The following is a 116,258-nucleotide window of genomic DNA, read 5'->3' as shown; positions in this document are numbered from 1 at the left end:
ACAACGACACAGATGTCTTCCGCTTGAGTCAAAGCACGCGTGTAACAAGTTGCATGTCTTCAAACGAAACGAGTCATGACTTATGCCCGTTTGAAGTTTGAATTTTCAGACGCTTCATATAGCGCCCCCCTTTGGCCGATTGGAATAAAATTGGTTTCAGTGATACTTTGACTAACCCTCCACATCTTTGCCAAATGCCATGAACGTGTAACTTTGCATGTATGATTTAGAGGCCGAAGAATAATTTGCATAAAACCGCAATATTGATTGAATTATTAAAAAATTATATTTCACTTTAAAAGAAATCCGTGAAGACAGTTTGACCGTATTGGTCCAAAGTTCATGTGAAAAAAGTTTCATGCGCGTATCGCAAAAATCCCAGGAGGAGATAGATTTTTACTGTTTTTCATATTATTCCGAATTGTGGGAGACCTAAAGGTCAGAGGTCAAAAGTTAGAGGGTAAAAGTTGTTCGGCATGAGGAGACGCATACGTGTATACAGGTTTCATGGCTGTACCTCAAACACAGCATGAGCTATACCTGTTCAAAGATCGCACTTTCGAAGGCTTCCTACAGCGCCACCATTTGGCCGATTGCTATAGAAAATAATAGCACACTTCGCCACTGTAAACTGAACACATTGATGTTTTTATTTTCATTTTCTCACTAAGTATGTAGGAGTAGAAAGGAACCGAAGTTTTTTGATACTTGCACTGCTTAGTATAGAAATAAACTAGAAAAATATTGTTCCTTCGAAACAATTGTGGGCTCGCTTCAAGCCAGAAAACAATGGCTATAAAAGCACAAAATGTCAAGATCGCAGGCAGTGCTCTCTTTGACGTTACTGACGTCAAAGATTGGTCCATTTTGTTCCAAAAATGTGTTGTGCAAAAGTTGACCCGCTGGTGGCGCTATAACAGGCCAATGTGAGAAGGTTGGTATCTGTTCCTTGACCTATTGGGAATGTGCTTGCAAGATTTCACGCACATCCCAGGCTGTGTTCATGATTTGAGGTGTTTTTGGCTTTGGACACTTTATCGCTGCTTGCAGCTATATTTATTATTATTATTTTATATATTTTTTGTGTGCACTTCATAGGCATGTTAGATAAAGGTCCTTAGATTGCGTGTAGAATGTTTCATGCAAATTGCAAAAAAAATCCTAGAATAAAAACGGGTTTAAGCGTTTTACAAACTGCTCAAAATTATATAGCGCCCCCCTTTGGCCATTTGGGGTAAGATTGGTTTCAGTGATATTTGAACTAACCCTCTACACTATTTTGTCATGAAAATGTGACTTTGCTTGTATGTTTTAGAGGCAGAAGAATAATTTGCATAAAAATGCAATATTGATGAATTATTTAAAAAAGCATGTTTCAATGTTAAAGAAATCCGATCTGACAGATCTTTAGATATCGGTCCAAAGTTCACGTAAAAAAAGTTTTGTGCACGTGACGCGAAAATTCCAGAATAAAAGCGGGTTTACGCGTTTTACAAACTGCTCAAAATGGCAGAAAATCGAAGGGCGGAGCTTACTTAACAACGACACAGATGTCTTCCGCTTGAGTCAAAGCACGCGTGTAACAAGTTGCATGTCTTCAAACGAAACGAGTCATGACTTATGCCCGTTTGAAGTTTGAATTTTCAAACGCTTCGTATAGCGCCCCCCTTTGGCCGATTGGAATAAAATTGGTTTCAGTGATACTTTGACTAACCCTCCACATCTTTGCCAAATGCCATGAACGTGTAACTTTGCATGTATGATTTAGAGGCCGAAGAATAATTTGCATAAAACTGCAATATTGATTGAATTATTAAAAAATTATATTTCACTTTAAAAGAAATCCGCCGAGACTAGTTTGACCGTATTGTTCCAAAGTTCATGTGAAAAAAGTTTGGTGCGTGTAACGAAAAAAACCCAGGAGGAGATAGATTTTTACTGTTTTTCATATAATTCAAAATTCTGGGGGATCTAAAGGTCAAAGGTCAAAAGTCAGAGCGTAAAAGTTGTTCGGCATGAGGAGACGCATACGTGTATACAGGTTTCATGGCTGTACGTATAACAGAGCATGAGCTATACCTGTTCAAAGTTCGCACTTTCGAAGGCTTCCTACAGCGCCACCATTTGGCCGATTGCTGTATAAAATAATAGCACACGTCGCCACTGTAGGCTGAACACATTGATGTTTTTATTTTCATTTTCTCACTAAGTATGTAGGAGTAGAAAGGAACCGAAGTTTTGAGGAGAACTTGATATGACGGTTAGATATTGTCACTAGAAAATATTGTTCCTTCGAAACAATTGTGGGCTCGCTTCAAGCCAGAAAACAATGGCTATAAAAGCACAAAATGTCAAGATCGAAGGCAGTGCTCTCTTTGACGTTACTGACGTCAAAGATTGGTCCGTTTTGTTCCAAAAATGTGTTTATGCAAAAGTTGACCCGCTGGTGGCGCTATAACAGGCCAATGTGAGAAGGTTGGTATCTGTTCCTTGACCTATTGGGAATGTGCTTGCAAGATTTCACGCACATCCCAGGCTGTGTTCATGATTTGAGGTGTTTTTGGCTTTGGACACTTTATCGCTGCTTGCAGCTATATTTATTATTATTATTTTATAATTTTTTTGTGTGCACTTCATAGGCATGTTAGATAAAGGTCCTTAGATTGCGTGTAGAATGTTTCATGCAAATTGCAAAAAAAATCCTAGAATAAAAACGGGTTTAAGCGTTTTACAAACTGCTCAAAATTATATAGCGCCCCCCTTTGGCCATTTGGGGTAAGATTGGTTTCAGTGATATTTGAACTAACCCTCTACACTATTTTGTCATGAAAATGTGACTTTGCATGTATGTTTTAGAGGCAGAAGAATAATTTGCATAAAAATGCAATATTGTTTGAATTATTTAAAAAAGCATGTTTCAATGTTAAAGAAATCCGATCTGACAGATCTTTAGATATCGGTCCAAAGTTCACGTAAAAAAAGTTTTGTGCACGTGACGCGAAAATTCCAGAATAAAAGCGGGTTTACGCGTTTTACAAACTGCTCAAAATGGCGGAAAATCAAAGGGCGGAGCTTACTTAACAACGACACAGATGTCTTCCGCTTGAGTCAAAGCACGCGTGTAACAAGTTGCATGTCTTCGAACGAAACGAGTCATGACTTATGCCCGTTTGAAGTTTGAATTTTCAGACGCTTCGTATAGCGCCCCCCTTTGGCCGATTGGAATAAAATTGGTTTCAGTGATACTTTGACTAACCCTCCACATCTTTGCCAAATGCCATGAATGTGTAACTTTGCATGTATGATTTAGAGGCCGAAGAATAATTTGCATAAAACCGCAATATTGATTGAATTATTAAAAAATTATATTTCACTTTAAAAGAAATCCGCCGAGATTAGTTTGACCGTATTGGTCCAAAGTTCATGTGAAAAAAGTTTCATGCGCGTATCGCGAAAATCCCAGGAGGAGATAGATTTTTACTGTTTTTCATATAATTCCAAATTGTGGGAGACCTAAAGGTCAGAGGTCAAAAGTTAGAGGGTAAAAGTTGTTCGGCATGAGGAGACGCATAAGTGTATACAGGTTTCATGGCTGTACGTATAACAGAGCATGAGCTATACCTGTTCAAAGATCGCACTTTCGAAGGCTTCCTACAGCGCCACCATTTGGCCGATTGCTATAGAAAATAATAGCACACTTCGCCACTGTAAACTGAACACATTGATGTTTTTATTTTCATTTTCTCACTAAGTATGTAGGAGTAGAAAGGAACCGAAATCCCGTCTACTGTTGATTGCCTGCCTGATAGATAAATAATGACAATATCTAAAGTGTGCTCGCCTTATAGGCGAGCCCACAACTAGAAAAATATTGTTCCTTCGAAACAATTGTGGGCTCGCTTCAAGCCGGAAAACAATGGCTATAAAAGCACAAAATGTCAAGATCGCAGGCAGTGCTCTCTTTGACGTTACTGACGTCAAAGATTGGTCCATTTTGTTCCAAAAATGTGTTGTGCAAAAGTTGACCCGCTGGTGGCGCTATAACAGGCCAATGTGAGAAGGTTGGTATCTGTTCCTTGACCTATTGGGAATGTGCTTGCAAGATTTCACGCACATCCCAGGCTGTGTTCATGATTTGAGGTGTTTTTGGCTTTGGACACTTTATCGCTGCTTGCAGCTATATTTATTATTATTATTTTATAATTTTTTGTGTGCACTTCATAGGCATGTTAGATAAAGGTCCTTAGATTGCGTGTAGAATGTTTCATGCAAATTGCAAAAAAAATCCTAGAATAAAAACGGGTTTAAGCGTTTTACAAACTGCTCAAAATTATATAGCGCCCCCCTTTGGCCATTTGGGGTAAGATTGGTTTCAGTGATATTTGAACTAACCCTCTACACTATTTTGTCATGAAAATGTGACTTTGCTTGTATGTTTTAGAGGCAGAAGAATAATTTGCATAAAAATGCAATATTGTTTGAATTATTTAAAAAAGCATGTTTCAATGTTAAAGAAATCCGATCTGACAGATCTTTAGATATCGGTCCAAAGTTCATGTAAAAAAATGTTTTGTGCACGTGACGCGAACATTCCAGAATAAAAGCGGGTTTACGCGTTTTACAAACTGCTCAAAGTGGCGGAAAATCGAAGGGCGGAGCTTACTTAACAACGACACAGATGTCTTCCGCTTGAGTCAAAGCACGCGTGTAACAAGTTGCATGTCTTCAAACAAAACGAGTCATGACTTATGCCCGTTTGAAGTTTGAATTTTCAGACGCTTCGTATAGCGCCCCCCTTTGGCCGATTGGAATAAAATTGGTTTCAGTGATACCTTGACTAACCCTCTACATCTTTGCCAAATGCCATGAACGTGTAACTTTGCATGTATGATTTAGAGGCCGAAGAATAATTTGCATAAAACTGCAATATTTATTGAATTATTAAAAAATTATATTTCACTTTAAAAGAAATCCGCCGAGATTAGTTTGACCGTATTGGTCCAAAGTTCATGTGAAAAAAGTTTTGTGCGCGTATCGAAAAAAACCCAGGAGGAGATAGATTTTTACTGTTTTTCATATAATTCCGAATTGTGGGAGATCTAAAGGTCAGAGGTCAAAAGTCAGAGGCTAAAAGTTGTTCGGCATGAGGAGACGCATACGTGTATACAGGTTTCATGCCTGTACCTCAAACACAGCATGAGCTATACCTGTTCAAAGTTCGCACTTTCGAAGGCTTCCTACAGCGCCACCATTTGGCCGATTGCTGTAAAAAGTAATAGCACACTTCGCCACTGTAAACTGAACACATTGATGTTTTTATTTTCATTTTCTCACTAAGTATGTAGGAGTAGAAAGGAACCGAAGTTTTTTGATACTTGATATGCCTGCCTGATAGATAAATAAATAAATAATGACAATATCTAAAGTGTGCTCGCCTTATAGGCGAGCCCACAACTAGAAAAATATTGTTCCTTCGAAACAATTGTGGGCTCGCTTCAAGCCGGAAAACAATGGCTATAAAAGCACAAAATGTCAAGATCGCAGGCAGTGCTCTCTTTGACGTTACTGACGTCAAAGATTGGTCCATTTTGTTCCAAAAATGTGTTGTGCAAAAGTTGACCCGCTGGTGGCGCTATAACAGGCCAATGTGAGAAGGTTGGTATCTGTTCCTTGACCTATTGGGAATGTGCTTGCAAGATTTCACGCACATCCCAGGCTGTGTTCATGATTTGAGGTGTTTTTGGCTTTGGACACTTTATCGCTGCTTGCAGCTATATTTATTATTATTATTTTATAATTTTTTTGTGTGCACTTCATAGGCATGTTAGATAAAGGTCCTTAGATTGCGTGTAGAATGTTTCATGCAAATTGCAAAAAAAATCCTAGAATAAAAACGGGTTTAAGCGTTTTACAAACTGCTCAAAATTATATAGCGCCCCCCTTTGGCCATTTGGGGTAAGATTGGTTTCAGTGATATTTGAACTAACCCTCTACACTATTTTGTCATGAAAATGTGACTTTGCATGTATGTTTTAGAGGCAGAAGAATAATTTGCATAAAAATGCAATATTGTTTGAATTATTTAAAAAAGCATGTTTCAATGTTAAAGAAATCCGATCTGACAGATCTTTAGATATCGGTCCAAAGTTCACGTAAAAAAAGTTTTGTGCACGTGACGCGAAAATTCCAGAATAAAAGCGGGTTTACGCGTTTTACAAACTGCTCAAAGTGGCGGAAAATCGAAGGGCGGAGCTTACTTAACAACGACACAGATGTCTTCCGCTTGAGTCAAAGCACGCGTGTAACAAGTTGCATGTCTTCGAACGAAACGAGTCATGACTTATGCCCGTTTGAAGTTTGAATTTTCAGACGCTTCGTATAGCGCCCCCCTTTGGCCGATTGGAATAAAATTGGTTTCAGTGATACTTTGACTAACCCTCCACATCTTTGCCAAATGCCATGAACGTGTAACTTTGCATGTATGATTTAGAGGCCGAAGAATAATTTGCATAAAACCGCAATATATATTGAATTATTAAAAAATTATATTTCACTTTAAAAGAAATCCGCCGAGATTAGTTTGACCGTATTGGTCCAAAGTTCATGTGAAAAAAGTTTTGTGCACTTGACGCGAAAATCCCAGGAGGAGATAGATTTTTACTGTTTTTCATATAATTCCGAATTGTGGGAGACCTAAAGGTCAGAGGTCAAAAGTTAGAGGGTAAAAGTTGTTCGGCATGAGGAGACGCATAAGTGTATACAGGTTTCATGGCTGTATGTATAACACAGCATGAGCTATACCTGTTCAAAGATCGCACTTTCGAAGGCTTCCTACAGCGCCACCATTTGGCCGATTGCTATAAAAAATAATAGCACACTTCGCCACTGTAAACTGAACACATTGATGTTTTTATTTTCATTTTATCACTAAGTATGTAGGAGTAGAAAGGAACCGAAGTTTTTTGATACTTGCACTGACTGCCTAGTATAGAAATAATGACAATATCTAAAGTGTGCTCGCCTTATAGGCGAGCCCACAACTAGAAAAATATTGTTCCTTCGAAACAATTGTGGGCTCGCTTCAAGCCAGAAAACAATGGCTATAAAAGCACAAAATGTCAAGATCGCAGGCAGTGCTCTCTTTGACGTTACTGACGTCAAAGATTGGTCCATTTTGTTCCAAAAATGTGTTGTGCAAAAGTTGACCCGCTGGTGGTGCTATAACAGTCCAATGTGAGAAGGTTGGTATCTGTTCCTTGACCTATTGGGAATGTGCTTGCAAGATTTCACGCACATCCCAGGCTGTGTTCATGATTTGAGGTGTTTTTGGCTTTGGCCACTTTATCGCTGCTTGCAGCTATATTTATTATTATTATTTTATAATTTTTTTGTGTGCACTTCATAGGCATGTTAGATAAAGGTCCTTAGATTGCGTGTAGAATGTTTCATGCAAATTGCAAAAAAAATCCTAGAATAAAAACGGGTTTAAGCGTTTTACAAACTGCTCAAAATTATATAGCGCCCCCCTTTGGCCATTTGGGGTAAGATTGGTTTCAGTGATATTTGAACTAACCCTCTACACTATTTTGTCATGAAAATGTGACTTTGCATGTATGTTTTAGAGGCAGAAGAATAATTTGCATAAAAATGCAATATTGTTTGAATTATTTAAAAAAGCATGTTTCAATGTTAAAGAAATCCGATCCGACAGATCTTTAGATATCGGTCCAAAGTTCACGTAAAAAAAGTTTTGTGCACGTGACGCGAAAATTCCAGAATAAAAGCGGGTTTACGCGTTTTACAAACTGCTCAAAGTGGCGGAAAATTGAAGGGCGGAGCTTACTTAACAACGACACAGATGTCTTCCGCTTGAGTCAAAGCACGCGTGTAACAAGTTGCATGTCTTCAAACGAAACGAGTCATGACTTATGCCCGTTTGAAGTTTGAATTTTCAAACGCTTCGTATAGCGCCCCCCTTTGGCCGATTGGAATAAAATTGGTTTCAGTGATACTTTGACTAACCCTCCACATCTTTGCCAAATGCCATGAACGTGTAACTTTGCATGTATGATTTAGAGGCCGAAGAATAATTTGCATAAAACCGCAATATTAATTGAATTATTAAAAAATTATATTTCACTTTAAAAGAAATCCGCCGAGATTAGTTTGACCGTATTGGTCCAAAGTTCATGTGAAAAAAGTGTCGTGCGCGTAACGCGAAAATCCCAGGAGGAGATAGATTTTTACTGTTTTTCATATAATTCCGAATTGTGGGAGACCTAAAGGTCAGAGGTCAAAAGTTAGAGGGTAAAAGTTGTTCGGCATGAGGAGACGCATACGTGTATACAGGTTTCATGGCTGGACCTCAAACACAGCATGAGCTATACCTGTTCAAAGTTCGCACTTTCGAAGGCTTCCTACAGCGCCACCATTTGGCCAATTGCTATAGAAAATAATAGCACACTTCGCCACTGTAAACTGAACACATTGATGTTTTTATTTTCATTTTCTCACTAAGTATGTAGGAGTAGAAAGGAACCGAAGTTTTTTGATACTTGCACTGACTAGTATGACTAGTATAGAAATAACTAGAAAAATATTGTTCCTTCGAAACAATTGTGGGCTCGCTTCAAGGCAGAAAGCAATGGCTATAAAAGCACAAAATGTCAAGATCGCAGGCAGTGCTCTCTTTGACGTTACTGACGTCAAAGATTGGTCCATTTTGTTCCAAAAATGTGTTGTGCAAAAGTTGACCCGCTGGTGGCGCTATAACAGGCCAATGTGAGAAGGTTGGTATCTGTTCCTTGACCTATTGGGAATGTGCTTGCAAGATTTCACGCACATCCCAGGCTGTGTTCATGATTTGAGGTGTTTTTGGCTTTGGACACTTTATCGCTGCTTGCAGCTATATTTATTATTATTATTTTATAATTTTTTTGTGTGCACTTCATAGGCATGTTAGATAAAGGTCCTTAGATTGCGTGTAGAATGTTTCATGCAAATTGCAAAAAAAAATCCTAGAATAAAAACGGGTTTAAGCGTTTTACAAACTGCTCAAAATTATATAGCGCCCCCCTTTGGCCATTTGGGGTAAGATTGGTTTCAGTGATATTTGAACTAACCCTCTACACTATTTTGTCATGAAAATGTGACTTTGCATGTATGTTTTAGAGGCAGAAGAATAATTTGCATAAAAATGCAATATTGTTTGAATTATTTAAAAAAGCATGTTTCAATGTTAAAGAAATCCGATCTGACAGATCTTTAGATATCGGTCCAAAGTTCACGTAAAAAAAGTTTTGTGCACGTGACGCGAAAATTCCAGAATAAAAGCGGGTTTACGCGTTTTACAAACTGCTCAAAATGGCGGAGAATCTTAGGGCGGAGCTTACTTAACAACGACACAGATGTCTTCCGCTTGAGTCAAAGCACGCGTGTAACAAGTTGCATGTCTTCAAACGAAACGAGTCATGACTTATGCCCGTTTGAAGTTTGAATTTTCAGACGCTTCGTATAGCGCCCCCCTTTGGCCGATTGGAATAAAATTGGTTTCAGTGATACTTTGACTAACCCTCCACATCTTTGCCAAATGCCATGAACTTGTAACTTTGCATGTATGATTTAGAGGCCGAAGAATAATTTGCATAAAACCGCAATATTTATTGAATTATTAAAAAATTATATTTCACTTTAAAAGAAATCCACCGAGATAAATCTGACCGTATTGGTCCAAAGTTCATGTGAAAAAAGTTTTGTGCGCGTAACAAAAAAAACCCAGGAGGAGATAGATTTTTACTGTTTTTCATATAATTCCGAATTGTGGGAGACCTAAAGGTCAGAGGTCAAAAGTTAGAGGGTAAAAGTTGTTCAGCATGAGGAGACGCATAAGTGTATACAGGTTTCATGGCTGTATGTATAACACAGCATGAGCTATACCTGTTCAAAGTTCGCACTTTCGAAGGCTTCCTACAGCGCCACCATTTGGCCGATTGCTGTAAAAAGTAATAGCACACTTCGCCACTGTAAACTGAACACATTGATGTTTTTATTTTCATTTTCTCACTAAGTATGTAGGAGTAGAAAGGAACCGAAGTTTTTTGATACTTGCACTGACTAGTATGACTAGTATAGAAATAACTAGAAAAATATTGTTCCTTCGAAACAATTGTGGGCTCGCTTCAAGCCGGAAAACAATGGCTATAAAAGCACAAAATGTCAAGATCGCAGGCAGTGCTCTCTTTGACGTTACTGACGTCAAAGATTGGTCCATTTTGTTCCAAAAATGTGTTGTGCAAAAGTTGACCCGCTGGTGGCGCTATAACAGGCCAATGTGAGAAGGTTGGTATCTGTTCCTTGACCTATTGGGAATGTGCTTGCAAGATTTCACGCACATCCCAGGCTGTGTTCATGATTTGAGGTGTTTTTGGCTTTGGACACTTTATCGCTGCTTGCAGCTATATTTATTATTATTATTTTATAATTTTTTTGTGTGCACTTCATAGGCATGTTAGATAAAGGTCCTTAGATTGCGTGTAGAATGTTTCATGCAAATTGCAAAAAAAATCCTAGAATAAAAACGGGTTTAAGCGTTTTACAAACTGCTCAAAATTATATAGCGCCCCCCTTTGGCCATTTGGGGTAAGATTGGTTTCAGTGATATTTGAACTAACCCTCTACACTATTTTGTCATGAAAATGTGACTTTGCTTGTATGTTTTAGAGGCAGAAGAATAATTTGCATAAAAATGCAATATTGTTTGAATTATTTAAAATAGCATGTTTCAATGTTAAAGAAATCCGATCTGACAGATCTTTAGATATCGGTCCAAAGTTCACGTAAAAAAAGTTTTGTGCACGTGACGCGAAAATTCCAGAATAAAAGCGGGTTTACGCGTTTTACAAACTGCTCAAAGTGGCGGAAAATCGAAGGGCGGAGCTTACTTAACAACGACACAGATGTCTTCCGCTCGAGTCAAAGCACGCGTGTAACAAGTTGCATGTCTTCAAACGAAACGAGTCATGACTTATGCCCGTTTGAAGTTTGAATTTTCAAACGCTTCGTATAGCGCCCCCCTTTGGCCGATTGGAATAAAATTGGTTTCAGTGATACTTTGACTAACCCTCCACATCTTTGCCAAATGCCATGAACGTGTAACTTTGCATGTATGTTTTAGAGGCAGAAGAATAATTTGCATAAAACCGCAATATTGATAGAATTATTAAAAAATTATATTTCACTTTAAAAGAAATCCGCCGAGATAAATCTGACCGTATTGGTCCAAAGTTCATGTAAAAAAAGTTTTGTGCGCGTAACGAAAAAAACCCAGGAGGAGATAGATTTTTACTGTTTTTCATATTATTCTGAATTGTGGGAGACCTAAAGGTCAGAGGTCAAAAGTTAGAGGGTAAAAGTTGTTCGGCATGAGGAGACGCATAAGTGTATACAGGTTTCATGGCTGTACCTCAAACACAGCATGAGCTATACCTGTTCAAAGATCGCACTTTCGAAGGCTTCCTACAGCGCCACCATTTGGCCGATTGCTATATAAAATAATAGCACACTTCGCCACTGTAAACTGAACACATTGATGTTTTTATTTTCATTTTCTCACTAAGTATGTAGGAGTAGAAAGGAACCGAAGTTTTTTGATACTTGATATGACTGCCTGCCTGCCTGATAGATAAATAATGACAATATCTAAAGTGTGCTCGCCAGGTACTGGCGAGCCCACAATGACAATATCTAAAGTGTGCTCGCCAGGTACTGGCGAGCCCACAATGACAATATCTAAAGTGTGCTCGCCTGTTTACAGGCGAGCCCACAATAATGACAATATCTAAAGTGTGCTCGCCTTATAGGCGAGCCCACAACTAGAAAAATATTGTTCCTTCGAAACAATTGTGGGCTCGCTTCAAGCCAGAAAACAATGGCTATAAAAGCACAAAATGTCAAGATCGCAGGCAGTGCTCTCTTTGACGTTACTGACGTCAAAGATTGGTCCATTTTGTTCCAAAAATGTGTTGTGCAAAAGTTGACCCGCTGGTGGCGCTATAACAGGCCAATGTGAGAAGGTTGGTATCTGTTCCTTGACCTATTGGGAATGTGCTTGCAAGATTTCACGCACATCCCAGGCTGTGTTCATGATTTGAGGTGTTTTTGGCTTTGGACACTTTATCGCTGCTTGCAGCTATATTTATTATTATTATTTTATAATTTTTTTGTGTGCACTTCATAGGCATGTTAGATAAAGGTCCTTAGATTGCGTGTAGAATGTTTCATGCAAATTGCAAAAAAAATCCTAGAATAAAAACGGGTTTAAGCGTTTTACAAACTGCTCAAAATTATATAGCGCCCCCCTTTGGCCATTTGGGGTAAGATTGGTTTCAGTGATATTTGAACTAACCCTCTACACTATTTTGTCATGAAAATGTGACTTTGCTTGTATGTTTTAGAGGCAGAAGAATAATTTGCATAAAAATGCAATATTGTTTGAATTATTTAAAAAAGCATGTTTCAATGTTAAAGAAATCCGATCTGACAGATCTCTAGATATCGGTCCAAAGTTCACGTAAAAAAAGTTTTGTGCACGTGACGCGAAAATTCCAGAATAAAAGCGGGTTTACGCGTTTTACAAACTGCTCAAAGTGGCGGAAAATCGAAGGGCGGAGCTTACTTAACAACGACACAGATGTCTTCCGCTTGAGTCAAAGCACGCGTGTAACAAGTTGCATGTCTTCAAACGAAACGAGTCATGACTTATGCCCGTTTGAAGTTTGAATTTTCAGACGCTTCGTATAGCGCCCCCCTTTGGCCGATTGGAATAAAATTGGTTTCAGTGATACCTTGACTAACCCTCTACATCTTTGCCAAATGCCATGAACGTGTAACTTTGCATGTATGATTTAGAGGCCGAAGAATAATTTGCATAAAACTGCAATATTTATTGAATTATTAAAAAATTATATTTCACTTTAAAAGAAATCCGCCGAGATTAGTTTGACCGTATTGGTCCAAAGTTCATGTGAAAAAAGTTTTGTGCGCGTATCGAAAAAAACCCAGGAGGAGATAGATTTTTACTGTTTTTCATATAATTCCGAATTGTGGGAGATCTAAAGGTCAGAGGTCAAAAGTCAGAGGCTAAAAGTTGTTCGGCATGAGGAGACGCATACGTGTATACAGGTTTCATGCCTGTACCTCAAACACAGCATGAGCTATACCTGTTCAAAGTTCGCACTTTCGAAGGCTTCCTACAGCGCCACCATTTGGCCGATTGCTGTAAAAAGTAATAGCACACTTCGCCACTGTAAACTGAACACATTGATGTTTTTATTTTCATTTTCTCACTAAGTATGTAGGAGTAGAAAGGAACCGAAGTTTTTTGATACTTGATATGACTGCCTGCCTGATAGATAAACTAGAAAAATATTGTTCCTTCGAAACAATTGTGGGCTCGCTTCAAGCCAGAAAACAATGGCTATAAAAGCACAAAATGTCAAGATCGCAGCAGTGCTCTCTTTGACGTTACTGACGTCAAAGATTGGTCCATTTTGTTCCAAAAATGTGTTGTGCAAAAGTTGACCCGCTGGTGGCGCTATAACAGGCCAATGTGAGAAGGTTGGTATCTGTTCCTTGACCTATTGGGAATGTGCTTGCAAGATTTCACGCACATCCCAGGCTGTGTTCATGATTTGAGGTGTTTTTGGCTTTGGACACTTTATCGCTGCTTGCAGCTATATTTATTATTATTATTTTATAATTTTTTTGTGTGCACTTCATAGGCATGTTAGATAAAGGTCCTTAGATTGCGTGTAGAATGTTTCATGCAAATTGCAAAAAAAAATCCTAGAATAAAAACGGGTTTAAGCGTTTTACAAACTGCTCAAAATTATATAGCGCCCCCCTTTGGCCATTTGGGGTAAGATTGGTTTCAGTGATATTTGAACTAACCCTCTACACTATTTTGTCATGAAAATGTGACTTTGCTTGTATGTTTTAGAGGCAGAAGAATAATTTGCATAAAAATGCAATATTGTTTGAATTATTTAAAAAAGCATGTTTCAATGTTAAAGAAATCCGATCTGACAGATCTTTAGATATCGGTCCAAAGTTCACGTAAAAAAAGTTTTGTGCACCTGACGCGAAAATTCCAGAATAAAAGCGGGTTTACGCGTTTTACAAACTGCTCAAAGTGGCGGAAAGTCGAAGGGCGGAGCTTACTTAACAACGACACAGATGTCTTCCGCTTGAGTCAAAGCACGCGTGTAACAAGTTGCATGTCTTCAAACGAAACGAGTCATGACTTATGCCCGTTTGAAGTTTGAATTTTCAAACGCTTCGTATAGCGCCCCCCTTTGGCCGATTGGAATAAAATTGGTTTCAGTGATACTTTGACTAACCCTCCACATCTTTGCCAAATGCCATGAACGTGTAACTTTGCATGTATGATTTAGAGGCAGAAGAATAATTTGCATAAAACCGCAATATTGATAGAATTATTAAAAAATTATATTTCACTTTAAAAGAAATCCGCCGAGATTAGTTTGACCGTATTGGTCCAAAGTTCATGTGAAAAAAGTTTTGTGCACGTATCGAAAAAAACCCAGGAGGAGATAGATTTTTACTGTTTTTCATATAATTCCGAATTGTGGGAGACCTAAAGGTCAGAGGTCAAAAGTTAGAGGGTAAAAGTTGTTCGGCATGAGGAGACGCATACGTGTATACAGGTTTCATGGCTGTACCTAAAACACAGCATGAGCTATACCTGTTCAAAGTTCGCACTTTCGAAGGCTTCCTACAGCGCCACCATTTGGCCGATTGCTATAAAAAATAATAGCACACTTCGCCACTGTAAACTGAACACATTGATGTTTTTATTTTCATTTTCTCACTAAGTATGTAGGAGTAGAAAGGAACCGAAGTTTTTTGATACTTGCACTGACTGCCTAGTATAGAAACTAGACAAATATTGTTCCTTCGAAACAATTGTGGGCTCGCTTCAAGCCAGAAAACAATGGCTATAAAATCACAAAATGTCAAGATCGCAGGCAGTGCTCACTTTGACGTTACTGACGTCAAAGATTGGTCCATTTTGTTCCAAAAAATTGTTATGCAAAAGTTGACCCGCTGGTGGCGCTATAACAGGCCAATGTGAGAAGGGTGGTATCTGTTCCTTGACCTATTGGGAATGTGCTTGCAAGATTTCACGCACATTGCAGGCTGTGTTCATGATTTGAGGTGTTTTTGGCTTTGGCCACTTTATCGCTGCTTGCAGCTATATTTATTATTATAATATTTTTGTGTGTGTGTGTGTGTGTGCACTTCATAGGCATATTAGATAAAGGTCCTTAGATAGTGTGTAGAATGTTTCATGCAAATTGCTAAAGAAATCCTAACAGGTTTAAGCGTTTCACAAACTGCTCAAAATGATATAGCGCCCCCGTTTGGCCAATTGGGGTAAGATTGGTTTTAGTGATATTTGGACTAACACTCTACATCTTTGCCAAATGCCATGAACATGTTACTTTGCATGTATGATTTAGAGGCAGAAGAATAATTTGCATAAAACTGCAATATTCATTGAATTTATTAAAAAAGCATGTTTCAATTTTAAAGAAATCCGATCTGACAGATCTTTAGAGATTGGTCCAAAGTTCACGTAAAAAAAGTTTTGTGCACGTGGAGCGAAAATTCCATTTTGAGCAGTTTTACAAACTGCTCAAAATGGCGGAAAATTTAAGGGCGGAGCTTACTTAACAACGACACAGATGTCTTCCGCTTGAGTCAAAGCACGCGTGTAACAAGTTGCATGTCTTCAAACAAAACGAGTCATGACTTATGCCCGTTTGAAGTTTGAATTTTCAAACGCTTCGTATAGCGCCCCCCTTTGGCCGATTGGAATAAAATTGGTTTCGGTGATACTTTGACTAACCCTCCACATCTTTGCCAAATGCCATGAACGTGTAACTTTGCATGTATGATTTAGAGGCCGAAGAATAATTTCCATAAAACCGCAATATTGATTGAATTATTAAAAAATTATATTTCACTTTAAAAGAAATCCGCCGAGATAAATCTGACCGTATTGGTCCAAAGTTCATGTGAAAAAAGTTTTGTGCGCGTAACGAAAAAAACCCAGGAGGAGATAGATTTTTACTGTTTTTCATATTATTCCGAATTGTGGGAGACCTAAAGGTCAGAGGTCAAAAGTTAGAGGGTAAAAGTTGTTCGGCATGAGGAGACGCATACATGTATACAGGTTTCATGGCTGTACCTAAAACACAGCATGAGCTATCCCTGTTCAAAGTTCGCACTTTCGAAGGCTTCCTACAGCGCCACCATTTGGCCGATTGCTGTATAAAATAATAGCACACTTCGCCACTGTAAGCTGAACACATTGATGTTTTTATTTTCATTTTCTCACTAAGTATGTAGGAGTAGAAAGGAACCGAAGTTCCCGTCTACAGTATGCATGATATGACTGATAGATAAATAATGACAACATCTAAAGTGTGCTCGCCTTTATAGGCGAGCCCACAATAACTAGAAAATGTGCAATTTGGGAAATTGCGAGTGTGGTTGCCTGCCCTGCCGCCCCCTATGGGTCGAAGTGGAAATGCTTTTGGGGATTTGTTGAATATCCCACACGCGACTTGTGGTTCAAATTTGGTGTTGACTGGATGTTTCGTTTGTGATTTATGGCTATTTTTGGCGAAACTGGCCCCTCTCGCTAACTTCGTAAGCCTGTTCCGGACGAACGGTATGGACTATCGAAATATCGCTTGAATATGTTTATCGCATGGGTCCAGAGATCATCTGTACCGATTTTTGTGACATTTGGAGAAAATATGTGGGAAAAGGAGCAAAAAGTGTGTTTTGAAGAAAATTCAAAATGGCAGAAAATCTATCCTGACGCAAATGGGCGTGGCCTATATGGGGAGATGCGTCATGACCCAAGGAATCCAGGGAAAAAATAATTTTAATTTTCCGACCTACGGTTCAAGAGTTACAGGCCGAAACGTAAAGTGGGCTGTTATAGCGCCACCATGAGGCTGACTGACAATATTATTTTTTATTTATTCCTTGAACTAATTATGCATCTCCTCTCCAAGTTTTGAAACTGTAGCCTCTATGGTTTGCGAGAAAAAAAATAATTGAATGTGAGTTTTTGCTATTCTCATTATAAGTCAATGGGTTTGGTCTGAAACGGTTACGTTTTGCGCATTTGTGGCGCCCCCTAAGGGTCGAAGTGGAAATGCTTCTGGGGATTTGTTGAATATCCCACCCGCAACTTGTGGTTAAAATTTGGTGTTGACTGGATGTTTCGTTTCTGATTTATGACTATTTTTGGCGAAACGGGCCCCTCTTGCTAACTTCGTAAGCCTGTTCCGGACGAACGGTATGGACTATCGAAATATCGCTTGAATATGTTTATTGCATGGGTCCAGAGATCCTGTGTACCAATTTTTGTGACATTTGGAGAAAATATGTAGGAAAAGGAGCAAAAAGTGTGTTTTGAAGAAAATTCAAAATGGCGGAAAATCTATCCTGACGCAAATGGGCGTGGCCTATATAGGGAGATGCGTCATGACCCAAGGAATCCAGGGAAAAAATAATTTTAATTTTCCGACCTACGGTTCAAGAGTTATAGGGCAAAACGTAAAGTCGGGTGTTATAGCGCCACCATGTGGCCGAATGATGTAATTATTTTTTAATTAATTCTTAAAATTATTATGAATCTCCTCTCCAAGTTTTGAAACTTTAGACCCTATGGTTTAAGAGAGAGAAAATAATTGAATGTGAGTTTTTGCTATTCCCATTATAAGTCAATGGGGGAAATTAATTCACTAATAAATTCATATCAATTAAACGATACAACTTTTCTCTTATCGCAATAATAGCACACGATTCCCGATGAAGCCGGTCGATTTGACATATGGCGCGAGTGTGTGGCGCAAAAACTGTGGGCCGTGAAACGCGCCGAAAAAAGGTTTATCTAGAATAAATAAATAAAGAAAAATAAAGTTTCCCTAGGACTATAGTGTGTTGCCCTGTAAGGGCAACCACACTAACTAGCAAATTGGCAATTTGGGAAATTGCGAGTGTGGTTGCCTGGCGCCCCCTATGGGTCGAAATGTGTTTTGGCACGAAACGGTTACGTTTTGCGCGTTTGTGGCGCCCCCTATGGGTCGAAATGGAAATGCTTTTGGGGATTTGTTGAGTATACCACCCCCGACTAGTGGTTAAAATGTGGTGTTGACTGGATGTTTCGTTCGTGATTTATGGCTATTTCTTGCGAAACGGGCCCTCCCGCTAAATTTGGAAGCCTGTTACGGACGAACGGTATGGACTATCGAAATATCGCTTGAATATGTTCATCGCATGGGTCCAGAGATCATGTGTACTGATTTTTGTGACATTTGGAGTAAATATGTAGGAAAAGGAGCAAAAAGTGTGTTTTGAAGAAAATTCAAAATGGCGGAAAATCTATCCTAACGCAAATGGGCGTGGCCTATATGGGGAGATGCGTCATGACCCAAGGAATCCAGGGAAAAAATAATTTTAATTTTCCGACCTACGGTTCAAGAGTTATAGGGCAAAACGTAAAGTGGGGTGTTATAGCGCCACCATGTGGCCGACTGATGTAATTATTTTTTTATTAATTCTTACAATTATTATGAATCTCCTCTCCAAGTTTTGAAACTGTAGCCCCTATGGTTTGCGAGAGAAAAATACATGAATGTGAGTTTTTGTGATTCCCATTATAAGTCAATGGGGAAAATTAATTCACTAATAAATTAATATCAATTAAACTATACAACCTTTCTCTTAGAAAAGTAATGGCACACGATTCCCGATCAAGCCGGTCGATTTGACATATGGCGCGAGTGTGTGGCGCAAAAACTGTGGGAGGAGATTGCGGACAAACTTTTGGTTACACTATAATAATAAAAAGAATAAAGTTACCCTAGATTAGAACTATAGTGTGGTTGCCCTGTAAGGGCAACCACACTAACTAGAAAATTTGCAATTTGGGAAATTGCGAGTGTGGTTGCTCACCCGCCCCCCTCCCACGAGTTTTGCAAGACGATTATGTTGTCACGTCGCTCCCGATATCGTTTGTGTTTCGTTTTGAGAGGGTCGTTCCCCCTGAAAAACGTGTTTTGGCACGAAACGGTTACGTTTTGCGCGTTTGTGGCGCCCCCTATGGGTCGAAATGGAAATGCTTTTGGGGATTTGTTGAGTATACCACCCCCGACTAGTGGTTAAAATGTGGTGTTGACTGGATGTTTTGTTCGTGATTTATGGCTATTTCTTGCGAAACGGGCCCTCCCGTTAACTTTGGAAGCCTGTTACGGACGAACGGTATGGACTATCGAAATATCGCTTGAATATGTTCATCGCATGGGTCCAGAGATCATGTGTACTGATTTTTGTGACATTTGGAGTAAATATGTAGGAAAAGGAGCAAAAAGTGTGTTTTGAAGAAAATTCAAAATGGCGGAAAATCTATCCTGACGCAAATGGGCGTGGCCTATATGAGGAGATGCGTCATGACCCAAGGAATCCAGGGGAAAAGGAATTTTAATTTTCCGACCTACGGTTCAAGAGTTATAGGGCAAAACGTAAAGTGGGGTGTTTTAGCGCCACCATGTGGCCGACTAATGTAATTATTTTTTTATTAATTCTTACAATTATTATGAATCTCCTCTCCAAGTTTTGAAACTGTAGACCCTATGGTTTAAGAGAGAGAAAATAATTTAATGTGAGTTTTTGCCATTCCCATTATAAGTCAATGGGGAAAATTAATTCACTAATAAATTAATATCAATTAAAGGATACAACTTTTCTCTTAGAAAACGATTCCCGATTAAGCCGGTCGATTTGACATATGGCGCGAGTGTGTGGCGCAAAAACTGTGGGCTGTGAAGCGCGCCAAACTTTTGGTTACACTAGTCAAGAATAATAATAACTAGAAGAGAAAATTTCTAAGAAATTTTAAGTGTGCCTGCAGCTCGCTAAGTCTGTGCAACCTTGTGTAGCGGTTGGTGTTAGCATTAGCGTTATTTCATTTGACGCAACCCGCGTGTCTGTATGACAAACGGTTCACGAGATCAAGGGTCACTTCCTGTTTGGTGAGGGGCACTTCCTGTTTGGCGAAATAGGCCCCAATTAAGGTCATGGACGATTAATGAATTAAAGCTGCAAGCAGCGATGACCAGGCCCTCGCAGCTCTACCCACGTCACAAGGCCAGCAGCCAATCAGAAACCAAACAGGAAGTCAGCCATTTCGACTAATTAGTGGCGTTTTGGAGCATTTTTGGCCGTTATCACGGGTCGCACTTTAACGACAGTTTTTTGAGAAAAAATTGTTTTGTGAGAAAAAAAAATTGAGAAAAAAACTTTTGAGAAAAAGAAATTTTGAAAAAAAAATTGTGAGAAAAAAATAATTTTGAGAAAACAATTTTGAGAAAAAAAAATTTTGAGAAAAAAAAAAATTTGAGAAAAAAAAAATTGAGAAAAAATTTTTTTGAGAAAAAAAAAATTGAGAAAAAAATTGAGAAAAAATTTGAGAAAAAAAAATTTTTGAGAAAAAAAAATTTTTGAGAAAAAAAATTTTTGAGAAAAAAAAATTTTGAGAAAAAAAATTTGAGAAAAAAAAATTTGAGAAAAAAAAAATTTTGAGAAAAAAAAATTGAGAAAAAAAAAATTTTGAGAAAAAAAATTTTTGAGAAAAAAAAAATTTGAGAAAAAAAATTTTTGAGAAAAAAAATTTTTTGAGAAAAAAAAATTTGAGAAAAAAAATTTGAGAAAAAAAAAATTGAGAAAAAAAAATTTGAGAAAAAAAGAAAAGGTATGACACCAGCCGCAAGTCTGTACGACAAACGGTTCATGAGTTATAGAGGCACTTCCTGTTTGGTGAAGGGCACTTCCTGTTAAAGAGGGGGCGAGGCTTAATCAATTACAGCTCATCCCTATTGGTCGGAAAAAGACCAAAGTTGTGTGAGCATTTTACATTTTAAATGACGTTGCTAGGCAAAAGTATGGCAGAGTTATGTGGCGCCAAAGTTTCTGGGTTTTTTTCGGAGTCCCCCATTCAAAGTCAATGGAGTTTTTGGGCGTTGTTTTTTGCGAATTACATCGCAATCGTAAAGCGGATCGGAAAGAAAAGTAATAGCACACCATTCCCGGCCGAGCCGCACATTTTGATGTATATATTGCGGGGGTGGCGTAAATCGTGCGGCAGTTATTACGTGCCGAAGTTTCCCCCATTCTAAGTCAATGGGGTTTTTTGGCGATTAAGGTCATGGACGATTAATGAATTAAAGCTGCAAGCAGCGATGACCAGGCCCTCGCAGCTCTACCCACGTCACAAGGCCAGCAGCCAATCAGAAACCAAACAGGAAGTCAGCCATTTCGACTAATTAGTGGCGTTTTGGAGCATTTTTGGCCGTTATCACGGGTCGCACTTTAACGACAGTTTTTTGAGAAAAAATTGTTTTGTGAGAAAAAAAAATTGAGAAAAAAACTTTTGAGAAAAAGAAATTTTGAAAAAAAAATTGTGAGAAAAAAATAATTTTGAGAAAACAATTTTGAGAAAAAAAAATTTTGAGAAAAAAAAAAATTTGAGAAAAAAAAAATTGAGAAAAAATTTTTTTGAGAAAAAAAAAATTGAGAAAAAAATTGAGAAAAAATTTGAGAAAAAAAAATTTTTGAGAAAAAAAAATTTTTGAGAAAAAAAAATTTTGAGAAAAAAAAATTTTGAGAAAAAAAATTTGAGAAAAAAAAATTTGAGAAAAAAAAAATTTTGAGAAAAAAAAATTGAGAAAAAAAAAATTTTGAGAAAAAAAATTTTTGAGAAAAAAAAAATTTGAGAAAAAAAATTTTTGAGAAAAAAAATTTTTTGAGAAAAAAAAATTTGAGAAAAAAAATTTGAGAAAAAAAAAATTGAGAAAAAAAAATTTGAGAAAAAAAGAAAAGGTATGACACCAGCCGCAAGTCTGTACGACAAACGGTTCATGAGTTATAGAGGCACTTCCTGTTTGGTGAAGGGCACTTCCTGTTAAAGAGGGGGCGAGGCTTAATCAATTACAGCTCATCCCTATTGGTCGGAAAAAGACCAAAGTTGTGTGAGCATTTTACATTTTAAATGACGTTGCTAGGCAAAAGTATGGCAGAGTTATGTGGCGCCAAAGTTTCTGGGTTTTTTTCGGAGTCCCCCATTCAAAGTCAATGGAGTTTTTGGGCGTTGTTTTTTGCGAATTACATCGCAATCGTAAAGCGGATCGGAAAGAAAAGTAATAGCACACCATTCCCGGCCGAGCCGCACATTTTGATGTATATATTGCGGGGGTGGCGTAAATCGTGCGGCAGTTATTACGTGCCGAAGTTTCCCCCATTCTAAGTCAATGGGGTTTTTTGGCGTCGTTTTTTGCGTATTACGTCGCAATGGTAACGCGGATCGGAAAGAAAAGTAATAGCACACCATTCCCGGCCGAGCCGCACGTTTTGATGTATATATTGCGGCGGTGGCGTAAATTGTGCGGCAGTTATTACGTGCAGAAATTCGTGGCGAAAGACTTAATGACTTAATGACTTAAGTATGGCGGATTACAATAAGTGTTTTGCTATTGCATAGCAGGCACACTTAATAAAGTTTCCCTAGAACTATAGTGTGGTTGCCCTGTAGGGCAACCACACTAACTAGAAAAATATTGTTCCTTCGAAACAATTGTGGGCTCGCTTCAAGCCGGAAAACAATGGCTATAAAAGTACAAAATGTCAAGATCGCAGGCAGTGCTCTCTTTGACGTTACTGACGTCAAAGATTGGTCCATTTTGTTCCAAAAATGTGTTGTGCAAAAGTTGACCCGCTGGTGGCGCTATAACAGGCCAATGTAAGAAGGGTGGTATCTGTTCCTTGACCTATTGGGAATGTGCTTGCAAGATTTCACGCACATTGCAGGCTGTGTTCATGATTTGAGGTGTTTTTGGCTTTGGCCACTTTATCGCTGCTTGCAGCTATATTCATTATTATTATTTTTTTTGTGTGTGTGTGCACTTCATAGGCATATTAGATAAAGGTCCTTAGATTGTGTGTAGAATGTTTCATGCAAATTGCAAAAAAAAATCCTAACGGGTTTAAGCGTTTCACAAACTGCTCAAAATGATATAGCGCCCCCCTTTGGCCAATTGGGGTAAGATTGGTTTTAGTGATATTTGGACTAACACTCTACATCTTTGCCAAATGCCATGAACATGTTACTTTGCATGTATGATTTAGAGGCAGAAGAATAATTTGCATAAAACTGCAATATTCATTGAATTTATTTAAAAAAGCATGTTTCAATTTTAAAGAAATCCGATCTGACAGATCTTTAGATATCGGTCCAAAGTTCATGTAAAAAAAGTTTTGTGCACGTGGAGCGAAAATTCCAGAATAAAAGCGGGTTTACGTGTTTTACAAACTGCTCAATATGGCGGAAAATTGAAGGGCGGAGCTTACTTAACAACGACACAGATGTCTTCCGCTTGAGTCAAAGCACGCGTGTAACAAGTTGCATGTCTTCAAACGAAACGAGTCATGACTTATGCCCGTTTGAAGTTTGAATTTTCAAACGCTTCGTATAGCGCCCCCCTTTGGCCGATTGGAATAAAATTGGTTTCATTGATACCTTGACTAACCCTCTACATCTTTGCCAAATGCCATGAACGTGTAACTTTGCATGTATGATTTAGAGGCCGAAGTATAATTTGCATAAAACTGCAATATTTATTGAATTATTAAAAAATTATATTTCACTTTAAAAGAAATCCGCCGAGATTAGTTTGACCGTATTGGTCCAAAGTTCATGTGAAAAAAGTTTTGTGCACTTGACGCGAAAATCCCAGGAGGAGATAGATTTTTACTGTTTTTCATATAATTCCGAATTGTGGGAGACCTAAAGGTCAGAGGTCAAAAGTTAGAGGGTAAAAGTTGTTCGGCATGAGGAGACGCATACGTGTATACAGGTTTCATGGCTGTACCTAAAACACAGCATGAGCTATACCTGTTCAAAGTTCGCACTTTCGAAGGCTTCCTACAGCGCCACCATTTGGCCGATTGCTATAAAAAATAATAGCACACTTCGCCACTGTAAACTGAACACATTGATGTTTTTATTTTCATTTTCTCACTAAGTATGTAGGAGTAGAAAGGAACCGAAAATCCCGTCTACTTACTAGATAAATAAATAAATAATGACAATATCTAAAGTGTGCTCGCCAGGTACTGGCGAGCCCACAATAAATAATGACAATATCTAAAGTGTGCTCGCCTTATAGGCGAGCCCACAATGACAATATCTAAAGTGTGCTCGCCTTATAGGCGAGCCCACAATAAATAATGACAACATCTAGAGTGTGCTCGCCTTACAGGCGAGCCCACAATAACTAAAGTGTGCTCGCCTATAGGCGAGCCCACAATAACTAAAGTGTGCTCGCCTATAGGCGAGCCCACAATGACAATATCTAAAGTGTGCTCGCCTTATAGGCGAGCCCACAATAAAGAAATAATGACAATATCTAAAGTGTGCTCGCCTTATAGGCGAGCCCACAATAATGACAATATCTAAAGTGTGCTCGCCTTATAGGCGAGCCCACAATGAGAACAGCTTCACATTAATATTCAATGAAAGCACAATAATGGAATGAGTGAGGAAATAATGATCTGATAATGAACAATGAATAAACAATGATTGATTTGAGTTCATTAACAACACATTCAGTAGATGTTTGAATCCAGAGTGATTGACAACATTCTGACAAAATATATTTAAAATTTCATCAACAAATAAAAACTAGACTAAAATGTCAGGGAGGGACTGGTGGAGAAGAGATCCAGTAGAACTAAAAGACAAGTCATTTTATGTTTGGTTGAGCTCGGGTGTAGCTCTCTCTGAAGATAGCTGATCTACAAGTTCACAACGCGTAAAAGACTTGAGATCAGCTTGTAGATCAGCTATTTTTTGGCACAAAGCTCAGTATAAATCAGGCATTACAACATCATCACAGCCCTCCAAGAATACATTTTAGTCGACTAAATAAACTGTAGATTTAGTCAATTAAAATGTTATGACATTTAGTCAACTAAAACTAGAAACACAATAGATGACAGAATTATTTGCTGTCAAAATGAACACTGCTCACAATGTGTAACTTTGTGACGTAGATCTAAGCTATTAGACAGCTTGTAGATCTGCTATTTTCACCCAAGAGATCTGGTGTAGAGGTGGGGGAAAAGCAGGGGACCAATTACAGAACCCTGGGGAACACCAGTCAATAAAGTACATGGGGTTCAAGTGGTTCAGTATAAAGGTTTATATACAAGAAACAATATTGATACTGTGACAATTACAAGATCAAATATACAGTTTTAATAAAGTTAATACAGTCAAATACAGTCAATAAAGTATATGGGGTTCAAGTGGTATAAAGGTTTATATACAAGAAACAATATTGATACTGTGACATTTACATGATCAAATAGACAGTTTATCTCTGTCTGTTGTGTAAAAATATCAAAAATAAAATATACTTAAAATATGAGTTTGTATCAACATAGGAGACACAAGTATGACACTGATATTTACATCATCATCATTGATGGACAGTATTTATGATACATATTTATAAATGTGTGGAGTGGAGGTTTGTGCACTTCTATCTGATCTAATCTAAGATCTAAAGCTCCCTGTGGTGATGACTCATTTAATACCATAGAGTTTGACATTAACATGGATTTGACCAGGGACCCCCATTTGAACATATTTGTACCAGGGACCCCCATCTGAACATATTTGTACCAGGGACCCCCATTTGGACAATTCACTTTTTTTTGCGACGCGTTGTGAGCTTGTAGATCTGTTGTTTTTGAACAGCCAACATACAAATGGATAAAGCGGTTCAAATGATTGTGATGCTATGTTAACTACTTTTCCTGGGGACCCCCTGGTACACAGTCCACGACCCTTGTGGGGTCCCCAGACGCATGGAGGTCACCGAACAATAGTCTGGCACGAAACGACCAAATGACGCGCTGTGAGCTTGTAGATCTGTATTTTTGAATAGCCAGGCACCAGGACCCATCCCCCAACGATAATCTTAAAGTGGTTAAAATGTTGTTTTTCCTGGGGACCCCCTGGTACACAGTCCATGACCCTTGTGGGGTCCCCAGACACATGGAGGTCACCGAACACCACTCTGGTACCAAACGACCAAATTATGCGCTATGAGCTTGTAGATCTGCTATTTTTTTTCTTTTTAAATCATGAACATTTGTGCAAACCTTTGAATGTATATTTTCCAAAGCAAACTTTGCTTCCGGGGGTCCCTGGAACAACACATTTTGATATGGGGGGTCCGTGACCAATTACATGTAATTTTGGGGGTCCTTGACATGAAAAAGTTTGAGGACCACTGATTTAAAGAACGGTTTAGAATAGAATCAGGTGAAAAATATTCAAAGACCTGCACAAATGTTCACGATTTTTCAAAAATAGCAGATCTACAAGTGCCGCGCTGTGAGCTTGTAGATCTGCTATTTTATGGAGAATGTTTGTGTTTCATTTATATAATTTGTAACATTTTCAATGACACAAATGTTAACTTATGGGGGTCCGGGGTCAAAGGTCAAACACATGGGGGTGTTGTCATGACAACGTCAGAGAAACACTGAATCTACAGGAGCTGGAATGTGTGATGTCACTGTGATGCTGATTACATCATCATGATGATGTCACCGTGAGTCACTCATGCTCAAATATGGAGTCCATGAGTCACCATGACAACCTGCACTCACTCAAACATGTTGAGTAACCATGGCGACCTGATGTCACCCTCACATAGAGACTCTATCTCTGCTCACACAGACACACTGAGGGGGTGGAGGAGGGGGAGGGGGACCAGTATAAACAGAACCCAGCATAGAGAGGTTCAGTGAAAGTGTTGCGAAAGGTATAGAGGTGTGCCAGGGAGTCAGAGGACACTGTGTAGAAGGACAGAGTCCCAGCAGGACAGTCCACAAACACTGCTACTCTGTTGGAGCCCCTAGAGGCCCTGACAGGGAGGACAGTCTGCTTATTATTGTGTATGACACTGTAACTGTTACCACTAAGACCATCACAGACCAGACTCCAGGACATGTTATTGCGTCCAAGCCCACAGTCAACACCACCTCCTTTCCTGCTGATTCCTCTATAAGTCACTGCTATCTCAACCCCTCCACTGCACTCTACCTCCCAGTAACAGCGTCCAGTCAGACCCTCTGTACACAGAAACTGAGCCCATACATCAAACCTGTCAGCATGTTTAGGATATGATTGATCCTGTCCCCGTGTCACCTTTCTGTTGTTATCAGACAGAGAGAGGGTCCAGTGTGCTGTGTTTGTGTCCAGAGTGAGACGCTGGAAATCTGATGAGAAAACAACACAGTAAACATTAAATACATCATTCACTGACTGACACACAACACACACACACACACACACACACACACACACACACACACACACACACACACACACACACACACACACACACACACACACACACACACACACACACACACACACACACACAAAATAAGACCTGGAAGCACTTTAACCATTATTTTATGGTTTAACGAGGCCTAATGAAAAATAGCAGATCTACAAGATCACAGCGCGGTACCGAGTGCCGCGCTGCAAACTTGTAGGTCTGCTATTTCTTATTTGAATACATATTTTTGAAAGCGAACATTTGTGACTGGAACAAGATATTTTGAGATGGGGGTCCACGTTCAAACGTGTGTCATTTTGGGGGTCCTTGACATGAAACAGTTTGAGATGCACTGATTTGGAAGACATTTTTAGAATGGGATGAAAATATTGCTGTGAGCTTGTATGTCTGCTATTTTGACCCCTGTGGGTGAAGCGGGCGGATGGGGGTCCTCGCACCCTAGTCTGGCACCCAGTGACCAAATGACGCTCTATGACAGGGTTCCCCAATAGGCGGTCTGGCCCGCGGGGGGCTACTGTCTGGCCCCCACCAACCCCAGTAATAATGGTGAGCAGCAGCAACAACACTAGTATATCGTCGTTGTCGGGTGGAAACTGGAAACCTCGTATCTCCAAATTTGTATGTTCTTTCGCAAAGTAAAGCCCTGCTTCATCAAACAAGGCCGTTGCACAAAAGTAGTGAAAACAGCCGATCTACAAGCACACAACGCCTCGCACCGCTAGTTTAAATCATTTTTTAAATGATGAATGCAAAACGATCGGTTTAGCATACAAGATTTTCACCCGACGACGACGATATCTGAACTGTCGCTGGAGTAGTGGGAACGCCACTGTCGCCCCCTGCTATGTTGTGGCCCTCGGCTTGGTACCCTAGACATAATTTGGCCCTTGGGGAAAACTAATTGGGGAACCCTGCCCTATGAGCTTGTAGATCTGCTATTTTTGAATAGCCAATAGAAAGCAATAAGGTTAAAGTGCATAATGTGGCATGAACTAGTTTACTGGGGACCCCCTGGTAAGCCCCCAAGGACCCCTGTGGGGTCCCCGGACAGGTGGAGGTCGCCGCCCACTAGTCTGGCACCCAGTGACCAAATTACGCGCTATGAGCTTGTAGATCTGCTATTTTTTGAATAGTCAATAGAGAACAATGCTTCAAGTATAAACTGTGGCACAAACAAGTTTACTGGGGACCCCCTGGTGCACAGTCCATGACCCCTGGGGGTCCGCGGACGCAGGGGTGATCCCCGCCAACTACTCTGCTACCAAATGACCAAATGATGCTCTATGTGCTTTTAGATCTGTCTTTTTGAATAGTCAAGCAATATATTTAAAGTGCATAAATTGTGGTGTGAACTATTTTACTGGGAACCCCCTGATAAGCATCCAAGGACCCCTGTGGGGTCCCAGGACGGGTGGCAGTTGCCGCCCACTAGTCTGGCACCCAGTGACCAAATGACGCGCTATGAGTATGTATATCTGCTATTTTTAGAATAGCAAATACATGCTATAAGTATAAAATGTGGCACAAACTAGTTTACTGGGGACCCCCTGGTGCACAGTATGTGACCCCTAGGGGTCCGCGGATGCAGGGGGGATTCCTGCCAACTACTCTGACACCCAATGAAGCCCTATGAGCTTGTAGATCTGTATTTCTGTATAGCCAATAGAGAACAATATGGTTTGTGCGTAACATGTGGCGTGAACTAGTTTACTGGGGACCCCCTGGTAAGCCCCCAAGGACCCCTGTGGGGTCTCCGGATGGGTGGAAGTCACGGCCCACTAGTCAGGCACCCAGTGACCAAATGTCGTGCTGTGAGCTTGTAAATCTGCTATTTTTATAATAGCCAATAGAGAACAATGCTCAAAGTATCAAATGTGGCATGAACTAGTTTACTGGGGACCCCCTGCTGCACAGTCCGTGACCCCTGGGGGTCCGCAGACATGGGGGGGATTCCCGCCAACTACTCTGGCACCAAATGACCAAATGACGCCCTATAGGCTTGTATATCTGTATTTTTGAATAGCCAATAGAGAGCAATATGGTTGAAATGCATAAAATGTGGTGTAAACTAGTTTACTGGGGACCCCCTGGTAAGCCTCCAAGGACCCCTATGGGGTCCCCGGACGGGTGCATGTCGCCGTCCACTACTCTGGCACCCAGTGACCAAATGACGGGCTGTGAGCTTGTAGATCTGCTATTTTTGAAAAAGCATGAACATTTGTGCAAACCTTTTAATGGTATATTTTTGAAAGCCAACTTTGCTTCCGGGGTTCCTGGAACAACACATTTGAGATGGGGGTCCGCGGCCAAATCCATGTAATTTTGGGGGTCCTTGACATGAAAACGTTCGAGGACCACTGATTTAGAAGAACGGTTTAGAATGGAATCGGGTCAAAAATATTCAAAGACCTGCACAAATGTTCACCATTTTTCAAAAATAGCAGATCTACAAGCTCGCAGCACGGCACCGCGAGCTTGTTGATCTGCTATTTTTCCACATATGCACTCGCACACACATATTAGTAACCTTTCTTCTAGTGTTGATTTCGTCGACTAAAACTATGACGAAAAATGTTCGTCGACTCGTTTTTTTCACTGACGAAATCTAAACTTTGACTAAAACTAAATATATTGACACTTTTGTCAACAAATAAAACTAGACTAAAATGTCAGGGACTAGTGGAGAAGAGATGCAGTAGAAATAAAATAAATGTTGATGAAAATAGCAGATCTACAAGCTCACAACGTGTCACACTGCGGCACATTGTGAGTTTGTGGATCTGCTATTTTCAGCATGCAGCAAAGCGTAAAATCAGCCATTATGATACCATCAAGGTCCATTAGCTTGTAGATCAGCTGTTTTTGAACTATAGCCAATCTACAAGCTTACAGCGCATCATAATGGGAGGTGTTGTGAGCTTGTAGATCGGCTATTTAAAAACATCCTCACCATCTAGTGGCAACACGTTGTATAATACTATTATTAAAATAGTCCCAGGAAAAGGTTTTATGTTTAGAATTCAGGGAGTATAAAACATGGGAGGAGACAACAGATTATACAACAGTGTACATTATGTTAATGTGTGATATTGATAAGACATACTCACATCTTTTAAGGAGTTCAGGTTTAATCCAATCTTCTCCTCCATGTTTCACTCTGTAAGAAGCAGAACAACAATGAATCAATGTCTAACTGTCTAACACAACGTCTCCACTAGCTGACACTACAGTGTTTCTCCAATAAATACCTAATCTCTAAGGAGATTACAGGACATTTTTAATCACAAGTATTGACTGAGACTTAGTCGTGATGAAGACAAACATATTCATGGTATCCATGAGCTCTGTTTGGATATAAGAATGTCAAGAGTTATGAGTTATGATTCATAACATCCTTACATGAGGATATTGAAAGTATTTATCAGCTGAAATAAACTGATTATTGAAATCAACTGCATGAAAAGGTCTCTCTCTCTCTCTGAATGTCCTGTTCTGGCTTCATGCGCTTTGGTCTCCAAAGTCGGACAAACAGACCATGTCCAAGCTCTGAGCTTGTAGATCAGATATTTTCTGTGCGTACGGCAGCACCACGCAACTACACAAGGGCCCATCATCCCAGTGGGGTGATAGGCCCATAGACACAGTGGGTATGGGTCTATCACCCCACTGATCCCACTGCAAACACATTGCACTATTTAAGACACTAGTGTGAACACAGTCTGAAGCTGCCTTCAAACCTGAAGCTATTTCTTCTATTCTAGTCGCTTCAATCGCTTCACTTTGGTTGCGCAGGTCAGTGTTGGAAAAAAAAACATGTCGCGTCAGAATCAAGACAAAACACCTCCCAAAAACAAACACCCAAAACATTTCCTTTTCTCCGGACAACATGGCTGTCAGGACACGATGGGTGAAGCGAAGGTTGCTTCACTTGGATTATTCCAACTGGGGCAAATATACAGAGGCGACCGTTCGTGCCGTTCCCGTTGCCCTGTTCGGATCATTCGCGCCCCGCCCGGACGCGCATCGTCTCGCTTTTGCATTCACTTTGTATGTAATCGTGACGCTCAAACTATCCAGGTTTGAACACAGTATGGTAGAAACAGTGTTCTATCCAACATGGACACATCCAGGTCTGCTCACCTGACAGTCTGCTGTCCAGCAGAGATTAGAGTCTTCAGGTCTGATTCATTCAGGATGTTGAAACGCACGTCCACTTCTTTGAGATGGAGATTAGATCTAAAAGCTGAGGCCAGAACTTCACCGCATCTCTCTGGCAACCAGCAGTGCTTCAGTCTGAATGAATAAGAATACATACAATGTATTTAGACACATGCACGCTCGCAGTATGCACAGCGCGTGAGAGAGAGAATGAGAGAGAGAGAGAGAAATAATGTTATTAGTTGAAAACAAATTACAAAAAAGTTAAAAACTATACCAGTAAAGGCAACGGTGGGATATTTCATACAATAAATGTAATTATTCCTGGATACATACAGTATATGCTAGGATAAGCTCAGCTCAACACATTGAAATGCACACTTGACAGCACAGAATGACTGTATGGAGGAAGATAACAATTTTGATATCAAAGATTTCACCCAGCAGTTGAAGGTGTTAAATGAAGACTGAACTACATTATTGCGACCTTCAGGTCGCAGTTACTATCAAAACCTCCACCGGCTGTCTCTCCGTCAGTCAGTCCATCAGTCCCTCTGTCCGTCACGTCACACTTTTGCCGTACTCTTATCTCCGGCACCGTTGCCCCTATCCATGCCAAACTTTGCACACACACACGATTTTTGCTAAACACATTTTTGGACACTGCTCCTACAGATTTTGGCCTAAAATCACACAAAGTGGTACAAAGTATCTCTAAAGTCATGTCATCAACATGGATCTGTCCCATTTCCCATATTCCCTCCTGATTGGCTACGATTGCCTTCTAAAGTTTGTGTATGCAACGTGATTAGGGAGTCTTGGTATATTTACAAGGCCTAGGCTAATAGAACAATAATTGATTAGTGCAGTAGGTAGATGCAAGCTATTGATTATCCATTGATCTGTTGCATACCTCGGTAAAGCTCGATAACTGTGGCGTAGCTACAACGGTTCGCAGGTCTAAACTAGCAGATCTACAAGCTCACAAGCGGTACGTCCTCGCCACGTTGTGAGCTTGTAGATCAGCTATTTTTGGTGACGAAGTAGCCTTTACTTTTGCCTTAAAGGGATATTTCACTTTCAAACATGTATGGGGTCATTTTAACTACTCAGGCATATAGGCTTGGGTTACCATGATATCAAGCATAGTAATACATTATCAGAACATTGTTCATGGTATATAAAGTACATAATAAAACAGAAGTGATACAAATAATTTGGGTAATGTATATTACCGTAGAATCTCCAGCCTACAGTGCAGACTCTTCAGTCCTTCACAGAGCAGCTCCAGTAGTCCTGAGTCGTTCAGGTTGTTTTCACTGAGGTCCAATTCTCTCAAATGGGAAGGATTAGAGCTGAGAGCTGAAGCCACAACTTCAACCTCTGTCTGTCCGAGGTTACAGCCAACAAGTCTGTAAATGCAGATTAAATAAAGAGATTATCAAAACAAATTATACATAGTTCACTCTCATGGAAGTTAAATATTTCCTATCTAGTTATCCAGACATAAAAAGTATTTAGCACAACATTCAGTCTCTCTATCTATCTATATTTACTGTCTAAACTGTGTAAAAGCTTTACAAACAAGCTGCTAGAGACCAGCATTCAGTCTCTCTATTCTCATCCCTGTCTCCTCAAGCTGGGCCACAGCTGCAGGCTTTGATCTGGCTTCGAGGCGGAGCACCGACACAACGTTAGTTTGCATTTCTTCCAATATTATAACATTTCATAAGCTACAATATGGAGGTTATGTGAAGAGACAAGAGAACCAGGAAATACCAGTGACGCTCCCACACAGAGCATCAAAGGTACAGAGATAGCAAATATCCAATGAGGTGCAAATAGTTTTTTTCTTTTCTTTTTTAACACCACAAATAAACAAATAAAAATACAACTGACGAAAACTTTTCGACAACTACCTTTTCTCACTGACAAAACTAAATAAAAACTAAGATATGATGACTAAAACTATGACCAGTGGCAACAGTTCAGCAAAAGCTAGGGTATGGTAAAGATGGGAGTCGTCATGGAAAAGAGGCCTTACATTTTGTATAACACGGTTCTATTGTGAAAATAGCAGATCTACATGCTTACAACGCCTCGCAGCAAAAAAAAAAAAAAAGAAAGAAAAAACGAGTTTTGTCAGTTTTTTACACAGGTTTCTACGGATTCTTGGGCTGGATATGGCAGCCTGGAATGGTTGTTCAAGTGCAGCTAAACTTAGCATGTTAGTAAACGTGCCACAATTAAATAATCTATTGCTCCTGTGCAGCTGACCTGCGGAACCTGGGAATATACCATTCTGTCAAGCTGATAAGAATAGTCTACAAGTGTGGAGAATATAATTATAATACCTTGTTAAAGTGACCATTTTGTTAAATTTTGCATTTGTAGTTATTTTACTGCGCAGATAGACAAAGAGACATTCATGGATTTATATTTAAAAGTAACTTATTTTCCCCCCTGGAACCAGGGTATGGCAGCTGCATACCCCTGCCATACCCAATTGACGCCCCTGACTATGACTAAATATACTTACTATTTCCTCAACAAAACTGTTAGGCAGGGACTAGTGGAGAAGAGATCCAGAACTAATTTTTTGTTCTGCACACAACTAAACATTTTTTGTTTAGTTGTGTGCAGATGTCACTCTCTCAGAAAGTAGCAGATCTACATGCTCTCAACTTGTGTTGCTTCGACATGTTGTGAGCTTATCTGTTATTTTCAGCACACAGTGGAGTAAATCGACTAAAGTTAGTTAGAGTTAGTCGACTAAATCAACTGTAGATTTAGTCAACTATAGTTTTATGGTATTTAGTCAAATAAAACCAGACTAAAAGAAAGTGAGTAACTTTTCAGCTGACTATGACTAAAACTAAATTAGGGCTGTCTTCAAGTAGGGGGGGGGGGGGGGGGGGGGTTAATGCGAGTCGTTGACGAATCGTTTTATATATACACTATATAAAACCAGTAAGACTCTCTAATCGGGAGATAAGCGATCGTCAGGTCGGCAACCTCATGGTGGCGCTAGAAGAGGGGCATGTGAGAAATGAGGGGTGGAGGTTGTGATTTGCGAAAGTGTGGAGGAGGCTTCACTTCCACTCATCCAAAGACCTCCTTTGCCCCAGACTGTATGACGGGAGCATTTGCAAATAGTGGGAGTCAACAGTCTGGCCACGCGAGACTACATGACTACTAACCGAGCCTTCCTGCAGTTCCTCACAGCTGGGATCAGTCTCCTTCGCCCCTCCTCTGATGTGTTGTATTTGTCCAGGTCCAACTCATCCAGAACCTCCTCTGATGTCTGCAGTATGACGGCCAGAGCTGAACACAGGGTCTCAGACAGTTTCTCTGTTCTGTTCTCTGACTTCAGGTACTGTTGGATCTCCTGATGTAATGAGTGGTCGTTTATCTCCATCAAACACTGGAAGATGTTGACACAACTATCAGGAGAGGCATCTTTTATCAACTCCCTCAGGTTGTTGGTGGCTTTCTGGATCTCCCATGGACTGCTCTTTGTCTGTTCCAATAGGCTTCTCAACAGATTCTGGGTTGACTCCACAGAGAGGCCATGAAGGAAGCGGACAAAGAGGTCCAAGTGGACATTTTTACTCTCCATGGATTTCTTCATAGCAGCTTCTGGGAAGTCAGAGAGGGAATATACAGGATCTCCCAGGAATGTCTCCAGGACCTTCATGTTCCTCCCTGTTAAATCTGATGAGAAAACAACACAGACCCACAAACACACATGCGCGCACACGCACGCACACACGCGCACACACACACACACACACACACACACACACACACACACACACACACACACACACACACACACACACACACACACACACACACACACACACACAGTAGGTCAAAGGTCAAGTTTATTAAGTATTGACAGTTCAGGTGATTAAATATCTGAAAACTCAAATTTACACAAATCCAAAATACGCTTATGGAAACATATGGAATCTATGACAAGGTTGTGGGGGTCCCTGCTTCGTCTCTCTCTCAACTAAGGGGTCCTTGGCCTGAAAATGTTGAAGACGCCTGCAATAGTTTATGAAATGTTAAAGAGGCGGTGCCATAGTTTTCTACTTTTTCTGGTTTTCATGAGTCTAGGAGGTTGACAGTATTTCATTAGACCCCCTGGTGTGGTTGCTATGAGCAATTATGTATTCCCTTTGTATTTGGGTTTCTTCCTGGAGGATGAAACCTTGGGGGTCAAAAGTGCCAATCCAAAAAGAGCGATTAACTAACGTAATATAATTGAACCCACCCACGCACCTCCCCTCATCATCATTTCATTAAATTAGTACAACCTTTGTGGGCAGAGAAACGCCAGGTTGCTTTGTGCTCTGTGCCCAGATGCTGCTGACAGCTATCAAACATTTCACACTTTACCAGTTGACACTGATAAATGAGATCAATGGTTGAATTGTGTTTATAAAGACAGGTTGATTCCCTCAGCCCTCTCCCCCTTCGTGTGTGTAGTTTTTTTTTTTTTTTCGATGATCACTGCTTCACTATCTTAGCCCAACACAAGTAAACTTGGGATTTGCTACATTTTTCGTAAGAATAAGAAAATTGGACATTGCCGACCCGACGGGACCCACTCGAGTTACACTGTGTGGGCATAGATAGAGGCTAGAGCCAGTTGACGTGTTTTTGAATTGCCTATACACGCAACACTTATCAGCTATGGACATGAAGTACTCCTAGGTGAAAATAAATATAATTTTGAGGAAATAGAATGGTGGAGATGGCTCCAATGAATGTACAAAATGAGAGCACAGTTTTTAAAGCCTATATCCCATAGCCATAGGCTACAAGTTGTAGGTGTTGATTGAGTGCCATATATCAAATCTTATTCTTAAACATTTTCATGTAAACTAAAACCAAATTAAAATGTAGAGTTGTAAGGAAAAGGGGTAAGAATTCCCAAGATGAATTGAAAACAGTGAATAGCTAAATCAGTGTAACCAGATTAATCCAATTATGCATTTGAAAATACTAGATCTACAATCGTGTCACATGAGCTTGTAGATCTGCTATTTTCAAATAGCCAATCTGTATGTAGGTTTCAACTGGTTACACTGACTTTGACACAAAACTAATTTTGCTGTGGACCCTTTGGAACTCCCTCCAGGACCCCTGGGGGTCCCCAGACCCCAGTTTGACAATCACTGTTCTAGAGCATTTAGTAAACAACTGGGAAGAGCCATGGGCAGTACTGTCATGAGAATGAGGAGGGATTAGGAAAGGTGGGTGGTCTTGTTGTAGGAGGAGGAGGGACTGGTTCAGGTGGGTGGTGCTAAGGTGAAAACCTGGTACACTTGTGGGTGGTGGGTGGTGCTAAGGTGAAAACCCGGTGAACTGGTGGGTGTGACAGATACTCACATCTGGTAATGAGTTGAGGATTAAGCCAGTCTTCTCCTCCATGTTTCACTCTGTAGGAAGTAGAACAACAATGCATCAATGTCTCAGTGTCTAACACAACGTCTCCACTAGCTGACACTACAGTGTTTCTCCTATCATTATCTTGGTCCTGCAGCCCATCCAGACATACAGTACTCACTGCTGCCCAGTTTGGATCTCATCTCCTCCTCAGACTCCACCTTAACCTCTAGAGAACTCCACTCTCCTTTTGTCCCTTCTTGATGCAACTTTACTATGCAGATTTATCTTGGATAGGCTATGTCTTGTTATTTCTCAACCACAAGTACGAGTTTCTTTGAGGCACTAAACTATTCTCTCTGCAGTCTAGTTAAGTTATTATTTACACTTTGCAGGGTGTAAATAATGGCAGGGACACATTTCTACATTCTCTAACTCTGGTCCATAGCGTTAGAAGGTGTTATCCTTAACGCTATGTCACCGATGAGCCCTTGCACTCACAGCCACGGTAGCCCAGCCTGCTAAGCCTCTCATATGTAGTCTTTAAAAAATCTCAAAAAACAAAAAACAAAGACAGATCTGAGGTTGAAAGCCTACTTTCCTTAGTGAGTTAAGGAGAACTCCTTCTAACACTAAGGACCAGAGTTCATATTGATTTACTAACTGTAACATTGCAGTAATGATTACTAACAATTAGTCTTTTATTGTGAAGGCAAATGTTTCTGAACGTCTCACATCCTGCAAGTTTCCACAATTGGAAATATCCAATCTGCAAAATCAAACCTTGCATGCTTGCAGATCAGCTAGTTTTGGCATACAACACGTCTTACGACAAAGTCTAAAGGCCTGTCCATACTGTCACCGACTGAGTTGGGAAAGCTGCAAAAAGTTTGGTGGTTGGAGACAGCATGGACAGCCCTTTAGTAAGGCTTTACTTTGGAGATAATAAGCTACGAGTTTGTTTTCATGGCATGTTATTTTTAATCAAATTACAACACGTTTACCTTATGTTATGTTTAACCAAACATGTTTGGAGTGGACCACGGCGCTTGGAGTGGACCACGTTTCAAACACCACAGTGCGCTAATCACACGTTAAAAGGAATGGGCGCTAATTCGTTATCATCAAGTTAACTTTGACAGCCCTACTAAATACACAAATATGTACACATCTATGTTTGACTTTGTGTCAGAGTGAATACTCTGTTCAGAGACACATGAGGGAAACACTGCACATTCAGTGCACTAACATGGACACAGCTCAAGTCTACTCACTTGCAGTTCTCCAGGACTGGAACATTCACCATCATGTTGGAGCTCAGGTCCAGCTCTCTTAGGGTGGGATGAGAGCTTACAGCTGAGACCAGAAGTTCACAGCATCTCTCTGACAAGTTGCAGTGAGCCAGTCTGAATGAAGAATGAAACACATGATTGATTGATTGATAATCATATTTGAACTGAGGACCCCCACCCTGACAAGCACTTGAACAATGCCTCGCAGTGAGCTTGTAGATCAGCTATTTCAGAATGTTTGCCTCTTCCTTCCAGAATATTTGACAATTTGGTCAATTTGGTTTTAAAATCAATAAATTGTATCTTTATAAATGTGCAGATACCCTGTATACACTTATACTGTGTGTTGCACATTAACCTGGGGACACCCAAAAATTGTTTTGGGACCCCCTTGGGGTCACACGTTGAAAATAGCAAATCTACAAGCTCACATGAGCTTTGTGTCCTCGACACGTTGTGAGCTTGTAGATCTGTAATTTTTATGCGCAATCCCGTTGTATGACGAAGTAGCGTATACATTTGCCTTAAAGGGATATTACACTTTCAAACATGGTTGGGGTCATTTTAACGTCTACTCAGGCACATAGGCTTGGGTTATCATGATATCAAGCTTATTAATACATTCTCACCACAGCATTCATTTTACATTCACATAATACAGTACATATTACAGAAGTGATCAATATAAATCAGGTAAATGTATCTTACCGTAGAATCTCCAGCCTACAGTGCAGACTCTTCAGTCCTTCACAGAGCAGCTCCACTAGTCCTGAGTCGTTCAGGTCGTTTTCACTGAGGTCCAGTTCTCTCAAATGGGAAGGATTAGAGCTGAGAGCTGAAGACACAACTCCAACCTCTGTCTGTCTGAGGTTACAGCCAACAAGTCTGTAAATGCAGATTAAATAAGAGATTATCAAAACAAATTATTCATAAAGTATACATAGTTCACTGTCATGGGAGTTAAATAAAAGATCTCCTATCTAGTTATCCAGACATAAACAGTATTTAGTGGAGCAGAGGGTGGAATAGACAACACCACTTGACAGCACAGAATGACTGTACGGAGGAAGATAAAAATGTTTATGTTAAAGCTTTCAACCAGCAGTTAAAGGTGTGAAATGAAGACTGAACTACATTGTATATTTACTGCCTAAACTGTGTAAAAGCTTTACAAACAATCACCGACACGTTAGTTTGCATTTCCCCCAATATTATAACATTTCATAAGCTACAATATGGAGGTTATGTGAAGAGACAAGAGACAAAACCAGGAAATGCAAGTGATGCTCCCACCAGCTGGACAGTTGAGTTATAAGAATGATGAAACCACTCCTCATCCATAAATGTTGGGACTATTAAATATAGTCTGACTACGTAATATTTTTTTTTTCTTTTTTTTTTCCTTTTGCTACTAATATATATATTTTTTCAACCCCAGAAAATTGGAAACGCCAACTCCAAATATCTTAGCAAACATGAGCACGGATATTAGAAGTGTCTTGTATTATTGTTCTGTAACTGTATATCATTAACATAAAAATATACTTTAGTGTTGTATGTCCCTTTAACGGAGTAAAGAAGCTCACCTGGTGAACTATGGCAGATGTAATACAATGATTGAATCTGGAGCTTGGACAAACATTTTGTTTTAAGTTTGACTAAGTTCCACAGATACATATTGTGAAAATAGCTGAACTACAAACTCACAATAACTCGCAATGAGCTTGTATATCGGCTATTTTCACAATTTTGCCCCTTTCTTCTGTAATATTTGACAATTTGTCCAATTTGGTTTTAAAAATGTCTTAAAAGTCATTGAATTGTACCTTTAGAAATGTGCTGATAATCTGTGTACATTTATGTATGTTGGTTTGTTTACAACAACTATGTAGACATTAAGCTAATCATCTGGGGACCCCCAAAATAATTTGGGGACCCCATTGGGGCTCCCGACCCTCAGTTTGGAACCACATGCATAGGCTAATCAAACGATAATTGATTGGTACAGTAAGGTCTACAGACACATAGGCTTCTTGGGTTACCATGATATCAAGCTTATTAATACATTCTCACCACAGCATTCATATTATATTCACATAATACAGTACATAATAAAACAGAAGTGATCAAAATAAATTGGGTAAATGTATTTTACCGTAGAATCTCCAGCCTACAGTGCAGACTCTTCAGTCCTTCACAGAGCAGCTCCACTAGTCCTGAGTCGTTCAGGTTGTTTTCACTGAGGTCCAATTCTCTCAAATGGGAAGGATTAGAGCTGAGAGCTGAAGCCACAACTTCAACCTCTGTCTGTCTGAGCTTACAGCCAACAAGTCTGTAAATGCAGATTAAAGGGACATTTCACTTTCAAAAAAGCTGCAGTTATCCAGACATAAAAAGTATTTAGAGCATTCAGTCTCTCTATTTCTCATCCCTGTCTCCTCAAGCAGGGCCACAGCTGCAGGCTTTGATCTGGCTTCGAGGCGGAGCACCGACACAACATTAGTTTGCATTTCCCCCAATATTATAACATTTCATAAGCTACAATATGGAGGTTATGTGAAGAGACAAGAGACAGAACCAGGAAATACCAGTGATGCTCCCACACAGAGCATCACAGGTACAGAGATAGCAAATATCCAATGAGGTAAAAATAGTTTTTTTTTTTTTTTTTAACACCACAAACAAACAAATAAAAATAAAACTATGACGAAAACTTTTCAACAACTACCTTTTCTCACTGACAAAATGAAATAAAAACTAAGATAAGATGACTAAAACTATGACTAAATATACTATTTCCTCAACAAAAATGTTAGGGAATGCTAGTGGAGAAGAGATCCAGTAGAACTAAAAGACAAGTCATTTTTTCTTTAGTTGTGTGCAGATGTCACTCTCTCAGAATGTAGCAGATCTACATGCTCTCAACTTGTGGTGCTTCGACATGTTGTTAGCTTGTATATCTGTTATTTTCAGCACACAGCTGATTAAAGATCTGTCATTTCAACACTATCACAGCCCGCCAAAAAAGCATTTTTGTCGACTAAATCAACTGTAGATTTAGTCAACTATAGTTTTATGGTATTTAGTCAAATAAAACCAGGCTAAAAGAAAGTGAGTAACTTTTCAGCTGACTAAAATATTACTAAAACTAAATTAGGGCTGTCAAACGACTCAGGATTTAACAAGTCAAGTCGGGGGGTTTAATGCGACTATATAAAACCAGTAAGTCTCGCTAATCGGGATCGTCAGGTCAGCAACCTCATGGTAGCGCTAGAAGAGGGGGCATGTGAGAAATGAGGGGTGGAGGTTGTGATTTGCAAAAGTGTGGAGGAGGCTTCACTTCCACTCATCCAAAGACCTCCTTTGCCCCAAACTGTATGACGGAGCATTTGCAAATCGTGGGAGTCAACAGTCACAACAGCTATATGCGAGACTACATGACTACTAACCGAGCCTTCCTGCAGTTCCTCACAGCTGGGATCAGTCTCCTTCGTCCCCCCTTTGATGAGTTGTATTTGTCCAGGTCCAACTCATCCAGAACCTCCTCTGATGTCTGCAGTATGACGGCCAGAGCTGAACACAGGGTCTCAGACAGTTTGTCTGTTCTGTTCTCTGACTTCAGGTACTGTTGGATCTCCTGGTGTAATGAGTGGTCCTTCATCTCCATCAAACAGCGGAAGATGTTGAAGATGTTGATACATCTGTCAGCAGAGGCATCTTTTAACAACTCCCTCAGGTTGTTGGTGGCTTTCTGGATCTCCCATGGACTGCTCTTTGTCTGTTCCAATAGGCTTCCCAACAGACTCCGGGTTGACTCCCCAGAGAGGCCATGAAGGAAGCGGACAAAGAGGTCCAAGTGGACATTTTTACTCTCCATGGATTTCTTCATAGGAGCTTTTGGGAAGTCAGAGAGGGAATATACAGTATCTCCCAGGAATGCCTCCAGGACCTTCATGTTCCTCCCTGTTAAACTCTGGAAATCTGATGAAAAACAACACTTTATTAAGTATTGACAGTTCAAGTGATTAAATATCTCAAAACTAAAATTTACACAAATCCAAAATACACTTATGGAAACTATATGGAATCTATGACAAGGTTGTGGGGGTCCCTGCTTTGTCTCTCTCTCAACTAAGGGTTCCTTGGCCTGAAAATGTTGCCTGCAATAGTTTATGAAATGTTAAAGAGGTGGTGCCATAGTTTTCTACTTTTTCTGGTTTTCATGAGTCTAGGAGGTTGACAGTACTTCATTAGACCCCCTGGTGTGGTTATATGAGCAATTATGTATTCCCTTTGTATTTGGGTTTCTTCCTGGAGGATGAAACCTTGGGGGTCAAAAGTGCCAATCCAAAAAGAGCGATTAACTAACGTAATATAATCGAACCCACCCACGCACCTCCCCTCTTCATCATTTCATTATATTAGTACAACCTTTGTGGGCAGAGAAACGCCAGGTTGCTCTATGCTCTGTGCCAGCTATCAAACATTTCACACTTTACCAGTTGACACTGACAAATGAGATCAATGGTTGAATTGTGTTTATAAAGACAGGTTGATTCCCTCAGCCCTCTCCCCCTTTGTGTGTTCGATGATCACTGCTTCACTATCTTAGCCCAACACAAGTAAACTTGGGATTTGCTACATTTTTCATAAGAATAAGAAAATTGGACATTGCCGACCCGACGGGACCCACTCGAGTTACACTGTTAGGGCATAGATAGAGGCTAGAGCCAGTTGACGTGTTTTTGAATTGCCTATACACGCAACACTTATCAGCTATGGACATGAAGTACTCCTAGGTGAAAATAAATATAATTTTGAGGAAATAGAATGGTGGAGATGGCTCCAATGAATGTACAAAATGAGAGCACAGTTTTTAAAGCCTATATCCCATAGGCTACAAGTTGTAGGTGTTGATTGTTATTAAACCTTTTCATGTAAACTAAAACCAAATTAAAATGTAGAGTTGTAAGGAAAAGGGTGAAGAATCCCCAAGATGAATTGAAAACAGAGAATAGCTAAATCAGTGTAACCAGATTAATCCAATTATGCATTTGAAAATAGCAGATCTACAATCTGCTATTTTCAAATAGCCAATCTGTATATAGGTTTCAACTGGTTACACTGACTTTGACACTAACAAATTATGCTGAGGACCGTTTGGAACTCCCTCAAGGACCCCTGGGGGTCCCCAGACCCCAGGTTTACAATCACTGTTCTAGAGCATTTAGTAATCAACTGGGAAGAGCCATGGGCAGTACTGTCATGAGAATGAGGAGGGATTAGGAAAGGTGGGTGGTCTTGTTGTAGGAGGCGGAGGGACTGGTTCAGGTGGGTGGTGCTAAGGTGAAAACCCGGTGAACTGGTGGGTGTGACAGATACTCACATCTGGTAATGAGTTGAGGATTAAGCCAGTCTTCTCCTCCATGTTTCACTCTGCAGGAAGTAGAACAACAATGCATCAATGTCTCAGTGTCTAACACAACGTCTCCACTAGCTGACACTACAGTGTTTCTCCTATATCATTATCTTGGTCCTGCAGCCCATCCAGACATACAGTACTCACTGCTGCCCAGTTTGGATCTCATCTCCTCCTCAGACTCCACCTTAATAATGAGTGCCAAAGACGAAACAAAAATCCCTAAGTGCCCAAAATGTAATGAATTTTACCTATATTCGGAGGCTCAGAGTAAAAGTAATCTGAGTAAATGTAATCCGAGTATGTCCTGTTTATTTTCACAATAGTATTTTCTTTCACTCAGGACAGAATATTGACAACCGCGGGACCTCATTGCTTTTGTAACGGCCGGTAGACAAGGCCGCATTTTAAACATGAACATGATTTAAAAGTTAGATCTGGAGATAAATGCACATTTGTGCAGCAGCGTAACGGTGCTGTTAGTCCATGGGCCATACGAGTTGTCGGTATCAAAAAGGTGGCAAAGGTTATCATGCATTTTTGAAAAGCTCTATATCTGTAGATTATATTTTGGTATGATAACCCTTTCTTAGACACAGCTAAATTGGTGTTATCAGCCGCTAGAGTTGGTGTCCCATTAACTTTACATTACAGGGAAAAAAAGCAAAAAAATAATCTGCTTTTAGTAGCATAAGAGGGGTCAAACTAGGGGTTTGTCATAATGCCGAATCCATTGCAAGCATTTGTTTTGCAGAACAAACATTCCTTGGGCTAAAAATGGCCTCAGAAAACGATGCATGTATGGGTGTGCATTCATGTTAGTCGGAGGCCTTAGGGTTTTATTTCTCGTGCTAATCAGTCTAAAAGCGCCAAATTTTGCACAGATGTAGCCCAGGGCATGCTCTAATGATTTAGCTAGGGCGCCCGAGTCGGTGACCTTCGGAGTCGCCACAGCTCCAGAAAAACAATGGTTTAGTGATGAAAAGTGATGAGTCATCACTTTTCAGAGTTTTGTGGATGTTTTCTGGAGCCCGAAGGTCAACGACTCGTGCACACTAGCTTAATCATTAGAGCATGCCCTGGGCTACATCTGTGCAAAATTTGGCGCTTTTAGACTGATTAGCACGAGAAATAAAACCCTAAGGCCTCCGACTAACATGAATGCACACCCATACATGCATCGTTTTCTGAGGCCATTTTTAGCCCAAGGAATTTTTTTGCAAAACAGATGGTTGCAATGGATTCGGCATCATGACAAACCCCTAGTTTGACCCCTCTTATGCTACTAAAAGCAGATTAATTTTTTTACGTTTTTTCCTGTAATGTAATGTTAATGGGACACCAACTCTAGCGGCTGATAACACCAATTTAGCTGTGTCTCAGAAAGGGTTATCATACCAAAATATAATCTACAGATATAGAGCTTTTATAAAATGCATGGTAACCTTTGCCACCTTTTTGATACCGGCATCTCGTATGGCCCATGGACTATGTGGATGAGGGACACGCGACTTCCCGGTCACATGATCTCACACTGCATTTCGGGAAATGGAGTGTTTTTCTTCACCGTGGTAGCCTGGTACAGTAGCTAAAGATTAATTCAGTTTACTGTACAACACGTCGAATGTGTCATGGGCACACAGAGACATCAAATAGTTTGGCGTGTTGGCACTTCGTGGGCACCCGATGTGGTGTTAACCTAGCCTCGCAACAGCCAGACTCTCCCAGGGGAGAGTCTGGGAGTCCTCCGTAGACAATGCATTACGCAATGACGTAGTTACTCACTTTGACTGACAGGTCCAGTCAGTAGTCATCAGCACATCAAAACATCGTCGGGAGAACATCAAATACGTCTTTTCCAGACAGAAATTCCAAAGTTGCAAACTGTTGTTCGTTTTTAAGTTATGAGATGCCGTTGATTTCAGATAAAACTTCGCTTAATGCAGCTTTTATTTGCGATTTGTGAACTCGCATCGGACATGGGGTCCGCCATGTTTGTTGTCAAAATGCGAGAGCTGTAGCAGCCGCTCGACCAATCAGGAGCGGTGTGAGGCGGGTTCGCTCGAAATGCAGCCTTTTGATTGGAAATTGAAGAACCTATTTCTCATAAAGAGACTCGATGGGAGGGATACCAGACCGAGAAAGGAAGCACATTGGTGATGACGTAACTCGGGATGGCTTGCGAGGCTAGTGTTAACCTCCTTGTATCCCTTCTTGATGCAACTTTCTATGCAGATTTATCTTGGATAGGCTATGTCTTGTTATTTCTCAACCACAAATACACTACTAGTTTATTTGAGTCACTAAACTGTTCTCTCTGCAGTCTAGTTAAGTTATTATTTACACTTTGCAGGGTGTAAATAATGGCAGGGACACATTTCTACATGTTCTAACTCTGGTCCATAGCGTTAGAAGGTGTTATCCTTAACGCTATGTCACCGATGAGCCCTTGGACTCACAGCCACGGTAGCCCAGCCTGCTAAGCCTCTCATATGTAGTCTTAAATAAAACATAGACTTTAGCTACTCACAAAAACAAAGACGGATCTGAGGTTGAAAGCCTACTTTCCTTAGTGATTTAAGGAGAACTCCTTCTAACGCTAAGGACCAGAGCTCAAGCTCAACAGATGGACATATTGATTTACTAACTGTAACATTGCAGTAATGATTACTAAACATTAGGCTTTTATTGTGAAGGCAAATGTTTCTGAACGTCTCACATCCTGCAAGTTTCCGCAAGTGGAAATAGCCAATCTGCAAAATCAAACCTTGCATGCTTGCAGATCAGCTAGTTTTGGCATACAACACGTCTTACGACAAAGTCTAAAGGCCTGTCCATACTGTCACCGACTGAGTTGGGAAAGCTGCAAAAAGTTTGGTGGTCGGAGACAGCATGGACAGCCCTTTAGTCAGGCTTTACTTTGGAGATAATAAGCTACGAGTTTGTTTCTGTGACATGTTATTTTTAATCCAATTACAACACGTTTACCTTATGTTATGTTTAACCAAACACGTTTGGAGTGGACCACGGCACTTGGAGTGGACCATGTTTCAAACACCACAGTGCGCTAATCACACGTTAAAAGGTATGGCCGCAAACTCGTTATTATCGAGTTAACTTTGACAGCCCTACTAAATACACAAATATGTATACATCTATTTGTGACTTTGTGTCAGAGTGAATACTCTGTTCAGAGACACATGAGGGAAACACTGCACATTCAGTGCACTAACATGGACACAGCTCAAGTCTACTCACTTGCAGTTCTCCAGGACTGGAACATTCACCATCATGTTGGAGCTCAGGTCCAGCTCTCTTAGGGAGGGATGAGAGCTTACAGCTGAGACCAGAAGTTCACAGCATCTCTCTGACAAGTTGCAGTGAGCCAGTCTGAATGAAGAATGAAACACCAGATTGATTAATTGATAATCATATTTGAACTGAGGACCCCCACCCTGACAAGCACTTGGAACAATGCCTTGCAGTGAGCTTGTAGATCGTCTATTTCAGTTTGCCGCTTCCTTCCAGAATATTTGACAATTTGGTCAATTTGGTTTTAAAGTCAATAAATTGTACCTTTATAAATGTGCAGATACCCTGTATACACTTATACTGTGTGTTGCACATTAAGCTGGGGACGCCCAAAAATAGTTTTGGGACCCTCTTGGGGTCACACGTTCAAAATAGCAATGAGCACATGAGCTTTGTGTCCTCGACACGTTGTGAGCTTGTAGATCAGTTATTTTTATGCGCAATCCCGTTGTATGAAGACGTAGCGTATACATTTGCCTTAAAGGGATATTACACTTTCAAACATGATTGGGGTCATTTTAATGTCTACTCAGGCACATAGGCTTGGGTTATCATGATATCAAGCTTATTAATACATTCTCACCACAGCATTCATATTACATTCACATAAAACAGTACATAGGCCTATTACAGAAGTGATCAATATAAATCAGGTAAATGAATCTTACCGTAGAATCTCCAGCCTACAGTGCAGACTCTTCAGTCCTTCACAGAGCAGCTCCACTAGTCCTGAGTCGTTCAGGTCGTTTTCACTGAGGTCCAATTCTCTCAAATGGGAAGGATTAGAGCTGAGAGCTGAAGCCACAACTTCAACCTCTGTCTGTCTGAGGTTACAGCCAACAAGTCTGTAAATGCAGATTAAATAAGAGATTATCAAAACAAATTATACATAGTTCACTGTCATGGGAATTAAATAAAATATCTACTATCTAGTTATCCAGTCATAAACAGTGTTTAGTGGAGCGGAGTGTGGAATAGACAACACCACTTGACAGCACAAAATGACTGTACGGAGGAAGATAAAACATTTTATATTAAAGCTTTCAACCAGGTGTGAAATGAGACTGTGTAAAAGCTTTACAAACAAGCTGCTAGAGACCAGCATTCAGTCTCTCTATTTCTCATCCCTGTCTCCTCAAGCTGGGCCACAGCTGCAGGCTTTGATCTGGCTTCGAGGCGGAGCACCGACACAACGTTAGTTTTCATTTCCCCAAATATTATAACATTTCATAAGCTACAATATGGAGGTTATGTGAAGAGACAAGAGACAGAAGCAGGAAATACCAGTGAAGCTCCCACACAGAGCATCACAGGTACAGAGATAGCAAATATCCAATGCGGTGCAAATAGTTTTTTGCTTTTTTTTTTTCTGAACACCACAAATAAACTAATAAAAATAAAACTGACGAAAACTTTTCGACAACTACCTTTTCTCACCGACAAAACTAAATAAAAACTAATATATGATGACTAAAACTATGACCAGTGGCATCAGTTCAGCAAAAGCTAATGAGAGTCGTTGACGAATCGTTTTATATATACACTATATAAAACCAGTAAGACTCTCTAATCGGGAGATAAGTGATCGTCAGGTCGGCAACCTCATGGTGGCGCTAGAAGAGGGGCATGTGAGAAATGAGGGGTGGAGGTTGTGATTTGTGAAAGTGTGGAGGAGGCTTCACTTCCACTCATCCAAAGACCTCCTTTGCCCCAGACTGTATGACGGAGCATTTGCAAATCGTGAGAGTCAACAGTCTGGCCACGCGAGACTACATGACTACTAACCGAGCCTTCCTGCAGTTCCTCACAGCTGGGATCAGTCTCCTTCGCCCCCCCTTTGATGTGTTGTATTTGTCCAGGTCCAACTCATCCAGAACCTCCTCTGATGTCTGCAGTATGACGGCCAGAGCTGAACACAGGGTCAAGGACAGTTTCGCTGTTCTGTTCTCTGACTTCAGGTACTGTTGGATCTCCTGATGTAATGAGTGGTCGTTCATCTCCATCAAACAGCGGAAGATGTTGACACATCCATCAGGAGAGACATCTTTTAACAACTCCCTCAGGTTGTTGGTGGCTTTCTGGATCTCCCATGGACTGCTCTTTGTCTGTTCTAATAGGCTTCTCAACAGACTCCGGTTTGACTCCAGAGAGAGGCCATGAAGGAAGCGGACAAAGAGGTCCAAGTGGACATTTTTACTCTCCAGGGATTTATTCATAGCAGCTTTTGGGAAGTCAGAGAGGGAATATACAGGATCTCCCAGGAATGTCTCCAGGACCTTCATGTTCCTCCCTGTTAAACTCTGGAAATCTGATGAGAAAACAACACAGAAACATTAAATACAAAACACACTCATGCATTCACAGACACGTGCGCGCGCGCGCACACACACACACACACACACACACACACACACACACACACACCCTAAGCGGTAGCACTTTACAATAATGACCTGTTATAAATCATTTATAAACATTTATAAGCAGTTTGTAGATGAGTAATAAACATGAACAAACTATGAAAAAATGTTTACCTAAACATTTATAACTGTTTCATTTTTATTTATTTGTTTCTAAATTTTTATCCCACGATTTTTTTAACCCATTTTTTCACCCGGTGCCAATTGCCTAAGCTGTGATCCTGGGCTCTACTCTCCCTCTGCCAACCTGGGGAGGGCCCCGAACTGAGCTCATGCTTCCTTCAATGCATGAGGAGTGAGCAGGCCGCTTCTTATCACCTGACAGGGGGAGCTTCCCCGGTTGGACGTAGCGCGTGGAAGGAACACGTTATTCCAACCAGTTCCATTATCTACCCTAGGAGACACGGGGAGAACATGCAAACTCCACACAGAAAGGCCCTTTTGCCAACCCCACCTAGGGTGTGGGCACTGATGACGCGGAGGAGGGAACACGCCCCCAGCACCCACAGTGTCCCCCGGCGGGAATCAAACCCAGGACCTTCTAGCTGTGAGGCGACTATTAGTAAGTAGTAAAATAATCATGAATAAGCCATTTTTACACATTCATAAATGATTAATAAATCATTTGTAACAAAAAAAATGCGTTATTTATATGCTATTTGTAGATAAGTAACTAATCATTTACAAGCAATCTATATACCTTGTAAAACATTCCTAATATATCTATAAATCATTAGTAGATGTTATCAAGAGCCCTAATGTAAAGTGAAGACTAGGTCGCAAGTTACTATGAAAACCTTCACCGGCTGTCTGTCAGTCCCTCTGTCAGTCCGTCCGTCACGTCACACTTTTGGTCCTACTCTAATCTCTGGCACCGTTGCCCCTATGCCTATCCATACCAAACTTTGCACACACACTCCTTGGCTGTCTGTTAATGTGGCCTCTGTGTTCATGGTTAACATATGCTTTGTAAAACATTCCTTAAATAGCTATAAATCATCAGTAGATGTTATCAAGAGCCCTAAGTGAAGACTATTCATTGTTTACCAGTAAGACTCCCTAACCGGGAGATACGCGACCGTCACATCGCATACACAAACTTTAGAAGGCAGTCGTAGCCAATCAGGAGGGAATATGGGAAATGGGACAGATCCATATTGATGACATGACTTTAGCTTTGCGTGATTTTATATTTAAGGAATGTTTTACAAAGCATATGTTAACCATGAACAAACAAGGAGGCCACATTAACAGACAGCCAAGGAGTGTGTGTACAAAGTTTGGCATGGATAGGGGCAACGGTGCCGGAGATAGAAGTAGGGCCAAAAGTGTGACGTGACGTGACGTGACGTGACGTGACCTGACCTGACCTGACCTGACCTGACCTGACGGACATACTGACAGAGGGACTGACAGACAGCCGGTGGAGGTTTTCATAGTAACTTGCGACCTAGTCTAGACTTTACATTAGGGCTCTTGATAACATCTACTAATGATTTATAGATATATTAGGAATGTTTTACAAGGTATATAGATAGCTTGTAAATGATTATAGTTACTTATCTAAAAATAGCATATAAATTATGTATAATTTTAGTTACAAATGATTTATTAATCATTTACAAATGTATATAAATGGTTTATTCATGATCAGTTTACTACTTACTAATACCTTACTAATAACATGTAAATGATGTTTAAAACAGTTATAAATGTTTAGGTAAACATTTGTTCATAGTTTGTTCATGTTTATTACTCAGCTACAAACTGCTTATAAATGTTTATAAATTATTTATAACAGGTCATTATTGTAAAGTGCTACCCACAAATCCAAAATACACTTATGGAAACTATATGGAATCTATGACAAGGTTGTGGGGGTCCCTGCTTCGTCTCTCTCAACTAAGGGTTCCTTGGCCTGAAAATGTTGAAGATCCCTGCAATAGTTTATGAAATGTTAAAGAGGTGGTGCCATAGTTTTATACTTTTTCTGGTTTTCATGAGTCTAGGAGGTTGACAGTATTTCATTAGACCCCCTGGTGTGGTTGTTATGAGCAATGATGTATTCCCTTTGTATTTGGGTTTCTTCCTGGAGGATGAAACCTTGGGGGTCAAAAGTGCCAATCCAAAAAGAGCGATTAACTAACGTAATATAATCGAACCCACCCACGCACCTCCCCTCATCATCATTTCATTATATTAGTACAACCTTTGTGGGCAGAGAAACGCCAGGTTGCTCTATGCTCTGTGCCCAGATGCTGCTGACAGCTATCAAACATTTCACACTTTACCAGTTGACACTGACAAATGAGATCAATGGTTGAATTGTGTTTATAAAGACAGGTTGATTCCCTCAGCCCTCTCCCCCTTCGTGTGTGTAGTTTCTTTTTTTTTTTTTTTTCGATGATCACTGCTTCACTATCTTAGCCCAACACAAGTAAACTTGGGATTTGCTACATTTTTCGTAAGAATAAGAAAATTGGACATTGCGGACCCGACGCGGGACCCACTCGAGTTACACTGTTTGGGCATAGATAGAGGCTAGAGCCAGTTGACGTGTTTTTGAATTGCCTAATACACGCAACACTTATCAGCTATGGACATGAAGTACTCCTAGGTGAAAATAAATATAATTTTGAGGAAATAGAATGGTGGAGATGGCTCTAATGAATGTACAAAATGAGAGCACAGTTTTTAAAGCCTATATCCCATAGGCTACAAGTTGTAGGTGTTGATTGAGTGCCATATATCAAATCTTATTCTTAAACATTTTCATGTAAACTAAAACCAAATTAAAATGTAGAGTTGTAAGGAAAAGGGGTAAGAATTCCCAAGATGAATTGAAAACAGTGAATAGCTAAATCAGTGTAACCAGATTAATCCAATTATGCATTTGAAAATAGCAGATCTACAATCGTGTCACATGAGCTTGTAGATCTGCTATTTTCAAATAGCCAATCTGTATGTAGGTTTCAACTGGTTACACTGACTTTGACACAAAACTAATTTTGCTGTGGACCCTTTGGAACTCCCTCCAGGACCCCTGGGGGTCCCCAGACCCCAGTTTGACAATCACTGTTCTAGAGCATTGTGTAAACAACTGGGAAGAGCCATGGGCAGTACTGTCATGAGAATGAAGAGGGATTAGGAAAGGTGGGTGGTCTTGTTGTAGGAGGTGGAGGGACTGGTTCAGGTGGGTGGTGCTAAGGTGAAAACCTGGTACACTTGTGGGTGGTGGGTGTGACAGATACTCACATCTGGTAATGAGTTGAGGATTAAGCCAGGCTTCTCCTCCATGTTTCACTCTGCAGGAAGTAGAACAACAATGCATCAATGTCTCAGTGTCTAACACAACGTCTCCACTAGCTGACACTACAGTGTTTCTCCTATCATTATCTTGGTCCTGCAGCCCATCCAGACATACAGTACTCACTGCTGCCCAGTTTGGATCTCATCTCCTCCTCAGACTCCACCTTAACCTCTAGAGAACTCCACTCTCCTTTTATCCCTTCTTGATGCAACTTTACTATGCAGATTTATCTTGGATAGGCTATGTCTTGTTATTTCTCAACCACAAGTACTAGTTTCTTTGAGGCACTAAACTGTTCTCTCTGCAGTCTAGTTAAGTTATTATTTACACTTTGCAGGGTGTAAATAATGGCAGGGACACATTTCTACATGTTCTAACTCTGGTCCATAGCGTTAGAAGGTGTTATCCTTAACGCTATGTCACCGATGAGCCCTTGCACTCACAGCCACGGTAGCCCAGCCAGCTCAGCCTCTCATATGTAGTCTTAAAAAAAACAAATACGGATCTGAGGTTGAAAGCCTACTTTCCTTAGTGAGTTAAGGAGAACTCCTTCTAACACTAAGGACCAGAGCTCAAGCCCAACAGATGGACATATTGATTTACTAACTGTAACATTACAGTAATGATTACTAACTAGAAAAATATTGTTCCTTCGAAACAATTGTGGGCTCGCTTCAAGCCAGAAAACAATGGCTATAAAAGTACAAAATTTCAAGATCGCAGGCAGTGCTCTCTTTGACGTTACTGACGTCAAAGATTGGTCCATTTTGTTCCAAAAATGTGTTGTGCAAAAATTGACCCGCTGGTGGCGCTATAACAGGCCAATGTAAGAAGGGTGGTATCTGTACCTTGACCTATTGGGAATGTGCTTGCAAGATTTCACGCACATTGCAGGCTGTGTTCATGATTTGGGGTGTTTTTGGCTTTGGCCACTTTATCGCTGCTTGCAGCTATATTCATTATTCTTTTTTTTTTTTTGTGTGTGTGTGCACTTCATAGGCATATTAGATAAAGGTCCTTAGATTGTGTGTAGAATGTTTCATGCAAATTGCAAAAGAAAATCCTAACGGGTTTAAGCGTTTCACAAACTGCTCAAAATGATATAGTGCCCCCCTTTGGCCAATTGGGGTAAGATTGGTTTTAGTGATATTTGGACTAACACTCTACATCTTTGCCAAATGCCATGAACATGTTACTTTGCATGTATGATTTAGAGGCAGAAGAATAATTTGCATAAAACTGCAATATTCATTGAATTTATTTAAAAAAGCATGTTTCAATTTTAAAGAAATCCGATCTGACAGATCTTTAGATATCGGTCCAAAGTTCACGTAAAAAAAGTTTTGTGCACGTGGAGCGAAGATTCCAGAATAAAAGCGGGTTTACGCGTTTTACAAACTGCTCAAAATGGCGGAAAATTGAAGGGCGGAGCTTACTTAACAACGACACAGATGTCTTCCGCTCGAGTCAAAGCACGCGTGTAACAAGTTGCATGTCTTCAAACGAAACGAGTCATGACTTATGCCCGTTTGAAGTTTGAATTTTCAAACGCTTCGTATAGCGCCCCCCTTTGGCCGATTGGAATAAAATTGGTTTCAGTGATACTTTGACTAACCCTCCACATCTTTGCCAAATGCCATGAACGTGTAACTTTGCATGTATGATTTAGAGGCCAAAGAATAATTTGCATAAAACCGCAATATTGATTAAATTATTAAAAAATTATATTTCACTTTAAAAAAAATCTGGTTGATCAATCTGACCGTATTGGTCCAAAGTTCATGTGAAAAAAGTTTCGTGCACTTGACGCGAAAATCCCAGGAGGAGATAGATTTTTACTGTTTTTCATATAATTCCGAATTGTGGGAGACCTAAAGGTCAGAGGTCAAAAGTTAGAGGGTAAAAGTTGTTCGGCATGAGGAGACGCATACGTGTATACAGGTTTCATGGCTGTACCTAAAACACAGCATGAGCTATACCTGTTCAAAGATCGCACTTTCGAAGGCTTCCTACAGCGCCACCATTTGGCCGATTGCTATAGAAAATGATAGCACACTTCGCCACTGTAAACTGAACACATTGATGTTTTTATTTTCATTTTCTCACTAAGTATGTAGGAGTAGAAAGGAACCGAAAATCCCGTCTACTTACTAGATAAATAAATAACTAGAAAAATATTGTTCCTTCGAAACAATTGTGGGCTCGCTTCAAGCCGGAAAACAATGGCTATAAAAGCACAAAATGTCAAGATCGCAGGCAGTGCTCTCTTTGACGTTACTGACGTCAAAGATTGGTCCATTTTGTTCCAAAAATGTGTTGTGCAAAAGTTGACCCGCTGGTGGCGCTATAACAGGCCAATGTGAGAAGGTTGGTATCTGTTCCTTGACCTATTGGGAATGTGCTTGCAAGATTTCACGCACATCCCAGGCTGTGTTCATGATTTGAGGTGTTTTTGGCTTTGGACACTTTATCGCTGCTTGCAGCTATATTTATTATTATTATTTTATAATTTTTTTGTGTGCACTTCATAGGCATGTTAGATAAAGGTCCTTAGATTGCGTGTAGAATGTTTCATGCAAATTGCAAAAAAAAATCCTAGAATAAAAACGGGTTTAAGCGTTTTACAAACTGCTCAAAATTATATAGCGCCCCCCTTTGGCCATTTGGGGTAAGATTGGTTTCAGTGATATTTGAACTAACCCTCTACACTATTTTGTCATGAAAATGTGACTTTGCATGTATGTTTTAGAGGCAGAAGAATAATTTGCATAAAAATGCAATATTGTTTGAATTATTTAAAAAAGCATGTTTCAATGTTAAAGAAATCCGATCTGACAGATCTTTAGATATCGGTCCAAAGTTCACGTAAAAAAAGTTTTGTGCACGTGACGCGAAAATTCCAGAATAAAAGCGGGTTTACGCGTTTTACAAACTGCTCAAAATGGCGGAGAATCTTAGGGCGGAGCTTACTTAACAACGACACAGATGTCTTCCGCTTGAGTCAAAGCACGCGTGTAACAAGTTGCATGTCTTCAAACGAAACGAGTCATGACTTATGCCCGTTTGAAGTTTGAATTTTCAGACGCTTCGTATAGCGCCCCCCTTTGGCCGATTGGAATAAAATTGGTTTCAGTGATACTTTGACTAACCCTCCACATCTTTGCCAAATGCCATGAACTTGTAACTTTGCATGTATGATTTAGAGGCCGAAGAATAATTTGCATAAAACCGCAATATTTATTGAATTATTAAAAAATTATATTTCACTTTAAAAAAAATCTGGTTGATCAATCTGACCGTATTGGTCCAAAGTTCATGTGAAAAAGGTTTTGTGCACTTGACGCGAAAATCCCAGGAGGAGATAGATTTTTACTGTTTTTCATATAATTCCGAATTGTGGGAGACCTAAAGGTCAGAGGTCAAAAGTTAGAGGCTAAAAGTTGTTCGGCATGAGGAGACGCATACGTGTATACAGGTTTCATGCCTGTACCTCAAACACAGCATGAGCTATACCTGTTCAAAGTTCGCACTTTCGAAGGCTTCGTGCAGCGCCACCATTTGGCCGATTGCTATAAAAAATAATAGCGCACTTCGCCACTGTAAACTGAACACATTGATGTTTTTATTTTCATTTTCTCACTAAGTATGTAGGAGTAGAAAGGAACCGAAGTTCCCGTCTACTGTCTGACTGACTGATAGATAAATAATGACAATATCTAAAGTGTGCTCGCCTTATAGGCGAGCCCACAATGACAATATCTAAAGTGTGCTCGCCAGGTACTGGCGAGCCCACAACAATTAGGCTTTTATTGTGAAGGCAAACGTTTCTGAACGTCTCACATCCTGCAAGTTTCCGCAAGTGGAAATTGCCAATCTGCAAAATCACACCTTGCATGCTTGCAGATCAGAATACAACACGTCTTACGACAAAGTCTAAAGGCCTTTCCATACTGTCTCCGACCACCAAACCTTTCATCGGAAAGGTCCGGTTCAACTGGCGTCACTCGCAACTGAAAAGCATTACCCCGAATTGGAGTTGGGAAAGCTGCAAAAGGTTTTGTGGTCGGAGACAGCATGGACAGCCCTTTAGTCAGGCTTTACTTGGGAGATAATAAGCTATGAGCCTTTTTTCGTGGCATGTTATGTTTAATCAATCTACAACACGATATTTGGAGTGGACTACAGCGCTTGGAGTGGACCAGGTTTCAAACGGGTCCGCATCAGTGTGCAGACGGGCCGGTATTCCGACACTAAAACTAACCCTAACCCTAAACCTAACCTCAGTAACCGTGACGAGTAACTAACCTGCCGACGCTAGTCGGAACAGCGGCCCGTCAGCATATTGAGCGGACCCTGTTTCAAACACCACAGCACGCTAATCACACGTTAAAAGGAATGGGCGCTATTAAACTTGTTATTATCGTGTTAACTTTGACAGCCCTACTAAATACAAAAATATGTACACATCTATGTGTGACTTTGTGTCAGAGTGAATACTCTGTTCAGAGATGAGGGAAACACTGCACATTCAGTGCACTAACATGGACACAGCTAAGTCTACTCACTTGCAGTTCTCCAGGACTGGAACATTCACCATCATGTTGGAGCTCAGGTCCAGCTCTCTTAGGGAGGGATTAGAGCTTACAGCTGTGACCAGAAGTTCACAGCATCTCTCTGACAAGTTGCAGTGAGCCAGTCTGAATGAAGAATGAAACACCAGATTGATTGATTGATAATCATATTAGAACTGGGAACCCCCACCCTGACAAGCACTTGGAACAATGCGTCGCAGTGAGCTTGTAGATCAGCTATTTCAGAATGTTTGCCTCTTCCTTCCAGCATATTTGGCAATTTGGTCAATTTTGTTTTGAAGTCAATAAATTGTACCTTTATAAATGTGCAGATACCCTGTATACACTTATACTGTATGTTGCACATTAAGCTGGGGACTCCCAAACATAGTTTTGGGACCCCCTTGGGGTCACACGTTGAAAATAGCAAATCTACAAGCTCACATGAGCTTTGTGTCCTTGACGTGTTGTGAGCTTGTAGATCAGTTATTTTTATGCGCAATATGACAAAGTAGCCTATACGTTTGCCTTAACTCATTCTGGGCGATGCCCGTAGAAACCGTAGATTTCCCGCTGTACCGCGGTGCCATGCCCGTCGAACCCGGAAGTTTAATTAGCTTTAATCATTATGAAAGGATTAAAAGTATTATCGCAGATTTTCGCTGATTCTGGCTCTTTAGGCCCGCCCCCCTAACTGTATCCGGTCATTTCCGGTCTGGACCGGATCTAGCTTTCCGTATCCGGTCTGAGCCTGGGCCATAGTCCCGCCTCCGTTGGTTTACAGTGTAACAGAAGAGAATGCTACTCGGCGATGGAACACTCGTTTTTCAATCGGATTTTTGCGTTTGGAAACTTTGATCCAGTCTCTACAGTCTACACGCCTGGATTATGATCCCCGCACATATCGTGCGTTTTGTGCGCAAACGTGTCCACTTGTTACCATAGCGCACGGTTGGCTTTTTTCAATGTTTTTTCATGTAAACACTGGCGGATAAGCAGGGATACAACGTGGCAACGGATATGTCTATTTCAATGGGGTTTTTTTTATTCGAAAGCTTGTCACCGAGTCTACAGTCTACTAGATGAGTCACGCACAGATTGTGCACGATGCGTGCGCGTGCCCACGTTAAAAGGTAAGGACAATTTGGCAGCTGCTTACTAGAGCTATGTTTAAAATGGCAGCAAAATTGTTAAAGGGATATTACAATTTCAAACATGTTTGGTGTCATTTTAACGTCTACTCAGGCACATAGGTTTGGGTTACCATGATATCAAGCTTATTAAATTCTCACCACAGCATTCATATTATATTTACATAAGTACAGTAAATAATAAAACAGAATTAATCAAAATAAATCAGGTACATGTATCTTACCGGAGAATCTCCAGTCTACAGTGCAGACTCTTCAGTCCTTCACAGAGCAGCTCCACTAGTCCTGAGTCGTTCAGGTCGTTTTCACTGAGGTCCAATTCTCTCAAATGGGAAGGATTAGAGCTGAGAGCTGAAACCACAACTTCAACCTCTGTCTGTCCGAGGTTACAGCCAACAAGTCTGTAAATGCAGATTTAATAAGAGATTATCAAAACAAATTATAGGCTATATAGTTGACTGTCATGAGAGTTAAATAAAATATTTCCTATCTAGTTATCCAGACATAAACAGTATTTAGCAGAGCAGAGTGTGGAATAGACGACACGACACCACTTGACAGCACAGAATGATTGTACGGAGGAAGATATCAATTTTGATATCAAAGATTTCAACTTGCAGTTAAAGGTGTGAAATGAAGACTGAACTACATTGTATATTTACTGCCTAAACTGTGTAAAAGCTTTCCAAACAAGCTGCTAGAGACCAGCATTCAGTCTCTCTATTTCTCATCCCTGTCTCCTCAAGCTGGGCCACAGCTGCAGGCTTTGATCTGGCTTTGAGGAGCACCGACACAACGTTAGTTTTCATTTCCTCCAATATTATAACATTTCATAAGCTACAATATGGAGGTTATGTGAAGAGACAAGAGACAGAAGCAGGAAATGCAAGTGATGCTCCCACCAGCTGGACAGTTGAGTTATAAGAATGATGAAACCACTCCTCATCCATAAGTGGTGGGAATATTAAATATAGTCTGTCTAGGTAATAGTGGACCAAAGGTACAGAGATAACAAATATACAATGAGGTGCTAATAGTTTTTTTTGTCAACCCCCCCAAAAAAAGGAAAACAGCAGCTCCAAAAATTGCAGTAAGATGTGCACAAATATAAGAAGTGTTATAGTATTGTTCTGTAAATGTATGTATAATGTTATCATAAAACAAATGGTTCATGGTTTTATGTCCCTTTAACAGAGTAAAGAAGCTCAACTGGTGAACTGTGGCAGATGCAATAAAATGATTGAATCTGGAGCTTGGACAAACACGTTTGTTTTTAGTTTGACTCAACTTGTGAAAATAGCAAAACTTCAAGCTCACAACGCCTCGCAGTGAGCTTGTAGATCGGTTATTTTCACAATGTTTGCCTCTTCCTTCTGTAATATTTGACAATTTCCAATCTGGTGTTAAAAATGTCTTAAAGGTTATTAAAATGTACCATTATAAATGTGCCCTGTATACACTTATACTGTATGTTAGTTTGTTTACTGTTGAGTGAGAAAACAATGTTTCACATTAAGATAATCATCTGGATTAGACCCCCTTGGGGGTCTCGACCCTCAGTTTGGGAACCTCATGCCTAGGCTAATAGAACCATAGTTGATTGGTACAGTAGGTAGATGCAGGATATTGATTACACCAGTTGTCTTCAACGTTTTCAGGCCAAGGACCCCTTAGTTGAGAAATAGATGAAGCAGGGACCCCCAAAACCTTTTCATAGATTCCATATACAGTATTTTCTGGACTATAAGGCGCACCTGACTATAAGGCGCACTGTCAATGAATGGTCTATTTTCAAACTGTTTTCATATATAAGGCGCACCTGACTATAAGGCGCACATAATAGACGCTACCGTTGCGTTATGCATCCAACAGATGGAGCTGTGCTAAAGGGAATGTCAATGTCAATGAATGATCCATATATAAGGCGCACTGGACTATAAGGCGCACTGTAGTTTTTTGAGAAAATTAAAGGCTTTTAAGTGCGCCTTATAGTCCGGAAAATACGGTAGTTTAATCTTTTGACAGCACAATGACAGCACAATCATCAGTGTATTTTGGATTCTTGAACCGTCAATACTTAATAAACTTGACCTTTCACTCTGTACTTAGTCAGCTCTTTTCCCCCTCTACACCAAAGCTATTTGCCAAAAATAGTCGATCTATAAGCTCACAACGCCTCGCAGCGTTGTGAGCGTGTAGATTTGCTATTTTTGGCTAAAGCTCTCAGAATATGGATGCTAGGGTTCAAGTGGTTAATATTAAAGAGGAGGGGAAAAAGTTTCTATCACACAAAGATTTGGAAGACCCCCTGTAGTAACTCTGAGGACCCCCTAGGGGTCCCGAAACCCCTGTTGAAGACCCCTGGATTATACATTATGTTGATCTGTTGCTTACCTCGGTAAAGCTTGATAACTGTGTCTTAGCTACAACGGGTTGCACATCGAAAATAGCCGATCTACAAGCTCTCAAGTGTTGTGTCCTTGATGCATTATGAGCTTGTAGATCAGCTATTCTCTTGTGCAATCCCGTTGTATGACGAAGTAGCCTATACATTTGCCTCTAAAGGGATATTACACTTTCAAACATGTTTAGGGTCATTTTAGCATCTACTCAGGCACAGAGGCTTGGGTTACCATGATGTAAAGCTGTGTGTGATCAAATTAAATGGGGTAAATGTATCTTACCGTAGAATCTCCAGCCTACAGTGCAGACTCTTCAGTCCTTCACAGAGCATCTCTAGTCCTGAGTCGTTCAGGTCGTTTTTACTGAGGTCCAATTCTCTCAAATGGGAAGGATTAGAGCTGAGAGCTGAAGCCACAACTTCAACCTTTGTCTTTCCGAGTTTACAGCCAAGAAGTCTGTAAATGCAGATTAAATAAGAGATTATCAAAACAAATTATACATAGTTCACTGTCATGGCAGTTAAATAAAAGATCTCCTATCTAGTTATCCAGACATAAACAGTATTTAGCAGAGCAGAGTGTGGAATAGACGACACCACTTGACAGCACAGAATGACTGTACGGGGGAAGATAACAATTTTGTTATCAAAGATTTCAACCAGCAGTTAAAGGTGTGAAATGAAGACTGAACTACATTGCATATTTACTGCCTAAACTGTGTAAAAGCTTTCCAAACAAGCTGCTAGAGACCAGCATTCAGTCTCTCTATTTCTCATCCCTGTCTCAAGCTGGGCCACAGCTGCAGGCTTTGATCTGGCTTCGAGGCGGAGCACCGACACACACACATTGTTTATAAATTGTCAGCATTGGTAATCGCAATTTTCAGCATTCAGTCTCTCTATTTCTCATCCCTGTCTCCTCAAGCTGGGCTGGCTTTGCATTTGCATTATCGCATGAGGGACTCGCTTTCCAAATAAACCAGATGTACAAGCTGTCAAGGTGCTGCGATGCAAAGCATTGTAAACTTATAGATCTGATGCCTTTGAACTTGTACTACAGAGTGCTTTCACCACAGTGAAGCTGGTTTAACATTGGATATTCAGGTTGTATTTTATGGCGTTAAACAGGGAACAATGCAAATGATGAACACATGAAGGCACATTTGATTTGGTGGAATTCATCATCTGATGAACCTGAGATGCACAAATCAAGGCTTTACACAGCCTGTCATGAATCAGACGTGGCTCTTTATTTAGAAGCAAACCTATTGTAAAGAATATAGCAGAAATGTAAAGAGCTGAGTGAAAGAGACCCACAGAAAATAATAATGATCTGGTCCTTTTTGAGCGGTGCTAACCACTCCTACATTTGGCTTTGTGTGTATGTCCGTCCGTCCATCTGTCCGGACATTGTAATGAACTCATAAAGGGCACCACTCACTTCACACTGGGTGTGATTTTTATTTTAGGTTCCACTACCGAGTGTCAGTGGGTTCAAACCACTGGTCTGGTGGGTTCAACCAGCAGGGATTTTAGACTCTTAGTTTAGTTAGTGTGGTTGCTATAGCAACACACTATTGTATTCACTCAGAGAATGTTTTCCCAGCAAAGTGAAGCTGTGTTTTATAAACTTTCTGAGTAATGTTATCCAGGTTACAGAAAGGTGAAGCTTTTGGTCATGCTTCACTTGACATCACAGTATCTAATATAAATGACATCACAGTATCTAATATAAATGACATCACAGTATCTAATATAAATGACATCACGGTATCTAATATAAATGACATCACGGTATCTAATATAAATGACATCACAGTATCTAATATAAATGACATCACAGTATCTAATATAAATGACATCACGGTATCTAATATAAATGACATCACAGTATCTAATATAAATGACATCACAGTATCTAATATAAATGACATCACGGTATCTAATATAAATGACATCACGGTATCTAATATAAATGACATCACAGTATCTAATATAAGTGATAAGACGGAATTCATTTCACAGCAGATTCACAGCAACCACACTTGCAATTTCCCTGAATTGCGTCTTTTTATTATTTACCCTGCTTTATTGAAGACTTTGTACGTACACAAAATACCACCAGTCACCAGTGATGTGCCTGAACGTGTTCAATGAACGATCGTTCATGAACTCGTTCCTATTTTTTATTTAATTTTTTAAAATTTTATCCCACAATTTTGTAACCCATTTTTTCACCCAGTGCCAATTGCCTAATGGGCTCTGCTCTCCCACTACCAAGCCTGGGGAGGGCCCCGAACTGAGCTCATGCTTCCTTCAGTGCATGAGGAGTGAACAGGCTGCTTCTTTTCACCTGAAAGGGGGGAGCTTCCCCGGTTGGACCTGCATGGAACGAACACGTTATTCCAACCAGTTCCTTTCCCCTCCATCCGGCTGGCCAGGGGGAGGCAGTATAGAGACCAGGATTACTGCATGTTTTTGTGAGGGTATCTACCCTAGGAGACACGTGGAGAACATGCAAACTCCACACAGAAAGGCCCTATTGCCAACCCCACCTAGGGTGTGGGCGCTGATGACACGGAGGAGGGAACACACCCACAGCGCCCACAGCGTCCCCCGGCGGGAATCGAACCCAGGACCTTCTAGCTGTGAGGCAACAGCAATACCGACTGCGCCACCGCACTCTTCCATTCCTATTTTGGGCGAATGTGATCTGAACGTTCTTTATTTCCTCTGGGTGAACGTTATTGTCGAACGCGTTCATTCTGACATCCGTAAACGGCACTCGTCAGCTCGTTCACGCGGCCCGTCGTCTGGTCTTTCTTTGCATTCAAGTTGAAGCACTGTGTGTGCATCGCCTCATAATATGAGGCGATTGGGAGACATATTATGTCTCCCAAGTAAAGCCTGACTTATACTTTGTCTTTTGACGTGTGTTGCCTGCCTAAAATAGCTGATCTGCAAGCTCACAACTCATCGCATCCATGAGACGTTGTCAACTTGCTATTTTAACCATTTGGAAACAAGTGGAAACATGCAGGATATGTGACAGTAAGAAACCTCTACCTTCACAATAATAGTGCAGGAAGAGTGGGAACCTAAACATTGTGGGCAGCTCAATATTAAATTGGATGAAATAATTGCTGTGTGTGGTTCTATATGGGCCGTCAAGCGACATCAAAAAAATAAAAAAATAACTAAGTTAGTTCATTGTGGGGAACCATGAATTAGTTCAAAATGTGGAATTATGAACTATGAACTGAACTAGTTCATTTTAGAAGTTGTGAACTTGAATTTTAACTAGTGTAGAAAGTGAACTTTCCCAACACTGCCATTGCATAAACAGCATTATTTTTTTTTTTTAACAAACATAGTTTCTAATTATAGTGTTAACTGTAATGACAGATTGACTCTAGGATGTTTCTATTCACATGACTACTAACCGAGCCTTTCTGCAGTTCCTCACAGCAGGGATCAGTCTCCGTCGCCCCTCCTCTGATGTGTTGTATTTGTCCAGGTCCAACTCATCCAGAACCTCCTCTGACATCAGCAGCATGGCGGCCAGAGCTGAACACTGGGATGGAGACAAACTGTCCCCTGACTTCAGATACTGTTGAATCTCCTGAAGTACCGACTGGTCGTTCATTTCCATCAAACAGTGGAAGATGTTGATCATTCTCTCAGGAGAGTGATCTTCAGTGGTCATCTCCTTCAGGTTGTTGATGACTCTCTGGATGGTCTCTGAACGGTTCTCTTTCTGAACCAGTAGGCCTCCCAACAGACTCTGATTGGACTCCAGTAAGAGGCCATGAAGGAAGCGGACAAAGAGGTCCAGGTGGCCATTTTGACTCTCCTGTGATTTTACCATGACTCTGTACAGGAAGTCTTCCAGAGTAATGTCTTCTTCTTCTTCTTCTTCTTCTTCTTCTTCTTCTTCTTCTTCTTGCAGAAATGACTCCAGTACCTTCATGTTCTTCTGTGTGAAACAGTGGAACAGGTAGACTGCAGCCATAAACTCCTGGATGCTCAGATGAACAAAGCTGTAGACCTTTCTCTCAGATTGAACAGTCTCTTCTTTGAAGATCTCTGTGCACACTCCTGAGTACAGCGAGGCTTCTTTCACATCAAGGCCACACTCTTCCAGGTCTTCTTGGTAGAACATGACACTGCCTTTCTCCAGATGTTCAAACGCCAGCCTGCCCAGCTTCAGAAGAACCTCCCTGTCCTTCTCCATGAGCTGCTGTTGATTCACATCATGACTCTCAACATATTTCTTCCACTTCCTCTTTGTCTGGACCAACAGGAAGTGGCTGTACATCTGAGTCTGGGTCGTGGGCAGCTGTTCTGTCTCGTCTGTCTTCAACATTTCCTCCAGAACGGTAGCGGTGATCGAACAGAAGACTGGGATGTGACACATGATGTGGAGGCTCTTTGATGTCTTCATGTGTGAGATGATTTTGCTTGCCAGCTTCTCATCACTGAATCTCTTCCTGAAGAACTCCTCCTTCTGGAGGTCTGTGAACCCTCGTACTTCTGTCTCCAAATCAACACAATCAGGAGGGATCTGATTGGCTGCTGCAGGTCTGGTGGTTATCCAGAGGAGGGCTGAGGGGAGCAGATTCCCCTCGATGAGGTTTGTCAACAGCAAGTCCACTGATGATGTCACTGTGACATCAGAAACAATGTCATTCTCTTGGAAGACATGGGAACCAATGCGAATATTCTCGAATTTCAGCGAAAACCTGCTTTCATCCAGACCATCAAAGATGAAGCCAACCTTCCAGACAGCGAGCTGCTCTGCTGTGACCTTCTTTAATTCTGGGTGGAAACGGTGGATCAGTGAGAGAAGACTGTGCTGCTCATTTCTGACCAAGTTCAGCTCCCGGAATGAGAAGGGAACCAGGAGAATGACATCTTGATTTTCCAAACCCCTTGCCCAGTCCAGAGTGAACTTGCGCACAGAGAATGTTTTTCCAATGCCAGCGATGCCCTTGGTCAGAACTCTTCTGATGGGTTTGTCTCTGCCAAGGAGGAGGGGCCTAAAGATGTCACAGCATTTGATTGGTTGGTCATGGAGGGTCTTCTTCTTGGAAGTTTTCTCAAGCTGCCAGACCTCATGTTGGGTATTAACCCCTTCACTCTCTCCCGCTGAGATGTAGAGCTCTGTGTAGATGCTACTGAGGGAGGGCACTTCAGTGACGTATGTCACACGATCAAGACGGTTCAAACCGACCTTATAAACCTTTAGAACCTCCTGTGGACTGACACCTGCTATGAGAAGACAATGAAGACATTTTAAACATTCAGTTGAATTTATAACTTTACATCCTTACAGCTGTGTATGCACATTATTTATTTAACCATTTAAACCCCAGCGTCTGTATTTACAGACAATAGCAGATCTACAAGCTTACAAGCTGATAAGCTTGTAGATCTGATATTTTCAGCATAGATATTTCATGTTGAGTGAAAACAGACATACACTAGTATAGAGCCCTGAGGGTCTCCACTAAACAACATAAGGGGTTTAAGTGGTTAATAAAACTAAGAAAAACTGGCAAAAGAAACAACAGTGGATCACTGGTTTTCATACAGAGTTGATACATGTTTTTAGCATCATTATTTAAACATGGATACTGATGACACATTGTGGACATTTAGTCTGACAATGTCTTAATGCACATTGTGTCCAGTCTTACTGTGTCCACTGCTGGTGTGACTGGGTGTCTTCAGTCCAGGTGTGGTTCTGGATCTCTTGGACGCCTGCTCTGTCACAACACGACCACTCCTCTTCCTCTCTCTGTGGAGGAGAAGACAACTTATTTTGAATGTATAGACAATGACTTATATCAATATGTATCAATATCACTCCAAGGCCTGAAACTCCTTAGCTGCCATTTACGCCAAAATGTGTTTTCAGATTTTACAGCACTTGGCCTATCTAACAAGCTCACACTGCAATGTGTTGCGTTATTTAGACGTCCGACAGAGCAACGTCCCATTAGTTTGTGCTGGTGAATGCTAACCTTTTGAATTGCCAACCTGCCGACGCTGCTGAATGCTAACCTTTTGAATTGCCAACCTGCCGACACTGCTGAATGCTAACCTGGTGAATGTTAACTTTATGAATGCTACCATGCCTAAACCTAACCCTAACCTCAGTAAAACTATGCCTATAAACCTAACCTTACAACTTAAGCCTAACCCTTAGTCTGACTAAAGGGACGTCAAAATATCAAGATTTCCCCATCTGCTTGTCTATATTTGCTTTGTGTGCGTGCGTGCATGATCGTGTGGCTTCTGCCATGTGATGTCATTGTTTTGGTGTTGTGTGTGTACTGAAAAGGCTCAGTGCAAATGTGATGAAATGTTTCCAATAAAGGATGCTGATAGTTAATGTCTTGTGTCCATAATGTTTGTACAGAACCAGACTGATAGTTAATGTCTTGTGTCCATAATGTTGTACAGAACTAGACTGATAGTTAATGTCTTGTGTCCATAATGTTTGTACAGAACCAGACTGATAGTTAATGTCTTGTGTCCATAATGTTGTACAGAACTAGACTGATAGTTAATGTCTTGTGTCCATAATGTTGTACAGAACTAGACTGATAGTTAATGTCTTGTGTCCATAATGTTGTACAGAACCAGACTGATAGTTAATGTCTTGTGTCCATAATGTTGTACAGAACTAGACTGATAGTTAATGTCTTGTGTCCATAATGTTGTACAGAACTAGACTGATAGTTAATGTCTTGTGTCCATAATGTTGTACAGAACTAGACTGATAGTTAATGTCTTGTGTCCATAATGTTGTACAGAACTAGACTGATAGTTAATGTCTTGTGTCCATAATGTTGTACAGAACTAGACTGATAGTTAATGTCTTGTGTCCATAATGTTGTACAGAACTAGACTGATAGTTAATGTCTTGTGTCCATAATGTTGTACAGAACCAGACTGATAGTTAATGTCTTGTGTCCATAATGTTGTACAGAACCAGACTGATAGTTAATGTCTTGTGTCCATAATGTTGTACAGAACTAGACTGATAGTTAATGTCTTGTGTCCATAATGTTGTACAGAACTAGACTGATAGTTAATGTCTTGTGTCCATAATGTTGTACAGAACTAGACTGATAGTTAATGTCTTGTGTCCATAATGTTGTACAGAACTAGACTGATAGTTAATGTCTTGTGTCCATAATGTTGTACAGAACTAGACTGATAGTTAATGTCTTGTGTCCATAATGTTGTACAGAACTAGACTGATAGTTAATGTCTTGTGTCCATAATGTTGTACAGAACTAGACTGATAGTTAATGTCTTGTGTCCATAATGTTGTACAGAACTAGACTGATAGTTAATGTCTTGTGTCCATAATGTTGTACAGAACCAGACTGATAGTTAATGTCTTGTGTCCATAATGTTGTACAGAACCAGACTGATAGTTAATGTCTTGTGTCCATAATGTTGTACAGAACTAGACTGATAGTTAATGTCTTGTGTCCATAATGTTGTACAGAACTAGACTGATAGTTAATGTCTTGTGTCCATAATGTTGTACAGAACTAGACTGATAGTTAATGTCTTGTGTCCATAATGTTGTACAGAACTAGACTGATAGTTAATGTCTTGTGTCCATAATGTTGTACAGAACTAGACTGATAGTTAATGTCTTGTGTCCATAATGTTGTATAGAACCAGACTGATAGTTAATGTCTTGTGTCCATAATGTTGTACAGAACCAGACTGATAGTTAATGTCTTGTGTCCATAATGTTGTACAGAACTAGACTGATAGTTAATGTCTTGTGTCCATAATGTTGTACAGAACCAGACTGGGAACATGGAGGGTTCCCGAAGGGTTCCCAGTTTGACCGCAGAATTCCGCTGAATCAGGATTGTTCTCTGCGGAATCAAGACTTTTTCTCCGCGGATTCCTGGAAGGATTACCTAAGACGCCCTGAGGGCCCAGGTGCGTGCACATATCCAAGCCATATTTTCCCAAATATGGAGATGACTGACGTCTGACATCATAGATGTTTGATGTCATATACCACATCACACTGACACAATATGTCCATATACAGTATGGGCATTCCTAGATATGGGCTTACTATTGATGACATCAGGGATCTTCATATGTGGGGATACAAGGGACAAGGACGGAATTCATGTGCAAGTGTGACTCACATTGCGGTTGGTTGTTTAAGTTGGCCAAAATGTGGGCATATTTTCCCAAATATGGATGAGCTGGGATGAGGCGTCATTGTGATGTCAGAAGAGTGACAGACAGACATGAGCTTGAGGTTTTTCATATTTAGTAGCGACCTACGGTTGTAATAACATAGTGTGTTACATACAGATAGATGTACATACAGTTTGTTACATACAGATGTGCCATTTCACACATCCTGCCATTGGCAAGACAGTAGATTTCTAGTGGATTGGCAGAACATTGAGCTTGTAGATCAGCTATCTTTGCCTTTTGTATGTCCTTTTCTGACTATGAAGTTCAAATCTACCTGAAGGCTGGAATCTACCATGAAGGTGGATTCTGCTTTTCAATGGGAATGGAGTGGTTTCGGCTGGGGTTCGATCCCCAGCTGGGTCATACCAAAGCCTGGGAATGGGACCCATGCAGTCAGTGCCTCATTGCTTGGCACTCAGCATTATAGGCTGGATTGGGGGTATAAGTCCCTGTGACATAATACATTTACTTAAACTTATTTACATTAACCACATTTGGTAGTTTGTTGAACACAGGTCCTGATTAAGCACAGGTGTGCCAACAGGCTGCTCCCTACCCTGGAGTCTACCATCAATCAAGCAATCAATCAATTACATTTCCCAAAGAGTGACTTTAAACCTTGTGTTGATACAATTTATACAAACATACAGGGAGAAAGATATTATAAGTCATCATCAATAACCTCAGTGGCAGGATGAACTGCCACACATGGATAGATGTTCTGGATATATATTCCATAGTTTGTTACATAGATAATTATTGCAGAAAGATATGATAGTATCATTACATTATTCAATATAATTGTGAACATTAAACTATCATTACATTATTCAGTAGAATAGTGAACATGCATCTGTAAATACTTAATATTCAGTAAAATAGTGAATATGAAACGATCACTCCATTACTCATCAGTGTGCAGGAAAATACTAGCCTATCTACAAGCTCACAACAACTTGGAGGTAGGGTTAGGGTTAGGGTTAACCCTGACTGATAGTTAATGTCTTGTGTCCATAATGTTGTACAGAACCAGACTGATAGTTAATGTCTTGTGTCCATAATGTTGTACAGAACTAGACTGATAGTTAATGTCTTGTGTCCATAATGTTTGTACAGAACCAGACTGATAGTTAATGTCTTGTGTCCATAATGTTTGTACAAAACCAGACTGATAGTTAATGTCTTGTGTCCATAATGTTTGTACAGAACCAGACTGGGAACAGAACCCATGTAAATGACATGTGACACCATGACTGTCCAAAATGAATAAGTAGAACAGAGAGCATATCTCCATCAGGCGGGTTTGATACAGTTTCAGTCTTTGACCGATTTTCAAGTCAGGCTAAAATGTAAAGTGGGCTGGTATAGCGCCACCATGACAATATAAACATAATGCAGGGATTGGCTTCCTTAGCCTATTGGCAGTGTGCACAAGACATTTGTCAGGGAGGGGGCAGAGCGAGGCTCCACAATGCAACGCAGCGTAGCGGCGCGGAAGCAATGGCGGCGCGCAGCAGCTGCTGCACGCCCGACGCGCCTAACAGCTTATTTTTACACGCTGTTATTAATAGTGATATGCTACTCGACAAAATGTGCTCGGGAATCAGCATGCAGGCAGGAGAACGGCCACTGGAACACCCCGCCAAACCTACACTATCTGGAAGGGGACATAACAACAGCCACAAACAAACAGCTTGGCTATGGCTCCACAGCGACGCTCGTCCACCTCCTGCAGAGTGCGTGGCGACCGATCATCGCAAAAGGAAACGGCGGAGATTACTGTGGTAAAATCATCACTATATGCCTCCTGCTGTCGGGCGACGTCCATCCATGCCCAGGCCCTACACCGGGGCCCCTCTTCACTGTGGCTAGCGAGGCTAACGAGGCTAACAATGTGGCTAACAACAACAACAGCCACCGGCAAACGCCGCCAGCTCGGCTCCAGACGCCCCTGCAATCACAACAAGCGGCCACCGAGCTGTTAGCTTGGCTCCATCTACCTCCACCAGTGTTCCGATGGCTGCTCGGTCTCGACCTGATGACAACAACGGCGACAAGCGGTCCAACTTTACCACCAGCTCCCGAGGCTGTGGCCACCGAGCCTAGAAGTCTCATAAAAGGAGCTAGACCGCTGGACATCGGCCCCGCTATACCACCAACGCCTGGAGCTGTGGCCACCGTGCCTAGAGGCCCCGGGCAGCGGGACACCGGCCCGAGGACATCGCAGGATCCCGAGGCTGACTACACCGAGCCCAGAAGTCTCTTGGAAGGAGCTGGGCCGCTGGACATCGGCCCCGCTATACCACCAACACCTGGGGCTGTGGCCACCGTGCCTAGAGGCCCCGGGCAGCGGGACACCGGCCCGAGGACATCACAGGCTCCCGAGGCTGACTACACCGAGCCCAGAAGTCTCTTGGAAGGAGCTGGGCCGCTGGACATCGGCCCCGCTATACCACCAACACCTGGGGCTGTGGCCACCGTGCCTAGAGGCCCCGGGCAGCGGGACACCGGCCCGAGGACATCGCAGGCTCCTGAGGCTGACTACACCGAGCCCAGAAGTCTCTTGGAAGGAGCTGGGCCGCTGGACATCGGCCCCGCTATACCACCAACACCTGGGGCTGTGACCGCCGTGCATAGAGGCCCCAGGAAGCGGGACAGAGGCCCAAGGACATCGCAGGCTCCCGAGGCTGTGGCCGTCGTGCCTAGAAGTCTCATTAAAGGAGCTGGGCCGTCATCTGGGACATCATCATCATCATTAGCTGGGGTGGCCACCGTGTCTAGAAGTCTCTGCACCGGAGCTAGGCCGGTGGCCACCAGCAAGAATAATCCAGCTCTGGACAATGACACAACACGGTCCCCCCCTCACCCGCAACCCCCAAAGCCACCGATGGCTAAGGTAAAATACAGAAACCCAGTCTTTAAAAAACACAGAAAATGTAAATTTTTTAAAACACTAAACCAAGCTAAAATTGTGTGGGACCCCTTATGTAAACCCAAAGGTTTGTTCTGTGGCCATCTAAACATCCAAAGTATGGTAAATAAGCACAGTGAACTAGAAAATCTGCTTGTAAACTCTAACATTGACTGTTTAGGACTGACGGAAACATGGTTAAAGCGGTCATCCCCAGATGCCTTAGTGAGCATGCCTGGTTACAAGGTGTTCAGAAGGGACAGAGTAACTGGAAAGGGTGGGGGGGCCTTGCTTTATATCAAGAACACCTTACAATGTAAGCAAATTGTATGGCCCACTGAGATCCAGGCCGAATGTGTAGGTGTAGAAATTACACTATCCACAGAGATGAAGTTCACTCTAATTTGCTTATACCGTCAGCCATCAGCTAAAGTAGAAGTATACGACCAGCTAAAGACCATCCTCACGGCGTGTGATTTTAATCAAGAAGTAATACTAATTGGTGATACAAATGTTAACTGGGACGATAAAAAAATAAGGAAAAATCTTAAACTGGTAACAGACCACTATAATCTGACCCAATTAATAGAGCAACCTACAAGAATAACCAGTCACTCAGCAACCAAGATAGATTTACTGTTTTCAAATAAAGTGGAAAGAATCGCTAAAACATTTAACTTCGTGACAGGTCTCTCTGATCACAACATAATATTCTTTTCCAGAAAACTCTCAAAACAGGCGTTTAGCAAAGCTCAGTCCCAGCCTATAGTCAAAACAATCCCAAAACATCTGCAACATAGCCTTGAGGTTGCCCTACAAGGGCTAGAGTGGGATGATCTACACTCAGGTGATGATGTTGAGACCGGATGTAATATCCTGCTTTCCAAAATTGGCAGGGTAATGGAATCTTTCACCAGAGGTGGTAACCAGAGGAAAGTGAGAAAAATTACTCTACCTTGGGTCGATAAAAAATGTAGAGATCAAATGAAAACCAGAGATTTACTGCTTAAAAAGGCATTAAAATCTGGCCTGACAACGGACAGACAGCTATTCACACATGCTAGAAACAAAGTCACAAATTTCTTAAGGAGGGCTAAAGCTGGATTTTATATCTCCATCATAGAGAGTGCCAGAGGAAATGGAAAAAAAGTGTGGGAATACATAAATAAACTGACAGGGAAATACTATAAGCAGGATAATAACAACTTAGAACTTAAAATAGATAATGTCCTGGTGAAAGATCCCCACACGCTTGCTAGCAATCTAATGCTGTTTTTTCTAAACTCTGTGTATGAAATCACACAGTTGTTCAGACCCTCTAAGTTTGTTTCACGCCCTATTCAAAATGATCTCCCCATTTTTAATTTGGAGGAAGTCACAGAAAACGAGGTGACAAACATTGTCAGATCACTGAAAGCATCCAAAGCTAAAGATGCACACGGGCTTGACACAAACTTTCTTAAAACAAATATTGTATCTCTGGTGGCACCAATCACACATCTGGTAAATCTGTCCATAAGAAAATGCACTGTCCCAACTCAGTGGAAAGCTGCTGTTATAACACCTATATTCAAATCTGGCTCAAAAACGGACATATCAAACTATAGACCCATAAGCATCTTACCTGTTATATCAAAAGTGGCTGAAAAGTGGATTGTAAAGTCTATTGTTAAACATCTAGACAAAGGCTACACCCCTCTGCATCCTATGCAGTTTGGGTTTCGAGCCTTCCACTCCACTGAGTCAGCAAATTGCTTATTCATTGAAAAGCTAAAGTGTGCTTTGAACAAGGCCCCCTGCGCAATGGCAGTATTTTTAGATTTCAAGAAAGCATTTGACTCTGTCAGCCATCAGGTCCTCTTGTCCAAACTAACACATTTCAACTTGTCCCCAGAGGCCATCAAATGGTTTACATCATACCTATCAAATAGAGAACAGTGTGTAAGCATAAATGGCATCAAGTCTCCTTATCACACTTGCTCGGTTGGTGTCCCCCAGGGATCAATAGTAGGACCAATTCTGTTTTCTCTGTTCATAAACGACCTACCTGATGTATGTAAAGATGTACATATCCAGATGTACGCAGATGATGCGGTTATACTGACTCATGGAAAGAGCTATGCAGAGGTGTCAACGGTTTTAACTTCTGTTCTGACCAGCGTTCAGGACTGGCTTACAGACTCATGCCTGCTCCTGAATGCAAAAAAGACGGTCTGCATGGCTTTTTCCAAAAGACCAGTTGTGATGGAGTCATCAAATGTGTTTCTGGGTGGAGAGGAACTTGAACTTGTGCCAGAGTTCAAGTACCTCGGGGTCATGTTAGACTCAACCCTAACCTTTAAAAAACATGTAAAAAAGGTTACAAACACAATCAAGTTCAACCTTCAGAACTTTAAACAAATCAGACCTTGTTTGGCAGTTAGTGCTGCTAAATCTTATCTCCAATGCATGATCCAATCACACATTGAGTACTGTTTCACAAACTGGTCTTGCACAGGTATAACGATTCTCAAACCCATTGAACAGCTATATAAGAGTGCGCTTAAGGTATTCGATAGGAAACCCCGCTCATATCACCATTGTAATATTCTTCAGAGGTACCGTTTTTTGAGTTTCGCTAATTTTAAGGTATTTAAACAGGTCAGTATCATATATAAGACCCTAAATGGTCTATGCCCACCTCCCCTAAAGGAATTCATAAAAAGGAAGCCCGATAGAGGACCCAATACTAGAGCAATCACTAGAGGGGATTGCGAAGTACCGTACCGGGTAACCGCTTTTGGAAAAAACACCCTTTCAGTGCAGGGATGTTCAATCTGGAATGACCTACCTCTAACAATAAGAGACTGTTTGTCATTTCCATCCTTCAAGTTCAATCTAAAAAAATGGTTAGTTGACAATCAAACCTGTGACCATGTATAGTTTTAAGAGTACAGCCCATGTCATGTACGTATATTTTTAAACTTTTCTTTTCTAATGTAGGGTACTGTTAGTAATATGTGTTGTTTTTGTTGTTTTCTCTTGGTTGAGGAAAAATAGTATTTGTATGTATGTTCTTAGGCGCCCTCTCCTAATGTAGGGTTACTGTTTGTTGGTATGTATTGTTTTGTCTTCATGTGGGGACTACGGATGAAATTTAGCATTCTTGCTAATTCCGGCTTATTTACATTGCTCTCATGTAGTGTTCATTAATATGCATTGTCCCGTCTAAATAAACAAATAAAGTAAAGTAAAGGAAGAAATTTGGCAGACAGACAGACAGACAGACAGACAGACAGACAGACAGACAGACAGACAGACAGACAGACAGACAGACAGACAGACAGAGACAAAAACCTGGCCTACAGTCTGGCAGAGATAACAATCACTTCACCACTGAACACATTTTTGTGACACATTGTTGTGACATTGTTGTTATTGTTATAGTTGTTAGTATTAAATGTTTGGGGCTGAAGTCTGGTGCAACGCACAGGTCCTGGACCTGGTGAGAGCAGGAGTAGTTCTGGGTGGAGTGAATGGTCCTGTCTTTCCCTAATGGGACTGATCGTGGGGAGCTACTGGGACGTAAGTCGGGACTTGATCAACCCCGACTGGGTCACCCAGGTGAGGGGTATGATGTTGCGAGACCCGAAACCCCGATGAGCTTGGGCTACATCACTGAGGATACGTCCCAGGTGCATCCATGCCATGTTTTTTCCTTATAGTGTTATATATTGTATAGGAGGATTGACATACTGTGTGTGTGGAGGTCCAGGTTGATCACTGAAGAGAGGAGGTTCATATTTAGACCAGTCACTCTTCATAGACACACAGCTGGGTGTTGGAGACTCTGCTCTGTGACTTCTGGAATCATACAAATGTTTATACATTTATCATGTCAATGAAAAAGTATTTTTGGGGGTTTTGGCTCTTCAATGTCAAAACAACTGGAAAAGAAATGCAATAGAAACAGTAATGAAAAAGGATTGCATAGATAGATATTCCAGATAGATATAACATAGTTTGTTATCTATTTGTACATTTTGTACAACTTCATTCACAAACTGCACACATAGGCCCTCATTTATCAACGTGGTGCAGATCAAAATTTGGGTGTACACCGAAATTTAGGGAAGTCTCGACATTTATCATTTCAACTTGACTTTGACGTTGGCGTAGGGTAGGATCAAATCTCACGTCAAGTCCAGAGGTGGTGTAGGAATCATCCTACACCACTTTGTTCCATTGTAGACGTGCGGAGCAGCATTGTCTAATTATCTGACAGGCAATGGACACATGTATCCACTCGAAAATGTAGACCTATATCCAACACAATAATAAATAATCCTGTGAAAATATAACATTTTATAAAAGATATAGCCGGCTACATCATGGACATGCACACCGATTTTATTTCCAAGTTACAATGACAAGCAATTAAAATCTAGCGATATGGAATCTACTGTTAAGTGCTTTAACAGTCAATCTTAAGATTGCAGATCTGGCTCAGAACAAGCACATATACGAACGCATGCGAGAGCATTTTCGGGACCAGCGCGGCGCCGCGTCCTTTTACTCACGACTCATAGCGGCACCCAGCACGGGCTGGTCTTCTCCCCGGTGGGCCGTGGACCCCCAAATAAATCATCCGCAGCGTGCGTGCGCTGGGCTGCCCCACGCGAGCCCATGGCAAGACCAGCCCGTGCGGGAACGGTACGTGATTGCTAGTTAAAGAACTCAAACGTGCATTGCATTCGTCGCCGAAATTGGGTTAAATTTATATCCAAAACGTAACCGTGGGGTCTCTCAAATTATACAGTAGCTACTGTATGCTGGAGCTAATGATGAAACCCGACGTGGCAGTGGTTACAGAACTAGACTGATAGTTAATGTCTTGTGTCCATAATGTTGTACAGAACCAGACTGATAGTTAATGTCTTGTGTACATAATGTTTGTACAGAACTAGACTGATAGTTAATGTCTTGTGTCCATAACGTTTGTACAGAACTAGACTGATAGTTAATGTCTTGTGTCCATAATGTTGTACAGAACTAGACTGATAGTTAATGTCTTGTGTCCATAATGTTGTACAGAACTAGACTGATAGTTAATGTCTTGTGTCCATAACGTTTGTACAGAACTAGACTGATAGTTAATGTCTTGTGTCCATAATGTTTGTACAGAACCAGACTGATAGTTAATGTCTTGTGTCCATAATGTTTGTACAGAACCAGACTGGGAACAAAACATGTAAATGACATGTGACACCATGACTGTCCAACATGACATGAGAATAAGTAGAACAGAGAGCATATCTCCACCAGGCCGGGTTGGATACAGTTTCAGTCATTGGTTCAAGACTTAAAGGCCAAAATGTAAAGAGGGTTGGTATAGCGCCACCATGAAAATATAAACATAACTCAGGAATTGGCTTCCTTGGACTATTGGCAGTGTGAACAAGACATTTGGCTCTTGTCAATCTAGTAGTTTGCTAGATTAGACACAGACAGACAGTGGTTTGACCTTCAACCTGGCAGAGATAACAATCAATCACTGAACACATTGCTGTGATTTTACCACTTCATTCACTGACTGAAAAGCTAACGATTGAATACAAAAAAATAATATATATAGTAATTTGCACAAGTCACTTTGTCATGTTATAGTGTTGTATATTGTATATAGGAGGATTAACATACGTTGGTTCATCACTGAAGAGGGGAGGGACTCCTTTAGAGCGGTCACTCTTCACAGACACACAGCTGGGTGTTGGAGACTCTGCTCTGTGACTTCTGGAATCATACAAATGTTTATACATTTATCATGTGAATGCAAAAAGTCATTTTATTTCTAGGTTTGGCTCTTCAATGTTGAAACAACAGGAAAAAACCCATCCAACAGCAGAAAATAAATCACCCAGTTCACGTGAACGGGGGAGTGAACGGGGAGTTAGTGAGAAAACTTTCACAGCCTGCATAGTGTGTATAGACAGGTTTCTGGTCCACGTCACGTTTGATTCGGTACCAAAATTAGCCAATGAAACCAGCGCTCCCCAAAACAACAGGTTTGGGGATTGGACGGAATTGATTACATGATACAGTCACGTGTGCATTTAGTCTCAATGTTTGTAAACAAGAAACCAGTCTATAGGACGGACCAGGTCTGGCTTGTCAATCTAGTAGTTTACTAGTCTCGCAAGGCCAGACTGTTGCCTCCGCGATTTGGGCAAATGCTCTCGGCATACAGTCTGGCAAACGGAAATAGAAACGATGAGTGTGAGATAAAGCGGATGTGATGCAACCGCTCCCTTGGTGCAGTAGCAATAACATGTCCTATTGGAAGCGTTATGTCTCCTTTCAATATTTCTGGGGGCGTTATTTCGTCTTTCTCTGGTGTTGTTGGTGTTACCTCCATGATGTTTTCAAACGTTTTCTTAAACTATACACCCATAACAAGTATAGGCCACTCGAATGACTTTGTCTGAGCTATTGTGTTTCTGTTATGTTTCCAATGGGACTACAGTTCAGTACAGCAGTGGCTACTTCCGATAATCGCCGTTGGGGAGCTGCCGTTCCAGACTCTATATAGCATTGGGAGATTGTGGAATAGTTGTCTGGCTACGCGAGACTAGTAGTTTGCTAGATTAGCCACAGACAGGCAGACTTGGCCTTCAACCTGACAGAGATAACAATCAATCACTTCACCACTGAACACATTGTTGTGATTTGTACCACGTCATTCACAAACTGAACACTAACTTAACAGCAAACGATTGAATATGAAAATGTCTTGTTTCATAGTACTTTGCACATGTAACTTAGCATGAGATCACTTTGTCATGTTATAGTGTTATTGCGACCGCAGGTCGCTAGTATGAAAGCCACCAGATCCTGTCTGTCACTCAACATCCCTCATTAATTTCTCACTCAGAACCCCTCGTTAATTTGTCACTCAAAATACATCATTCATTTGTCAATCTTCTGACATCACAATGAGTACTGCTTGGGGTAATGGCCAACCTCTAGTGCCGCGATACTCAACCCGCGGCCTGCTTTCCTAATGTCTGTGCGGCCCGTCATGATCATACCAGTAAAAATATTATTATTGTAGATCGGCTATTTTTGGTGAATGTCCCCAAAGAATAGGGATGCTGGGGTTTGAGTGATTGAATAATATGTATAAACGCCTATTCACAGTATTTTAAATATTTTAAAAGAAAGACTTAATTTCATTTCTAGGATATCATTTGAGTCATTGATTTGAATTGTTGCACTCTGACTGTTACTATCTGTTCAATTCAATTGTTGTTATATAGTGTTGTTGTTATATAGTGTTATTGGCATGAGAAAATATACCTTTACATTGCCAATGTTTTTTTTTATAAAATGTGATAATTTCATCATTCCATCCATGACAATCTTTTGGTTCAATGAGGTTTGGCCTGGCTTATATAGATGGAAATGTTGCTGTTTTCTGTGCTTTTCCTTAATTATTAGGCTTGTCATGAAGTGTGTTACAAAATCATTGTAAACGTCTAAAATGGGACCGTCATTTTTAGCTTGCAGCCCTTTGCCATCTGAAGTCGAGTAGCCCTGCTCTAGTGCTTGGCTGTGTGTTTGTGACATCACACTGATGTTACGATATGTCAGCTATGTCATATATCGTCACTGTCGGGCAGAAACCTCGTATCTCCAAGTTTCAAATGTGTAAATAAAGTAAAGCCCTGCTTCATCATACAAGGCCGTCGCACAAAGGTAGTGAAAGGTGCAAGGCGTTGTTTGCTTGTAGATCGGCTGTTTTCACTCGTTTAAATCATTTTTAAAATGAAAAACGGTTTTAAGGTTTTCACCCGACAATGACGATATGCAGTTCTACATTAGACTGATGCCAGCACACCAGTTCTTTGCCTGTCTGTCTTTGTCTTGTCCTGGTCCAAATATGGAGTCCATGAGGTCACACCCAGATAAGTCAGTAGATTGTGTCGAGTAGCTCTACATATGGAGTACTAATATGTCAGGGATCTCCATATATGGGGCTATGTTCTATAATATATCATTCTGCTGAGCTGTGATGATATTGATGACATCAGGGATATCCATATATGGGCTATATCCTTTTATCCTATATCCTTTTGCTGAATTATATTGATGACATCAGGGATAACCATATATCGGGCTATATCTCCATATATGGGGCTATATCCATAGTCTGCACGCGCCCATGTGCGTGACCTCGCCTTTTAGACATATCGTGACAGTGAGATGTCACGAGCACACAGCCAAGCACTATATAGAGGGTGCTTCTCGCCCTTAGAGCGTCTTACTACTATATTGTATAGGAGGATTAACATACTTTGGTTCATCACTGAAGAGGGGAGGGACTCCTTTAGATCGGTCACTCTTCATAGACACACAGCTGGGTGTTGGAGACTCTGCTCTGTGACTTCTGGAATCATACAAATGTTTATACATTTATCATGAACTGTTTAGGGCTCTTCAACAACAGGAACAGCCTGCATGCGTAGTGTGCGTATAGACTGGTTTCCTGAGCTCTCCCCTGTGGAGCATTACTGCGGGTGCAACGCTGTGTACAACCAGGCAAATCAATACAAAACACGCATGGCTTCCGAGGCTGCATGATAACATTAGAAGTGGGCATAGGCGGCGGGTACTGAAGTTATATTATAATATGTGCCCAGCATTATATAGGCTGCTTTGTGTGTGTGTGTGTGTGTGTGTGTGTGTGTGTGTGTGTGTGTGTGTGTGTGTGTGTGTGTGTGTGTGTGTGTGTGTGTGTGGAGTGAGTGAGTGAGTGAGTGAGTGAGTGAGTGAGTGAGTGAGTGAGTGAGTGAGTGAGTGAGTGAGTGAGTGAGTGTGTGTGTGTGTGTGTGTGTGTGTGTGTGTGTGTGTGTGTGTGTGTGTGTGCTGTTGCTGCAGCCCCCCAGTGACGATTAGCTGATAATTCAGCAAGGCTAAATTGGTTGTCGGGCTTCAATTGGGGTCGATCATAATATAATCTACATACAAGTCTACGACATGCGTCATGCACTGACCTGAGATGATGCGTGCAGCGCACAGCTCCTGGTGTGTGTGGCACTGTGTGCTCACCTTAATGCAGCAGGCTCGAGTTGGAGACTTCAACGATTGAATATGAACATACACTTAAAGTGTAATAGGCCTAAGTGTAATAAATGTTATAGTGTAATAGGGTAATAAGTGTAATAGGGTAATAAGTGTAATAAGTGCCTGTGTACGTTGCCAAATTAACACTGCCTAAAGTCTGTTGTTTCTACACACCCTGACTGTCACTTTGTTGTGATTTGTACCACTTGATTCACAAACTGAACACTAACTTAATAGCAAACGATTGAATATGAACATGTTTTGTTTTATAGTAGTTTGCACATAACTTGAGATCACTTTGTCATATTATAGATTGACATACTTTGGTTCATCACTGAAGTTAGGAGGGTATCCTTTAGACTGGTCACTCTTCATAGACAGTAGGCTGGGTGTTGGAGACTCTGCTCTGTGACTTCTGGAATCATACAAATGTTTATACATTTATCACGTGAATGAAAAAGTATTTTTATTTGTGTATTTTTTTTGTTTGATTATTTTATTAAACAAAAATGGAAAAGTACAAGTACAGTTAAACACCCTGCCTAATAGGAACATCCCAAATAAGACCTTTTACGATCTTGTTTACGTTGGAAGCCCTCTGTATTAAATTCATGGACATAATAAATAATAGCAAGCAAAGAAAACATTCAATATTATCACAGTTATAAAAACACTATGTACAGGATAGGGGAAACAAGGGGGTGGGGCTAATGTAAGGGGGGGGGGGTTGCTAACTTTTTGTCATGTTTGGTCAGATATGCTGGTACTGAGGGGATGGAGGGCAGATATGAGGGTACTGAGAGGATGGAGGGCAGATATGAGGGTACTGAGAGGATGGAGGGCAGATATGAGGGTACTGAGAGGATGGAGGGCAGATATGAGGGTACTGAGAGGATGGAGGGCAGATATGAGGGTACTGAGAGGATGGAGGGCAGATATGAGGGTACTGAGGAGATGGAGGGCAGATATGAGGGTACTGAGAGGATGGAGGGCAGATATGAGGGTACTGAGAGGATGGAGGGCAGATATGAGGGTACTGAGGAGATGGAGGGCAGATATGAGGGTACTGAGAGGATGGAGGGCAGATATGAGGGTACTGAGAGGATGGAGGGCAGATATGAGGGTACTGAGAGGATGGAGGGCAGATATGAGGGTACTGAGGAGATGGAGGGCAGATATGAGGGTACTGAGGGGATGGAGGGCAGATATGAGGGTACTGAGGGGATGGAGGGCAGATATGAGGGTACTGAGGGGATGGAGGGCAGATATGAGGGTACTGAGGGGATGGAGGGCAGATATGAGGGTACTGAGGGGATGGAGGCAGATTTGCGTTGACTATTTTGAAAGTCAATCCCATTTTTAGTTGTTTAACCCTGTCTTCAACGCTGAGCCAACTTAAGCTAACACAATGTGTGGGAGAAACATGGGTCCTGGGCTCCAGGTCAAGAAGTAGCCGAAACATGTTGTAAACAAGCTTACAACTTATTGCAATGCTGTTTAGTCCGGCCCCTGGCCCCTTGGGTTTCTGACAATGTGGCCCCCTGAACAATTTAGTTGAATACCCCTGGTTTACGGCCAGTGGGGATGTGCTCTCCACTAAATAGAGGACAGGGTCTCGGAAACAATACGCTCTTGGTTTTCAATCATTTGCATGAGATCACTTAGTTGTGTTGCACAGATATAGATATTACATATTTGTTAATTTTATATATATATATATATATATATATATATATATATACATATATATATATATATATTTTTTTTTTTTCCCTCTTTTTTTTCCAGATAGCGTGTTCCATATAGACAGGTCATGTACACAAGCAGTCAGTCTGTATAGTGACATTGTGATTTGTACAACTTCATTCACAAACTGAACACATTGTAACTGATAATATATACAGTTTGAACAGGGAAGACACACTGTTATTTATTATTAATCTGAGGACGACCTAGATAGATATGTATTGTTTTATAGTAGTTTACACATGCATGAGATCACTTTGTCATGTCATAGTGTTATATATTGTAGAGGAGGATTGACATACTGTGTGTGTGGAGGTCCAGGTTCTCTGAAGTCTGGAGGATTTTCCATAGACACATCACTGGGTGTTGGAGACTCTGCTCTGTGGATGTGATGTTTGTCAGCTTCCATGTTGCTCTTTATTAAACCTGTCAAGGTTACAGTCAATAAAATACATCAGAAAACACAACATGCTAGACATGCATGGCATTAGAAAAGAATAAAAAGAACAATCAACACATTTCTAGAACAGTGACAGTAATATGTTTTATGAGGCAACAATATCACCATCATAATGATGAGACTACAGTAGATGAACAACAATATCACCATCATAGTGATGAGACTACAGTAGATGAACAACAATATCACCATCATAATGATGAGACTACAGTAGATGAACAACAATATCACCATCATAGTGATGAGACTACAGTAGATGAACAACAATATCACCATCATAATGATGAGACTACAGTAGATGCAGATGCATGCAGTAGCTCTTGTCAACCAACAGGGGTCCTACTAGACCACAGAGACACAGCTGTTGCAACAACAGAACTAACAGCTGGTCTGAGGTAGACGTTGGAATATCATGTTAATAATACTATTAATTAACATACTCTACCATGGTTAAAATAATGTTTTATTCACTAAACTAAGATATGGACTGCAGCTTTGAGATGACGATTGGTTCAGCAGTACCTTTATTAAAATAATGTATTGTTTTCTTCTTCTTTTTTACAGATTTTAATTGTTGCCTAAAACTTTTTAAATTGTAAAATACCTTATTCTACATTGACAAATATTAAATACTCAAAGAAAACCACACCCTACTGCTTCTCTTTCACATGGTTATCCTCCCCTATACCACGTGGTTTACAGTAAACTGGTGAGGTGGGGATTTCCCCCTAGAAAGCCTGGTGAGGCGAGGTTAGCTGGGGATAAAGTCTCTTTGCATGTTGCAGATCCGGTCTGGAAAGGAAACACTGCGTGTATGCATGTGTGAGTGCAAACGACAGGATACAGTAGGGGGGCTCTAGACCGGATCACACTGTTAACTCACAATGGAAACCAAGCAGCTTTCAGCCGTTTAGAAAGGGGAAACTGACACGGGTTTTAAACCGTCATAATTATACCAAATCTATGTCACTCGTTGCGTTAAATAATAGACTTCATCATATTCACAATGCTCTGCTCTTAAATGTTCTGCTCTGTCGAGACATGTGTTGCTGGTGTCATGAAACATAATAACCACAAGAACAAGTAAAGACAGGCAGAGACAGGGAGTGGTAGCCTATTATTATTATTATAAGAAAACATAAAGTAGGCTATAGGCCTACACTATTTCTGTGTAAAACCGATGGATGTAGTAGCCTAGTGATAAAACAACACTTACTTTACATCAACTTTAAGTTCTTCTGGTTTGTTTTATAATCCAATATGTTGTCCAGATGTTCAGTTCACTTATTGTGTGTGGATCAAAATGGTTCCTGTCTGTTTCTACTGTGTTTCTTTTATAGACTAGACTACATGCTGTAGCCCCGCCTCCTCCACAGTCAGGGATTAAAGGAGTAGTTCACCCCCAAAATGATTACTCACACCATGGAGACTTGAATTCATGGATATTCTTTTTTGTTTTTGTTTTATTCCTAAAACAATAATTTGATTACAACAAATGTTACTTACTTACTTACTAATTTATTCTGGATGGCATTTGGGTCCCCATCCAGAATCAATGGGGGTACATTTACTATAATCAAAAGTTTGTCTTAGGAATGCGACAAATACAAAAAGATATTATTGACCTCAAGTTTCCATTGTGTGAGTAGAAAAAAATAGAAAAAAAAATCATTTTAGTTATGAGTTATCTCCGCTGTGTAGTTTTCTAGCTATCACAACAGGTGACAGCTTATCACCTAAAAAGGTGAAGAACTATCACTTCACCTGGAGTGTGCATGATCCTATCACTGCAGGTGAAGTTATAGCTCTTAACCTTTTTAGGTGATAGCTAGAAAACTACACCACGATGATAGCTCATCACCCCACCCTGTAGCCTACTATATCAGCCTTAAATGTCTGAAAACTAAAATACAAATAATTTACACAACACTGATGATTGTGCTTGACAAATCTATGAAATCTATGAAAATCTGAAACACAATGTTATACAATAATGTAGTGGGAGGGTCCCTGCTTCATCTCTCTCTCTCTCTCTCTCTCTCTCTCTCTCTCTCTCTCTCAGCTAAGGGGTCCCTGCTTCATCTCTCTCTCAGCTAAGGGGTCCCTGCTTCATCTCTCTCTCAGCTAAGGGTCCCTGCCTCATCTCTGTCTCAGCTAAGGGGTCCCTGCTTCATCTCTCTCTCAGCTAAGGGGTCCCTGCCTCATCTCTCTCTCAGCTAAGGGGTCCCTGCTTCATCTCTGTCTCAGCTAAGGGGTCCCTGCTTCATCTCTCTCTCAGCTAAGGGGTCCCTGCTGCCTGAAAAACGACCCTAACGTGATCCAAAGATTGTGGGTTCAAATCTTCCTGCTTCTTTCCTCAGAGAGGGATGTTTGTGCAGAGAGAGAGAGAGAGAGAGAGAGAGAGAGAGGAGAGAGAGAGAGAGAGAGAGAGAGAGAGAGAGAGAGAAGGGGGGGGGGGGTCCCTTTAAGAACACCACTTTTCTGAAGTCATGTGACTTCCCATAACTGTAGAGAGAGAGAGAGAGAGAGAGAGAGACTGGAGGGTCGTTCCAGGTCACTCTGTTGCATAACGGTTTCATGGACCCAAAATAGCAGATCTACAAGCTGTGACACTGTGAGACCATGAAGTATAGATCTGAGCTTAATGTGATCTTTATCATGAATCAATACTAAAGTATTTACTTTTATACTCTAACTAAAGTATTTATACTTTATATTCTAACTAAAGTATTTATACGTTATACTCTAACTAAAGTATTGATACTTTTATACTCTAACTAAAGTATTTATACTTTATACTCTACAACAAACTAATGTATTTATACTTTATACTCTACAACAAACTAAAGTATTTATACTTTATACTCTACAACAAACTAATGTATTTATACTGTATACTCTACAACAAACTAAAGTATTTATACTTTATGCTCTACAACAAACTAAAGTATTTATTGCGACCGTAGGTCGCAGTTTAGTATGTGAACCGTCACAGCTTGTCTGTCTGTAACGCCTGACACTGTGGTTCCCCTGACACATCACTGTGACATCACAGGTGAAGTGACATAACAGTGATGTCAGATACTCTGAGCAGGGATGTCGATATATGGGCAGTTCAGGCCAAAGGTGGTACTGCAGCTGAAATGCTCTGAGAGACATTAAAAAATGAGAGAGGCTCTCTATTCAGGAGTGGTAATTTAGCCTCAAATCTTTTGAAAAACGTTTTTGGGACATAAATAATATGACATAAATACTTTTTAAATGCATGGTGTATCACCTTTAAGTTTTAGTCCTTTTTTTGTTTTATAATCCCAATGTGTTGTCCAGATGTTCACTTATTGTGTGTGGATCAAAGTGGTTGCTGTCTGTTGCTGTCACATTCTTCATGGCAGGGTGAAATTCAAGCCAACGTGTGGTGAATGTGACGGGTCACTTGAGGACATGCAGTTCTACCAGCTGAACCACTTCTTTGTTTGACAAACACTTCTGTTCTCTATTACTGTACTCCAGAGGTGGAAAGCACCTGCAGTAAGTACATTTACTCAAGTACTGTACTGTACTTGAGTGTAATTATGAGATACTTTAACTTTACTAAAGTTTGTCCAATTGACCTGTGATGCAGACGACCTTTGCTGCGTGTCTCCCCATCGCTCCCCCCATTTCCTGTCAGTCTACTGTCCTATCAATAAAGACCTGTCAATCTACTGTCCTATCAATAAAGAGCTGTCAGTCTACTGTCCTATCAATAAAGACCTGTCAGTCTACTGTCCTGTCAATACAGACCTGTCAGTCTACTGTCCTGTCAATACAGACCTGTCAGTCTACTGTCCTATCAATAAAGACCTGTCAGTCTACTGTCCTATCAATAAAGACCTGTCAGTCTACTGTCCTATCAATAAAGGCTTAAAAGCCCCGAAAGAAATCTTTAAAAATAATAATATAATAATACATTGAAATGGGACACTGTGCATAATGTTTTGGTACTTTTAAGTACCAAAGACTGTCCATACATCACATCACTCATCAACAGACTGTCCATTAGAAAAAAAAGAAAATATATATTTGTATTATTTTTATTTTTATTATTTTATTACTTTTACTGTGATAGAGTTCTCAAATTCTTCCCAAATCCGACCATACCCAACCCAATGTTTTTAGGGCCTAAAATGTAGGACCCAGTTAGGCCCAGGCCTTCATTTACAGGCCCGTTGAGAACTCTACTGTCCATACATCACATCACTCACTCATAGTAATCTGCTCATTACTGTCCATACATCACATCACTCACTCATAGTAATCTGCTCACTACTGTCCATACATCACATCACTCACTCATAGTAATCTGCTCACTACTGTCCATAAATCACATCACTCACTCATAGTAATCTGCTCAATACTGTCCATACATCACATCACTCACTCATAGTAATCTGCTCCAGTCACAGAACCATAAGGTAAATGCATGAATCCATGAGCTCAATGCCACACCATTATTCTTTATTCATTTAACGTAAACCCTTCATGCCGCCCATGCATGCAGCACTATGCTGCCTGTCCTTTAGTGACTCGCTGACTTAGGCACGTGTTCATGTGAAGTAAGCCAGCCAGTCACCACAGCGGACGAGGCGAGACAGATCCCCTGTGATATCGCCCTGACAACCAACAACAACCAATACAACACGGACTCAGCTGACTGTCCCTTCGGGCTATAGGATCTATCTGTAAAACTCGTGTCAGGATGTGTGCATGCAGCGCACTACAAAACAAGTGTTGTACAAATGTACAAAGAGGAATCTTCTGTTGTCAGCGTCACAGCCTAGTATAAGTAAATGATATTTGCTCTGGTCAAACCCTGTTCAGCAATTAATTAATTCTGCAGCAGTTTACTTTTAGTGGCCTTGTAAAAAAGAAGCCAGCAGAATAAACATGCAACATTCTGTCTTACCGTTGGTTAGTAGAGTTGTTGCATACATTAATGACATTATACCACAGAATATCGTCTGCCTGTTTTTATAGTGTGTGCCACTGCGTGTCCATGCTTGTTGCACACACAAACGTGAATGCGTGTGCACGTGGCTGCACGTGCATTATGAGTGAGCTACATCTACCGCTAGATTATTTCACATCCTTCTCTAGCGTGCTGTGACTTGTGTAGACATGATCAGTTGTTTTCCATGTATCTCCCTCTCCCACCCTAACCCTGTACTTTCACACAACACGTCACATCGTGACACATTGTGAGCTTGTAGATCGGCAAAAAGAGCAACAGGAAAAGAAAAGAGCATCCTCAGATGTACATGTGCAAAAAGTTTGGCATATTCTATACACCAACAGCATTTTTCCAGTAGTTGCTACTGTACTTAACTTTTGTAAACATCTTCACAGTGTGTTCTGTGTGCAACAGATTAATATATTCAACTTCACAATATGCATTTATGTACAGTAGGTGCAATTCAACAACTTCACATTATCCCTTTATGTGAGGTAGGTTCACAAGGAGGGTTAGGGTTAGGGGGCGGGTGCTAGGGATTCCTTTTTCCCTGGATCTTTCTCGTTTTTGACAGATCGTTCATGTGGTTAAACGTCAAGTATAAAGTTATTTTCAGTCAGTTCTGATGGAAACAGATATTTATCTGTAACATAGCCTACCTTATCTCTGGTGGAAAGATGGTCATGTTTACGTAGCGTATTATATAAGAATTAACAGTATAACAGATGCTGTGATAGAATTAACAGTATAACAGATGATGTGATAGAATTAACAGTATAACAGATGATGTGATAGAATTAACAGTATAACAGATGATGTGATAGAATTAACAGTATAACAGATGATGTGACAGAATTAACAATATAAATACTCTTACATGAACTGTTGGTCCTTCAGGTTTGGCAGGGGGAGTGGAGACCTTCACTTCCTCATCCAGACTTCTGTCGGTCGGTCCAGGGAATCGAACCAGGAACCTTTCAGTTGCAAACCAACCACCGATGCCCCTTGAGGATGAGAGGAGATCAAGTTTTATTTTATGTTCCATTAAAGGTCAATAGTTTTTTTCTATGTTGATGAGAAAGTCTTGGATCAATACTGTGATGCCCTGCACTGCAGCAGTGAGACACACATACTGCACATTAATTAATACATTTTATCAATCATTCATTAATTAATCCATGTGTGTGTTGAGACACACATACTGCAAATTAATTAATTTATGCAAAACAGATGAGTGATTAATGAAGGGCATGAAAGGATTTAAAGTAATACACTGTCACAACACTGTGGTAAATACCATTTATGTTTGCATTGTGTTTTTTATGACTTTCATATTTTCTTCTGCATAGTACTGTGATCTGTCATTCAATGTTATGAGTTAAAAAAAGGATTTCAATGTAAATAAGCCATGTGCTTTCCTGAGCGTATCCTTTTAGTTGACCTTGTACCAGTGAACTGTACCGTCATGAAACTGTACCTTTTAGTTGACCTTGTACCAGTGAACTGTACCGTCATGAAACTGTACCTTTTAGTTGACCTTGTACCAGTGAACTGTACTGTCATTAACTTACTTACTTACTCCTCTTCGTCCCCAATGGGACATAAGGCTTCAATGAGCGATCTCCATTGCATTCGATCCCTGGCAGCATGTTGCGCCTCTCCCCATGACAGGTTCATCTGTTCCAGCTCCTGTGTCACAGTCCTGCGCCAGGTGGTCTTAGGCCTCCCAGGTTTTCTTTTGCCTGGTGGGGTCCATCTTAAGGCCACCTTTGTGATGTGGTCCTGCTCCATTCTCAGTACATGTCCAAGCCATCTCAGGCGCCTGTGCGTTATCTCCTTGGTGATATTCCGGCTCCCTGTTCTTTTGTACAGTTCATTATTGGAGATTTTATTTGGCCAAAAGATCTGGCATATTCTTCTGAGGCATCTGTTGTGGAACACTTCCATTTTCCTGGTGTCCGTTTTCACCACTCTCCAACTCTCCGCACCATACAGTAGGACGGATTTAACATTGCTGTTATAGAGGAGCATTTTGGTTTTAAGACTATATTGCTTTGATCTCCAGATGGAGCGGAGTTGGGAGAAGGCACCCTGAGCCTTTCCCAGCCTTGCCTTAATGTCCTTTGATGCCCCGCTGTCCTGACTGATGAGGCTGCCCAGATAGGTGAAATCTTCCACAAACTCAAGTGACTCCTCATTAACAAGGATGGGTCCTGGGGGGGTGGAGTTGACACACAACACTTGGGTTTTGGAGGTGTTAATACTGAGTCCGACCTGTCTGGCAAAGTTGTTAAGCCTGTCAGTTTTTTCCTGCATGTTGTTATGATTGGTTGTTAGGAGAGCAAGATCGTCTGCGAAGTCGAGATCTTCCAGCTGGGAAAATAGGGTCCATTGGATGCCTCTGGGTCTATCAGCTGTGGTGTTTGTGGTGATCCAGTCTATTATAATAAGGAAGAGGATAGGAGAGATGATACATCCCTGCCTCACTCCGGACTGCACGGGGAACCACTCAGAGAGGTTATTTCCCATGATGACACTACACTCGAACTGTTCATAGAACGTTTTTATGATCGAGATCATCTTTGATGGTATGCCATATGAGTGTAGTATCATCCAGAGGGTGTTTCGGTGGACACTGTCGAAGGCCTTCCTGAAGTCCACAAAGTTGATGTAGAGGGGTGTGTTCCATTCCAGGCACTGCTCTATTATGTTTCGCAGTGCAAAGATCTGGTCCATACACCCTCTTCCCTTCCTGAAGCCTGCTTGCTCCTTTCTAAGCCTGTTGTCAATGGCTGTCTCCATCCTGTTGAGAAGGACTCTGCAGAACACCTTGCTTGGAACAGATAGAAGTGTGATTCCTCGCCAGTTGTCGCAGTTCTTGGTGTTGCCTTTCTTGGGAATTTTGACAATAAGACCTTTGGACCAGTCTTCAGGGATGGTGTCACTGTTCCAGATGTTTTGGAAGAGGTCTGTCAGCACTCGAGTTGATGTTTGAATATCGGCCTTCAGCATCTCAGCATGGATGGCATCAATGCCACATGCTTTGCCACTCTTCAGGGTTTGGATGGCGGCTTTAACCTCAGAAGAGTCAGGGGGGTCGATGTTGATTTCCAGGATATCATCTGTTGTTGTGATGTTGGCTAGTTGTTCTGGCTCAGGGAGGTTGAGTACTTCCTGGAAGTGTTGAACCCATCTGGCTGCTTGCTCGCGCTCGGTTGTACAGGTGTTGCCATTCTTGTCCATAACATGGGTAGTTTGGTTTGTACATTTTCCGCAGAGTCGCTTGGTGATCTTGTACACTGTGCCCAGATTTCCATAAGCTGCAGCCTTCTCGGCTTCACTTGCCAGGTGTTCAACAAAGACTCTCTTGTCTCTCCTGGCACTCCTCTTCACCTCTCTGTCCTTGATTTTATAGGACATGTTGGCTTTCTCAAGGAGTCGTTGAGACTTGGTGTTCAGAGCCTTTGCCTTTAACTGCTTTCTCTCTTCAATTTTCTGCCAAGTGTTAGCCGATATCCATTCCTTGGCTCCCTTTTGTTTAAAGCCCAAGACCTTTTGTGCTGTTTCAGAGTATATGGTTTTGATGGCATTCCATTTGCTGGTTATGGTGGGTTCAGCTTCCATTTCAGAGGAAGTCCTTAGTGTGCTGAAACGGTTTCTGAGTTCCAACACAAACTCCTTGTTTTTCCTCGGATACTGGAGTTTTGCAATGTCCAGTTTCTTCTGCCGGTGGCCTTGTGGGGTTGACTTCAACAACTTGAGTTTGATGGTGGCAGCAATTAGGTGGTGGTCGCTAAAGGCATCTGCTCCCCGGTAAGCTCTGACATCTTGAAGTGACCTGCGCCATTTTCCATTTATGATGATGTGGTCAATTTGGTTGATGGTCCTACCATCAGGAGACTTCCATGTCAGCTTATGGATGTTCTTGTGTGGGAAGATGGTGCCACCAATGACCAAGCTGTTGCTCATGCAGAAATCAGCAAGGCGTTCACCATTGTTGTTTCTTTCGCCACATCCGTGTCTGCCCATCGCCCTCTCATAGTTGGAGTTGTCGGTTCCCACTTTGGCATTCATATCACCAGTTAAGAGGAGCATGTCATGTTGGGGTACCTTTGAAACCGCCGTTTGTAGTTTCTCGTACCAGTCTTCTTTGACCTCCTCCTCAGCCTCGTTGGTTGGTGCATAGCACTGTAAGATGGTGAGTTTACAGAACTTTGAGTTGAGGCGTACTCGGATCAGCCTCTCGCTTACTGGTTCCCATTCCAGCAAGGTTTTGGCTTTCTGCTTGGAGATTAAGATGGCTACACCATGTGTATGGGTGTTCTCATGGCCTGAGTGAAGAAGGACGGACCCATCATTCAGGACTTGACGTCCGGAGCCGGTCCAGCGACTTTCACTTATCCCCAGGATGTCCAGGTGGTACCTCTTCATCTCACTGAGGACTTGTGCTGTCTTGGTGGTCTCATACATGGTTCGGACGTTCCATGCTCCAATACGGATCATGGATTTAGGCCCCAGTAGACCCTCTTTCACACTCCTGACTTCCTTCCGGCTTTCATCAAGAGTGGTCATGCTGCCATCCAAGGGATTTGGGTAGCCTGGGTCTACTATGGGCCTGATGTCAAAAGGATTGTTCATTGAAGTTTCTGTAACAATGTTTTTTTTACGGGGTTGCGTTGTTAGCGCCACGCCCAACCCCCATCCAGGAGGGCCAGTGTGCTGCCTTTAGTCTCACTCCTCACCCAAGACCTGTCTGGTATGGTTAAACCTACCAGGAGCACTAGGCTCCCCCCAGCATAGCTCTCAAGATCATAGAAGCACCCAAGCCTCTCCACCACGGCAAGGTTGCAGCACCGGGAGTACTGTCATTAAACTGTACCTTTTAGTTGACCTTGTACCAGTGAACTGTACTGTCATTAAACTGTACCTTTTCCAAAGCAAACTAACAATAAAGTCTTCAATCAATCAATTCTTCTAACGCTAACCCTCCAACACAAGCTGCAGAAGACTGTATTCTGACTGTGAACAGGTTTTACAGTTTGTTTTAAGAACAAAGTATTTTCTTTTTTAGGAGGGCATTTTCCTCTCTCTCTCCTCTCTCACACTCACGGCCACCAGCACAGGTTTTTATACACACAACACAATGTGCCCGCCAGCCTCGCCCACCTGGGCAAATTACACACGCACGCACGCACTCACGCTTGTGCGCACACCCACACGCACCCATGCGCGCACGCACATGCCAGCGTGCACACTCTGTGCTGCCCTGTCAACTGAACAGGCAGGCAGACACGCAGAAAAGAAAACTGTGCATCTTCCCTTTACCTGGGTCATGTGACGTCCCGTACAGGACGCCTCCCTATTGGTCGAAATACAGGGTGGCTGATACGGAAACACCACCACACCACAAAGCGTGACATTGAAACGTAACGGCATTGCCGCATAGAGCGCTCGTTTTCACAGTTATTGTCCACGACACTGCAAGCGGCGTGAAGGCCAGCGGCCAGGGCCGCGCGGCCGGCGGAGCGCCGCGCGAGTTACGAAGCCGTGGTGAATGCAATCGTTCTATTTATGCCCAGGCCGTAAGGCCTGGGCAAGCGCACGATAAACGCAATGATAATTGGGGTTTGGTGCACCTCGCGCGGTCCAAGAGACCACAACGGAGCGCTCCCTACGTCCGGTTCAGCCAATCACAAGCTTCAAAAATGAGTCCGGGGCGTGGCTTGCGGCAATGCCGTTACGTTTCAATATCACGCCACCACAAAGGGTTAATCCCTCCCTGTATGTTCAGCTCTGTCTGAGTGCAGCCACCCCGCCCTGACTCGCTGCTCCAAAGGGAGCTAGCTCTATTATTACCTGCTGGAGGCCGGGGTTCGATTCCAGCTCGCTGCGCAAAACGTTACAATAATATGTTGGTGTTGATATCATTAGAGAGAGAGAGAGAGAGAGAGAGAGAGAGAGAGAGAGAGAGAGAGAGAGAGAGAGAGAGCGAGGGAGAGAGAGAGAGAGGGAGGGAGGGAGGGAGGGAGGGAGGGAGGGAGGGAGAGAGAGAGACTACAGCTTTGCTAGAGGGAGAGAGTCAGAAAGAGAGCGAGGGAGAGGCAATACGTCATTAAGAAGCGATACATCATTGTTTGTATGTTCAATGTTTATGACTGAGTCAACGTATAAACATCCTACAATCAACCATTTAATACCAGACTAGAGACATTAGTTCTAGTAAAGTGATTAAAAACACTTATTAATACATAGGCTTTAATCAACTCCATAATATCTAATCAACTATTTAATACCAGACTAGAGAGACATTAGTTTTAGTAAAGTGATTAAAAAAACACTTACTTTAATAAGACTTAAATCCAACGTGGCAAGATGGAGTCCATGTAGTTGTGTTAACTGTTGTATCAAAATGGTTGACTGTGTATCAACACACATACAGTTGTTCTACAGGGAGTGTCTACAGCGTTGTTCTCTCTCTCTAAACTCCTGCTGGGAGGAGCTTTAATCCTGTGAGGACACAGAGGAAACATCTGGTTACACTTTATTCATGTGCTTTGTGTGTGTGTGTGTGTGTGTGTGTGTGTGTGTGTGTGTGTGCGTGTGTGCGTGCGTGCGTGCGTGCGTGCGTGCGTGCGTGTGTGTGTGTGTTGTTAGCTGAAGCAAGTCCCCAGGACCTTTTGTTAGGATAAGAAGAGGAAATGCAGACCAAACTGTGGAACTAAAAGGTTTATTAAACATACAAAAGACCTGCCCAAACTCAGGGCAGGCAACATAGTAGATACAGGAACAAGAGGAAGGCTAAGCAGGCTTAAAGTTAATAAACTCACAGTGACGTAGAAGCACTGTAACATAGAACGATAAACTAACAAAGAACTGAACACCATGCAGTGTTGCCAACTCCTCTGTAACAGAAGTACAGTATCTAGAGGCTCTCCCAGCTAGAAGGCGCTAGGGGTGGGGTGGGCTGCATGAGTCATGAATTCAGGATATGTTTCGTTTCCCACTCCTTATACTTTTGTGTGTACTGTTTTGCTTTCAACATTGCTAGTTAGTTGAATTGAATTTAAATTGCATTGCTAGTTAGTTGAATTGAATTTAAATTGCATTGCTAGTTAGTTGAATTGAATTTAAATTGCATTGCTAGTTGCTAATTTAAATGCACAAAAACCAAAGAGCTTAGAGAAGAGAACCGTCTGGTTTGAATTGCATGACTGTGTTGTCAGTCTGTCTGACTCTGCCTGACAGTGATCATGTGACAACGTCTGGTAAGTAAGTGCCAATGGTTGCTTGAGGCCAAGCCCAGCACGAGTGTGTGTGTGTGTGTGGTGGTATAAAGCACCCTTTATATAGTGCCTTTATGCAAGGCGCTTTACAGAGATTGTGCATTACATTCACCCATTTACACACACACACATTCATTACATTCACCCATTTACACACACACATTCATTACATTCACCCATTCACACACACACATTCATTACATTCACCCATTCACACACACAATCATTACATTCACCCATTCACACACAGACACATTCATACCCCGATGGCAGAGGAAACCATGCAAGGCACCAACCTGCTCATCAGGAGCAACTAGGGGTTCAGAGTCTGGGGGAGCCCGGGATCGAACTGGCAACCTTCCGGTTGCCAAGTAGCCGCTCTACCCCTGAGCCACTGCCTCCCCGCTGTTTACAGCAGATCAGAACATTTTCCATAAATGATGGTGACTCAACAGGAAGTGAAAGCATGCAGCTGTTTGTCAGGAGTTAGAAGGCATCCTTGGGCACAGTGCCAACCTTGGCACAGGGAGGCTGATCACTGATCACTGATCACTGATCAATGATCACTCATCACTCATCACTGGCATAAGAGAGATAAAATAAGATAAATGTTTAGTCTGTTAAATAAAGTCTGCTCACATCAATATACAAATGACATCCTGTAAGATGGGGGTATGTCCTTTAAGCCAGGGGTTTTCAAAGTGGGTGACGGGGCATCCTGGGGTGCCGTGACGGCCGCGAGATAATTTGATAATATTTGGAATTTATTTGGACACTTGAAAAGATATTTAGTATCATTTTAGACTTGAATTAACAAAGTTATTTTCAGTCAGTTCAAATCAAAATGGCTGTTATCTCAACCTTTTCCTCGCAAGATCATCACTAAAATATCGTCACTGTCGGGCAGAAACCTTGCATCTCCCAAGTTTCAAATGTGTACGTCTTTTGGTAAAGCAAAGCCCTGCTTCATCATACAAGACCGTCGCACAAAAGTAGTGAAAACAGCCGATCTACAAGCACACAACGCCTCACATCACGAGGCGTTGTGTGCTTGTAGATCGGCTGTTTTCACTAGTTTAGTACATTTTTTAGACGATAAATACAAAACGAACGGTTACAAGGTTTCCACCCGACACCGACGATATGCTATAAATATAAGGTGCTGGGAGTGAAAATTATAATGTAAGGTTGCCTTGGATTAAAAAAAATATTCATGGGGGTGCCCTGAGACAAAAATGTTTGGGAACCGCTGCTTTAAGCCTTGGTTCTCTAACCTTTACATGCCAAGGACCCCCAAATTTATGTTTGGCCGAGGACCCCCATCTGAACAAGATTTTGACCAGTGACCCCCAGAAGATAGCATTTGCGTTAAACAATTATTAAAAGTATTCTAAATATTAAAAAATATATATAATATAATATTTTCAAACATGTAAAAGCTGTGAGCTTGTAGATCTGCTATTTTTTGAATAGCCAACATATAAATGGATAAAGTGGTTCAAACGATTGTGATGCTATGTTAACTACTTTTCATGGGGACCCCCTGGAACCCTTCCTTTCGGAGAATAAGAATAAGAAGAAGAAACATTACGATTACAATAGGGCTTTGCACTACTGCTCAGTGCTCGGGCCCTAATTAAAACAATGCTAAAGTGATCATACATTATTTAGTAAAACAAACACATGTACTACTGCTCTGTTATGACTACTAATGATGATAAATATATCTCTTCTACAATAACTGTCTGTCTGTTGCCACATGATGCTGCACTGAGATGCCACCCTGTGGTCACATTGGGTAACTGCACTTCAGTTACCACAACAATAATCAGTCAATGATGAAAGTTATGCAAACACCAACACACTGACTGAACTGAGACGGTTGGTTCTGGAGAATGAATAAATGGAAACACATGGACCTGTAAGGGTCCATTTAGAACCCACTGGAGGAACCCTGGGGGTCCCTGGACCCCAGTTTGAGAAGCACCGCATTGAGCTCATTTCAAAGGTAGAGTTGAGCTACTTTAAGTGTTTAGTAAAAGTGGAAGCCATGCTTTCTTTATGTTTCCAGGACTTCTAATGTGATCATTGTTCTTTATGTTTCCAGGACTTCTAATGTGATCGTTGTTCTTTGGGTGTAAAAAAACACTTTAAGGTTAAATGTGGAACAAGAAAGGTGTAATTCTAATTCAAGTGTGGTTGCACTGAGGAGAGTGGTGAGGATCATGAGCTTCTTTCTGTCAAGAAATTCCATGCAGGTGAATATTTTTCTAAGTGTTGGAGTTTGGAAGCGCTCGTAGGAAATCACTCAACGGTCCTGCATGTGTACCACCTGGTTCTAAATGTCACATGATGCAGGAGGCAGGGACAGGGCGTTATAGAAGACGAGCGCTTACGAAGTCTGCTCGGATTTGACATAAAGTAACTCTCTATGGTGGATTTTTCTGAAACTAACACTTTGCAGATAGAAAGAGGTTTATTCAAGCTTTCCATAGAGCCACAATATCATTGAGTTTGACATTGTTTAAAACAGATAGCAAAAAAAAAAGAGAAAACAAAAACACGTTTTCATGTATTGACCCTATCCCTATGGGAGGTATTGCAACCCTAGATTGCAATTTGCGGCTGGTTCTAAATGTCATATGATGCAGGAGGCAGCGGGACGTGTTATCGAAAAAACAAGTGCTTCCAAACTCCAACACTTTGAAAAAAATATGAAGAAAAATAATCACCTGCAGGGAATTTCTTTACAGAAAGTAGCTCAGTCATAACATGTCTACGGTGGATTTTTATGAAACAAACACTTTGCAGATAGAAAGGATAATTCAAGCTTTCTATACCCTGTATGTAACGGGTACCTTGTGTTGTGGTGGTGGTGTTGAAAGAGGGACACAGACCACAGGTAGCTGCTGGTTGTTGTGTTGTGGTGGTGGTGTTGAAAGAGGGACACAGACCACAGGTAGCTGTAGCCCTAGAATGTCTCCAATGTTCGGTCGATTGACACTCCGTGAATCCCTCAAATCTGGAGCCATAGAACGCTCCCATAGCGCGGCGGTTAGCAACTAATCTGCGCGGCCCTAAAGTGCTGCACGCTTCTTGTGTACTCACCCAATAATTAATTCCTCAGCCTGGGAGAAAGATATTGTCCTGTAGTGTCATATTCATTTGAAAGTTCTGGCTGAAAACGTGTACTTCGTAAGATATCTCCACTTATCACGAGCCAACACGGACGACTTACACGACCGGGCGAGGGGCCCGGAATGACTGCTGGACTGAATATATGGGAACATCCGCTGATCGTCACAAACGTCATCACAAATTGACAGGTGCGCTGACATTTGATCATGGGCACCAATTGAGACGTGCCACTGGTGGTTTTGCGTAAGCCGAGTTGATAAAACAAGCACCCCATTCACAGGCAACCTCTCTCGCATCCCAAGCGCACTTTGGCGTCTGTTGAGAACTGAGAAAGGTTTGGTCATCCAGAAACTAAAAAGCTAACTAAGAGATTGAAAAATCAAGTCTATGTAGATTTGTATATACAACTTATATATATTATACTTATTTTTTGTCATTATTATTATTATTATATTGTTTTTTACTTTTAACTACCTCAGTTTTAGAGGTGTACACCTGTATTATACAGGTGTACAATCCTTATTTGTGAAAATGAGTGCATCTGAATGTTGCATTTGCAACACAACAGTTCTAAAGAAAAGAAAGGGGTTCAAAAGGACACATTTAGAATCCATTGCCAGTCCAAGGACTGTGGGAATAGTTTTTCCAGATCTGGATCCAGTGAGCCACACATTCATATGTTATACATGTGAAGGCCAGTTAAGGAGGAACACTGTTCCAAAGGGCCCAGGGAGAAAAAGAACCCATCCTTCAAACCCAGACACTGGGTCTTCTGGCACCTCTACTACTGTCCGGCCCCTAAAGCAACGGAGAGTGTCTATTAAAACAGGAAAAGAAACTACCGTTGGCCAAGCCATTGCCTATTTAAAACATCGCCAATACTTAAAAGCAATGAAGGCTTTTTTTACCACCATGGCCAGAAAGTCCATGCTGCAGGTGGTTTGCAAGGCACTTAGCCAAGAGGTAATTAATCCTATTTACTTTTACCAATTGATCTGTTTTGGGTCACATTATCTATCTCGTTCATATTTATTCACAAAGAGCTCTACTAAAATGTCTGAAGCAAATACATTTCTATCTGTGATATTATCTTATTTTCAATCTTGTTTGGTTTTCAGAGAAAAGCAATGGTCCAGGACAAAGATAGTCCCCTGCGAAAAAAAAACCCTCTGTGGAGAATCTGGAAACGTTCTCCTGGGAGGACACAATGTGGTGAAACGTTCTCCTGGGAGGACACAATGGGGTGAAACGTTCTCCTGGGAGGACACAATGGGGTGAAACGTTCTCCTGGGAGGACACAATGGGGTGGAAACGTTCTCCTGGGAGGACACAATGGGGTGAAACGTTCTCCTGGGAGGACACAATGGGGTGAAACGTTCTCCTGGGAGGACACAATGGGGTGAAACGTTCTCCTGGGAGGACACAATGGGGTGAAACGTTCTCCTGGGAGGACACAATGGGGTGAAACGTTCTCCTGGGAGGACACAATGGGGTGAAACGTTCTCCTGGGAGGACACAATGTGGTGAAACGTTCTCCTGGGAGGACACAATGGGGTGAAACGTTCTCCTGGGAGGACACAATGGGGTGGAAATGTTCTCCTGGGAGGACACAATGGGGTGAAACGTTCTCCTGGGAGGACACAATGGGGTGAAACGTTCTCCTGGGAGGACACAATGGGGTGAAACGTTCTCCTGGGAGGACACAATGGGGTGAAACGTTCTCCTGGGAGGACACAATGGGGTGAAACGTTCTCCTGGGAGGACACAATGGGGTGAAACGTTCTCCTGGGAGGACACAATGGGGTGAAACGTTCTCCTGGGAGGACACAATGTGGTGAAACGTTCTCCTGGGAGGACACAATGTGGTGAAACGTTCTCCTGGGAGGACACAATGTGGTGAAACGTTCTCCTGGGAGGACACAATGGGGTGAAACGTTCTCCTGGGAGGACACAATGGGGTGAAACGTTCTCCTGGGAGGACACAATGGGGTGAAACGTTCTCCTGGGAGGACACAATGGGGTGAAACGTTCTCCTGGGAGGACACAATGGGGTGGAAACGTTCTCCTGGGAGGACACAATGGGGTGGAAATGTTCTCCTGGGAGGACACAATGGGGTGAAACGTTCTCCTGGGAGGACACAATGGGGTGAAACGTTCTCCTGGGAGGACACAATGGGGTGAAACGTTCTCCTGGGAGGACACAATGGGGTGGCTTTCCATAAAGGCCCCTGTAACAAACACGTGCCTTAACCCTGCAAGGCCCGAATTAATTTCTACCGGTCAAAAAAAAATAAAAAAATCAGATGGTGTTGTAGCAGGCCTAATCACAGGAAAATGTAATGTTAAAAAATGAATAATGTTTTTGTAAGGTTTTATAGCGATAAATCATAAATCATAAATCATGCTCTAATTAGCATTTTGGGGATATTTCTCAGAATATTAACATATGCACGTGTTCTAGACATTCTAATGATCACGAAAAAAAATATTACAGGCATTTTACTTCTGTTTTAGTGAGGAATAGCTTCAGTTAAAAAGTGAGATGTTGTTCGTCCAGACGCTGGAATTTCAACTTATCTGGGAGGTGTGAATGTCAGCCTCTGTGGGGGGTATTTATATGCAAATATCGTGGCCAATGGCATTGTAATACTAAACAATAGGATTTAATGGTGATGTTAATGTGAAAAAAGAACAGGAAAACTAACTATAACATTTTTTTTAAAATGATTTAAAAAACGTTGCCAAAAAGCAACGCTGGGCCTTGCAGGGTTAATTGCATGTTTCCTTCCCCTGAAAGCATCAGGTCCCACAGATCTGTTGGACGTCTTAGATGTAGACGGTATGATACAACATATACATGTAGCAACAGAATCATTTCATTCACAATATAATTACTACCATAAAATATAGTTACAATATGTGGAACCCTTGTGCTATTTACAACCCTTCCATCGTTGGTTGATAAGTAGAAAATGCACCCAGGGTGAATCAAAATATGAAGCGTCCCTTAATTCCAGACATTTCTATTGTTTCAGTATTCAAACAGAGGAGGAAGCTGAGGCCTTTGTGAACAAGAGGAAAGGCATGGCACTTGCAATCATGCAAAACACAGCATGCATGTCAAAGGTTCACTTTCGTTTATTTGCCGACAAGATGTTTGTACGTTTTCATTGATGCATAAAAGCAAATAAACACTTTTGTTCCAAAGGTTGTCTTTGTTCAGGGCTGCATAGCATTATCGATGTGGAAACAGGGGTGCCCAGGGAAAGTATTTCAAACCCTCAACTCCCTGGGTGTCTGCCAGTCCAAACCAGCATCTAGGCGCCTCATCGATGATCTGCGAAAGGGTCTTGACACACGATTAAAAGTCTGGAAGGACAAAATAGAGGTGAGAATATACACACACACACACACACACACACACACACACACACACACACACACACACACACACACACACACACACACACACACACACACACACACACACACAGTATATGTGTGTTCAGGATTGGAACTATTTTTCCACTTTCAGACACAAGATCCTTCAGCTGAGAAAGTGCTGTCATTTTCCCTGACTTGGGACAATGTTCAGGTGAATGTTACAGTTATGCTTCCAATTCATTGTTCAGACATATAGCTTAACTAAGTGCTGCATCATAAGACAATATAATTATCCACCAAGAAATTACAATAATAATATGATAATTCATTGCAGATATATGTGCAAGAAAAGCACCACAGAAGGGACAGCCCAGGCAATAAGGTCCTCCTATGGGCGCTTTCATTTGCCCACCTGAACAAGGTGTCTTTCAGCCAGTTAACTGGATCTGGAATGAAGGCAATGGAAGTGTCCCCCTACCACATCTTACCATCGAAGGAGGTAGGTCCCTGGAATAAGTCATATATTTTATCTTGGCAGATATGTTAAATATAAATCTTAATCATTCTATTGTTAACAATTCACGTGAATCTGGGTCTGCTAATAATCTGTTGCTTGTAGGATTACATGAATGAATGAATGAATGAATGAATGAATGAACTTTATTTATATAGCACATCTTCACAGCACGAATGCACAGAGTGCTTTACAGATACACAATACTCAATAAAAGTAAGCTCTACAGTTGCAGAGATACAAAATAAAATAAAAATAACAGTGCCATCAAACAGAGGATGACCATCTTGGTCATGCGTGTGCTGGCAGACAACCTGTCAGCCTTGCAGCCTGTCCAAAAGTTGGTCATTCGCCACATTGACCATTTATATCGACATGAGATGTCCCAAAAAAGTGAACTAGTAAGCAACGTCACTCACATTATTTCACTATATAATTGGAAGATAAAAGACCATTCTTGAAATGATATGATGAAATGTTCCATTAATTCCACCTCTAGGTGAACCTGGGTGTCATAGAGACAAATCCCAGCTCTCTTCCTGGGGTTATGGAAATGATGGATGCCTTACACAAGCATGTCCCCATCATAGATGGCAAGCCATTCCCTGTGCTCTGCTGTGGGGATGGCTTGAGCATCGAACACATGACAGAAGCCCACCACACAAGGGTCACCCATAACACCCCAGTAGAAAGGCTTGAGGGGCTTGTTGAAGCTCCTCAAGACTTTCACAAAGAAATGCTCCTTCTGCAGGTAGATCAAATGTTATTTTCAAGTATTACCATCCATGTTATCACATCTAGTTTGTATCACATGTAGAATATGCTTCTGTCATTTTCTTCTACAGGATGATTTTGACCTTCTGTACTCTGACAAAAGCATGGCAGCACGGGGCACACTTGCTCAGCTCAAGATTGCTTTTGACCACAGGTCATTAAAAAAGGAGGTGAAGAAAAACTTCCAACATGCTGCAGACATGATGGTGGTAAGATCTCCTATTAAATAAATATGCTTGTATGTACTGTATTGTCAGCTGGTAGGTTTTAATAATTCATCTCTTTCATTTTCAGTTCAGTTGCTCTGCCTACATTACAGCTTATGCAGGCAGTTTACTGGGCATTGAACGGGCAGATGCCAATGTCCCAGATTTTGACCTGGCTGCTGACCAACTGCAATGGCTCCATGACCTCGCAGAAAAGGTGGTGTAGTTCTGTTGGTTGGCACCTAAACAGGAGGAGATTGAGCTGGTGGCAGCAATTGCCCAAAAAGATAGTGGCAACCAACAGACCTATCCTTTCTGTCATTGCCAGGAAGGTAAAGAACATTTAATCACCAAAAGTGCAATTGTGGTCAAATCGTGGCTTGCCAAACTGGAAAGTCTCATTTGGAGGCTCTTTTACGTTGTTGGTGCACTTTGTTGTACATAGACAAAGGCCACACATGGTGAAGATAAATGTGAATAATACACATTATATTAAAGACAGATACTTCAGATCTGAGACAAGTTGTGTGTGATTGGACAAGCCTGTTCCGTTTCCTCAACAGAGAAAGGCGGAGAAATGCTACTGTGCTGCAACTACAACTGTCCTCACATATGGACCCACTGATCTGACCTGTACTGATCTGCCGTCTGCGCCAGAAGGGGATTGGTTCTGTAGTTCCATATGTGAGGACAGTGTAGACTACATATACTGCACATGCCATAAAAAAAGGAGGCACCATGGTACAGTGCCATCTCCGAGACCAATGCCTCCACAATGAGTGGTACCACATCCGCTGTTTGAGGCCTGAGGAGCGGAAGAAAACTGACGGTATTATAGTGTATTAACTGTGTCTATTGCTTGACCTCTATAGAGGTTCATCCTCAATGAAACCACTTACTGACATTATGATCTTAATACAAAATATTATGTGTCTTACTTGGACTAATCTTTTGCATTTCCACTAAAAGGTGAATGGTACTGCTCACCAGAGTGCGCACATCAAGGTCAGGACAAAGTTCTGACCTATACCAAGGCACTGATGTGGAGGGGCCTTTGCCACATGGCCAGGCAGGATTGTGTCCCAGAGGGTGATGGACCAGCTTTGATGCAACTCTGGAAGCATGACCTTCTGTCATTCTGGCAAAAAAAACATCACAAGTACTTCATACTTGGCCACAGAATGCTAACTGGTATAATGATCATTGGTAACAATGTGATTGCAGTATGATGCAATTAACATCTATAGTGGTTAATGTCTTTACAATTTGTTATGCCTTGGTTTATGTTGTCCATTAGGAATTGAGGGTTATTTGCCCGATCGGCTTGCCATGGAGATGGTGTGGGGCAGAGTGGCCAACCTAAGTGGTGGGCCTGGGAAGAATATCCCCTTAGACCTGGTTAATGAATTTATGAACAATGAATTCAAAGGTATCTATTAACATAGTGCTCTTTGCCAGTTAACAGATTATAAAGTACACAGCCAACTTACAATGATGTTGTTGCTTTTTTCTCTCAGAAACTCTCAAGTGGACCCGGGCCGCTATACTGCTGAGCAGGTGGCAAGGTGTGCAGAAATGTCTGGGCCATTTGGGAAAGCCTTCGAACAATTGTTCCTGTCCTCGGGCATAGGCCAGTTCTCTTCCTCCCACAGTAACAACTCTCCATGCATTAAATCAGACATTGTTACCTTTGTTGAGGAATATAGAGAGGATGCCCTATTCTCTTTTATACCGGGACGACACCACAAGGGCTACGATACATTCACGTACCCACAGTCCATCACAAAGCCAGAGAAACTGGGGAAATCTATAAAACGCCTGGCATTTGAAATTGATCTGTGGGACCAGAAGAATTACGTGTAACATGAGTATGATACTTACTGTATCCATAAGTAATGTGAATAACCAACCAACCACAAACAAACAAAAAATAAAATAGACCGTTAACAGTTTAATTTCTTGATGGAAAATATTCTTAACCAGATAAAAAAGAAAAAAAAAAGAAAACATGCCTTGTAGAGCTTTGGAATTGGGTTTAATGAACCATTTTCTCTGTGTCTGTCACTGTTTCTATATTGTCACACACACTGCAGCAGCCTGGCATCATGCACACATCATGTGTAACTGACTTGTTTGTGCCCTTGATAAAAAGATGGTCAAGGACCCTCTTACGGAGACAGCGTTTCTGCCTGTACTGATCCACCAGGGACAGCATACAAGGCTTTATGTGGCCCTTAATCACTGACCCTGGGTAGACGTACATGTGTGCTTTTCCTGGCAAACCATCTGGTGCACACCTTCCTACCTCCTGCCAGTATGACAGGAGGTCATTAGATGGCCCCCAGTGGACAACACATGCCTCACATCCCCTATATCAACCCCTAACCCAAATGCTACAGTGGCCAGCACACATCTTAAGGGGCTCTTTTGTGTGGCAAATGTGGCAAGGATTTCTTCCTTTTTTCTAGGGGATGTGTGGCTATGAAACATATCCACTAGGAGATGTGTTTCTTTTTTTTTTCATCAATATGACACATAGCACTGCCAAGGCTCTCCTTAAACATGCCAAAGGCTTGTGTCAATTTTGACATGGATCTGTAAGACATAAGGAAATATACTTTGTAGTCATATATCATCTTCAGAACCAATCTAGACACTAAATCTCAATTGACAGTATAAAAATCCTGCACCAGCCATCCAACCTCTGCAGCTATGTTTGTACCAGTGGTTCCCTGGACAGTTATATGGATGTTTGGCCTGGAAAAGAATTGTCATAATATTGTAGGCTATGATGAAAATGACATTGTATATATTGTGTGTTGCAGGTCAGTGGCCTTGTAAGAATGTGTCCGCCCTGAGATTGGCAGGTTGGGGTTAAATCCCTGGCCGAGTCATACCAAAGACTATAAAAATGGTACCCTGGTACTCCCTGCTAGGCACTAAGCACTACGGGGTGGATTAGGGGTAAGTCCCAGTGTCATACTAGCGTCATGTCCAGGGGATGTATATTTGTACAAGCTGGATCACGCTACATAAATAGGAGATAGGCTCCTGACCACATGGCTCAGAAACCGTTGCTTCCCAAGGCTACTTACTTACTGTGTGTTGTAAATTATACTTTATGTAGTGATCCTATTACCTATGGGAAACACAATTAACTAGATATACCTGTTACAGCTGACTGATACAGTTAGCACCGATTCCTTCTCAACATGCATCCGATGGATGATGTCATCAGCCATCTCCTGTGTGGCAGTGGCGGTAAGCATCAACACAGGGCATTTGAGGATACTTGTGACCTCTGGCACTCTCAAATATGCCTCTCTAAATGTGTCTCCCCTAAAAATATCAAATAACAAAAAAAGATTCCACAGTAAGGATGTTAGTACATTATTTTGTTATTCATCTGTCAAATAGCCTAAACAATGTGGGCTACCGTATGTGAAAATTAGCCACTTAATGTGGAATATCTTTATTGAAATTAAAATGATTTTGTGGCATTTGTTTGTTTTTGTTTACTTATTTCATTACTTGATCAAAAATGAAAAAGATTACGGTATATTAAGCATATTGCACTATACCATAAAGTGATGCAGTGAGCCTCATCTACAGTGACAAGACATATTTGTTTTCTTTTGCTCTTCAACCAGTCCCACCAAGGGTCCACAAACATGCTCTCAGGGGAGATGAAAAGCATCTTTATGTTTCCAGCAAGAATCTCTGTGACAAAATTAGTAATTTCCATTAGTACATCAATCAATCCGTATTAGAACAGAGGCATAAAGGTTGTATAGTTTACTGACGAAGTTTGATGTCTTGTGGGATGTCACTATGGGTGGCTGCAGCTGGAACCCCAAGCTCTGTCCAATGTGTCACCTGATCTGACATCAGTGCCTTAAGAGGGCTTATAATGAGCATGTAGTGCTCACTACCTGGATGTAGCTTTTAGATGTTGCATAGTTTAGATTATATGTTGATACCAGTTAAAATGACTCACTCATAATTGTATGTTATAGGCTAAACCTACCTTGTCCATTAATTGACCAACAAGCCCAAAACAGGCACTTTTCCCAAATCCAGTGGGTAAAATGGCCAAAACATCCTGACCCTTTAACAAAGATTTAATTATAAGCTTTTGTTCGTTTTTTAATTGAAAAGGAAAATTAATACTCAAAAGCAAATTTTCAAAATCTTCATCTGTGAGTGGCATGATGTGAAATGATATTTGGATGTGAAAAATAAAGTTCTATAACTTCTAAATGTTTTATTTTAATAAATGCACACGACAGACACACAATAGCCCGGTCTGAGGAGCGTTTATTGTGAGAGGGGTTGCCTGTGAATGGGGTGCTTGTTTTATTAACTCGGCTTACGCAAAACCACCAGTGGCACGTCTCAATTGGTGCCCATGATCAAATGTCAGCGCACCTGTCAATTTGTGATGACGTTTGTGACGATCAGCGGATGTTCCCATATATTCAGTCCAGCAGTCATTCCGGGCCCCTCGCCCGGTCGTGTAAGTCGTCCGTGTTGGCTCGTGATAAGTGGAGATATATCTTATGAAGTACACGTTTTCAGCCAGAACTTTCAAATGGATATGACACTACAGGACAATATCTTTCTCCCAGGCTGAGGAATTAATTATTGGGTGAGTACACAAGTAGCGCGCAGCACTTTAGTGCCGCGCAGATTAGTTGCTAACCGCCGCGCTATGGGAGCGGTCTATGGCTCCAGATTTGAGGGATTCACGGAGTGTCAATCGACCGAACATTGGAGACATTCTAGGGCTAAGGTAGCTGCTGGTTGTTGTGTTGTGGTGGTGGTGTTGAAAGAGGGACACAGACCACAGGTAGCTGCTGGTTGTTGTGTTGTGGTGGTGGTGTTGAAAGAGGGTCACAGACCACAGGTAGCTGCTGGTTGTTGTGTTGTGGTGGTGGTGTTGAAAGAGGGTCACAGACCACAGGTAGCTGCTGGTTGTTGTGTTGTGGTGGTGGTGTTGAAAGAGGGACACAGACCACAGGTAGCTGCTGGTTGTTGTGTTGTGGTGGTGTTGAAAGAGGGTCACAGACCACAGGTAGCTGCTGGTTGTTGTGTTGTGGTGGTGGTGTTGAAAGAGGGACACAGACCACAGGTAGCTGCTGGTTGTTGTGTTGTGGTGGTGGTGTTGTTGAAAGAGGGACACAGACCACAGGTAGCTGCTGGTTGTTGTGTTGTGGTGGTGGTGTTGAAAGAGGGTCACAGACCACAGGTAGCTGCTGGTTGTTGTGTTGTGTTGTGGTGGTGTTGAAAGAGGGACACAGACCACAGGTAGCTGCTGGTTGTTGTGTTGTGGTGGTGTTGTTGAAAGAGGGACACAGACCACAGGTAGCTGCTGGTTGTTGTGTTGTGGTGGTGGTGTTGAAAGAGGGACACAGACCACAGGTAGCTGCTGGTTGTTGTGTTGTGGTGGTGGTGTTGAAAGAGGGACACAGACCACATGTAGCTGCTGGTTGCAGTTTCACTGGCAGTGGTTTGGTGGCGCTGTTCAGTCATAAAATAAATACACACACTGTGTGAGTATGCAGTCCTCCAAGTACACAGGTTCAGCTACACACAAACCCTCCTCTCAGTGAATCCATGCACTGAAAAGCAGTGAGTCTTAAACAGTACAGGTATTTACACAGTTGGAATAGAACATTAGAAAGTAAGTAGGATTTGGTGTAATTTCAACCCTGAAAATAAAACTATAATAGTAACCTTGTTACATACTGTATATACAACCGTAATGTTGGTGAGTTTGATGTTGTTAAAGGACAGAGAAAAGAAAAGATGAGTGTTAAAATCGTTTACTTCTTTCTATCATTTTAGTGATTTTAACCATTTTGATTTGGCTAATTATGTATTTGCCAGACCCATGAAATGGGTAGGCCTACATAAGCAAATGTCGGTCTGTCTGTCCGGGTTTTCTATATAAAGGGTATATATGATGATGACATGATGATGACATGCCTACAAAAGGCATGATGTCATAAATGATGATGACAGACAGGGGGTCTGGCACAACCAGGTTGACCTGGTCTAGTTTCTAGACACAATAAGCCCATTTCCAAGATGCACCGCAATCTTTCATGGGCAGATGTGACTTATGGGGGCTGGTGTAAATAGTAACAAAGAAATTGCCGGCATATTGTGTCTAAAGAATACATATTTCGCCGTGTAAATGAGCTGCTAGGGTGTACAGTATGGTTCCAGCAGCTCAGTGAGGTGCAGCCTGTTTAAAGATTTAAAAGCAAATAAAAGGACCTTCAAATCAATTGTAAAATGGACAGGCAGCCAGTACGTATACTGTACATCAGGGGTCTTCAACAGGGGGTCCGGGACCCCTAGGGGGTCCTCAGAGTTACTACAGGCAGCCAATACGTATACTGTACATCAGGGGTCTTCAACAGGGGGTCCGGGACCCCTAGGGGGTCCTCAGAGTTACTTCAGGGGGGCGCCAAATCTTTGTGTGATACTGTAGCATCATGTTTTTTACATTAACCATGCACTTGAACCCTAGCATCCCTAGTCTGACTCTGAGTGGAATATTAGCCAAAGATAGCAGATCTACAAGCTTACAACGCCTCGTGCTGCGAGGCGTTGTAAGCTTGTAGATCAGCTATTTTAGGCCAAGAGGTTTGTAGAGGGAAAAAGAAGAGCAGACTAAAGTATTTGACGGTTCAAGTGGTTAAATGTCTGAAAATACCCATTACTCCTACATGATGACAGGCTGTCAAACATGTCTAAGCTGTCTAAGAAATCTATGAGCATAATCTGCAACACAATTATATACAACATGTAGTGGGGGTCCCTGCTTCATCTCTCTCTCTGCTAAGGGGTCCCTGCTTCATCTCTCTCTCTGCTAAGGGGTCCCTGCTTCATCTCTCTCTCTGCTAAGGGGTCCCTGCTTCATCTCTCTCTGCTAAGGGGTCCCTGCTTCATCTCTCTCTCTGCTAAGGGGTCCCTGCTTCATCTCTCTCTCTGCTAAGGGGTCCCTGCTTCATCTCTCTGCTAAGGGGTCCCTGCTTCATCTCTCTCTGCTAAGGGGTCCCTGCTTCATCTCTCTCTGCTAAGGGGTCCCTGCTTCATCTCTCTTTCTGCTAAGGGGTCCCTGCTTCATCTCTCTCTCTGCTAAGGGGTCCCTGCTTCATCTCTCTCTCTGCTAAGGGGTCCCTGCTTCATCTCTCTCTCTGCTAAGGGGTCCCTGCTTCATCTCTCTCCCCCCTCTGAAATACAGAGGATAAACACTATATATCCCTGTGTCAAAAACCCTCTTAAAATCCATTCCCCAGTGGTTCCCAAACTTGGGGCCGGTGGACCCCCAGTGGGGTCCACACATTATTTTGTGGGGGTCCCCAGATGATTAGCTTAATGTCCAAGTTTCTCACTCAACAGTAAATAATCCAACATACAGTATATGTGTATACAGGGTATATCGTCTGCTATGTGCACAAACGTGACACACAGGACCATAGTGCACAGCTCGGCCTTTTACATTAGTTTTTGTGTAAACAGTGACAAATACAGCCTGCCAACGGATATGTCTTTTTCCAATGGGATTGTTTTATTCGAAAGCTGTGGTCGGATCTACACCGCTGGTAGATGATACATGCACAGATTGTGTGCGATGCGGGCACGTGCCCACGTTAAAAGGTAGGGATAATTTGGCAGTTGCTTAGTTCAGCGATGTTTAAAAGAGCAGCAAGTTAATGCCAAACTGGCCAAACTGTCAAATATTACATAAGGAATATTACATAAGGAAGAGGCAAACGTTGTGAAAATAGCCGATCTACAAGGCCTTGCAGTGCGAGGTGTTGTGAGCTTGTAGATCGACTATTTTCACAATATATGTATCTGTGGAACTGAGTCCAACTAAATGTAAAAGCTAACACTTCCATGTGCTTGTCAGGGTGGCGGTCCCCAGTTCAAATATGTTTAATGTGGGGGTCCCCAGTTCAAATATGTTTAATGTGGGGGTCCCCAGTTCAAATATGTTTAATGTGGGGGTCCCCAGTTCAAATATGTTTAATGTGGGGGTCCCCAGTTCAAATATGTTTAATGTGGGGGTCCCCAGTTCAAATATGTTTAATGTGGGGGTCCCCAGTTCAAATATGTTTAATGTGGGGGTCCCCAGGTCAAATATGTTCATTGTGGGCGTCCCCAGTTCAAATATGTTTATTTTGAGGGTCCCCAGTTCAAATATGTTTATTTTGGGGGTCCCCAGTTCAAATATGTTTATTTTGGGGGTCCCCAGTTCAAATATGTTTATTTTGGGGGTCCCCAGTTCAAATATGTTTATTTTTGGGGTCACAGCCTAAACAGTTTGGGATACAACACAAGTTACAATTGACAGTGCAAGTTGAATGTTTATTTACCTGATTGCTGTTGGCGCAGTCTCATGGCTTCTGGCCAAACAGGAGGCCTCAAACATGGCTGCCCCTCATATGCACTACCCTTAAAGGGCCAGTGCTACACATGCATGGGCTGGCAATGGTTGCTGTTGCAACTCTAGACTCAACATGTGAAAAATGATCTTCAGTTGCAATTTGCATCTTTTTTTACTGTTGCTGTGTTACTTTTACGCACGCGCACACATAAATACGCGTGCGTGCGTGCGCGCACACGAACACACACACACACACACACACACACACACACACACACACACACACACACACACACAAATATGGTTTAAATTTAGTATGGATAAAGAATAATATTTAAAGGGATATTCCACTTTAAAAAAAAAAAAGAACGTTTGGTCATTTTATCGTCTAATCAGGCTGTTATGAACACCCTGAACAGATTTAAATTTGCTTCATTCAATATTTAGATATTTGATGTAAATGTTACCAGGCCCTCCAGGCCCATGGCCTCTCCACATACACACCCATTGTAACTTCAAACTCCATTTTAACCATGCTAGATTCATCAAAAACACCCATTATCTTTTTCTGGTGATTCATAATACCCTCCTAATACGTGAGCAGGCTGTTTTTTCGATATTTTTCATTCATTTATTTTTACTAATTAATTGTTGTATTACATTTTTTCCATTTTCTCAAGAATTATTAAAAATAAATGAAAAACGTTATCGAAAAAACACGGCCTGCTCTTGTATTAGGAGGGTAGTAAGAGTCAACAGAAAAAAATAATGTGTGTTTTTGATGAATCTAGCATGGTTAAAATGGAGTTTGAAGTTACAATGGGTGTGTATGTGGAGCGGCTCTGGATCAATCCTCCTGATAACATTTACATCAAATATCTAAATATTGAACGAAGCATATTAAAATCTGTTCAGGGTGTTCATAAAAGCCTGATTAGATGATAAAATGACCAAAAGTTTTTATGAAAGTGAAGTATCCCTTTAATGTATTAAGAGCTCCTTAATGTATGTTGGCATCACTGACAGTCTGTTTCTATGTCTACATTGTGGTATTGATATTTTTACTTAAAGTAAATAATGTGAGTTTTCTACTTTTTCCACCACTGGTTGTGAGTTTCAGGAGAGATTTGTTCAGAGCTCTGATTGCAAAAAGCCTGGATCTCATTTTGTTTTGAGCCCAACAAAGTGTTTGGAGCTCCTTGTTTAAGGCCTGTATCTCCACAAATATATCAACACTAAATATTAAGTGCTTATCAATGGATGGATGCTTTGTAATAATAATCCAAATCTACAAAGTAACTAAAGTTTCCATATAAATGTAGTGGAGTAAAAGTACAATATTTGGGTCTGAGATGTTGTGGAGTAGAAGTAAAAGTAGGCCTGTTGGAAATTGGAAATACTCAAGTAAAGTACAAATACCTAATAATTATCCTTAAGCACAGTACTTAAGTAAATGTACTTAGTTACTTAAAATGATTCGTAAACACAATGCAATACATATGAGACCAAAACAGAGCCACAGACAGCCAGTGCATCCATGAATTTAAATCTAGTGTAAAAATAAAACTATTTAAACATCTAAAAACAACAACATGACATCCATGATCAGACATCATATGAAGTACTTCTGCTAACGGACACTAGAGGGCGTCCAAACAGCAGTTTTCACTCAATTACAAGTGAACGTCTCATTTCACAAGTTTTCACAAATGTATGGATATCTTTTGAAAATAGGAGATCTACAAGTGGTGCGAGCTTGTAGATCTGTTATTTTCAAATAGCCAATGTATATAAAGTGTTGAAAGTGAAGAGGTTTTGTAATAATAGTCAAAATCTACAAGGTAACTGTAACTGGTATAAAGTTTTCAAAACAAACAAACAAAAAGGCATTTTTTCCAACGGATCCAACCTAGTTATTATACATGACCAATGAGCCTTGGCCATGTTGTCATGACAACACTATGAATATTAATACACAGGAACAAGACAGACTGTCAACAATCAATTTATTAAACAATTATTACTTCTACACATGATCATACAATAACATGTGAACAATGAGAACAGCATCACATTAATATTCAATGAAAGCACAATAATGGAATGAGTGAGGAAATAATGATCTGATAATGAATCAATGAATAAACAACGATTGATTTGTGTACATTAACAACACATTCAGTAGATGTTTTGAATCCAGAGTGATTGACAACATTCTGACAAAATATATTTACAATTTCATCAACAAATAAAAACTAGACTAAAATGTCAGGGAGGGACTGGTGGAGAAGAGATCCAGTAGAACTAAAAGACAAGTCATTTTATGTTTGGTTGAGCTCGGGTGTAGCTCTCTCTGAAAATAGTTGATCTACAGTGCAAATTCACAACGCGTCACAGACACGCTGTGAGCTTGTAGATCGTCTATTTTCTGGCACAGAGCTCAGTATAAATCAGGCATTACAACACCATCACAGCCCTCCAAGAATACATTTTAGTCGACTAAATAAACTGTAGATTTAGTCAACTAAAATGTTATGACATTTAGTCAACTAATGTGTAGACATAAAAAACTAAAATATGACAAAATAACTTGTTGTCAAAATGAACACTGCACACAATGTGTAACTTTGTGACGTAGATCTTAGCTATTAGACAGCTTGTAGATCTGCTATTTTCACCCAAGAGATCTGGTGTAGAGGTGGGGGAAAAGCAGGGGACCAATTACAGAACCCTGGGGAACCCCAGTCAATAAAGTATATGGGGTTCAAGTGGTTCAGTATAAAGGTTTATATACAAGAAACAATATTGATACTGTGACAATTACAAGATCAAATATACAGTTTTAATAAAGTTAATACAGTCAAATACAGTCAATAAAGTATATGGGGTTCAAGTGGTATAAAGGTTTATATACAAGAAACAATATTGATACTGTGACATTTACATGATCAAATAGACAGTTTATCTCTGTCTGTTGTGTAAACATATCAAAAATAAAATATACTTAAAATATGAGTTTGTATCAACATAGGAGACACAAGTATGACACTGATATTTACATCATCATCATTGATGGACACAGTATTTATGATACATATTTATAAATGTGTGGAGTGGAGGTTTGTGCACTTCTATCTGATCTAATCTAAGATCTAAAGCTCCCTGTGGTGATGACTCATTTAATACCATAGAGTTTGACATTAACATGGATTTGACCAGGGACCCCCATTTGAACATATTTGTACCAGGGACCCCCATCTGAACATATTTGTACCAGGGACCCCCATTTGGACAATTCACTTTTTTTTGCGACGCGTTGTGAGCTTGTAGATCTGTTGTTTTTGAACAGCCAACATACAAATGGATAAAGTGGTTCAAATGATTGTGATGCTATGTTAACTACTTTTCCTGGGGACCCCCTGGTACAGTCCACGACCCTTGTGGGGTCCCCAGACGCATGGAGGTCACCGAACAATAGTCTGGCACGAAACGACCAAATGACGCGCTGTGAGCTTGTAGATCTGTATTTTTGAATAGCCAGGCACCAGGACCCATCCCCCAACAATAATCTTAAAGTGGTTAAAATGTTGTTTTTCCTGGGGACCCCCTGGTACACAGTCCATGACCCTTGTGGGGTCCCCAGACACATGGAGGTCACCGAACACCACTCTGGTACCAAACGACCAAATTATGCGCTATGAGCTTGTAGATCTGCTATTTTTTTCTTTTTAAACCATGAACATTTGTGCAAACCTTTGAATGTATATTTTCCAAAGCAAACTTTGCTTCCGGGGGTCCCTGGAACAACACATTTTGATATGGGGGGTCCGTGACCAATTACATGTAATTTTGGGGGTCCTTGACATGAAAAAGTTTGAGGACCACTGATTTAAAGAACGGTTTAGAATAGAATCAGGTGAAAAATATTCAAAGACCTGCACAAATGTTCACGATTTTTCAAAAATAGCAGATCTACAAGTGCCGTGCTGTGAGCTTGTAGATCTGCTATTTTATGGAGAATGTTTGTGTTTCATTTATATAATTTGTAACATTTTCAATGACACAAATGTTAACTTATGGGGGTCCGGGGTCAAAGGTCAAACACATGGGGGTGTTGTCATGACAA

The 116,258-nt window shown here is 41.2% G+C and overlaps 1 protein-coding gene across 1 annotated transcript; it reads right to left on the bottom strand.

The window, feature by feature from the left end:
• Window positions 1–25,415: 25,415 nt before the first annotated feature.
• Window positions 25,416–84,745, bottom strand: LOC308293221 (uncharacterized protein). The gene is made up of 25 exons (XM_080735657.1): window positions 84,656–84,745; window positions 83,282–83,405; window positions 81,556–81,648; window positions 80,464–80,556; window positions 77,811–77,903; window positions 75,867–75,974; window positions 66,667–66,767; window positions 64,411–66,238; window positions 61,251–61,424; window positions 58,791–58,967; window positions 57,410–57,541; window positions 52,790–52,839; window positions 48,968–49,422; window positions 47,783–47,910; window positions 46,813–46,834; window positions 43,770–43,818; window positions 41,833–42,364; window positions 40,595–40,715; window positions 39,157–39,216; window positions 36,017–36,107; window positions 35,131–35,405; window positions 32,927–33,054; window positions 31,674–31,826; window positions 30,641–30,690; window positions 25,416–27,447 (listed from the first exon to the last, which is right to left on the bottom strand). Exons 2-25 carry the CDS (start codon window positions 83,386–83,388, stop codon window positions 26,888–26,890), a joined length of 5,580 nt encoding a protein of 1,859 aa, XP_080591783.1. The 5' UTR covers window positions 83,389–83,405; window positions 84,656–84,745; the 3' UTR covers window positions 25,416–26,887.
• Between the last annotated feature and the right edge of the window lie 31,513 nt (window positions 84,746–116,258).

This window comes from Nannobrachium achirus, assembly GCF_963921795.1.
Source record: "Nannobrachium achirus genome assembly, chromosome: 10".
Classification (NCBI taxonomy): domain Eukaryota; kingdom Metazoa; phylum Chordata; class Actinopteri; order Myctophiformes; family Myctophidae; genus Nannobrachium; species Nannobrachium achirus.
This window is presented reverse-complemented; position numbering and strand designations above follow the sequence as displayed.

Coding starts and splice junctions, on each gene's coding strand:
- LOC308293221 (XM_080735657.1), bottom strand. CDS start 83,388: ATGGAAGCTGACAAACATCACATCCACAGAGCAGAGTCTCCAACACCC. Junction 77,904..80,463: donor CTCTTCAGTGATGAACCAAA/GTATGTTAATCC, acceptor GTATGATTCCAG/AAGTCACAGAGCAGAGTCTC. Junction 27,448..30,640: donor ACCTGAACTCCTTAAAAGAT/GTGAGTATGTCT, acceptor TTTTCTCATCAG/ATTTCCAGCGTCTCACTCTG.